Raw genomic sequence first — 144,179 nt, 5'->3', positions numbered from 1 at the left:
GTGTAGCAAGGTGTCATGGTGCCTGGAGCAAGGTATGTTTCGGCGCCCCCTCCCCTGTACTGAATTGGGGGCGTGGCCACCAGGGCCATTTCTAGACCTTGTGGCTTCCAGGGCGAAAGTTTCCTTTGGTGCCCCCCCCCACACACACACACACACACACACACACACACACCCACACAGGTTAAACATAGTGCGTGGTGAAGGCGCGCGGCAAAAAAGAACGGCTTGGCTTCATAGGGAAGGGGCGTGGCCACAGTTATGGACCCAGTAGTTATGGACCCAGTAGTTGTGCCCCCTGTAGATTTGCCCCCAGTAGTTGTGCCCCCTGTAGATGTGCCCTCTGTAGCTGTGCCCGGAGTAATTGTGCCCCCTGGTTTGTGCCCCCTGTAGCTGTGCCCCCTGGTAGCGCCGCAAACACAAAAGAAAAAAAAACAAACAATAAAAAAATACTCACCTGCCCCGCTCTTACTTCCCAACTGCTACTGCTCCGTCTCCGCAGTCCCTCTAAGTCTGGCCGCGTCTCCGCCCGTCTGACGTCATGATGTCAGACGGCCATGCGTGTGACGCGTGATGTCACACGCAAGTCACGGACCAGAGGGGAGGAGGGAGGGGAGGGAGATATTTGATGCAGCACGGGCTTCCAGCTGTCAGTGACTGACAGCTGCGGCTGTGAGCTGCTTGCGGCCAGGTGGAGGTTCCGGCGCAGTTGAGCTGCAGCGCTCTGTACTGTCTTGGGCGCCTGGAGCTCGAGCTCCACCGGAACCGCCCTCCCTACGCCCCTGGCAGTAGGCACAGTCCCCTCACCATATTATCCCCAGTATGCACAGCGTACCTCCCCCATATTACCCCCAGTACATGACACAGCATCTTCTTGCAAAACAGTACCTGTACCCAGTGGCGGATTTAGCACAAGGCATCCAAAGCAGACACCTAGGGCCTGGTGGGTCTCAAGGGCCCGCCGAAATGGCGTGGCTGGCTCACAGCATTTAAAAAAAATCTGTTTGCGCTCAGCGCTGGCCTGTTTTAATGGTCCCGGGGGGCTGTTAGTGTTTAGACAGCTGCCGGGTGCCTGACAGTGCTCTTCGAGCGCTCACCACCTTATTCCGAATCCGATCCCCAAATATGGTGGTTTGCGTATGACATCATGACGCACATGCGTTTCACGTCACACGCATTTAGAGAGGAGCCGGCCGAGGCGCAGTGTGACTTGCCACTGCTGGGAGCCAGGGACCATGATGTGTCTGTGTCCGGAAGCAGGCTGCCGCTGTAGCAGAATGATCGCTTTTGACAGAGAAGAGGTGCCACACTGTCCTGCTGCTCCGCACCGTCCTGGTTCAAGGTGAGAGGGAGGTGGAGAGACAACCTGGATATAGAACTGGATATAGATGGGCAGAGGGGGCATTTGTTGCATTGGAGGGGAGGAGGATACTAATGTGGCGGCAAGTGGGTACATGTGGCAGCGAGTGGGTACGTGTGACAGGGAGGGGAGAGTGGGAATGTGTGACAGGGAGGGGTGAGTGGGAATGTGTGACAGGGAGGAGTCACTGGAAATGTGTGAGGGGTGAGTGGGTATGTGTAACGGTGAGGGGGGGGGGGGATTTGTGAGTTTGATTGGGTACGTGACATGTGAGCAGTGAGTGGGTACGTGTGACCGTGAGGGATGAATGGGTATGTGTGATAGTGAGGGGTGAGTGGGAATGTGTTACAGTGAGGGGTGAGTGGGTATGTGTGTCAATGATTGGGAATGTGTTACAGTGAGGGGTGAGTGGGAATGTGTGACAGTGAGTGGGTAAGTGTGACGGAGGGGTGAGTGGGAATGTGTGACAGTGAGTGGTGAGTGGGAATGTGTTTCAGTGAGGGCTGAGTGGGTATGTGTGACAGTGAGGGGTGAGTGGGAACGTGTGACAGTGAGGGGTGAGTGGGAATGTGTGACAGTGAGTGGGTAAGTGTGACAGGGAGGGGTGAGTGGGAATGTGTGACAGTGAGTGGTGAGTGGGAATGTGTTTCAGTGAGGGGTGAGTGGGTATGTGTGACAGTGAGGGGTGAGTGGGAACGTGTGACAGTGAGGGGTGAGTGGGAATGTGTGACAGTGAGTGGGTAAGTGTGACAGGGAGGGGTGAGTGGGAATGTGTGACAGTGAGTGGTGAGTGGGAATGTGTTTCAGTGAGGGGTGAGTGGGAATGTGTGACAGTGAGTGGTGAGTGGGAATGTGTTTCAGTGAGGGGTGAGTGGGTATGTGTGACAGTGAGGGGTGAGTGGGTATGTGTGACGGTGAGGGGTGAATGGGAATGTATGAGGGTGAATGGGTATGTGTGACAGTGAGGGGTTAGTGGGTATGTGTGAAAGCGAGGGGTGAGTGGGAATGTATGACAGTGAGGGGTGAGTGGGAATGTGTTTCAGTGAGGGGTGAGTGGGTATGTGTTACAGTGAGGGGTGAGTGGGTATGTGTGTCAATAATTGGGAATGAGTTACAGTGAGGGTGAGTGGGAATGTGTGACAGTGAGTGGGTAAGTGTGACAGCGAGGGGTGAGTGGGTATGTGTGACAATGATTGGTAATGTGTTACAGTGAGGAGTGAGTGGGAATGTGTGACAGTGAGTGGGTAAGTGTGACAGGGAGGGGTGAGTGGGAATGTGTGACAGTGAGTGGTGAGTGGGAATGTGTTTCAGTGAGGGGTGAGTGGGTATGTGTGACAGTGACTGGGTAAGTGTGACAGGGAGGGGTGAGTGGGTATGTGTGACAATGATTGGTAATGTGTTACAGTGAGGAGTGAGTGGGAATGTGTGACAGTGAGTGGGTAAATGTGACAGGGAGGGGTGAGTGGGAATGTGTTTCAGTGAGGGGTGAGTGGGTATGTGTGACAGTGAGGGGTGAGTGGGAACGTGTGACAGTGAGGGGTGAGTGGGAATGTGTGACAGTGAGTGGGTAAGTGTGACAGGGAGGGGTGAGTGGGAATGTGTGACAGTGATTGGTGAGTGGGAATGTTTTTCAGTGAGGGGTGAGTGGGAATGTGTGACAGTGAGTGGTGAGTGGGAATGTGTTTCAGTGAGGGGTGAGTGGGTATGTGTGACAGTGAGGGGTGAGTGGGTATGTGTGACGGTGAGGGGTGAATGGGAATGTATTAGGGTGAATGGGTACGTGTGACAGTGAGGGGTGAGTGGGTATGTGTGACAGCGAGGGGTGAGTGGGTATGTGTGACATTGACGGGTGGGTAGTATGTGTGACAATGATTGGTAATGTGTTACAGTAAGGGGTGAGTGGGAATCTGTGACAGTGAGTGGGTAAGTGTGACAGGGAGTGGTGAGTGGGTATGTGTGTCGGTGAGGGGTGAATGGGAATGTGTGAGGGTGAAAGGGTATGTGTGACAGCGAGTGGTGAGTGGGTATGTGTGACCAGGGCTGCCAAGAGAAATTCTGGGCCCCGGTACAACAACTTCCTGGGCCTCCCTGCCCCCACTGAAGGGGGTGTGACCACAGATGCTGGGGGCATGGCAACTCCTCTTTGGGGGCATGTCTAGCACATCTGAAGCACCCACTTACAGGAGCATGGCATGCCTCCCAGCCAGGGTAGTAGCCTGGCTGGGCCCAGGTACTTTTCAGGGGGCATGACCTTATCAAAGAAGGCATGGACCTAGGCCCCTCTATCAGACCTGGACCCAGGTAAATTGTACCCTCTCGCCCCCTCTCTCGACACCACTGTGTGTGACAGCGAGGGGTGAGTGGGTATGTGTGACAATGAGGGGTGAGTGGGTATGTGTGACAGTGAGGGGTGAGTGTGTATGTGTGACAGTGAGGGGTGAGTGGGTATGTGTGACAGTGAGGGGTGAGTGGGTATGATTGACAGCGAGGGGTGAGTGGGTATGTGTGACAGTGAGGGGTGAGTGGGTATGATTGACAGCGAGGGGTGAGTGGGTATGATTGACAGCGAGGGGTGAGTGGGTATGTGTGACAGTGAGTGGGTAAGTGTGACAGGGAGGGGTGAGTGGGTGTGTGTGACAGTGAGGGGTGAATGGGTATGTGTGACAGTGAGGGGTGAATGGGTATGTGTGACAGCGAGGGGTGAGTGGGCAAGTGTGACAATGAGTGGGTAAGTGTGACAGGGAGGGGTGAGTGGAAATGTGTGACAGTGAGTGGTGAGTGGGAATGTGTTTCAGTGAGGGGTGAGCGGGTATGTGTTTCAGTGAGGGGTGAGTGGGTATGTGTGACAGTGAGGGGTGAGTGGGTATGTGTGACGGTGACGGGTGAATGGGAATGTGTGAGGGTAAATGGGTACGTGTGACAGCGAGGGGTAAGTGGGTATGTGTGACATTGACGGGTGGGTATGTGTGACAATGATTGGTAATGTGTTACAGTGAGGGGTGAGTGGGAATCTGTGACAGTGAGTGGGTAAGTGTGACAGGGAGGGGTGAGTGGGTATGTGTGTCGGTGAGGGATGAATGGGAATGTGTGAGGGTGAAAGGGTATGTGTGACAGTGAGGGGTGAATGGGTATGTGTGACAGCGAGGGGTGAGTGGGCATGTGTGACAATGAGTGGGTAAGTGTGACAGGGAGGGGTGAGTGGAAATGTGTGACAGTGAGTGGTGAGTGGGAATGTGTTTCAGTGAGGGGTGAGTGGGTATGTGTTTCAGTGAGGGGTGAGTGGGTATGTGTGACAGTGAGGGGTGAGTGGGTATGTGTGACAGTGAGGGGTGAGTGGGTATGTGTGACAGTGAGGGGTGAATGGGAATGTGTGAGGGTGAATGGGTACGTGTGACAGCGAGGGGTAAGTGGGTATGTGTGACATCGACGGGTGGGTATGTGTGACAATGATTGGTAATGTGTTACAGTGAGGGGCGAGTGGGAATCTGTGACAGTGAGTGGGTAAGTGTGACAGGGAGGGGTGAGTGGGTATGTGTGACGGTGAGGGGTGAGGGTGAATGGGTATGTGTGACAGTGAGGGGTGAATGGGTATGTGTGACAGTGAGGGGTGAATGGGTATGTGTGACAGTGAGGGGTGAATGGGTATGTGTGACAGTGAGGGGTGAGTGGGTATGTGTGACAGTGAGGGGCGAGTGGGTATGTGTGACAATGATTGGTAATGTGTTTCAGTGAGGGGTGAGTGGGAATGTGTGACAGTGAAGGGTGAGTGTGAGAATGTTTGACGGGGTAGGGCTACATACACTGACTGTCAGGGGGCTGCCTGCTACATTTTTTTTTGGGGTGGGGGGGGTGGTGGGGGGGGGGGGAGTAGAAGGCTACCGTCACTTTAAGAGTCAGCCAGGCTGCAAAGGGGTGACAGCAAGGGATAACTTCCCACTTTGCTGTCTTGTTTTAGCAGAGGGGCACATGCGTAACACAAAAAAAAGGTTAAAAAAAAATAAAAAAAATAGGCTAAATTAATTAAAAGATAATCAACTTCCGCATTAATTAAAAAAATAATAATTATAAAACATTTTGAAAATGTACCCTTCACCTGTTAGCAGGTCCCATTACTTATATAGAGCCAGCATATTCTATTATGCTTTACAACTGCACTATATTATTACATACAGTAGTAATAGTTGTAGAGATAGACACACCCACAGCTGACAAATAATGTGAGGGGCATAAATCAGAAACACAACTACAGATGGGTCCACCGTTATCTTGACTAGTTTTCTGTGTCTAGTCACAACATGATTTATTAGCATAAACCCTTCATCTATTGGCGGTCATTCCGAGTTGTTCGCTCGTTGCTGATTTTCGCTATGCTGCGATTTACCGCTAACTGCGCATGCGCATGGTACGCTGGGCGCATGCGCTTAGTTATTTTACTAAAAATTTAGTAGATTTACACAAGCTCTAACGAAGTTTTTTCAACGCTCGAGTGATCGTAGTGTGATTGACAGGAAGTGGGTGTTTCTGGGCGGCAACTCAGCGTTTTCGCGGCGTTTGCTAAAAAAACACAGGCGTGCCAGGGAAAAACGCGGGAGTGGCTGGAGAAACGGGGGAGTGGCTGGCCAAACGCAGTGCGTGTTTGTTACGTCAAACCAGGAACTAAACGGACCGAGGTGATCGCAATCTAGGAGTAGGTCTGGAGCTACTCAGAAACTGCAAGAAAATATTTAGTAGCAGTTCTGCTAACCTTTCGTTCGCAATTCTGCTAAGCTAAGATACACTCCCACAGGGCGGCGGCCTAGCGTGTGCACTGCTGCTAAAAGCAGCTAGCGAGCGAACAACTCGGAATGAGGACCATTGTTCTCAGCTGCAATACAATACAGAGAACAATACAGCAGGGGATTAAGTCTGACTGGCCAGTCTCAGTTAACCCTATTAAAGGTCAAGATGAATTTGGACCCATCTGTATAGTGCTATAGATTGTTTGATGAAGGGGGCCACAAACCAGTGTCTTGCTTAGGGCCCCCTGAGATTTTAGGGGGTAATTCAGACCTGATCGTAGCTGTGCTAAGTTTAGCACATCTACAATCACTTTCACAGACATGCGGGGGTGACGCCCAGCACAGGGCTAGTCCACCCGCATGTCTGGCTCTGCGCCCCCAAGCATCGCACGGAGGCAATGCTTTTGTACCTGAAGAGTAGCTCCCCACCAGGGCAGCTCCTGTGTGCTGGTAGGGAGCTACCCGTCGCTCTCCGTGTCGCAGCAGCTGCGTGTGACGTCACGCAGTCGCAGCGGCCCGCCCCCCGCATGGTCCGGGCACGCCTGCATTGCCAGGACCGTGCCCCCAAAATGGTGGCCCAACGCCGCCGGACCGCCCCCTCCCTCCCAGCGAACGCCTGTGCCTGTCAATCAGGCAGAGGCGATCGCTGGGCTGAGATGTCGATTGCATCTCTGGCATGCGCAGTTCAGACCTGATCGCCCGCTGTGCGAAAACGCACAGCAGTGACCAGGTCTGAATTAGCCCATAAATCCACCTCTGCCTGTACCTGGCTTTCTTGCTTCTCTATAGGACAGGCAGAACTGTTTGAGGTCAGGAGGGCTGTGCCTTTCAGCAGTGCTGATACAGCCTACTCTGAGTTCCGTGGAAGGATGGCTGCTCCCAAGGGAGGGGCCAGCCACTGTATGGCAGTGTGAGACTGCCAAAGTGTGTGCTGTGCAGCGAGAGGTGGGAGGGAGGTGCGGGTGTGAGGGGGTTGCCGGACATTAGGGGGTGCCTGTGCGCACCAGTCACCCCGTGCGCAGGCCTATGTATGTACACAGCAATCTAAGCAGGTGCCTAGGGCCTGAAATTCCTAGAAAAGTGCAGTGATAGGACAGGAAAACCAAGACCAGGGCCGTTTCTTGGGGCAGGCGAGCAGTGCAACCGCACTGGGCGCCCGCCGCGGCACTAACTGTGGCTCCCTGGTTCCCCCTCCTATTTCTCCCAGAGTAACCCGCTCGGGGGGCGGAGTTTCATGGAATGACGTGGATACGTCGTTACATCGCAACGCAACCCCATCACGACATGAAACCCCCCCCCCCCCCCCCCGAGCAGAGTACAGAGGGGGATCCAAGTTAGGAAGAGGGAAAGGCCGGCGCGAGGAGCGACTGGTGAGGCGGGCCGAAGAGCGGTAATCGCCTCTGTGAGTATTCTCTCTCTCTCTCAATGTGTAAAATGGGGACACCTGCCGTAATGTGTGAAATGGGGACTCTTGCCTGCCGTAGTGTGGGGATTTAATGTATCAAGGGCATTGCGGTGTGTGGTATAATATGGTGCAGGGGGCATTACTGTGTGGGGCTTAATATGGTAGAAATTTTTTTTCCTGTGGTGGTCGTGATCTGTTGGAGCAGGGTCAAAAACTGGAGTGTGAGGTAGTCTTTTCAGATGAGGCCACGCCCATTTAGATGAGGCCACGCCCCCTTGCCGGGTGCGCACACATTTTTTTTTTAATCTAGGTGTGTGTGTGTGTGTGTGGGGGGGGGGGGCACGTTTTTTTATGTCATGGGGGGCGCATCTTTAAATCTGGCACTGGGAGCCAAATTGGCTAGAAACAGCCCTGACCAAGACCTGCCTCAGAGATGAGTGACAGACGGCCAACTTCTTGTTATAATTAGACAAATGCGAGCTACAGTATAATGCACGGTCAAACGCAAGCACAGAACAAATTCATTAATATTCACACACACATTAAATTCAAGAAAGTGGAGGGGCGATATTTGTACACACCTAATCCTAAAGGCTTTAAATCTCTTTAAATATTCACTAAAATCAACATGAAGACAATTAAAAAATATAATTGTGTGCTATAGATAAAATAACTTCGATTTAATGAAATTGCCAGGGTGGACTAATCTATAGTTCAGATCAGTGTGTAAAGAAATCAATATTCAGCACGCTCAATGCTTTAAAGTGCACCATAAGTTAGGAGCGTGATTGTTGCACCATCACTGAAGCCATTCGGCAGCGACCGGTGGCCATTACCTGCCTGGGAAGGATAAATGGGTTATCCAGTCATGCAAGAGATAGGAACATCTGATGACACATGTTGGCGCCAGGTGCAGCGACAGCAAAGCTTTATCACTTGGCAATGAACAGATGAACAATGACAAACTTGATCAAGCACCGAGGACTAAGGAATTGTCAAAATTCTAAACTTCTCAATTGCTGTAAATAAACAGCGAGCCAAAGTCAATGGAACGTAAGGCAGCCTCGGGGCCGGAAAAGTGATCCGGGCTCCGAGAGATTCTTAGGTAGCAATTAAATAAAATCTACACAAAAGAGTAAAGGTAGAAAAGTAACTGTACACACCAGATGTGATGTCTTTCCTCTGCTCATTAACTCTGTGCATATAAGAACAACTTGAATTATAAGAATACATGTATGAGGCTTTATACAGTATATTTATTTGTAAAAAAAATAAAAATCATTTTTTATATTGGAAATACACGTGCATGAGAGAGGTGTTTTGATTTTTTTATTTTACATTTATTTACATTTATATTTAAGCATCTGATGGTTTGTGCGTAGCCATATTATATCTAAGTTTTTATTGAAATTCTTATATTTTGCATCTGTAGATTACATGATTGCTCAGAATTTCCTAGAATGCGCTGTAGAAGTAGTAGCTAGAATCTGATTGATTGTGGATGTCCAACACCTCCACTTGTCCCCATTTTTACAAGGTTTGTTAAAGCCCCCCATTTATTATGGGGTCCTCTGCTTTATAGCATTTTTAGCTTTCAAAAACAGCTACAGTATTATCTATGTTTTTTTGAGCCGGTGGAGATTGGGAGCGTTTCGTACCTTCCAGTTGTCCTTTTTCAGAAAACTACAATTCTAGGCAAACTTTGACCAATGTACTCATACTGTACAGTAATACAATCTAGGAAACAAACAAAAAGGACACATTAAAATAAGTATAATTCTAATGTTCCTCCTGTCTTATGAATAATTTAGGGCTTAAAGGAAACAATCAAAACAGCCTGTAAGGAGAAAATTGAAATATTGAGAATAGAGATGCGTGACCCAAATTTTGTTGATCCGGACGAAACCAAAACACGGGCCAGATCCCCCAAGGAGATTCAATCCGAACCAAGTTCCGGTTCAAATCTTTCCGTGGTTCAGAATTGTTTTTATTGAATTTTATCACTAATTATCAAATGTTATAAATCGAACAAAAATCCAAATCTGATTCCACTTGAGGGTGGATTTGCCAAAACTAAAGTCAAAATGCAATCAAAACCAAAGGGTCCATGCAGATCTCTAGTTAAAATGTACAAAGTGTGTGAACAAGCCCAACCAACCTTTACTTGCAGCCTTTACTTGCGTTCCTTCTTGAATTATATTCACAGTGATAAAGGGAACCAGAGTATGTAGGGTCACATCAGTCTGACCGCAGCTCCGCTCGCCCATGTTCCGTGCTTCACCAACCCAACCCGCTCTGCCCCGTCACCTCACCGATGTATACACTGACTAACCCTTCCTTGCACAGAGCTACAGTATGTCCCATTGTGCTGCAGTAGGAGCCGTTGGAGAGGCGGTACTATACTTGCCACTTTTCCCACTGTGTACATATGTTGGAGACCTGACGATCTTACCAGATTATTATTATTATATATATTGTTTTGCGATACATACTTTTAGTAGATTGTAAGGCTCATTTAAAATGCTGCTGATACTGTTTGTTATTGTAGGGGGTACAAACAGCTGACAATGCCGCCATCAGGAATCCTGGCGCAACAGGGCTATTTCAACTTGTGGGTGTCCACATCACCCACAGAGTCAGAATAGATCCTATGGCGCTGCCGGCATTCTGGCGGGTGGGATGCTGCTGTCGGGATATTGACAGCCGGCATCCCGTCCGCTTGTCACCCATACCGAACCCTGTTGTAGGCAGATGGCTGTTCATTGATGTACCTAAGTAACTTATTTTTGATAATGTGCCCTAAAAGTATATTTAACCTATCACTCTCTTAATGTATCAGTGGGTTGGAATTTTTACTCTATAAAATGAAAAGATTAGGTTTTAGAAGAATCTGAGAGTTGCACCTTAAAATGAGTTAGGTAAATAATTGGGTGTACAGTATTTGCACATATATTTCTGTCCAACATTTGGCAGTGCAACATGAGGGTTACTCAGGATTGAGAGTTACTCAGATTCTGCTAAAAAGCAGCATCTGCAATCCTTTCTTCCGCAAAGCTGCGGGCTGCACATCGCGGGGCAAGGCTGATCATCCTGCCCAGCGGCTGTGACCGCACTTTAATTGCGGTTGCAGCAACTGTGGACAACCAAGAAAATGCCATCAACCCGACCTTGTTTTCCCCGTGCCGCCCCCGCAATGGTCCGTCACCGCCCCCGTGCACCTCACGAACGCCTCTATCTGCCAATCAGGCAGAGGCGTTTGCAGTCAATGCTATACGATCGCATTGGCCGGGCCACACGGTATCCGGACTCCAGGTCAACACCTAACATAGTAACATAGTATCTGAGGTTGAAAAAAGACAATTGTCCATCGAGTTCAACCTATTTGTGGTCTCCTATGCATGATGATTTGACTAAAATTTCTGACTGATGCTGCTGTCAGCCATTACATTTTATCCCTATTTATAGTAACTGTAATGCATGACTATGCACCATACCCCTGGATATCCTTATCCATTAGGAATTTATCTAACCCATTCTTAAAGGTGTTGACAGATTCCGCCATTACAACTCCCTCGGGCAGGGAATTCCAAACACGTATTGTCCTTACCGTGAAAAAGCCTTTACGCCGTATTGTGCGGAATCTCATCTCCTCTAACCTGAGCGAGTGTCCACGAGTCCTCTGTGTTGATCTAACCAAAAACAGGTCCCGCGCAAGCTCTGTGTATTGTCCCCTTATATATTTGTAGATGTTGATCATATCCCCTCTTAGTCTCCGCTTTTCCAATGTAAACATGCCTAGTCTTTCAAGCCTTTCCTTGTATTCCATCGTCTCCATGCCCTTAATTAGTTTGGTCGCCCTCCTCTGTACCTTTTCAAGCTCCAGGATATCCTTTTTGTAGTACGGTGCCCAGAATTGTACACAGTATTCAAGTGTGGCTTCACTAGTGATTTATATAACGGGAGTATAATACTCTCGTCCCTAGCATCAATACCCTGTTTTATGCATGCTAATATCTTATTAGCCTTCTTTGCTGCAATCCTACTTTGGGTACTACTGCTTAGCTTGCTATCTATGAGGACACCTAAGTCCTTTTCCAGTACAGAATCCCCTAATTTTACCCCATTTAGTAGGTAGGTGTAATTTTATGTTCTTGTTACCACAGTGCATTACCTTACACTTGTCTGTGTTGAAGCGCATTCTCCATTTGGCTGCCCATGCTTCTAATTTAACACCTCTTAGGTCGACACACCTTAGGTCGACACCTGAAATAGTTCGACATGGACAATAGGTCAACATGAACATGGTCGACATGAAAAAAGGTTGACATGAGTTTTTTTTAAAAAGTTTTCATTTGTTTAACTTTTTCATACTTTACGATCCACATGGACTACAATTGGGAATGGTAACCTGTGCCGACCGCAGCACGAGGGGACACGGTGCACTAATTGGGGTTCCCGGTCACATTATGGAGAAAACGTCACCAAAAAAAACATAAAAAAACTCATGTCAACCTTTTTCATCTGTCGACCTAAGGTGTCTCAACCAAATAGTGTTGACCTAAGTGGTGTCCACCTAATTGGTGTCGACCCTGAGTCCCAGACCCAGGCTGCACATGCACAGAACGGGACCTGCGCATGCTCACTGGCGCCATCAACGGGGATATTGCTTTGTGATGCGACTTGAATAGCCCCCCATATACACTGACACTGAACACACTAGTATTTCTGTGAGCTATATTGGAAATTAATTCTTCTTCTGGTGTTTCTAAGGACCTTGAGTTGTTTGCCTGTTTAACAGTTTTTCCTCATCTGTCGCTATTCCGCCTTCATCCCTCATTATTCTACCATCTCCCATCCGTCAACCACAGCTTCGTCCATCATGATCCATTCTCTCAGGAATAAGCATATTGGCCAGATATGGTGTCTCTCAAAGCTTCTCCAGCCAGGTGCTTTTCTCTTCTTGGAGGTACCACCACTGTGACAATGATCCTTACTAATGCTCCTCTGCTCCACAGAAACTCCGGTATCACATGAGATGCAATTAGGTTTTCTTTTCCCTAAATAGAATCTAATAGCAGGATCTCCGGGGTAACAGGTCAGGAGAATTCCTTATCAGAGAAGAGACCGGAGGGAAGAAAGAGACCAGGTGAACGGAATCTATGCAGACAGTAAATTACCTGCAGTATGTGCAATGGGGGCTAATCAGAGATGGACGCAGCCACTACGTTCGCATGCAGTGGCCGCGTCCATCTGTCTGCGCATGGCAATAGTGCGCATGCGCGACCGTCACCATGCGATCACATCACGGAAGGGGTTGGGGTGACGCCACGCCATTTAATGGGCGCAGTCTGGACAACAAGGTGTGTTTTTGGGGTGGATGCATGACATCACACGTAGTCGCTCCGAGAAGAAAAATGGCACCGGACCACCTTCCAGCGCAGCCACTTCAAATCGATGCGTTTGCAATTAAATTGCGAATGCATCATGGTGCCCCCCCCCAGGATGTGAGATGGAAGCAAGATCTGCGCCCATCTCGGAATAACCCCCTCATTCTCTGTAATGCTGCATCTGAGGAAAGGCTTCATCCCGCAAAAGATTTGCCCAGAAATCATGAAATACTCTAATGTGTATTAGTAACAAAGCTAACATGGATGAGTTTTTGTAACCCAATTTCAGTAAAACTGTTACATAACGCAATGTGCGGACTCTGGAAGCCATGTTGGTTAAGGGCAGATTTATGGTTCTGTTGCAGAGAGACAGGAGAAGCATCGTACATCAATGATTTAAATCTAAATCCAGGTTTAGATTAGCGGCCTCAGTAGTTCTGTAAGAATTGGCTTCTTCGTCCTATAATGGGCGTATGTGAGACCTATTTGTAAGTGTGCTGTAATAACTGTGGTTCTTGCAAGTTATTTTCTGAAAGCAATGTATTTTACATCACTGGCAAAGTATGCATATGTAGCATAAATAATCTATGAATATATACCGATAACGGATTCTGGTGTCACATTGTACTATAACATCCTGTAAAACAGCTCAATCTAACTAACGCCACAATGAGCGTATACAATTACTCTCTTTGAGAATACACCTTCGCTCTATTTCTGTACTAATATAATATTTATTTTACTTTAGGCAGCTTTGTAGTGTGTAGACACTAATAGTTTATTAAATCAGTTCTACGTTCCAGTGGGAAGGGGCTGAGATGAGCCTGCGACACTTTCAGAGGGTACGCGATCTGCAGATGCCGCAGAGCATTTCTGCACGGTGGGATGAAGACACATTGCTTTATTCTGCTACATTACTAAAAGGTATATTACGAAAATGTAGCCTGGGCATTAAAGTTTTAGAATATTACAATATTGAGACTGCTGCGGAAATCTATCTAATTCCAATGTGCTTTTTACCTTTCAGTAATATAATTCTGCTTTCCCATACAGGTGAATTTAGTTTGTAAGATATTAAATTTTAATCGTGAATGACTTAGGAGACACAACGGCGCTGTGTCGAAGATTCCCAGATATTACATTTATGAAAAATATATAGCTGTAAGTAAAACGTAACTCTATCCAACATAGTGTGCCGATCGGATTACGCTTCAATTTTATTTAAGTGCTGGCTGCAATATCAATGTGAGGATTGAAACATGTACATGGGAAAGTAGCGGGAACTGCATAATATCAGCCTTACCACGTAACAAGGTTAGTACGTAGGGGGTCATTCCGAGTTGATCGTAGCTGTGCTAAATTTAGCACAGCTACAATCGTAAACTCAGACATGCGGGGGGACGCCCAGCACAGAGCTAGTCCGCCCCGCATGTCAGTGCCGCCCCCTCCGCACAAATACAAAAGCATCGCACAGCGCCGATGCTTTTGTATTTGCGTAGTAACTCCCGGCCAGCGCAGCTCCTGCAGCTGGCCGGGAGCTACTTGACGCTCCTATTGGCCGGACCACTCCCCCTTAACGCTGCTGTTCAGCCCCCTCCTGCCCAGCGACCGCCTCTGTCTCAGAGGCGATCGCTGGGCACCGATAACTGCCATGCGCCGGCACACTGCGGTGCATGCGCAGTTCTAACCCGATCGCTGCGCTGCAACAAACTGCAGCGAGCGATCGGGTCGGAATGACCCCCATAGCTCTGTCCCCGGAGTTACGCACTTCTCCTGGGCACTTATTGCAAAGTTCTCACACCTTCTGTATATGCACCGCAATGCACACTCGTGTCGGACAACAATAAAGGGCATCGCCGTTCAGCGACAGGATGGTCGAAAAATCTGTTTGCACAGGGGCGTTTCCAAGGTGATTGGCCGGCCGTTTGTGAGTGGTAACTGACCGTTTACTGGTAGTAGTGTCCGGAAAAACGCAGGCGTGCCCAAGCATTTTCAGGGAGGGTGTGTGACGTCAGCTCCAGCCCAGATCAGCCTGTTCTCATCGCACTGAAGGAGTAAGTCCTGGGCTGCGCACAGATTGCGCACAGTGGATTTTTGCAGCTCGGCGTACACATAGCATCGCACATATTGCCGATGTCAGACGTAGTGGAGCAATGTGTCCCAATTATGGGGGTAATTCCAAGTTGATTGCAGCAGGAATTTTGTTAGCAGTTGGGCAAAACCATGGTGGTCATTCCGAGTTGTTCGCTCGGTAAACTTCATCGCATCGCAGCGATTTTCCGCTTAGTGCGCATGCGCAATGTCCGCACTGCGCCAAGTAAATTTGCTAAGAAGTTAGGTATTTTACTCACGGCTTTTTCTTCGTTCAGGCGATCGTAGTGTGATTGACAGAAAGTGGGTGTTTCTGGGCGGAAACAGGCCGTTTTATGGGCGTGTGGGAAAAAACGCTACCGTTTCTGGGAAAAACGCGGGAGTGGCTGGAGAAACGGAGGAGTGTCTGGGCGAACGCTGGGTGTGTTTATGACGTCAAACCAGGAACGACAAGCACTGAACTGATCGCAGATGCCGAGTAAGTCTCGAGCTACTCAGAAACTGCACAGAGATGTCTTATCGCAATATTGCGAATCTTTCGTTCGCAATTTTAAGAAGCTAAGATTCACTCCCAGTAGGCGGCGGCTTAGCGTGTGCAATGCTGCTAAAATCGGCTCGCGAGCGAACAACTCGGAATGACCACCCATGTGCACTGCAGGGGAGGCAGATGTAACATGTGCAGAGAGAGAGAGAGATTTGGGTGTGGTGTGTTCAAACTGAAATCTAATTTGCAGTGTAAAAATAAAGCAGCCAATATTTACCCTACACAGAAACAAAATAACCCACCCAAATCTAACTCTCTCTGCACATGTTATATCTGCCCCCCCCCCTGCAGTGCCCCTGGTTTTGCCCAATTGCTAACAAACTTTCTGCTGCAATCAACTCACAATTACCCCCCATGTCCGAACAGAGTGGCAGTTGTAAATTCAGGTGCACGCAGTGATGGGAGTGTAGCGGGCATGTCCGGTAAAGTGGCTGTGTACACAGACACTCAACCGCTCACATAAGGAGGCCATACTCGGATGGAAAATCTACACCTGCCAACGGCTGCTGCAAGTTTCATTGGTACGAAGGTATCTCAATTATGCAAATGCCTCTGCCTAACTGACAGGCAGAGGCGTTCGTGGGGTTGGCGGGGGCGGCAAGGTGTTTTGTTTGCATCAAAGCGGGGTGGGCTGCGGAGTCAGCGTGAAATCACATGCAGACACTGCGACCCCAGAATATGGCGGCCCTGCGACTGCCTTCGCTTCTATGCAATAATAATAACAACAAGGAATGCCAGTGTAAAAGTGGGAAAACCTCGCAGGTTAAATAAAAGGGCGGGGGAGGGGCTGATGTGTTTATGCAGAATTACAGGTGTTTCTGTCACTTATCCCCCCTTACTGGAAAGAAGGGGTGGGGGAGGGAATAGATGATGTGTTAGTGGTCATGTCATATAGCGCGCAGATGCAGACCACCTCTCAGACCGGCACATGGAGTTTATGCGCCTGTCAGAACCTTTTAATCTTCAGATGGCTGAGGGCATACGGTAATAATTTTTTGTAAGTAAAGCAAACAAGCAAGCAACTGGGTGAAACCATGCTGCACTGCAGGTGGGGCAGATGTAACATGTGCAGAGAGAGTTAGATTTGGGTGGGGTGTGTTCAAACTGAAATCTAAACTGCAGTGTAAAATTAAAGCCATCTAACATCTGTGGGCTACATGCAAAAGCAGCCAGGATTTACCCTGCACTGAAACAATATAAATGTATTTGCTCCCCTTGCATGGCAACATGGTTTGTTTTAGATACAAAGTTGCTTGCTTTTTTGCTTTACTTACAACCATGTATCAGGCCTTTAGTGCTGGTATAAATATATGATGATGATGATGATGATGATGATGATGATGATGATGATGATGACGACGATGATGATGATGATGATGATGATGAAGATGAAGATATTCACCAGCACTAGTGAATTACATCTGATATGCTGGTAGTGAAATCACCAGTGACCCTGACAGCTGCTTTCTTATACTCAAACATATATAATGCTTTTTGTGCGCCAGTTTTAGCAATATTTAAGTACATGAGCCAAAGAGTTCACTTTTATTGAACCTAACTGCAAATGTGTATTTCACAAGCAAAACATATGGATAAAAAAATGGTGTGTAATTGTACAGTATGTGACGTGTATCTAGTGTAAAATGGAGCATCCGCCATTTTTACAAAACTTTGTCTCCAGATAAATATATGTCGTTGCATAAATATAAATATGTTGTTGGGTTCACAATTTAGATATTTTCCAAATAATCCTGTGACCAGGGCCGGAATTCCCACAAGGCAACCTAGACGTCCGCCTAGGGCCCGGCAGGTCTCAAGGGACCCGTGGTGATGCCCCTCAAAATCTGACTCCTTAGAGCTAAGAGAAAATTGGCTTAACCCGCCTCCCACCCCCAGCCCTCCCCAGCAAAGCAGAAGCTGCCACAGATGCACAGCACGCAGTAAGTGAGGCGCGGAGGCACCAGGACGGAGACTAGAGAGACTCAGAGTGCAGGTGAGGCACCAGTGCAGGTACTTTGTATCAGAGGCTGAGAGCTGTGCGTGTAAACCCTGTAGCTGCAGCAAGGCTATCCTGATGCCCTGCCCCTGCCTGAATGCACATGGCACCCCACCTACTACCAGCCCCACCAGCTAATAAAGCTCCTTCTTCATATCCACTGGCAGCAGAGGCCACCTCCTCCCCCACCCTTCCCCAGGTAAGTGCCTCTGATGGCCATGAGTACCTTCCCCTTAGTTTAACCATTCTGTTCATGATCGGGGTGATCAGGATACTGCTGCTGTCTCTGTCTGCTAAAGAGGTGCAGGAGCCACCAGGGTTTAAGGTGCGTCAGCAGCCCTGGGCTATTGCCCAGCAGGGAATGAGGCAGCAGGAGGCTCTCCACTGTATATAATATATTATTACAGCACATGTACATAACACACATTGCTGTACACCAGATTTAGGCCCAGATTTATCAAGCCTTGCAAAGTGACAAATTGCTCAGTGATAGAGTACCAGGCAACCAGCTCCTAACTGTCATGTTGCAGGCTGGGTTTGAAAAATGACCACTAGTAGCTGATTGTTTGGTATTTTATCATCGTGCAATTTATCACTCTCCAAGGCTTGATAAATCTGGCCCATAATGCTCTTCATGTGTATACATTGTACAGCCTCCTGTTCCAGCAGCTGGGGAACTGTACATTCCAGCAAGTCGCTCTAGGATGTGTCGTTTCACTGGATGCCTTGCAGGGAGTCACCTGCAGGGTTGGACTGGCCAACAGGGGTGCAGGGGAGACCCCCGGTGAACCCCCCCCCCCCTTCCCCTCCTCCAGGGAGGCCCACCCAGGTTCCAGACATATTTTACCTTAAACTGCACAGAACTGTGGTGTATTCTTTACAGTGCATTGCTGTTATTAATCTGGTACATTACCATGCATGCACTAGCAGTATTTACTTTATATATTTATCAAGAGGCGCAGACCATGCACTCTCTAATAACTAGGCAAACAAATGTGGCAGCTGGCCACACCCCCTTTGGAGACTGGCCACACCCCTAAACATGGGCCCCTACCCAGGGCCGGTTCAAGGGCGCAGAGCGCCCCGGGCAGGAAAGGGGCGTGGCCTAATACAGGGGGCGTGGTGAGTCACGCCCCCTGTACTTTGAAAGCGCCGCTTGAATGCTGAGCGGTGCGCGATGACGTCATCGCGCACCGCACAGCAAAAGGTCCTCTCCACGAAGAGAAACTAGACGCTATGCGTCTAGTTCCCTTCGTGGAGAGGACCTTTGCTGTGCGGTGCGCGATGACGTCATCGCGCACCGCTCAGCAGTTACTCTCCACGAAGGGAAACTAGACGCATAGCGTCTAGTTCCCTTCACAGGAGGCGCCGAGGACGGGGACGGCAGCGGGCAGCGGAGGCGGACGGGGGACACAGCGGGCAGCAGTGGCGGATCTTGCCACGGTGCGGCGCCCTCCGGATGGCACCAGCGCCCTCCGGAAGGCGGCGCCCCGGGCAAAAGTCCTGCTTGCCCGTGGCAAGAACCGCCACTGCCCCTACCACTGCACTACCCCGGTGGGCCCTTAATGGCCCATCCAACACTGGTCACCTGTGTGTACTTTTTTGTAGTTCCACAAGAGCCACTTATTAGGTATCTATGTGATGTACAGGCTGGGTGCAGCTGGTAAAAGATATAATGAATGGAGAGGCAGAACCCATCTAAGTATACTTTTTTAGGGGTCTATTCATGAAGCAGTGAAAATAGTGGAGATGTGAGCCTGTGGAGAAGTTGCCCATGGCAACCAATCAGCTGCTTCATACATTTGTATAGTATGCAAATGATAAATGTTATGTCAATGCTGATTGGTTACCATGGGCAACTTCTCCACTGGTTCACTTCTCCACTTTTATCACTGCTTAGTACATATCCCCCTTCTCTATTTACTTATCATTTACAAGCATGTTCTATAATACTAGTGCTGTGTAATAGTAAGGGTTTTCAGAAGTACCTATGGAACATCCTTTAGAGATACTGCTTTGTACACCATTGTTATTGCAGTTACTCCCAATGCCCGGAGTACCATTATTATCAGTGATATCCATTTTAGACCGCCTGAGGTGGGTCGAACCTGGGAGCCTGACACGGGGGCCTTCCCGTGTGCGACCCACCTCAGGCCCCTCGCCGCCGCTGTCTCCAACCAGGCATATTGGCGGGTTGGTGATGCCAGCTTTGACTCGGTGGGGGCTGCGCTTAAAGATCACATGATCTTCAAGCGCCGCCCGTCCACACAGAGTGAACAGGAAACGGGTCCCATCGACCCAGGCTTCCCGTTCACACAGAGCTGTGAGCACGCGTTCAATCTTGCTCGCTACCCAAGTTGGAATACCGCGTCGCTCAACTCGAATTATTCCAACTGGGCCCTTTCAGACCGCACAGCAACATGGGTTATGCGCATACTTGCCTACTCTCCCGGATTGGCCGGGTGGCTCCCTAAAATCGGGTGACCCTCCCGGCCCCCCAGAAGAGCAGGCAAGTCTCCCGATTTCAGGGGTCCCCCCTGCCCGGCCACCCACTTACCGAGTAAAGTGGGCGGTCTGGGCAGGCGATGACGCGATTCCTGTTTAATCGCGTCATCATAGCCACGCCGACTGCTGTATAATGACGGTAATAGCGGCATTACACAGCAGGGGGCGTGGCTTACATGACACAATCCATTAGCCACAACCCCTTTCAACCTCAACCAGAGAAAACAGCCATAAAGTCGGCAAGTATGTTTATGTGCACTCATGTGCAATAACCGTGTTAAAATTTGGCGGTCTAAAAGGGGTAGAAATGTATATTTGGATTACTCTATTGCCAGATTTTGCCTGTATACAATATGTAGTGCCAGCAATATAAGTAACGTCTTATATATTTGTCACTCAGTCACTTTAGTCATTAGTATAAGCTTGATGTTTGCTGTATGCAGATTTATAATACTATTACCCTTATTTATCAATGAGTGATACATTTCACTGTGAGTGATAAATTTCACCAGCCAACCAGCATATAACTGTCATTTTTCAAACACAGTCTGTGACATGACAGTTAGGAGCTGATTGGCTGGTGAAATTTATCACTCACAGTGAAATTTAGCACTCATTGATAAATAGGGGCATATATTTGGAGTATCCGGTTATGACAACAATACAAATAACATAATCAGCAGGACAACCCCATTGTTTGGAATATATCTCGTATACCCCTTGCAGACTGCCAGCGATTACCCAGGTTGCAGCGCAGTCTGAGAGGTGCCAGGTGAAATAATCCGGGTTGAGTGTCCCGTTAATTTCAACTCGGTTCTCAATCACATGTACAACCTGACTCACGGTGCAGTGTGAACGGGTAAGCGGGTTGATCATGTCATCTCCAACCGCTGCCTCTGCACGCGGTGATGTTGCCAACCCGGCAATAATTCAGGTTGGCCGCCTGTCTGAAAGGGGTCTCAGCTGTGTAGCACCAGGTACAACCTGGCTTTATTGGTCTGAAAGTGGTATTTACTAACTACATTTGAAGTTCCATCATTAGCTGGCAATCCCTGATAATGGGGGACGCACCATTGAAACTCATAGTTTCCAATGGGGGACACACCATTGAAACTCATAGTTTCCCATTAGCTGGCATTAGGAGTTCATCTCTTGGGAGGCATCTGTGATTAATATCATGTATTCCTCTATGGGGTGCCAAAATCTGTACCTGCATACCAAAAAATCAGGCTTGGATCATCACGTTGCAGGTACTGTACGTAAATACAGGCTTGTGTATCATACAACATGACGGTATGTTTCCTCACTGCAGCTAGTTCTGTGTGTAGCTAATTATTATACTTTTGAGATGTCTCTATGACCTTTGCTCTTTTGTGATAACCTCCCCTCTTGAATTATAGACTGATAATCCTGACAGTGCCCAGATGGCGCAGACGCACTTTTCCCATATCTCATAGTTCTGTGCTCCGAGTTTTCCCTCCTGAGAACTTCATACAGAAGATGTTTCTCATTTCTCGGTTTTCCTGAACTGTTGTGTGAGAGGTTCCCCTGCTTTAAAAGCAAAATCACTTCACATTTCAGTATAATTATGTTGCTAAAAGTTTTTATACAGTACAAGTAAATCTTTTGATGCAATCTTAAATCTGTGAATATTTATTTTAAGTGGACCTGTCTGGTTTTCCCCTTTATTGAAGCACCTCATACAGCTTGTATGTATGACGTAACGGGGGCAGGGCCCCCCGTCTTTATTATACTAAGAGGGATAAACTTAGGGTTAGTTTAGGGGTTTGGGTTAGGGGCATGAATCAGGAATGAAAATATAGTGCTATGGATTGTTGAGAGAGGGGGACCCCAAACCGATATCTTGCCGAGCTCCCCATGAGGTCTAAATCTGTCTCTGCCTGTGACTTTTATTATATGAATGGGGAAAAAAATAGATGGATTTTAAAATAGCTTTTTTAATTTGTAGCTAATGTTTTTATCTGTACAATTAGACAATCTGTACAGGCTGAGCTTTTTGCTTCGTCTCAGTAATTAGCGCGGCAGCACTTTCGTGGCTCCTGAAATGTGATACAAACAATTACTTTTATACTTTTATGCAGCATTTAGTAAAAATGTTTTTCTTTATCACCGAGCAAATGATCACTTTAGCCGCCCGAAAATCTAACACATATATTTGTTCCTTACTACCACTGAATATATATACACTGTATACAGAGCCTGGAAAGCAAAATGTGTGGTCTTCCAAAATGAACTAGTATTTTTCAATTACAGTGTCAGCTATTAATACGATCCGCACAATGCCAACTGCTTACATTCCAGTCAGTACTTAAAAAGAAAATTGATTACACTTCGTTCCTGGATCTCAATCCACGGAATGTGTAGGCTGTTTTTATGCCAAAAAGACCGACGTCTGTTTGCTGACTCAGGAGTATCCCTGTGAGTACAAGAATACAGTAATCCCTCAACTTCACTTTCTTCTATGGCTATTCATGAAGCCGAATAAAGCTAACACCGTATAGTTAGACCAAGAGAAATGAGAAATTCATTACCTAAAACATTTTTCCACAAGTTTTGGAAATCTACCCATGCAATAACTATCAACGTGCCGGAAGAGAGACGGTAGAGTCCAGAGCAGTGGTGGAAGTAGGAAGTATCGCCTACTAGGATAGCGGTTCTGCCACTGTCTGCACTAGGGATGACCATCGTCCATCGATATCCCCAAAAAAATCATAGATGTTGACTACTTTCACCATCAATGGAGGGAACCAGATTGTTTCCCGCCATTGATGGAACAGAACCACCTGATGGTTTTGGGGGTTTATTCGTACAAGGTACCAGAACACTGACCATAGCTTCGCCCCCTCATACCTGTAAAGCCACACCACCAGGCTCTGACTGGTCGCACCTCAGTTAGATAATAGAGCAGGGATGACCATCGGTGGGTGAATTCATCGATGGCTCCCTTGCAGATGGTTTTTATACCATCAAGGTTAGCAAACAATGTAAGACCTGCCCGGTCACCTTGACTATTGGTGGGCAGGCTCATAATATTGGTCAATTTTATACCAAGAACCTTGGATATGATGTATTGTTTATTATACTTCTAATGGTTGAATGGTGCACCTGCTCTCTTGTTTCAATGTAGCCATCATTGGTATCATCGTTGGTGCCAATTGATAGTTAACCCCTTAAAGGCCATCCCTAGTCTGCACCAGATTTTGCTGTAGTATTCCACCACTGTCTGAGGTAGTAAGTAGCATGACTTGATGACATTTAAACATAGACAAATTGAAACTACAGTATGTATTTATGATGATGGTGTTTATGCAATACTAGGTGATTCATCGCGCCCTAGGGGCGCTCTTCACACCATCGTAAGAGGCTACGCCCCTGTAGGCTGAGGGATGGTGGAGGGGGCAGGAGGTGTTGGGCTTGTTGGAGTTGTGGGTGTGTGGGGCAGGGGGATTGGGGAGGGTGTGTCCGAGGCTGCCATGGGAGGTGGAGTTCCACATGGGGTGTGTCGGTGGATGGTGAAGGGTATGGGGGGGCTTTGCAGTATTCATGGGAGGGGTGGGGAGTGGGGTAGGTTGATGGTTTTGTTGTGGTTTCGTGTGAACTATAGGGGTGGTGTATTTGAATAAGCTGTGTGTCAAGTATGGGGCTACAGTGCTTGGTGGATGTTATCGTGAGGTGTTGTGGGTGTTGGGCAGGTGTGTGTTGTGTGGATGTGGGGTAAAAGTGTACATGGTGTGTAGTTTGTATGTGAAAGGGGGTGGGTGTAGTGAGGTGGAGGTGTGTGTGTGTGTTGGCGTTGCCCTGTGATTGAGGTATTGACTGGTTGTGTGGAGGGTTGTTGTAGGTGGTGCGTGTGGTGGATGTTTGATTTTAAAATAGGCTTGTGGATGGGGATGTTGGTGCAGAGGTGGTGGTTTAAATGGGGTATGTGGATGTTGTGAGTGGTGGAGGGTTGGCAGTGGGGTGTGTGGAATTTTTCAAGGGGGAACGGATGTGCTGTGTGTGAGGGAGGAACGTGTTGTGTGTAGGTGGGTTGAGAGGGGGTGTTGCGTTTGCCAGGGTGTGCATAGGTGCTTTGGGGGTTTTGTGGGTGTGGTGGGGAGGTTAGGTGGGGTAGGGATTGAGGATGTATGTGTTAGGGAGTGTGGGGGTTGGATTGTTGATGGTGGTGAAGGTAATGTGTTTGGTGTGGTGTTGTGTGTGAGTGTTAGTAGGTTTGGCCTGTGGGCCTGTAAGATGCTGGGAATGGTGAATGACAATGTATGGGCTCAACCGTGGATGGTGGCCGGTGACTGTGTATACAGGGGGCAAGTGGTAAGGGATGGTGTAGGTGGTAGGAGGTGTAGTACTTGTTGGATTTGTGTCTGTGGGGTACACGGGGACAGGGGAGGGTATTGGAAGGTGGCACGGGTGGGGGAGTTGCACATGGGGAGTGTGGTGGGATGATGGAGGGTATTTGGGGTGGAGTGCTGTAAGTAAGGCAGGGGGGGTGGGGAGTGGGTTAGGGGGATGGCAAATGGGCTGTTCAGGTGTATGGGGTAATGGTTGGGTGGTGTATGTGTGGACGGTGGGTGTTAGGTATGGGGATAGCTTGTTTAGGGATGTGCTTGTGAGATGCAGCGGATTTGATGGAGGTGGGTGAGTTGGAGTTGCGGGTGGGGTTATGTTGAGGGGTAGGGGGTTGTTTGTGGTGGTAGTGTTTTATGATGTAGGTAGTGACAGCGTGGAGAGAGGGATGGTGTTGGGTGCGGTGCATGTGGAGGATGGTTTTATGTGAAAGGGTCGTGTGGATGGGGGTGATGTTTTAGAGTGGTGGATGGAAATGTGGTGTGTACATGATGTGAGTGGTGCAGGGTATGCTATGAGGGGATGGCAATCAGGGCGGGTGAAGGCAAAGTGTGTGTGCGGGAGGAAGGGTTGATGGACAGGTAGGTTGAGAGGGGGTGCAGGGTGTGGCAAAGGCATGTGTAAGGTGGTGTTGGTGGGGGTGGGGGAGTGGAGGGGGGTGTATGTGGGTAAAGGTTAGGGTGAAAGTTTGTATATGATGGTTTTGGGTGGCTTTGGCCTGCATTGTGGAGGGGGCTGAAGGGACTGTGGTTGGTGGAGTGATTTGTGTTAAGGGGTACATGGATTGGGTGGGCTGTTCTGAAGAAGCTGTGGTTGGTGGCTGAGCAGAGTAAGGCTGGATGGTGGATGTGGTCCGGTGACTGTATACTTTGGGCTAGGAGTGGGGGTTTGGTGAGGGGGCGTGAGATGTTGCACTTGGTGGAGTTGTAGGTGTGGGGATACGGTGGGCAAAGGTGCCATGGCTGAGGGATGTCTGCATAGGGCGATTTATGTAGGGTCGTGTGGTGTGTGCATGGGAGGGTAAGTGGTGAGTAGGTTAGGGGGATGTGGAAGGGTGTGTTAAGGTGCAGTGTTTTTTCTGAAAGGTGGGTGTTTGGTATTGTGCTTGCGTGGTAGATGGATGTGTTTGTGAGGCGTTGTGGTGTAATTGTAGTGGCGGGGTTTGTTGTGTGTTGTCGTTGTGAGCATGGAAGGGTTGTGTTCATAGCTGTGAGGGTTACTATTTGCAAAGTTGTTGTTGGTGGGTGGGGGTTTAGGGAGTATGCTGAACTGTTGGTGTGGGATCTGGGGTGTGTTTGGAGGGTGCGTCTATTGTGTTTTTGTGGGAACGGTGGGTGGATTTTTTGTGTGTGGCAAGGTGAAGTGGATGTGGTGTTAGGGTGTTTGTTGGGGGCAGAGGTGTGTTGTGTTAGCAGATGTTGGAGTTGGAGTATTAGTGGCTTTAGGATATGGGGGTAGTGTTGTGGGGTAGCTGGTGTTTTGATGGTTTGACCGAATTACTTGGGTGCAGAGGGAGGGAAGTGGGTGTGCAATAGGGTTAGGGTGGTGTGTGGAGGGTGTTGAAGGGAATGTGTGTGGTGGAGTGTTTTTTGTGAGGGGTACGTAGTTTGGCGTGTGGTTTTCTGAAAAGCTGTGGGTAATGATTTATGGTCCTTGGGCTAGTGCGTGGAGAGGGGTCACTGCCTGTATATGTTTTTGCTTAGGGGTGAGGGATGGGGGTGGTGGCAGGGGGATGGGGGAGGGTGTTTGAAGTTGGCATGGGTGGAGGAGGTCCACATAGGATGGGTGGGTGGATGGTGGAGGGTTTTGTGGGGTTTGTGGTGTGTGCATGGGAGGGGAGGGGGTGGCAGGATTAGTCAGATGGGTAAGGTTGTGGTGGTGTTGGATGGGTGTTGTATTTGTGATGGCTGGGTGAGTGGTATGGGGTCTGGGACTCAGGATCGACAGCAAAAAGGTCGACAAACATTAGGTCGACGCCAATTGGTCGGCACACCTTAGGTCGACATGGACAAAAGGTCGACAGGAACAAGGTCGACATGGAAAAAGGTCGACTTGAGGGTTTTTTTGTGTCGTTTTCTTCGTAGAGTGACCGGGAACCCCAATTAGTGCACCGCGTCCCCTCGCATGGCTCGCTTCGCTCGCCATGCTTCGGGCATGGTGCCTTCGCTCCGCTACCGCTTTGCTCGGCACAGATTACCGTTCCAATCGTAGTCCACGTGGATCGTTAAGTATGAAAAGGTTCCAAAAAAGAAAAAATCGTGAAAAACTCATGTCGACCTTTTTCCATGTCGACCTTGTTCCTGTCGACCTTTTGTCCATGTCGACCTAAGGTTTGTCGACCAATTGGCATCGACCTAAGGTTTGTCGACCTTTTTGCTGTCGATCTGGAGTCCGGATACCAGTGGTATGGGTGTATTCCGGTTGTGGGATGGGCTTACGGTGTGCGCGGTGGTGTTGGCCAGGTGGTTGCGTGGGTGTGGGTTTGTTTGTTAAATGAAGTGTTGTGTGTGTTAGGGTTGTTTCCCCTAGTGGTGTGAAGGCAAAGGGGGAAGGGGTGGTTGTTGTTGGGTGGTGGTGTAGCAAAGACGGGTAAGTTGTGTGTGTGTGTGTGTGTGTGTGTGTGTAGGGGGGGAGGAGGGAAGTGGAGGGTGCGTGCGTGTTGTTAGGAGTGTGGATGGTGAGTGTGTGTGTGTGGAGGGGGGGAGGGGGGGAGAGGGGGGGGAAGGAAGAGGGAGGGGAAAGGGCAGTGGAGGGTGCATGCGTGTTGTTAGGAGTGTGGATGGTGAGTGTGTGTGTGTGGAGGGGGGGAGGGGGGGAAGAGGGGGGGAAGGGGAAGGGAAGAGGGAGGGGAAAGGGCAGTTGAGGGTGCGTGCGTGTTGTTAGGAGTGTGGAGGGTGAGTGTGTGTGTAAGGTAGAAGTGGTTGCAGTGTGTGTGTGGTGATAGGTGATGGTATACTTGGGCCCAATGAGGCTGCTACTTGTTTCCCCCCTTGTAATGGACGGGGTGGGAGTGGGGATTACTGCACCTAGGGGGATGGGTGATATGGGGGGCAGGCAGTATGTGAGTGGTTGGGTGAGGGCGCTGTCTGCATTGTGGTATGTGTGCAACACGGAGTAACAGTAACACTGCCCATAGCTGTACGTGCGGCGCAGCATCACCCTGACAGCACGCCGCAACTGCCTTTGTACCAGCGTTCTCTCTCGCCGCAGCTGCTCCCGGACCCGACGACACGGCTGGATGTATATAAACAGACAGATTCATCGGGTGTGGGGGCAGCAGCGGCGAGAGAGATAACGCTGGTACAGAGTCAGGTGTGGCGTGCTGTCAGGGTGAGGCTGCGCCACATTTACAGCTATGGGCAGTGTTACTGTTACTCCGTGTTGTGGATGGCGGGTCCCGGGTAGCGTGTCGGTGGCTGGATGTGGGAGGAGGTGACGGAGTGGTGCGGAGGGAGGGGTGTGCGGGTGTCAGTGGGCTCCCGGGCAGTGTGTCCCGTCGGTGGCTGGATGTGGGAGCAGGTGACGGGGTGGTGCGGAGGGAGGGTTCCGAGGAGTGGGGTGTGGGTGTCATTGGGCTCCTGGGCAGTGTGTCCCGTCGGTGGCTGGATGTGGGTGCAGGGGTGTATGGCGTGGGGTGTTGGTGTATATTGTGTTACCGGGCACGGTGGGGCGTCCGTCCAGTGGTGTTTTCCCTGGTGATTGTGTCCGGATTCTGTGGCTACTGTTGCCGCTGTCCACTTCCCTACGTGTAGGTGGTGTTGTGCTGGCACAGGGCAGGAGAAGGTGACTCCGCCCAGCCCTGTGACTCCGCCCAGCCCTTTGACTCCGCCCAGCGTTACAGGCCAGGCACAGAGTCACACATCTGGCCTAATATATAGGAGATTATGATGCAATAGTGTACAGTAACTCATACCAGCCAATGAGGTAACAGCTTTTACCAGTCTAGTGTAATCAAACTAATGAAAGCTGATCTGATTGGTTGATTTTAGTTACATTACATGTTCTATAGTGAATATAATAATATCTAATAACAGATCACAGTGTGTCTAAATAAAAAGAAAACTAAACCAAAAATGTTTATATATTAAGAATAAAAAGGCAAACTCCACCTTCCGACTATATTGTCACTATGCATATAAATGTATGTTTCATTTTGTTTTGCTGAGATGCAGTTTGCTGTAGTAGTATCCAATGCACAGACATAAGCTTCTCATTTGCTGTCTCCAAAGGCACTGGGAAATAAAAATAAAGGATTAAGGATGACCTGTTACCTAGAGACACTGGGGGCAGCCATATTGCTTTCCTTCTATGCAAACTAATAATTTGTAAGGAGGCACCAAGACATATAATATTCTCTAGAGCTTTGGAAAGCTCATCCACAGATGCTGGCCTGCAGTGCAAATGATGTTTTGTGACAATATACTGTACTTTGTAAGTGTACGCAATTTAATGTGAAGTACACAGAATCGCAAACCAAGATGGCGGCATCTTCAACTGGGAGGAGCTCAGTAGGTGTTCGGTGCTTGAATGCGTCTAAACACAGTCACACCCACATGTAAAATCCAGACTTCAAGTCACTAGATAATATTCCAGGTTCATTTAGCATTTGGGGGCAGGAAGAGAGGGACGCCCAGACCCTGTGTACTGAGGCACAACTGATTGCTGGCATTTCATTAGCATGTAATATTAAGGGTTCATTTGCAGGCATCACACATAATTACTAGCAAAGCAAACAGAAGACAATGTCTCTATTATCAGGGACGGAAAACACATTTGGTACAATATAAGGCTACATTTTATTTAGAGGATTACATTGCAAAGGTTCTTCCAGAAAGATTTCTGCGCAGTTCAGCAGATTTGAATGTGACAGTATAATGATGGGGCCAAGTTAATGTGTAGAAAAGATCTATTTTGTACAGTGCTTCATAAAGTAGCTGAAATTAACCTTTGTAACTGCTGAACGTTGCTGTTTCCTGGGTGACTTTTACAGAATATTTGATATCATTGGTCAAATAAAATGAACCACAATATCTTAAATTCAATCATCTTTGTTGGAAGCAATTAAAACATATAGAAATGCAACCCAGCAAAACTTTGTTATTCACTATTCCATATAATAGAGTTTTTCATATTGTGATCATGTTTTTGTAATAATTGAATAGCTAGGAATATTCAGATGGATAATATATCAGAATTCTGTAATATAGACCATCCGGACGATGCTGCAGGATTTAACAATGCATACATTGAGGCACATGCAAGTAGTGATGACGCCAAGTGGTGCCGATAATCCGACCATTTCTCCATCACCTCGGAGACGCCAAAATCAAGTACAGTAAAATCTGCGATGTTATGTTACCACGATTAGTTCCTTTGTATCTGTGACCAACGCTCTACTTATATAGATATTACACGATTAGTGCCTAGGCACACAATTTGGGTACCACTGTCTTCGGGTATCCCAAAGTAGTGGGGTAGCTTCAATTAGGGGCAGATATGGGGGGTCATTCTGACCCGTTCACTCGCTGCTTTTACACGCAGCAGAGCGAACGGGTCCCTACTGCGCATGTGCCGGCGCCATAGTGCGCCGGCGCATGCTAGATGGCCGAAGGCCATAGCAGGGATGCAATCGCCTCTGCCTGATTGACAGGCAGAGGCGATCGCTGGGCGGGAGGGGTACGGAATGGCGGCGTTTGGCCGCCATTTCGTGGGTGCGGTCCGGCCAAAGCAGGTGTGGCCGGACCGAACGGGGGTGGGCCGCAGCGGCTGCGTGACACCACGTGCAGCCGCTGCGGGCTGGGGAGCGATGAGTAGCTCCCGGACAGCACGCTAAAGCTGCGCTGGCCGGGAGCTACTCTTGAAGTGCAAAGGTATCGCCGCTGTTCGATGCCTTTGCACTTCTGCGGGGGAGGGGGGGGGGGGCGGACTGACATGCGGGGCTGACTAGCCCTGTGCTGGGCGTCCCCCCGCATGTCAGGGGAGATGATCGTAGCTGTGCTAAATTTAGCACAGCTACGATCAACTCGGAATGACCCCCATAGTGCTTGATTGCATTTAACAAATAGTACTTGATTGCATTTAAAAATTACCCTTGAATAACCCCTCCCCTCACCAGTCCATGGATTATTATAATTTTTTTAAATTTTAGTTACCAGTGCTCTTTGAGATCACATACAGTAGGTGGAGTTTCTGGATAATCATACCATTCTAGATAATGAGTTAGTAGCATATGGGGCAGATGTCCTACACCTTGGAGAGAGATAAAGGGGAGAGAAATAAAGTCCAATCAGCTCCTAACAGTCATTTTTCAAACCCAGCCCGTAACATGGCAGTTAGGAGCTGATTGGCTGGTGCTTTGGAGTCTATTCATGGAGCAGTGGAAAGTATGGAACAATGAGCCAGCTGCTACATCAGAGATTCCCAAACGCGGTCCTCGAAGCACCCCAACTGTCCAGGTTTTAGGTATATCCCGGGCTCAGCACAGATGGTTACATCAAATAGACTTGGGTGCTAATTAAGTCACCTGTGGCCAAGAATGGATAAACCTAAAACCTGGACCATTGGGGTGCTTGAGGACCGCGTTTGGGAACCTTTGTGCTACATATAATTGGATAGAATGCATTTTATAAATGTTACCTTAACACTGATTGGTTGCCATGGGTAACTTCTCCACTGGCTCAATTCTCCACACTTTTCACTGCTTCATGAATAGACGCCCTTTATCACTCTCAACTTTATCTCTCTCCAAGCTCTGACGCCTCTCCCACTATAGCTGGGTACACACTATGCAATGTGTACCAAGAATACTCAAAAGGAGAAAGGGACAGGAAACAGCTCAAAATAGGTGCACTCTCCCCTAAAAAAAAATGATAAAATAACTTTTTATTAGATATACTTTAAAATTGTGTATCCACAACAGATCATTATTTACACATATTAGTTGTTGTATATATGATACTATAATTTCTTGCTATATATGTGCACCCAGTCGATACGTCAGTTAAATCTAACATGGTAAAACTTTTGTGAATCAGGTGGTAAATACTTTAAGTGTCTCTATTGGTGGTAAGCATCACATCTGTCAGTCGTGCCTCAGGCAGTGACTGTACCCTTCCTATACCTTTATATAAGTGGCCACAGACACTTATGTATCAGTTATTTGCTGTGTTTTCTTACTACATATATGAATTTCCCCTCATGCGCTGTGCAGCCTCCTGTGAATATTTGACTGTCCATAGATTGTATCTCAGTAGCAGGTTGGAGGAAGGTGAGCGCTCTGTAATTACTGCTCATTCACATATGTTGTGCCTGGAACCCTTGATATATCACTCTATGCGGAGCACCTACAGCATCGTATCTGTCACGCCAGTCATTTATGTTATTATTGAGTAGGTATTCCTGCTGATGAAATAGCGCTGCCCTAGAAGAAGCATATGCTCTGTTCTTGGTAAATGTTATTGAAGCTGAGAAACAAGCTATGAAATCAAAGCAATTTACGCGCAGCATCTTTAGAAAGTGTGTGGGTTTTACCTGTGTAGCGGAGCCCCAAACAGCTTTACCGATCAAAAGAAATCTACTGTATGTTACTTCTTGTGTTATGTCTTTACATAGATTCAAGAACATGCTTGTTGCTTTCTCTGTTTGCCAGTCCGTTGCTCCTGACTCAATTGTTTATCGTACCCGATCTCCCATCTATCGTGAAGGGAGATTGCGGGGGCGATATTCAATTGCGCACCTTTATTGCACTGATGGCACCCATAGAGGTCTGGTTCAGCTGCTTTATGGGGGCAATCACAAAAAGTGGCATTTGGGCGTATTTTAACTCACCCGGGGAATGCGAGCTGAAATGCAGACGCAGGCAGCCATTGCCGAGCAGAGGTGCATAATACACAAATTTTTTATGTGTTTAAACTTTTATTCATTTTTATACTCTTATATTCATGGTGTATTAATAAAACCTATTTTTACAGCTAAAGCAATCTGTCCATATATATATTTTTTAATACTGTACAGCGCTGCTAGATTGTGTTTGTATATGTTTACGTTCAAGGAGTGACTCTCCTTGTAGCAGCTGCTATTAGTGGATTACTAATTTCTAGCTCCCATCCCATTTGTTTCCTTTTTTGAGCACACGGCAGGCAGCCATTGCGCCTGAACGGGGCTACAATTGAACGGCTTCATTTGGGTGACATCTAATGGCTGCTGGCATGATAACATTTAATTTCCACCCTTTGAGTGTCTTGAACTAGAAGATTTCTGTACAATGTCTTCCTGGGTTACATTATGGAAAAAGCTGTGTTGGTGTTTCAATGTCTATAACTGATAGTAGCCCAGATCATAATACACTTACCTGTGTCTGCTGCTTACTTTAAATCTTATCACGTGCACATTTTACATCCACATTACATCACATCACATCACAACACAACGGATGCCACAAAACACAATTTTCAAAAAATTTCCCCGAATTTGCCATTAGCATGTAGGTGTAGAAAAACACAGGCAATGCACTGGAAGCATAATTGTAAAAACACTGAAATTGCACATTTTTCCATATCTGAAGAGGAGTGAGTGTTTCCCTGTTGTCAAGGAGCAATAACACATCTTTTTTCATTCACATTTCAAGAGAAGATTGGGAGTGAAACGCGTTAAAGTGTTATAAGCAAATCACATGTCAGTACTACTGAAAGTAAAAATGAAAGTCAGCAAACTGTCTCCCAGGAGAAGAGAAAATCTATTAACCATTCAGAATATCGATTTTGATTGGAATGTTGTGAATGATTAGGATGAGAAAAAACACCCAATTATCCAACATAAATGTATAATTTATTTATTTATTTATTTATTTAACAGTTTCTTATATAGCGCAGCATATTCCGTTGCACTTTAGAATTAAAACAACAGTGATAGAACAAAATTGGGCAAAAACAGACATACATAGAGGTAGGAGGGCCCTGCTCGCAAGCTTACAATCTATAAGGGAATAGGCATTGATAGACCAGGAGAGATGCTATCTATTGCATAATGGTCCGCCAGCTTACTGGGTTCTTAATGGGTTGTATGATACGATCACCCAGCAATGGCCCTCATTCCGAGTTGATTGCACCAAGCAACTTTTTGCTGCTGGTGCGATCAACTAATCTCCGCCTATGGGGGAGTGTATTTTAGCATAGCAGGGCTGCGATCGCTTGTGCAGCCCTGCTATGCTAAAAAAGTTTCACACAAAACAAGACCAGCCCTGGACATACTTACCCTGTGCGACGGGTCCAGCGATGATGGTCACGGCTTTGACGTCAGATATCCGCCCTCCGTTCACCTGGACACGCCTGCGTTTTTCTTATTACTCCTCGAAAATGGCTTCAAACGGTTAGTTGACACCCCGGAACGCCTTCCTGCTGTCAATCTTCTTGCGGTCGCTGCTGCGATCGCTTTCTTCGCTGTCAGTGTCGTTGCCCAGTGGCGGATGTCGCCAGGCAACGTCACGCATGCACAATGCGCACTCCAGACCCGATCGCACTGCTGCGAAGAAGTGTAGCGTGCGATCGGGTCGGAATGATGGCCCATGTTGGCCAAGGGTCAGGAGGGTGTGAGAGTAAAGAAAGACAAGATATGTGATGTTATGTATACTGTACAGAGAGGATGTGATTAGATAGGGAAGCACTGAAGGTTACGTGGATGGGCCTGGAATTTGATAGGCTTGTCTGAAGAGCTGAGTTTTCAGGGAACGTTTAAAGGTTTAGAAACTAGAGGTGAGTCTTATTGTGTGTGGGTGGCATTCCACAAAGTGGGTGAAGCCCGGATAAAGTCCTGTAATTTTGAGTGGGGACACGTAATATGCTGCAGTTATTACCAGTTTCTTATATAACGCAGCATATTCCGTTGCGCTTTATAATTAGAACAAAAGTAATAGAACAAAACTGGGCAAAAACAAACAGACAGACAGACGTAGTTACTCCGATGTCTGCTCAGCCTCAAGCGGAATACTAGCCTGATACTCAGACCTTCCACAGAGTCCATTTATTTATACCCAAGGGAGGTATATATCTCTTATATATTAGCCCAGATCTGTGACTCTGTGCCTTTGCTTATAACGCTGGGCGGAGTCACAGTGCTGGGCGGAGTCACAGTCACAGATCTGGGCAATTATATAGGAGATGGGTAAATGAACAACCAGCCCAGGATTCACTTTCTCTGGTGTCCCAGCATGGCTGCAAGCACGAGGGGCTAAGCCACAGTGCTCTCCCTGGTCAGCGGTCTGCCTGGGGCACAGCTCTCCAGGTGCAGCCCCTCTCTGTGCACCATGCGGCATGGGGGACTGCTCAGCTGCATGACCCGGGGATCAGCAACCAGCGCCAGACCGCTAACCCCGCCGCACACCTCACCCGCAGCAGCCGGCCACCGTACTCCACCCTGTGCGGGGATAGCATCACCATCATGTCTTCCGCTCCTCAGTCCTACCCCCTGAGCAGGTCTGGGGTGCAGCAGCTGAGGACATTTCATGGTTCAAGCCTTGGACAACTCCGCGCCCGCCCCTCCACCACCCGCATGCACCCTCGCAGCTGCCCCTCCCCCACCCCCAGGCACCCCCTCAACCACCCCTCTCCCACCCGTGGCATCCTCGTATCCACCTCTCCCCCACCCATAGCGCCACCGTACCCCATCCGCGGCACCCTCCTCCACCACCCCTACCCCACCCGCGGCACACCCGCACCCACCCCTCCACCACCTGCAGCACCTCCGGACCCCCGCCCCCATCCACAACACCAATGCACCTGGCCCTCCCCCACCCACGGCACCCCCTCTCCTTCCCACGTCACCTCCATTGCACCCCCGCAACCTTCCCCTTCCCAATCCGCAGCGCGTCCACTACTCCTCCCACATCTGCAACTGCCCCGCACCTGCCCCTCCCCCACCCACAGCACCCCCTCCACTACCCGCAGCGCCTCCGGACCCCCTCCCCTATCAGCGGCCCCCACTTCCCCGCCCCTCCCCCACTCCCCCGCAGCACCTTGCTTGCTTTTTTGGTTTGCTAAAAACTCTGAATAAGGCTCAATATTTGGAATTTGAGGCAGTAAAGTGGTTAAATTGCAACAATAATAATAATAATAATAATAATAAGTTGCATGTATATGGGTGTAAATGTTGCCATAGATTAATAAATCCTCAATTTTTCACATTGTATTTCCATTTACTGAGCAGCGAACTGCAATGTGTTGTTTTCACTTTTCACTTTTAGTTTCACTTATAGTTGTTTTCACTTTTACATAAATTTGAGAATGTCAGTAGTAGCACTTTTATCTTTTATATTCCTAATACTGGATGTACAATTGTTTGTATTTCCCAATATGTAACTTTGTTTACTGATATTTACTTTTATTCACCAAGGTCACATGACCTATACTTTTAGTTATTTACACCCAATATAGCGCAAAATACCTTAAATAAAACCCACACACAATAACTGGCGGCTACAGCAATTGTAACATCGACTCCGAAATTCATTGGCATTAATTCCCCCTACTTTCTTAAGTTTCTGACAGGTCTCCATTAATAATGAAATCTTAAGAGATAATTATTTCTCTTTCTTCCATGTGAATTATGAGAATTATTTATACCCTCAATCTTAATATCACAGCTTCAGTGCCTAATAGGAAGAATCCACAGGATATGAATCACTCTAAGAACTTATTAAAATCATCTCTATTTTAAATAAAATAAAAAAAAGATGAAAAGACTTTTAATGGCACAAAAAACCCACATTGCTTCGGGCCCTGCCTAGCAAATCACAGCTATTTTCTGTGGGGCTCAATGCTATTGCTTAACGCTTTGATCCTGGTACTATGTAATGTAATTCGCTGCTCTGCTGTCCGCATCGCTTATAGAATGAGAGGACAGGTAATGAGGCAGCGAGGTTCAAATAATTAATAACAGGTACACAAGGGATGGATTAGACGGCGCGGTTCTTTTGTTAGAGAAATAACAGTCGGCTTCAAACTTTGATGCATTTTAACACCTAGGTCATAGCCCCAGGTGGTAATGTAATAAAATCTGACATTACTGATGCACTCATTTTACGGTAGTATTGTGTAATGGGATAATAGGGTCACGGAAGCAGCGCATTACAAATTGCAGATATGCCTCGGAAATCATAAACATGACATTTATTGTACAGTAGCTCAAGGATGTGGATACTTATGAATATAAAAACCGATCCTGACGTTGAACGTCAATTCATAATTCATTCACTGTAATGTGTGTCATTGGATGTAACGCCTTATCTTGTATTGTATGGAGAATGGCGGAGGACAATAACTATTGAAGCGCAGCTGCCGCTGTGAATTCAATTTTATTCGCTTCAGTAGTATATAATAAGCTAACAATATATTATGCTTGGTATCAGTCGCAGAATTGCTTTTTGCAGACTTCTGTGTTTTTTTTTTATTGCATTTAAAATGTTATTAAAAAAGTTGCAGAATGTGTATCACAAATTCCCTCTCCAAAATGTTCTGAATATATTTTATGAGGAAAAAAAAAGTGTTGTAATTTTTTTTTGTAACATTTTAGGTTTTTCCTTGTAGTCTTTATAAAACAATAAAATGTATCAGTTTAAAGAAGATGTATAATTCAAATGTTTTTTTACATTTTGTCACTATCATTAATTTTGAGTGCAAATAATGTTTAATATTTATAATATTCATGTCTTTATTGCAGACTTTGGCAATTGCTGGATTTTAAAAAAACATCTGTCTGACATCTCTCAATTGTTATCTCTCCATATACTGTCATGGTAGTGGAATCTGTGACGCCTGTGACTGATTGTATATAATATTTCTCAACTTTTGTACACGCCCTTAACCAGTGATAGAAGTCTTTTTGAAATCAAACAAAATGAGTTGATCTATTTTTTGCTCATTTAATCATCTATATGTGTATGCCATTTACAGTAACATTAAATCTTGAGAATGAAACAAGGAGCTAGATACTATACATGTATAGATTCTATTTGACCAGGATAAAGGCATCTTATGAGTATAAAGGACTCATGGAGACTACAACTAATGTTCTTGGGTATTTCCACTATCCAGTGGCTTTTTATGCAAATGGGAGGCAGGGTCATATTCTTGTGCATATACTGTATGAGCTGTTGCTTAGCTCTTTGGATAGAGCTAAGAAGAAGCTAACTTTATCTTTCTCCACTTTATATCTTTTCAAGGCTTAGGGTATTATTATTACTGTTGTTATTATTATTATTACATTTTATTTATAAGGCACCACAAGTGTTTCGCAGCACAAAGGACAGAACAGGGAGACAAAACTTAGCATTACAGTAAATAAATAACAGAAATAGAGTACAGGTTACAGAGAGCACCACAATTCTCATACATAATACAGCTAAGATGTAAGTAGCGAGGGAGTAATCATCGTACTACTTGGGGCTGGCGGCCATAGATGGAGATGAGCCTTTACCAGCAGGAGAGAAAGCAGGTAAAGATGGTCGCTGAGTAGGGGAGAGCTGTGAGTGAAATGTGTTGAGAAGAGGGCTTAGATAACAAGAGGAAAGAAGGCCCTGCTCTGAAGAGCTAACAATCTAGTGGGAAGGAGCGACAGACAGATGACATGAGGTGCAAGCAGGCGGGAGGTAGCCTGATGGCGGGATGCAAGCAAAGCAGAGATGGTCATGGCATGAGGCAGGGGGATGGAAGAGAGGCCTCAGGACAGGGGGATGGAGAAGCGGCCTCAAGACAGGGGGATGGAGGAGCGGCCTCAGGACAGGGGGATGGAGGAGCGGCCTCAGGACAGGGGGATGGAGGAGCGGCCTCAGGACATGGGGATGGAGGAGTGGCCTCAGGACAGGGGGATGGAGGAGTGGCCTAAGGACAGGGGGATGGAAGAGAGGCCTCAGGACTAGGTTATGCATCAGAGGTTAGCTTTGATGAATAGGTGGGTTTTCAGTGCAAGGTCGGGGAGAGTCTAATGGAGCGGGGAGTGCGTTCCACTGAAGGGGCATAGCACGGGCAAAATCTTGAACTCGTGCATGGGAAGCAGTGAGCAGGGCAGAGGAGAGACGACGGTCAGTAAGTACGGTGAAGTGTTGTTGTAAGTGCAGGTGTCGGTGAACGTACCTGGATTCTTCACCCGGGATCACCTCTTGAACTAGATCTCGCTGTTGGTACCCTAGGCAGAGAGACGAGGAACCCCAACCCCAGAGGACCCAATTCAATAGTCACCACACATTAGGACGGTGACAAGGAATTTATTTTTCAAAAATATAGCTGGTTACCGCTGTGGGGTGTATTGATTAAGCAACAAAATACAACTCACAGTAGGCTAAATCAATACACACAATAGCATGTAATAATATATCAAATAACAGCTTGAAATTTCAGTACGCTAGCTCAGTAACTGAATATACAGTTCTCATTAACACTAGTGGGATAATCCCCTTAAAGTGACCTGGAATGTCCAACAGCTGACAGTTTTGGTTCTGTTTTACTAATAAAGTTTAGGGACGTCTCCCACAAATCTACAAGGGGTAGCGGAGGTTGTAGTAAACAGCCACTGTACCATCCCTTCCTTTACTAGATAGCTGTTTAAATCCGGGGTTACCGTAGCACCACAGTTTATTGGGTTCAATATTTATCCCTGAAGGTAAGTTTGTTGAACAAGGTAGGCAGAAATTATAGGTTAAGAACCCCTCAATAAGCGAACACAGTTCTGTGTAGGATATGTGAGCATGAAGTTAGCAAATGACAGTAAGGCAATGCAGTTCTTTGCTGAGAAGCAAGCATGCAGGAAAATTCATGGTTAGCGGAGATGGCCAAAAGCAATTCAGGCCACTACTGGGAAAAACTATAAGCTGTGCAGTAAAGTTCTCCCCTTTGAGGATAGCAAGCAAGTAACCCCTTGTCTCCTTAAACAGCCATGAGATAGTAAGCAGTTGTCACAGGCAGTCTTCAACAGAAAAGATACAGATCCCTAGTATTTATATGCAGAAGCAGTCCTCATTCATTGGAATGACAGCTGTTAAGAACCTCACTGTGGTGTGCAGGTGAGGCCAATACTTGCGCTGAGTGGGGGCTCCCCTGTGCTACAGGGCAGTAACAAACTCACAACAGTCCCTGCACTTTCCAATATCTCAGCTTCCTCACAGTCTCCCTTGTGGTTGGCTATGGCTGGTTAAGGATGTCTCTCTTGATCTATCCCACTCTCTCTCTCATGTAATGCTACTCCTTATAGGTGGGTATAGCGCTTCAGCAGTGGCGATGAGTTAAATTTAGAGTAAGCGTGTCAGTAGCGGGAACATTACAGACTATGGGGTCTATTTACTAAGCCTTGGATGGAGATAAAGTTGCTGGAGATAAAGTACCTGCCAACCAGCTCCTAACTGTCATTTTTCAAACACAGCCTGTGGCATGGCAGTTAGGAGCTGATTGGCTGGTACTTTATCTCCAGCAACTTTATCTCCATCAAAGGCTTAGTAAATAGACCCCTATGTCTACCTCTGGGGTGTAGTACTGGTGACCGGCGGTCTCCTGACCGCCGGTCACCTTTCCGACGCCGGGATCCCGGCAGCATACCGACGCCGGGATCCCGGCGGGGAGGGGCGAGTGCAGCAAGCCCCTTGCGGGCTCGGTGGTGACCTGCGGTCACCACGGGTTCTATTCCCACTCTATGGGTGTCGTGGACACCTACGAGTGGAAATAGTCCCTTTTGGTCGGCATGCCGACCATCGGGATAGTGAGCCGTCGGGCTCATGGAGGAGGTCATGTGACTGTCGGTCAGCTGACCGGCGGTCACATGAATATTACCCCTACCTCTGTTTGACTGGGGCCTTAAGGTGCTGCAAGAACTAACTGCCCTGAAATCTCTTTCGTAAAGTGGTGATAGGGTAGAAATGAGTCTCTTACCACTCCGGTATACTGCCTCACCGAGTCTCCTTCCTTTCAGCGCGGGCACACACATTTTCCCTCTTTGGGCGGTACACTTGCTCATTCAGCTTCCGCAGGCGTCCAGTCAGCGGCACGGCTTTCTCTCTCCTCACTGGCGCTCAAATTTACTTCTAAGCAATTACTCCATAACATGTTTACAGAGAACTCATGCATTGTGATTACTCACTGCTGAGCTGTAGGTTTCAATATGGCCGCCCTTACCCTACTCAGCATTTCATAACTCAATTTCCGCTAATACCTCATCATAGTCATCACTATTTTAATTTGTCTCCAGTGTGGTCTCCAGTATGGCCACTGCTAATTATTGAACATGTGCAAACTCATTTCAAGCCAGGTCTCCAACATGGCCGACGCTATGTAAATTGGTCTGCAGTATTGCCGATGATATAATACTGAGTCTACGCTATTTCAGTTTGTACCCCAAATTAACTTCACTACAGAAGCCCTGATAATCTCTGTTACTTCTCTCCTACTAACTCGCTCCCTTTATCCTGTGCCTGCTTCAGATCTGTCTGTAATAAACTTAACCTCGAAATGGAATTGTTTTTTTCCCTCTGAAGCAACTTATTGTTTGTCCCTTCTGATTCCTGTGAGCTAATATTAAAAATGTAAATTTTATAAATTCCTTTGGAAGGCTTTCCTATGTAATTAGAACTAGGCTGGGTTGATGGTCAAATTATTATCTTGCGCACGTTGCTATTACGGACCACTGATGGGTTCGGTAAGAAATACTGGTGGTCGGAATGTTGGCGGTCGCATGACCGTCCTCGTCATTCCAACACTGAAAATCCCGACATCGGAGGGGGTAAGTATTTTTAACCTCCCCTATCCTAACTCTAACCCTCGGGGGGGTGGAAAGGGCTTACCACCCCCTCTAGTGCCTACCCTAATCCCCACCCCCACCCCGGGGCCCTAAGCCTAACTCAAACCACAATATTTACCTTTGGGATGTCGGCTGTCGGTGTTCCGGAGCCAGTTTCCTGAGTGGTTTCAGCATTCCGGCATTGGTCGCATTCCCCCCAGAAATCGTAGAGGCATGGGGGATTTTGTGACAATATTAAGAGTTCAGCTGGAGATACTGCCTTGCCAGTGTATATAGAGAAATTGTATCGGTAATATTACAGGCTCGTAGTAAATTGATAGTCTACATTATAGTGAGTATTAAGTAAAAATATAATTTTGCTCCTTACTGACAACGACTATATCATTTTTCTGTTAAGTATCACAGTAGCGTTGAATGTTGTTGAATGCAGTTTTATTGGAGAATCAGTTTCATTTAGTTTATTGATTCTCAAAATATATGAATGTCCAACACGGACTGTAAATCATTGTATTCTATCCCAACAAGCAATCAATCAGCTATGACAGGTCAGTCTAGATTAATAGGTGTTGCTATTTTTAGTGCATTTTTAAAAAGAAAAAATTAAGCAAACATTTTTAACAATTTAATTTTCTAATTCTTATAGATCATGTTTTTTACTTTAAATTTGTTGTCTTTTTTTTCCCCCTTAGCCGCTCTCAGTCTTATTCATATTCTGCACACTTTAAGGTTGTCAAAATTACTATTCCCCACAAGAAGTCTCATGCGTATGAAGTAAATTCAGTTTAATATGGCTTTCAACAAAGCACTGACAAGGTAAATATAAGGGAATATGATATGTATTCAGAATTCAGATCGCGGACTTGGCCGCACGGAGGTTTGGTTTCACATCTGAAGCAATCACAGAATGTGCCAGACAGTGTGAGAACTCTGCAGAAAGTTATATATATATAATATATCACTCATTGTCTCGTCTCTAATCACAGAATGTTCAATCACGATCAAATTTGACTAAATAAACACAAAACCATACAGAAAATATTCCACGAAAAAGCACATTAAACTACTGGTAGATCCAGTTGTCTAATTAATCATTGATGTTAAATATAGGCAAATTGCACAATTGCACTATACTGTATTTTGTCCTGTAGTAATCAGATACTTGTTTTCATTAGTCAGACTTGCACTAGACTAGATTTTATAGTTTGGGGCTCATGCAGAGTTACACCTTTGATCCCCAAAATGCGTTGGGTATGAAATGTCGGATTGAGGATGCTGGTGATCAGAATACCAACTGTGGCATCTCAATGGTGGAAATTCTGACAAGTTAAAGGTAATTATATTTACCATTTCACAGCCTAAGCCTAACCCTAACTCTCCCTGGTGACACCTAAACCCCACCCTTCCCTTAGCCTAACCCTATCTCTCCCTGGTGGTGCCTAAACCCCACCCTTCCCTTAGCATAACCCTATCTCTCCCTGGTGGTGACTAAACCCCACCCTTCCCTTAGCCTAACCCTAACTCTCCCTGGTGGCGCCTAAACCCCACCCTTCCCTTAGCCTAACCCTATCTCTCCCTGGTGGTGCCTAAACCCCACCCTTCCCTTAGCCTAACCCTATCTCTCCCTGGTGGTGCCTAAACCCCACCCTTCCCTTAGCCTAACCCTAACTCTCCCTGGTGGCGCCTAAACCCCACCCTTCCCTTAGCCTAACCCTATCTCTCCCTGGTGGCGCCTAAACCCCATCCTTCCCTTAGCCTAACCCTAACTCTCCCTGGTGGCGCCTAAACCCCACCCTTCCCTTAGCCTAAGCCTATCTCTCCCTGGTGGTGCCTAAACCCCACCCTTCCCTTAGCCTAACCCTATCTCTCCCTGGTGGCGCCTAAACCCCACCCTTCCCTTAGCCTAACCCTAACTCTCCCTGGTGGCACCTAAACCCCATCCTTCCCTTAGCCTAACCCTAACTCTCCCTGGTGGCGCCTAAACCCCACCCTTCCCTTAGCCTAACCCTATCTCTCCCTGGTGGTGCCTAAACCCCACCCTTCCCTTAGCCTAACCCTATCTCCCTGGTGGTGCCTAAACCCCACCCTTCCCTTAGCCTAACAATAACTCTCCCTGGTGGTGCCCAAACCCCACCATTCCCTTAGCCTGACCCTAACTCTCCCTGGTGGTGCCTAAACCCCACCCTTCCCTTAGCCTAACCCTATCTCTCCCTGGTGGTGCCTAAACCCCACCCTTCCCTTAGCCTAACCCTAACTCTCCCTGGTGGCGCCTAAACCCCACCCTTCCCTTAGCCTAACCCTATCTCTCCCTGGTGGCGCCTAAACCCCATCCTTCCCTTAGCCTAACCCTAACTCTCCCTGGTGGCGCCTAAACCCCACCCTTCCCTTAGCCTAAGCCTATCTCTCCCTGGTGGTGCCTAAACCCCACCCTTCCCTTAGCCTAACCCTATCTCTCCCTGGTGGCGCCTAAACCCCACCCTTCCCTTAGCCTAACCCTAACTCTCCCTGGTGGAACCTAAACCCCATCCTTCCCTTAGCCTAACCCTAACTCTCCCTGGTGGCGCCTAAACCCCACCCTTCCCTTAGCCTAACCCTATCTCTCCCTGGTGGTGCCTAAACCCCACCCTTCCCTTAGCCTAACCCTATCTCCCTGGTGGTGCCTAAACCCCACCCTTCCCTTAGCCTAACAATAACTCTCCCTGGTGGTGCCCAAACCCCACCATTCCCTTAGCCTGACCCTAACTCTCCCTGGTGGTGCCTAAACCCCACCCTTCCCTTAGCCTAACCCTATCTCTCCCTGGTGGTGCCTAAACCCCACCCTTCCCTTAGCCTAACCCTAACTCTCCCTGGTGGCGCCTAAACCCCACCCTTCCCTTAGCCTAACCCTATCTCTCCCTTGTGGCGCCTAAACCCCATCCTTCCCTTAGCCTAACCCTAACTCTCCCTGGTGGCGCCTAAACCCCACCCTTCCCTTAGCCTAAGCCTATCTCTCCCTGGTGGTGCCTAAACCCCACCCTTCCCTTAGCCTAACTCTACCTCTCCCTGGTTGTGCCTAAACCCCACCCTTCCCTTAGCCTAACCCTAACTCTCCCTGCTGGCGCCTAAACCCCACCCTTCCCTTAGCATAACCCTATCTCTCCCTGGTGGTGACTAAACCCCACCCTTCCCTTAGCCTAACCCTAACTCTCCCTGGTGGCGCCTAAACCCCACCCTTCCCTTAGCCTAACCCTATCTCTCCCTGGTGGTGCCTAAACCCCACCCTTCCCTTAGCCTAACCCTATCTCCCTGGTGGTGCCTAAACCCCACCCTTCCCTTAGCCTAACCCTATCTCTCCCTGGTGGTGCCTAAACCCCACCCTTCCCTTAGCCTAACCCTAACTCTCCCTGGTGGCGACTAAACCCCACCCTTCCCTTAGCCTAACCCTATCTCTCCCTGGTGGCGCCTAAACCCCATCCTTCCCTTAGCCTAACCCTAACTCTCCCTGGTGGCGCCTAAACCCCACCCTTCCCTTAGCCTAAGCCTATCTCTCCCTGGTGGTGCCTAAACCCCACCCTTCCCTTAGCCTAACTCTACCTCTCCCTGGTTGTGCCTAAACCCCACCCTTCCCTTAGCCTAACCCTAACTCTCCCTGGTGGCGCCTAAACCCCACCCTTCCCTTAGCCTAACCCTATCTCTCCCTGGTGGCGCCTAAACCCCACCCTTCCCTTAGCCTAACCCTAACTCTCCCTGGTGGCACCTAAACCCCATCCTTCCCTTAGCCTAACCCTAACTCTCACTGGTGGCGCCTAAACCCCATAATTCCCTTAGCCTAACCCTAACTCTCCCTGGTGGTGCCTAAACCCCACCCTTCCCTTAGCCTAACCCTAACTCTCCCTGGTGGGGCCTAAACCCCACCCTTCCCTTAGCCTAACCCTAACTCTCCCTGGTGGCGCCTAAACCCCACCATTCCCTTAGCCTGACCCTAACTCTCCCTGGTGGTGCCTAAACCCCACCCTTCCCTTAGCCTAACCATAACTCTCCCTGCTGGCGCCTAAACCCCACCCTTCCATTAGCATAACCCTATCTCTCCCTGGTGGTGCCTAAACCCCACTTTTCCCTTAGCCTAACTCTATCTCTCCCTTGTGGTGCCTAAACCCCACCCTTCCCTTAGCCTAACCCTATCTCTCCCTGGTGGTGCCTAAACCCTACCATTCCCTTAGCCTAACCCTAACTCTCCCTGGTGGCGCCTAAACCCCACCCTTCACTTAGCCTAACCCTATCTCTCCCTGGTGGTGCCTAAACCCCACCCTTCCCTTAGCCTAACCCTAACTCTCCCTGGTGGCGCCTAAACCCCACCATTCCCTTAGCCTAACCCTAACTCTCCCTGGTGGCGCCTAAACCCCACCCTTCCCTTAGCGTAACCCTATCTCTCCCTGGTGACGCCTAAACCGCACCCTTCCCTTAGCTTAAACCTAACCCTTGCCGGGGGCACCTAACCCTGAACCCTTATTCCCACAGCCTAAACCTACCCCGAATCCCGCAGTCTAACCCTAACCCTTCCCCAACAACAGGTTGAACTCGATGGACATTTTGTATTTTTTGAACCTCATCAACTATAAAGCTATCAACTATGTAACTATGTAACCTAAACCTAAATTCTCCCCCCACCCTCCCTCCCGGCTTCCTCTCCGTCTGCCCGCCTTATGCTTGTTTGGGATTCCGGCTATCAGGATACTAGCAGTGGGATTGTGAACCTTGGTGGGATGGCAGCATTCCGAGCAGTGCTTGGATTCTGGCGTTAGCATTTTGACATCCTGGGATCCCGAATCGAAATAGCATTTTTTTTACATGTTTTTAATACAGTGTTTTTCACCAATGCATAGTAACTCGTGGCAAAACACATGTCACTCACTAAACAGCCCAACAAACTAGAACCACTGGCGACCTGACCTTCTCAAGAGCGCACCAGGTAGCCCAAGAAAATAGAAGAAAAGGGGCTGCAAAAAATAAAGGTGTCAAACAAAGCAGACTCCCCAGATAGATGCACTGATATGATAGTGAAAGTACCACTTGTATGTTCCACCTCTAGGGTTGTGAAACAAGCCAAAACCAGTCAGTACTCTGCAGCCACCTCCTGTCTCACATTTATCTGCTGATGTTGACACCTTGTAGGAACATACAAATGAACAATGGAAAACCACATATAACCACGCCTAAACACACGACCCTCAAACAAGAATTGACACCAGGAGAAAGAAAACATGAACTACTCTATTAACCTCTCTACAGACTCCACCTGAGTTCCCCTTACAACAAAATACTGTACTCCAAATGTATGCATGCGCCAATTTCTGATCAACCATGAACTATACCAGATCCACAGCCCAGTTCTCACTTCAACACCAATCAGTCCTGAAATCCAGCTAACCAGAGAGCCACAACACAAGGAACCACCCAACTGTGCTACCAGCCAATCCATACCACCTCTAGACCACAGAAACATCGCACAAGAAAGGAACGAGACTAACCGCACATGAGCCCATCCAAACAATATAGGCACAGTGTTCAGCTTACTCCGCATTGTACACAAGCAAAATCTATGGTCAAAAAAACACCAAACAACCAGCACCAGCAAACACATCCACATGCAACAAAACAACTACAGTAGCAGAAACACACAAGGTGGGGGAAAGGGGGGAAGTAAACTAGAAGTAAAATTAATGAAAAGCTCTTCAATCTCTCCACTTGGTGTGGCAAACAGTTTGTGCCTTATGTTTCTCACACACAAATAATGCTATCACTAAAGCAGTACAAACGGTAGCCAACCCAGAAAGGCAGCTACTGTAAAGGTGCTCCACCCAAGGTCCACCAAGCACCAGGAAACCCCCTATTGAAATTGCAAAATGTACACCAAAGACTACTAATAATAACAGACATAGATAAGCCAAGCAATATTACAATACTGCAAGTAATGCAAACATGGTAACCAGCCACAAGTACAAATGAAATGACCCCTTACAGCAGGATGCAACCTCAGGAATGGCCTTACTAGTAGAGATGTGCACTTGAAATTTTTCGGGTTTTGTGTTTTGGTTTTGGGTTCGGTTCCGCGGCCGTGTTTTGGGTTCGACCGCGTTTTGGCAAAACCTCACCGAATTTTTTTTGTCGGATTCGGGTGTGTTTTGGATTCGGGTGTTTTTATCAAAAAACACTAAAAAACAGCTTAAATCATAGAATTTGGGGGTCATTTTGATCCCAAAGTATTATTAACCTCAAAAACCATAATTTCCACTCATTTTCAGTCTATTCTGAATACCTCACACCTCACAATATTGGCCCTCATTCCGAGTCGTTCGCTCGTTCTTTTTTTTCGCATCGCAGTGAAAATCAGCTTAGAGCGCATGCGCAATGTTCGCACTGCGACTGCGCTAAGTAATTCTGCTATGAAGAAAGGATTTTTACTCACGGCTTTTTGTTCGCACCGGCGAACGTAGTGTGATTGACAGGAAATGGGTGTTACTGGGCGGAAACGCGGCGTTTTATGGGCGTGTGGCTGAAAACGCTACCGTTTCCGGAAAAAACGCAGGAGTGGCCGGAGAAACGGGGGAGTGTCTGGGCGAACGCTGGGAGTGTTTGTGACGTCAAACCAGGAACGACAAGCACTGAACTGATCGCACAGGCAGAGTAAGTCTGGAGCTACTCTAAAACTGCTAAGTTTTTTTTGTTCGCAATATTGCGTAAACTTCGTTCGCACTTTTAAGATGCTAAGATACACTCCCAGTAGGCGTAGACTAAGCGTGTGTAACTCTGCTAAATTCGCCTTGCGACCGATCAACTCGGAATGAGGGCCATTATTTTTAGTCCTAAAATTTGCACCGAGGTCGCTGGATGACTAAGCTAAGCGACCCTAGTGGCCGACACAAACACCGGGCCCATCTAGGAGTGGCACTGCAGTGTCACGCAGGATGGCCCTTCCAAAAAACACTCCCCAAACAGCACATGACGCAAAGAAAAAAAGAGGCGCAATGAGGTAGCTGTGTGAGTAAGATAAGCGACCCTAGTGGCCGACACAAAAACCGGGCCCATCTAGGAGTGGCACTGCAGTGTCACGCAGGATGGCCCTTCCAAAAAACACTCCCCAAACAGCACATGACGCAAAGAAAAAAAGAGGCGCAATGAGGTAGCTGTGTGAGTAAGATAAGCGACCCTAGTGGCCGACACAAACACCGGGCCCATCTAGGAGTGGCACTGCAGTGTCACGCAGGATGGCCCTTCCAAAAAACACTCCCCAAACAGCACATGACGCAAAGAAAAAAAGAGGAGCAATGAGGTAGCTGTGTGAGTAAGATAAGCGACCCTAGTGGCCGACACAAACACCGGGCCCATCTAGGAGTGGCACTGCAGTGTCACGCAGGATGGCCCTTCCAAAAAACACTCCCCAAACAGCACATGACGCAAAGAAAAAAAGAGGCGCAATGAGGTAGCTGTGTGAGTAAGATAAGCGACCCTAGTGGCCGACACAAACACCGGGCCCATCTAGGAGTGGCACTGCAGTGTCACGCAGGATGGCCCTTCCAAAAAACACTCCCCAAACAGCACATGACGCAAAGAAAAAAAGAGGCGCAATGAGGTAGCTGTGTGAGTAAGATAAGCGACCCTAGTGGGCGACACAAACACCGGGCCCATCTAGGAGTGGCACTGCAGTGTCACGCAGGATGGCCCTTCCAAAAAACACTCCCCAAACAGCACATGACGCAAAGAAAAAAAGAGGCGCAATGAGGTAGCTGTGTGAGTAAGATAAGCGACCCTAGTGGCCGACACAAACACCGGGCCCATCTAGGAGTGGCACTGCAGTGTCACGCAGGATGGCCCTTCCAAAAAACACTCCCCAAACAGCACATGACGCAAAGAAAAAAAGAGGCGCAATGAGGTAGCTGTGTGAGTAAGATAAGCGACCCTAGTGGCCGACACAAACACCGGGCCCATCTAGGAGTGGCACTGCAGTGTCACGCAGGATGGCCCTTCCAAAAAACACTCCCCAAACAGCACATGACGCAAAGAAAAAAAGAGGCGCAATGAGGTAGCTGTGTGAGTAAGATAAGCGACCCTAGTGGCCGACACAAACACCGGGCCCATCTAGGAGTGGCACTGCAGTGTCACGCAGGATGGCCCTTCCAAAAAACACTCCCCAAACAGCACATGACGCAAAGAAAAATTAAAGAAAAAAGAGGTGCAAGATGGAATTGTCCTTGGGCCCTCCCACCCACCCTTATGTTGTATAAACAGGACATGCACACTTCAACCAACCCATCATTTCAGTGACAGGGTCTGCCACACGACTGTGACTGAAATGACGGGTTGGTTTGGACCCCCACCAAAAAAGAAGCAATTAATCTCTCCTTGCACAAACTGGCTCTACAGAGGCAAGATGTCCACCTCATCATCATCCTCCGATATATCACCGTGTACATCCCGCTCCTCACAGATTATCAATTCGTCCCCACTGGAATCCACCATCTCAGCTCCCTGTGTACTTCGTGGAGGCAATTGCTGCTGGTCAATGTCTCCACGGAGGAATTGATTATAATTCATTTTAATGAACATCATCTTCTCCACATTTTCTGGAAGTAACCTCGTACGCCGATTGCTGACAAGGTGAGCGGCGGCACTAAACACTCTTTCGGAGTACACACTTGTGGGAGGGCAACTTAGGTAGAATAAAGCCAGTTTGTGCAAGGGCCTCCAAATTGCCTCTTTTTCCTGCCAGTATAAGTACGGACTGTGTGACGTGCCTACTTGGATGCGGTCACTCATATAATCCTCCACCATTCTTTCAATGGGGAGAGAATCATATGCAGTGACAGTAGACGGCATGTCCGTAATCGTTGACAGGTCCTTCAGTCCGGACCAGATGTCAGCATCAGCAGTCGCTCCAGACTGCCCTGCATCACCGCCAGCGGGTGGGCTCGGAATTCTGAGCCTTTTCCTCGCACCCCCAGTTGCGGGAGAATGTAAAGGAGGAGATGTTGACAGGTCGCGTTCCGCTTGACTTGACAATTTTCTCACCAGCAGGTCTTTGAACCCCAGCAGACTTGTGTCTGCCGGAAAGAGAGATCCAAGGTAGGTTTTAAATCTAGGATCGAGCACGGTGGCCAAAATGTAGTGCTCTGATTTCAACAGATTGACCACCCGTGAATCCTTGTTAAGCGAATTAAGGGCTCCATCCACAAGTCCCACATGCCTAGCGGAATCGCTCCGTGTTAGCTCCTCCTTCAATGTCTCCAGCTTCTTCTGCAAAAGCCTGATGAGGGGAATGACCTGACTCAGGCTGGCAGTGTCTGAACTGACTTCACGTGTGGCAAGTTCAAAGGGCAGCAGAACCTTGCACAACGTTGAAATCATTCTCCACTGCGCTTGAGACAGGTGCATTCCACCTCCTATATCGTGCTGAATTGTATAGGCTTGAATGGCCTTTTGCTGCTCCTCCAACCTCTGAAGCATATATAGGGTTGAATTCCACCTCGTTACCACTTCTTGCTTCAGATGATGGCAGGGCAGGTTCAGGCGTTTTTGGTGTTGCTCCAGTCTTCTGTACGTGGTGCCTGTACGCCGAAAGTGTCCCGCAATTCTTCTGGCCACCGACAGCATCTCTTGCACGCCCCTCTCGTTTTTTAAAAAATTCTGCACCACCAAATTCAAGGTATGTGCAAAACATGGGACGTGCTGGAATTTGCCCATATTTAATGCACACACAATATTGCTGGCGTTGTCCGATGCCACAAATCCACAGGAGAGTCCAATTGGGGTAAGCCATTCCGCGATGATCTTCCTCAGTTGCCGTAAGAGGTTTTCAGCTGTGTGCGTATTCTGGAAACCGGTGATACAAAGCGTAGCCTGCCTAGGAAAGAGTTGGTGTTTGCGAGATGCTGCTACTGGTGCCGCCGCTGCTGTTCTTGCGGCGGGAGTCCATACATCTACCCAGTGGGCTGTCACAGTCATATAGTCCTGACCCTGCCCTGCTCCACTTGTCCACATGTCCGTGGTTAAGTGGACATTGGGTACAGCTGCATTTTTTAGGACACTGGTGACTCTTTTTCTGAGGTCTGTGTACATTTTCGGTATCGCCTGCCTAGAGAAATGGAACCTAGATGGTATTTGGTACCGGGGACACAGTACCTCCAACAAGTCTCTAGTTGGCTCTGCAGTAATGATGGATACCGGAACCACGTTTCTCACCACCCAGGATGCCAAGGCCTCAGTTATCCGCTTTGCAGCAGGATGACTGCTGTGATATTTCATCTTCCTCGCAAAGGACTGTTGGACAGTCAATTGCTTGGTGGAAGTAGTAAAAGTGGTCTTACGATTTCCCCTCTGGGATGACCATCGACTCCCAGCAGCAACAACAGCAGCGCCAGCAGCAGTAGGCGTTACACGCAAGGATGCATCGGAGGAATCCCAGGCAGGAGAGGAATCGTCAGAATTGCCAGTGACATGGCCTGCAGGACTATTGGCATTCCTGGGGAAGGAGGAAATTGACACTGAGGGAGTTGGTGGGGTGGTTTGCGTGAGCTTGGTTACAAGAGGAAGGGATTTACTGGTCAGTGGACTGCTTCCGCTGTCGCCCAAAGTTTTTGAACTTGTCACTGACTTATTATGAATGCGCTGCAGGTGACGTATAAGGGAGGATGTTCCGAGGTGGTTAACGTCCTCACCCCTACTTATTACAGCTTGACAAAGGCAACACACGGCTTGACAAATGTTGTCCGCATTTCTGTTGAAATACTTCCACACCGAAGAGCTGATTTTTTTGGTATTTTCACCAGGCATGTCAACGGCCATATTCCTCCCACGGACAACAGGTGTGTCCCCGGGTGCCTGACTTAAACAAACCACCTCACCATCAGAATCCTCCTGGTCAATTTCCTCCCCAGCGCCAGCAACACCCATATCCTCCTCATCCTGGTGTACTTCAACACTGACATCTTCAATCTGACTATCAGGAACTGGACTGCGGGTGCTCCTTCCAGCACTTGCAGGGGGCGTGCAAATGGTGGAAGGCGCATGCTCTTCACGTCCAGTGTTGGGAAGGTCAGGCATCGCAACCGACACAATTGGACTCTCCTTGTGGATTTGGGATTTCGAAGAACGCACAGTTCTTTGCGGTGCTTTTGCCAGCTTGAGTCTTTTCATTTTTCTAGCGAGAGGCTGAGTGCTTCCATCCTCATGTGAAGCTGAACCACTAGCCATGAACATAGGCCAGGGCCTCAGCCGTTCCTTGCCACTTCGTGTGGTAAATGGCATATTGGCAAGTTTACGCTTCTCCTCCGACAATTTTATTTTAGATTTTGGAGTCCTTTTTTTACTGATATTTGGTGATTTGGATTTTACATGCTCTGTACTATGACATTGGGCATCGGCCTTGGCAGACGACGTTGCTGGCATTTCATCGTCTCGGCCATGACTAGTGGCAGCAGCTTCAGCACGAGGTGGAAGTGGATCTTGATCTTTCCCTAATTTTGGAACCTCAACATTTTTGTTCTCCATATTTTAATAGGCACAACTAAAAGGCACCTCAGGTAAACAATGGAGATGGATGGATACTAGTATACTTATGGATGGACGAGCGACTGCCGACATAGAGGTAGCTACAGCCGTGGACTACCGTACTGTGTCTGCTGCTAATATAGACTGGATGATAATGAGATGAAATCAATATATATATATATATAATATCACACTAGTACTGCAGCCGGACAGGTAGATATATTTATTATGTAATGACTGATGACGGACCTGCTGGACACTGTCAGCTCAGCAGCACCGCAGACTGCTACAGTACGCTACTATAGTAGTATGTATAAAGAAGAAAGAAAAAAAAAACACGGGTAGGTGGTATACAATTATGGATGGACGAGCGACTGCCGACACAGAGGTAGCTACAGCCGTGGACTACCGTACTGTGTCTGCTGCTAATATAGACTGGATGATAATGAGATGAAATCAATATATATATATATATAATATCACACTAGTACTGCAGCCGGACAGGTAGATATATTTATTATGTAATGACTGATGACGGACCTGCTGGACACTGTCAGCTCAGCAGCACCGCAGACTGCTACAGTACGCTACTATAGTAGTATGTATAAAGAAGAAAAAAAAAAACACGGGTAGGTGGTATACAATTATGGATGGACGAGCGACTGCCGACACAGAGGTAGCTACAGCCGTGGACTACCGTACTGTGTCTGCTGCTAATATAGACTGGATGATAATGAGATGAAATCAATATATATATATATAATATCACACTAGTACTGCAGCCGGACAGGTAGATATATTTATTATGTAATGACTGATGACGGACCTGCTGGACACTGTCAGCTCAGCAGCACCGCAGACTGCTACAGTACGCTACTATAGTAGTATGTATAAAGAAGAAAAAAAAAAAAACCACGGGTAGGTGGTATACAATTATGGATGGACGAGCGACTGCCGACACAGAGGTAGCTACAGCTGTGGACTACCGTACTGTGTCTGCTGCTAATATAGACTGGATGATAATGAGATGAAATCAATATATATATATATAATATCACACTAGTACTGCAGCCGGACAGGTAGATATATTTATTATGTAATGACTGATGACGGACCTGCTGGACACTGTCAGCTCAGCAGCACCGCAGACTGCTACAGTAAGCTACTATAGTAGTATGTATAAAGAAGAAAGAAAAAAAAAAATCCACGGGTAGGTGGTATACAATTATGGATGGACGAGCGACTGCCGACACAGAGGTAGCTACAGCCGTGGACTACCGTACTGTGTCTGCTGCTAATATAGACTGGATGATAATGAGATGAAATCAATATATATATATATATAATATCACACTAGTACTGCAGCCGGACAGGTAGATATATTTATTATGTAATGACTGATGACGGACCTGCTGGACACTGTCAGCTCAGCAGCACCGCAGACTGCTACAGTACGCTACTATAGTAGTATGTATAAAGAAGAAAGAAAAAAAAAAAAACACGGGTAGGTGGTATACAATTATGGATGGACGAGCGACTGCCGACACAGAGGTAGCTACAGCCGTGGACTACCGTACTGTGTCTGCTGCTAATATAGACTGGATGATAATGAGATGAAATCAATATATATATATATATAATATCACACTAGTACTGCAGCCGGACAGGTAGATATATTTATTATGTAATGACTGATGACGGACCTGCTGGACACTGTCAGCTCAGCAGCACCGCAGACTGCTACAGTACGCTACTATAGTAGTATGTATAAAGAAGAAAGAAAAAAAAAAAACCACGGGTAGGTGGTATACAATATTATATATATATTATATACAATTATATATATATACAGGTTGAGTATCCCTTATCCAAAATGCTTGGGACCAGAGGTATTTTGGATATGGGATTTTTCCGTATTTTGGAATAATTGCATACCATAATGAGATATCATGGTGATGGGACCTAAATCTAAGCACAGAATGCATTTATGTTACATATACACCTTATACACACAGCCTGAAGGTAAATTTAGCCAATATTTTTTATAACTTTGAGCATTAAACAAAGTGTGTCTACATTCACACAATTCATTTATGTTTCATATACACCTTAAACACACAGCCTAAAGGTCATTTAATACAATATTTTTAATAACTTTGTGTATTAAACAAAGGTTGTGTACATTGAGCCATCAAAAAACAAAGGTTTCACTATTTCACTCTCACTCAAAAAAGTCCGTATTTCGGAATATTCCGTATTTCGGAATATTTGGATATGGGATACTCAACCTGTATATATATTAAACTGGTGGTGATTATTAAACTGGTGGTCAGGTCACTGGTCACACTATCAGCAACTTGCAAGTAGTACTCCTAAGCAGACAATCACAATATATATTATACTGGTGGTCAGTGTGGTCACAATGGCAGTGTGGCACTCTGGCAGCAAAAGTGTGCACTGTACGTTATATGTACTCCTGAGTCCTGCTCTCAGACTCTAACTGCTCCCCACTGTCAGTGTCTCCCCCACAAGTCAGATATACATTATACAGTCACACTATCTATCTATCTATCTATCACTTCAGCAAGTAGTAGTACTCCTCCTAATGCTCCCCAAAATTACTACTGTGTCTCTCTCTACTCTAGTCTCACTCTCTTCTCTAGAACGGAGAGGACGCCAGCCACGTCCTCTCCCTATGAATCTCAATGCACGTGTGAAAATGGCGGCGACGCGCGGCTCCTTATATAGAATCCGAGTCTCGCGATAGAATCCGAGCCTCGCGAGAATCCGACAGCGGGATGATGACGTTTTGGCGCGCTCGGGTTAACCGAGCAAGGCGGGAAGATCCGAGTCGCTCGGCCCCGTGTAAAAAAAAATGAAGTTCGGGCGGGTTCGGATTTCGAGGAACCGAACCCGCTCATCTCTACTTACTAGTCAAAGAACCACAAGAAACGAGCCACCAACTCAACCCAAAGTCCTTATGTGGTCCCCAGTGGCAGTTTATGATCAGTACGGTACATAGCCCAACTTCCACTTAGCCATGGAATCTGAAAGGGGGAGTACCATTGGAAAAAGCAACAACTAAGCAACCATAACCTGAACCACACTCAAGAAAAGCAAGTAGTCACAGGAAGAACCAGATTGACACAGTCTCCATTGTACATATAAATGCATGAAAAAATTTAGTAAATCTCTAGAGATGTAAATTTGAGACATCTTAATGTAAGTAAATATTAATCCATGGCTCTTGGCATTACCCGAGGAGCACCTGTAGCAGACACGGAAAAAAGTGACAGGATCATTTTTGTAGTTAATGAAATTCTACACACTGGGGGTGCAATCCAAATTTTGATCCGATTGTCCGTTTGGGCGTTATCATTCCCGCAACGCAAGCCACGCATCGGTGATGACATCATTATGTCAACCCCCTTTTCATCCCCTTAGGGGAGGTTTATTAAAATTCTAATTACGTAGTTTTCCCACCTGCAGAATACCTATGTTACATTTCATCTTCCTAACATATCGGTAAGTGAGAGAATTAGTGATGAGTCAGTGAGTGAGTGAGAGAGTGTGTGTGTGAGTGAGTGAATGAGTCAGTGAGTCGGTGAGTGAGTGAGGGCTTTCACATTTTTAGATATAGATATGTTTAAGAATCAACACAATAATATTTGGAATACTTTAAAAAATATTCTTTGAAGCTTATCTGATGTCTTCGGCAATGTTGCTCCAAACCCACACACAGATGTACCCTCATACAACTATCCTTTTATACCATATGGCGCATGTGCTGTACACTTTTATCATCTGACTCCATGGACACTACATCCTACTGTAACTGATTCCAGTGTCTACAGGTAACAGGGCCACTTTAAATGTAGAATTATCTGAACATTTGTTCACTACAACAGATTCGGGCTGCCTTAACTGGGGAAGAAAATAGGAATTAACTAAACCCAATGTCAGCGCTCACTTTATGGAAACAGTTTGTAATAATTAGATTTAAGATATCAGAGATGTCAACTTTTAGGAGAGATGACACCTCACCATCCCTTCAGGCAGCCAGATAAAGAAGAAAGTTATTAAATTAAGCCGGCTCAGAATAATATTTCCTTGCTGGAGAATTAATGGGAGATGTAAGCTTTGATCTGCTGGAAGTATAGTTCTGTTAGATAAAGCTTTCAGTGACAGTGTCAGCAGGAAAGACAAAACCTCAGAAAATAAGAAGATAAACTTTAAAAAAAAAAGAGGTCATTTAAACACTGATTATATGATTATAATGACTTTAATCACAGTATTGGGAAGTAACGGTGTAGATGCATGAAACAATTCTCTATGTTGCCCCTCTCTGTCCTGATCACCTGGCATTGAATGGAATAGAAAACGCACCTCCTGCATCTTGGGTGGAGGCTGAAGCATGACTGTAAGTTATTATATGATGTACAGATGGTCGGGGGAACAGCAAGCATGGGTGGAACTACCATTGGTGCAGCAGGTGCATTGCACGGGGGCCCCTGAGGACTAAGGGGCCCACTGCGGCCCAGTCCAGCAATGAGTTATCCCCTGGCCACCCCGCAAACAATTTTGAGAAATGTCGGATGAATGGCTCAGTGAAGAGAGCAGGGTGGGCCCCACTGCCTGAGGGACTTGCCCTTTAACTTATGCAGACATGGCTGACCTTGTGTGTGCCGGACTGATAGAGGTGCCGTGCCGCCTACCAGCGCTGATGAACAGTCAGGAATGTGAGGAAAGCACAATGGGTGGGGGTCTCTGTCATACTCTGTGTTCCTGCCCCCACCAAGGTACATACCCCTGTTCTCTGCACCACACAGGACATTGTGCTTGTACCCTTGTCACCCACTGTCTATCCCTGTCACCCATTGCCTCCCCCTCTCACCCTCTTTCTCCACCTGCCTTCGCTGTCACCCACTGCCTCTCCTTGCCTTCCATTTTCACCCTCTGCCTCTCCCTGTTACCCACCGACATGTGGCATATTGTGACCTTGGGTTGGGGTGGAGGAAGAGGCCCAAATTATATTTTTGCACCTGGACCCAACACTCACAAGTTCCACCACCGATGCCTAGAGAGTGCTGGATGGAACTTTGATGCACTTTGTATTATTTTCTTCCAGCTAAATTTATTCCTGCATTTTCCCCTGATATCCACGATAATTCAGCAGTGATACTGCAACACCCGAAGTGCATTTCTCCTCTGTGGAATGCCCGCTTGAAGAAAAGAAGCACAGACAGAGGGGTAGAGATGTGCCCATGTGCTGGAACTGCATACCATTTACATCTCATCCTCCAATTCGGTGACATAGCTGTGTTTGCGCCCCTCCGTTGCTATGCTTACACATACATGTATAGATCTCTTGTTAGAGCACGTCCTTTGTGTTCCATGCTTGGAAAGAAGTGACAGGAAGCGGTGCACTTTCAGCTGACATATCAAACAGTATGTACAACATCAGAGAGAGCGATTTCATTACATGAGGTCACACATTGTTTTCTTAGAAATGTCACCAGTCTACCAGCTATTATTATAATTACATTTAACGTGTTTCATTAGAAGCCAGCCTTTCATTTATAATCATGAGACTCCGCTCAAGCCATCTGCAAGTCCCATTAGGATCATAAAAGTGGTTCTGCAGCCACAAGCCTACTTGTACGGAACTGTAAGGAAATGTGCGCTGTGAATTTCCACCCAAGTGTGTTCTCCAGTGAGTGGGTTTAATGGGGAGTCTACACTACAGAAGAATGCTTTCAATCTATGACGGAATCGGGCCAAACACCAAAGTACAGTGTGCTTGCTGGTGACCTCCAAGCTGCAATCATTGCACACATCCGATAGACTGTGTGCACAATGGGGGTCATTCCGAGTTGTTCGCTTGATAGCTACTTTTAGCAGCCATGCAAATGCATTGTCGCTGCCCACCGGGGAATGTATTTTCGCTTTGCAGAAGTGCGAACGCCTGTGCAGCAGAGCGCCTGCAAAATGATTTTGTGCAAAACAAGACCAGCCCTGTAGTTACTCTCCGTGTGCATTGATTCTAACGACGGAGGGATGGCATTTGACGTCACACAACAGCCCTGCGAAAGCCCAGCCACTCCTGTGTTTTTTCTGCCACGCCTGCGTTTTTCTAAGCACTCCCTGAAAACGGTCAGCTGACACCCAGAAACGCCCACTTCATGTCAATCTTCCTGCGTTCGGCCATGCGACTGGAATGTTCATTACACGCTGTGCAAACCCAAAATGCTCATTGTACCCGTACGGCGCGCCTGTGCATTGCGGTGCATACGCATGCTCAGAAATGCTGATTTTTAGTTCTGATCGCTGCGCTGCGAAATGGCCCCCAATAGAGGATCATTTTGTGAACAGAAGACCATAAGCTCCTATAGCTAATGACATTCCGGAGCTAGATGCTTGCATGAATTGGGACCACAGCAGATAAATATTGGCATTCACATGTGATGGAGTAATCCTATCAAAATGTTTTCAGAGAATTTACCATATTTTTCCTCTTTATACCCCCCTATGCCAGAGAGCGTTGTCACTGCCCATGACATCATACTATATAAAACAAATCTCTTGTATAAACACTTGCAAACATATTTTTGGCTTCTGAATAATAGACTGCACTGTACTAGAAATTAAGAAGAAGAGAACGGTAAGATTGTGGCAAAATTACACAAATTTGCAAAACAAATACAGAAGAGGTGCATGGTTTCGGGATATAAACTGTATTTCTTTGATGATGCATCACCATTTTGAAAATGCCATTATGAATACAGGTAAATCACTCGCCAGGGGACATGGTTGGGGTAAAACTGTCAACATGGCCGGATTAAGCTCTTTTTTTTTGGTGGGTTGGTGGGGGTGGCTCTTAAAACAGGGAGCCCGGGGGAAGGGAGGGTGTATATTGGAATGTGCATGCCTCCCAACATGTCCCATTCTAGGGGGGTCAAAATGGTCTCTGCCTGCCTCCTAATATTTAATTGTCATCACCTGTAATTGATAAGAAAGTATTTCAACACAGGTGATTGCAGTCATAAATTAGGTCCAGGTAGAGAGCATTTTGTCTCTCCTGAAATGTGTCATGTTGGGAGGTATGGATTGCGCATATTAAATATAAATCAATGGTGTATATTAGATTTAACTAATTGTTTAATAATGCCTGGATACTGTTTATAGTTTTGCCTAATTGAGAGACAACTATTTTATAATGTATTCCTGTAGTGGAACAAAGACAACTTAACCTTAAAATTAGAGATGAGAGGGTTCGGTTCTCTGAGAACCAACCCCCCCTCCCGAACTTCACGTCCCGAGCCCGGATCCGAGTCCTGCTTGGGACTTCCCGCCAGACTCGGAAACTATATCGAGGCAAAACATCATCTTCCCGCTGTCGGATTCTCGTGGGTTTTGGATTCCATATAAGGAGTCGCGCATCGCCGCCATTTTCACTCCATTCCTGGAGAGTGTAGCGAGAGGACGTGTCTCTGTCCGCAGTGTCTGTGTGGGCGGGAAAGTGGTGTGGCGACCTGCTCTTCTTAAGTGTGCCATTCCAGATCTGTCTTGTGCTGCATCAGTCCAGTCACAGTGGTGGTGTCCTCTGCTGCCATATGTCCAGTGTGCTGTATAAGTCCAGTCAGTGGTGCTGTGTTGTGCTGCATCAGTCCAGTGGTGGTGTCTTGTGCTGCATCAGTCCAGTCACAGTGGTGGTGTCCTCTGCTGTCATATGTCCAGTGCTGCTTTATATGTCCAGTCCATTGCAGTGGTGCTGTGTTGTCCTGCATCAGTCCGGTGGTGGTGTCCCTGTGCTGCTGTATAAGTCCAGTGGTACTGCCATATAAGTCCAGTGATACTGCCGTATATGTCCAGTGGTACTGCCGTATATATGTCCAGTGATACTGCCATATAAGTCCAGTGATACCGCCATATAAGTCCAGTGATACTGCTCTATAAGTCCAGTGGTACCGCCAAATAAGTCCAATGATATGGCCGTATATGTCCAGTGGTACTGCCGTATAAATCCAGTGGTACTACCGTATAAATCCAGTCCAGTGGTACTGCTATATAAGTCTAGTGGTACTGACATATAAGTCCAGTGGTACTGCCATATACATCCAGTGGTAGTGCCGTATAAGTCCAGTGGTAGTGCTGTATAAGTCCAGTATTACTGCTGTATATGTCCAGTAGTACTGCCGTATAAGTCCAGTGATGCTGCCATATAAATCCAGTGATAGTGCTGTATAAGTCCAGTGATACTGCCGTATACATCCAGTGGTATTGCTGCATAAGTCCAGTGATACTGCCGTAAAAGTCCATTGATACTGTCATATATGTCCAGTGATACTGCCATATAAGTCCTGTCCAGTGATATTGCCGTATATGTCCAGTGGTACTGCTGTATAAGTCCAGTGATACTACCGTATAAATCCAGTCCAGTGTTAGTGCCGTATAAGTGCACTGATACTGCTGTATAAGACCAGTGATACTGCCGTATTAGTCCAGTGATACTGCCGTATAAGTCCAGTGATACTGCAATATAAATCCAGGGGTACTGCCATAAAAGTCCAGTGATACTACCGTATAAGTCCAGTTATACTGCCATATATGTCCAGTGGTACTGCCATAAAAGTCCAGTGATACTGCCGTATAAATCCAGTGATACTGCAGTATATATCCAGTGGAACTACGGTATAAGTCCAGTGGTACTGCCGTATATGTAAAGTGGTACTGCTGTATAAGTCCAGTCCAGTGATACTGCCGTATATATGTCCAGTGGTACAGCCGTATAAATCCAGTGATACTGAAGTTTAAATCCAGTCCAGTGATACTGCCGTATAAGTCCAGTGTTACTGCCAAATATGTCCAGTGTTACTGCCGTATAAGATAAAATAGGGAAAGATCAAGAAGAACCACTTCCTCATAGTGCTGAAACTGCTGCCACTAGCCATGACATACAGTAGACGATGAAATGCCATCAACATCGTCTGCCAAGGCCGATGCCCAATGTGATAGTAGAGGGCATGTAAAATCCAAAAAGCCAAAGTTCAGTAAAAAGAACCAAAAAAGAAATTTAAATCGTCTGAGGAGAAACGTAAACTTGCCAATATGCCCGTTACGACATGGAGTGGCAAGGAACGGGTGAGGCCTTGGCCTATGTTCATGGCTAGTGGTTCAGCTTCACATGACGATGGAAGTCTTCATCCTCCCACTAGAAAAATTAAAAGAGTTAAGCTGCAAAGAGCACAGAAAAGTACTGTGCGCTCTGAGATGGTATCACAAATCCCCAAGGAGAGTCCAAGTGTGTCGGCAGTTGCGATGCCTGACCTTCCCAACACTGGATGGGAAAAGAAAAGTCTAGTCTCACTTTCTGCCCTCCAAATGTCCCCTCGTTTGGACGATCCTCACAACGGTAGTAATATTACATGAAACAGAAAAAACATGAAACAAAAAATATTGTAATCCTGTATGTACAATAAAAGTTCTTTCCACTGTGTAAAGGAAAAGCTAAGTGATGGAAAATTGTCCCAAGAGAGATCCGACGTCCACCTTCTTATGGGGTCACCCAAAGTGATGTCGTGAAGACATGACAATAAATCCTTACATGTATGTTTACTTGTATGTATAGGGTAGAAAGCACATACAGGTTTCTTTTCTGTAGAGGTTTCTCTGTAGCCCGTGTAGTGAGGATGAATATCAATCATATGGTGAGTATAAAATGAAAAAAGGAGAAGCCAATTAGGGCAAAGCAAACCCTTTTTATTGAAATTAAAACACAAATAGTCAGCTGACCACACATGAGAGGCTGCACATCGGTGCTACATACACTGTTAAATCTTGTGGATAGAGCCTTTCATTCACTTTGCCAGGATTCAAGGGTGGTCAATCTGTTGAAATCAGAGCACTACATTTTGGCCACAGTGCTCGATCCTAGGTTTAAAGCCTACGTTGTATCTCTCTTTCCAGCAGACACAAGTGTGCAGAGGTGCAAAGACATGCTGGTTAGTAAATTGTCAACTCAAGCAGAACGTGACCCTCAACAGCTCCTCCATCAATTTCTCCCGCCACTGGAACTGCAAGAAAAAGGATAACATATCCTAGCCCACCCGCTGGCGGTGATGCAGGTCAGTCAGGAGCGAAAGCTGACATCTGGTCTGGACTGAAGGACCTCCCAACGATTACTGACATGTCTACTATCACTGCATATGATTCTGTTACCATTGAAAGTATGGTGGAGGATTATATGAGTGACAGCATCCAAGTAGGCACGTCAGACAGTCCGTATGTATACTGGCAGGAAAAAGAAGCAATTTGAAGGCCCTTGCACAAACTGGCTTTATATTTTACCTAAGTTGCCCCCTCCAGTGTGTACTTCGAAAGAGTGTTTAGTGCAGCCGGTCACTTTGTCAGCGATCGGCATAGGAGATTACTTCCAGAAAATGCGGAGAAGATGATGTTCATCAAAATGAATTATAAATTCCTCCGTGGAGACATTTACCTGCAATTGCCTCCAGAAAGTACACAGGGACTTATGATGGTGGATTCCAGTGGGAACAAATTAATACTCAGTGAAGATGATGTACACAGTGAAAGGGGTGAAGAATCGAAGGATGATGATGAGGTCGACATCTTGCCTCTGTAGAGCCAGTTTGTGCAAGAAGAGATTGGTTTTTGGTGGGGGTCCAAACAAACCAGTCATTTCAGTCACACTCATGTGGCAGACCCTGTCGCTGAAATGATTGGTTTGTTAAAGTGTGCATGTCCTGTTTATACAACATAAGGGTGGGTGGTAGGGCCCAAGGACAATTCCATCTTGCACCTCTTTTTCTTCTTAGCATCATGTGCTGTTTGGGGACTAGTTTTTTTTAACTGCCATCCTGTCTGACACTGCAGTGCCATTCCTAGATGGGCCAGGTGTTTGTGCCGCACACTTGTGTCGCTTAGCTTAGTCATACAGCTACCTCATTGTGCCTCTTTTTCTTCTTTGCATCATGTGCTGTTTGGGGACTAGTTTTTGAATAGTGCCATCCTGTCTGTAACTGCAGTGCCACTCCTAGATGGGCCAGGTGTTTGTGCTGCACACTTGTGTCGCTTAGCTTAGTCATACAGCCACCTCGGTGCAACTTTTAGGCCTAAAAACAATATTGTGAGGTGTGAGGTGTTCAGAATGGACTGGAAATGAGTGGAAATGAATGTTATTGAGGTTAATAATACCATAGGAGTAAAATTACCCCCAAATTCTGTGATTTTAGATGTTATGTTTTGTGAGGATACCGGGTTCCAAATCACTCAGCCATGATGGTAGATGAAAAAAAAAACAGTGGTTTATTGAACAGAATGGGTTATAAACAGCTCAGCACACTTCTGTGATCCAATTCTGCATGACAATCCCTCCTGGAACTCCTGACAGAACATTACTTCTTAGCCAGTCTCCTGCCACTCGCTGACCTTCTCTGTCAGATCTCTCTCCCTCCAGCAGAGCTCACTCCTCTTGTTATACCCTCCCCTGTCTATTCATCACACAAGCTGGTCAGTCAGGAGTGGAGATGAGCTGTCTGGACTCTTGTACACAATGGAGTGCACAGGATCAGATTACCTGCATCTCCATACAGAACCTGTTTACTACATAACCTACTCATCCTAATCACATCTGAGTGTACAGCTAGGGGACTTACATTACAATGAACTGATTTAACTATGTTACTAACACTCTGGCCTAGACTCATTCAGGTAACAATTACATTGAATATATAATAACCAAATAAACTACATATACCAAATATAACAGATAAAATATAACTGTACAATATAATAACCACACAATACAATACAATATTGCCTAACATATAACTAATAACATATTTGCAATTGGTGAAGTCCATGTGTAGGACCAGGGCTAGGAAAGTAACCACGTGTATTTTACCACTCTGCGACACGACGCGCCGGCTGTGTCATCACGTGTCGTAACATTACCTCCCTTTACTTTCTAGGCCTGTGTCCTAAGTAGCTGAAGCTTGCTGAGCGCAGTGATGCTCTCCTACAACAGACAGTCTGTGCCCCGTCATAACAATGACTGGCTGGTTTCTCTAGTGGGTCTGGTGGTTTAATGAATAGCATTGTACAGCTTGTAGGGAGCCCACCAGCGTCCCATGTCCAAAGTCTGTGGTAATTGTCATGAGGCTTGTGTGGGAATTTCTTTCCCCGGTCTGGTGGGTGTGTGGCCCACAGTACATAAATCAATACAGTCTTACCAGGGTCCGGTGGAAACGTGATCAGCAGCCCATAGTTCTTGTATTTCCCCCCGGTGACCCATCCAAATACATTAATCAAAGTTCCCTTTGTAGACAGCCGCTGGGTTGGGGTAACAGCATGTGCAACAGTGTAATTCAGTAAGTCCAATAACTGCACCTGGGGACTTAATAATTCCCCTACACCCAACTGGGTAACCTCAAATTTCACATAGTCACAGTTTTCCTCCATAAACAAAATTTGATCTCTGGTGCCCTCACTCTCCCTCCCCAACAATGTATTCCCTGGGAACCCCACTTCCATCACCTCTGGTGCATCAGGACAGTGGCTTGCCTCCCCCAAACAAGAACCACGGGTATGGTAATTGTCAGGGCACAATGGGGATTCCTTCATGCCAGAAGTTTCTTCTGTGCTATCCTGGCTAAATGCTTCCTCCAGCCTGGCTGGCTGGGTAACTTGTGGGATCATACTCTGAGTCTTGTATGCTTTGGCCTGGAGTACAATCTGCTCAGCTTCCTTGTGTGTACCCACCAACTTGACCATGGTTGTACTGGAACATGGATGTAGGTTCACAGGGACAGTGGCATTACCTTCTCCATTCACTGCTACATGTCCTGGCTGAACACCATTGTCCTGGTTAGAGTCAGTCATTTCACCTTGCACACAATGCCAGTCCAAAACACATTCAGGTGCCCTAGGGTAGAGCAACATGTTCCCTTCCAGTTCCTGAGCTGATGCTATTTTCACCATGTCTGATACCTGGATTTTCTCTGAGTCACAGGAAAGATTCTGGCATTCAGACTGCAGCTCCTTACCATCAAGTTCACTGAATGGGAACAGACCTCCAGAATCTTCTAGGAGAGATACAATAGCTGGGGATACACTGGGCCCTTCCTGAACATCCTTTTCTGATAAAATAACTGGGGCAGCCATGAACATAGCTTCACAATAGGCCTCCCTCAGCCGAATATGCTGATCAGCCTGAAGTGAGACACTGTCTGCAGTAGCCATGCTTATAGTTGGGACATTACCACCTACTGCTGCCCTCGCAGAGATCTCCTCTTCCACCTCTGCAAATGGGAAGGCATAGTGCATCTTCTCCTGGGGTGTTTGAATGACAGACCCCACTTCCTTCTCATTTTCAGTAGCCTCCCCCAAACACAACACCGTAAATGGCTCAGTAGCCAGGACTGGTTGGTGCTCTCTTGAAGGATTCCCTTGGAGGCTCTGTTGCTCGAGTGGTGGTCGGGTGATAGTAGCGACTTCTTCCTCCATGTCTCGCCATGCTGGGGTATCTAGGGGCCCCTGATCCAATGCCACTTCCTCTGGCTCTGTCCAGGAAGAGAATTTACTCTGCAAATGCCCTTCCGTCTCTGTATATTGTATCCTTTGTGTCATTTGGGCCACTGTTTCGATCACTTCCTCCATGAATTCCTCAAACTCTGGCTCCCCTAGCAGATTCCATGTGGCTGCTTCACTTCTGCAGTGCATGAACGCATTCCCCAGATGACACAACTTATCCTGTATGCTGGATACTCTCCACCTGCTGATTTCCCACTGAGCTTCATTCCAGTACTCCCAAATGTACTGCATTTTGGTAACTATAAATAACAGATCCGGCTTCCCAGCCTGCCGATATGCTGACAAACTTCCAACCACAAGCTCCACTGCCCTGGTTCCATTACTGGTCTCCTCCGCTGAGGCCTGGACCATATCCTCTTCTTCCTCCTTATCACAAGGGTGCTCAAAGTCCCATTGAGCCAGTTTTCCAATTAGGGATTCCTTGGTATCCACTGTATTGATTAAAATTTTGTTTCCATGACACAGTCCTTGCAGGACTCCCTTCTTGATGTCTTTGTAATATTGTGCTGCTGCCTCCAATCTGCTGTAATATCTTGCTTCTGTGCTTGTAACCTGAGTGATCCCTCTGCTTGCCACCAAATGTGAGGATACCGGGTTCCAAATCACTCAGTCATGGTGGTAGATGAAAAACCAACAGTGGTTTATTGAACAGAATGGGTTATAAACAGCTCAGCACACTTCTGTGATCCAATTATGCACGACAATCCCTCCTGGAACTCCTGACAGAACAAAACTGCTTAGCCAGTCTCCTGCCACTCTCTGACCTTCTCTGTCAGATCCCTCTCCCTCCAGCAGAGCTCACTCCTCTTGTTATACCCTCCCCTGTCTATTCATCACACAAGCTGGTCAGTCAGGAGTGGAGACGAGGTGTCTGGACTCTTGTACACAATGGAGTGCACAGGATCAGATTACCTGCATCTCCATACATGTTATGCACACCAGTGCCTGCAGGAATGTACTGGTGTCTGAACAGAGAGGGATGCAAAACAAATGAACTAACAGACAGACTGGGAAATATGACATCACGTACACAGAAAGTGATAGGGTAACAAAACCAACACAAAGTGAACAGAGAAGCCCAGAGGCTAAGAAACTGGGTGTCTCCCTAGTATTACAAATGCTAAGATGGAAAAAGCAAGATGTTGTGTTTTAATACGTAGAGAACCCGAAATGCTGTTGCTAAGGGCAACAGCAAAACCCTAAAGGGTTACCAACGGGTGTGGCAGCAAACTCCTTGGTCAGAGATGGAATAGTAGGCACAAGGAGAGTCTCCACAATCCTAATTCTCACTTGCAGGGCCCAGGTTCAGATTACTGCCACTAAACTGACACATGGACGCCCTGCACAGTGAGAGAGGATTAAGCATGCAGGTCTGAAAGTACAGCCACAAACCTGCTGGGTTCACAGAATAGCAAAAGAACCTCAGCAGGCTAAACGACTGACTCCAGTCTTACTGCTAGGTCTGGATTGGCAGAGTGTAGTACCAAATCCCCAGGCCTATTTGCAGTAAGCAATAACAAATACAAAGCTACACAGTACTGGCTAATTTTCAGGAACTGACTAACCAACAAAGATTCAGCAGCATCTGCTTAATCTGAGAAGAGGCCTTATAAAGCAGGTGCTGTCCACGCCCCACTCAGACCTCACAGACTGTGAGCACAAAAACCAGCACCGGATCCCCTGCCTGTAACCACTGCACAGCAAAAGACCCGAACTGGAGTATCAGCTGCGCTCAGGTTACTCCGCTAGCACTTGTCTCCCGGTTGCCATGACGACGTGGCAGCACAGGGCAGGAGACCCTAACAGTACCCCCCCTCTGACGAGGGGTCAAAGAACCCCTACCACCGGGTTTATCGGGGAACTGCGAGAAGAAAGAGCGTATCAGTCTGGGGGCATGAAGATCACAACTGCGCACCCACGACCGCTCCTCCGGGCCATACCCCTTCCAGTGCACCAAAAATGACAGCCGACCCCGAACCATCTTGGAGTCAAGAATCCTTTCAACAACAAACTCCCTCTGGCCACGTATCAGAAGAGGGGAAGGTCTTCCTCTGGAAGAAGGATTACTAATCGCCCGTTTTAAAAGGGAACAATGAAATGTTTTATTGATACCCAAAGAACGGGGCAGATCTAACTGAAATGCCACTGGATTGATAACCCTGGTGATCTTATAAGGGCCGATGAACCGGGGGCCTAACTTATGAGATGGCTGTCTCAACTTCAAATTCTTGGTAGACAACCAGACGAAGTCTCCTAATTTGAAGCTGCAGGGTCTTTTCCGCTTATCAAAAACCCTTTTGGTCACTAATGACACAGACACAAGGGCTTTCTTCACTTTCCTCCAAATTCCTCTAAGGACCGAAACGACAGAGGAACCACCAGGCGTGGAGTCCAGGGGGTCAAAAGAATTGGCCTTAGGATGATGCCCATACACACAAAGGAAGGGAGATATCCCTGTAGCAGAGTGAGCCGCGTTGTTATAGGCAAACTCCGCCATGGACAGATGAGCAACCCAGTCAGTCTGACACTTGGAGACATAACACCTGAGGAACTGCTCCAAGGACTGGTTCACCCTTTCAGTCTGCCCATTAGACTGCGGATGGTAGCCTGACGACAAGCTGACAGAAATCTGGAGATCGGAACAAAATGCCCTCCAGAATTTGGCCACAAACTGGGATCCGCGGTCAGAGACCACATCAAGTGGCAACCCGTGGAGACGCACAACATGCAGCATAAATAATTCAGACAGGCGTCTGGCCGATGGCAGCCCAACCAGTGGAACGAAGTGCGCCATCTTCGAAAACCTGTCAACGACAACCCAGATGGCTGTCATCCCCGAGGATTTGGGCAAGTCCACCACAAAATCCATTGAAATGTGAGTCCATGGCTTAGATGGAATAGAGAGTGGATGTAATGGGCCAACAGGAACCCCTCTAGGAGTCTTATTTCGGGCACAGATGTCACATGCCCGAACCCACTGATCCACATCCTTAGCCACCGAGGGCCACCACACCGCCCTAGATAGCAACTCCCGAGTTCTGGCAATACCCGGGTGACCTGCCGACTTCTTGGCATGGAATTCCAGGAACACTCGCTGTCTTAACCTAGGAGGCACAAACAAAAGACCTACCGGAAGGTCTGGAGGAGCCTGCTCCTGTGCTCTAAGGACTAATGACAAGAGGTCCTGGGTAATGCCCACTTTAATACATGATGGGGACACAATGGGCAACGGCTCCTCGGTGGTCTCTTGGATTGGAGCAAAACTCCGCGAGAGCGCATCAGCCTTGATGTTTTTTGACCCAGGGCGATATGTTATCAAAAAATTAAAGCGAGCAAAAAACAAAGCTCATCGTGCCTGCCTGGCATTGAGACGCTTCGCTGACTCTAAATATGCCAAATTCTTATGGTCGGTGAGAATTGAGACCACAAACTTAGCCCCCTCAAGCCAGTGTCTCCACTCCTCGAGTGCATCCTTAATAGCCAACAATTCCCGGTTACCCACATCATAATTCATCTCGGCAGGCGAAAATTTACGGGAAAAGTAAGCACAGGGATGAAGGCGATTATCAGACACTCCCATCTGAGAAAGCACTGCCCCAATACCCATCTCAGAGGCATCCACCTCCACCACAAAAGGACGCTCTGGATCTGGGTGTCGCAGCACCTTGGCCGAAACAAATGCCCTTTTGAGACGGGCAAAAGCCGCTTTAGCCTCACAAGACCAGTGAGCAACATCCGCCCCTTTCTTAGTGAGTGCCACCAAGGGCGCCACTATAGACGAAAATCCAGCGATAAATCGTCTATAAAAATTAGCAAAGCCCAGGAAACGCTGAAGCGCCTTCAAACTAGTGGGCTGCACCCAATCCAGGACTGCCTGTACCTTGGAACCCTCCATTTGGAAACCTTCTGGGGAGATAATATATCCTAGAAATGCGATTTGCTGAACTTCAAATTCGCACTTCTCCAGCTTCGCCCCAAGCTGGTGGTCTCTGAGTTTCTGGAGGACTAAGCGTACATGCTTCCGATGTTCCTCCAGGGAATGGGAGAAGATTAGGATGTCATCTAAGTATACGACTAAGAATCTATCCAAATATTCCCTGAGCACATCGTTCATGAAATCCTGGAAGACTGCCGGGGCATTACAGAGCCCAAAAGGCATCACCAAATATTCATAATGCCCTGAGTGGGTATTAAAGGCAGTCTTCCATTCATCCCCCTCTCTTATTCGGATTAGATTGTACGCACCGCGTAGGTCAATCTTAGAAAAAATGGTGGCAGTACGAAGCTGGTCAAACAAGACCGAAATGAGAGGCAGTGGGTATGAGTTTTTAATCGTGATACGGTTCAATTCCCTGAAGTCGATGCAGGGTCGCAATGAACCGTCCTTTTTACCCACGAAGAAGAACCCCGACCCAACTGGAGACTGTGAAGGTCTGATAAATCCCTTAGCCAAGTTCTCCTGAATGTACTCTGCCATAGCCTGAGTCTCAGGACGTGACAGGGAGTACAACCTGCTCTTGGGAAGCTTAGCATTCGGCAACAAATTAATGGCACAGTCATAGGGGCGATGGGGAGGTAGTACCTCTGCAACTTTTTTGGAGAACACGTCCGCAAAATCTGCATAACACCCTGGCAATCCTGGCAAACTTAGCTGCGAGAGCCTGACTGGAAGGCTCAAGCAACTCCTGAAACAATCAGTACCCCAACTAAGAATCTCCCCAGAGACCCAGTCAAATTGAGGATTGTGGGCCCTTAACCAGGGTAACCCCAACACCAATGGGGCAAAAGTACAGACAGTCACATAAAAGGACAATTTTTCAGAGTGTGTGGCTCCAATAAACAAAGAAATCTGGCTAGTGCAAGAGGTAATTTTACCCTGGGATAATGGTTCCCCGTTTAACCCACAAATTTCAATTTCCGACGCCAAGGGTACTAAGGAAACAGAGTGTTTCAGGGCGAATTGGCGGTCCATAAAAACCCCGTCGGCCCCACTGTCCACAAAGGCCTCAGTCTTGACAGTTTGACCGAGGATCTTCAAGGTCACCGGAATGATAAAAGTCTTCTTGGGAAATTCTGACTTCTGGCCTGACAGGATATTTCCCATCACCCTCAGGCCCTGAAGTTTTCCGGCTTTTCTGGGCATGATACTACCACATGACCCTTATTCCCACAGTACAAACACAACCCCTGCTGTCTCCTACGCATCTTCTCACGCGAGGAGAGGCGGGTAGCCCCAATCTGCATAGGCTCCTCGGAAAATTCCTCAGAGTCTGAGGTTCCCTTGGGAAAGAAGGAAACCTCGGTCTCCCTTTCAAGCCTACGCTCTCTCAGCCGTCTATCCACCCGGATGGATAACTGCATGAGCTGATCCAAGCTATCAGGCAAGGGATATTGTACCAGTTGGTCTTTTATCTGGTTAGAAAGACCTCTTCGGTACTGGGTCATTCCACTGGGTATCATGGGCCAACCTCCGAAACTCCGTACAGTAAACCTCAACTGGCCTTCGCCCTTGCTTAAGGATCGAAATCTGAGCCTCGGCTGAGGCCGTCTTGTCAGGGTCATCATACAACATGCCCAGTGCCGTAAAAAAAGCATCAACACTTTTAAGCGACGGACAGTCAGGCTGCAACCCATATGCCCAGACCTGTGGGGCTCCTTGTAGCAAGGAAATCACTATGCCCACCCACTGAATCTCTGACCCAGAAGACTGAGGCCTAAGCTGGAAATATAGCTTGCAGCTCTCCTTGAAACAAAAGAACTGCGATCGATCTCCAGAAAAACGATCCGGAAGATTTACTTTCGGCTCCTTAACCCCTGAAGGTGCTGCTGCTGCGGGAGCTCCGCCAGCGGCCTGGGAGGTGTGCATTTTAATGGACAAATCACTAAATTGACGAGTCAGGACCTGCACCTGATCGACCACCTGTTGCAACGTATTTTGAGGGGTATGCTCCATATTCCCACAAAATTTCAACAGGAGTATTGGGCTGCTGAATATGTTATGCACACCAGTGCCTGCAGGAATGTACTGGTGTCTGAACAGAGAGGGATGCAAAACAAATGAACTAACAGACAGACTGGGAAATATGACATCACGTACACAGAAAGTGATAGGGTAACAAAACCAACACAAATTGAACAGAGAAGCCCAGAGGCTAAGAAACTGGGTGTCTCCCTAGTATTACAAATGCTAAGATGGAAAAAGCAAGATGTTGTGTTTTAATACGTAGAGAACCCGAAATGCTGTTGCTGAGGGCAACAGCAAAACCCTAAAGGGTTACCAACGGGTGTGGCAGCAAACTCCTTGGTCAGAGATGGAATAGTAGGCACAAGGAGAGTCTCCACAATCCTAATTCTCACTTGCAGGGCCCAGGTTCAGATTACTGCCACTAAACTGACACATGGACGCCCTGCACAGTGAGAGAGGATTAAGCATGCAGGTCTGAAAGTACAGCCACAAACCTGCTGGGTTCACAGAATAGCAAAAGAACCTCAGCAGGCTAAACGACTGACTCCAGTCTTACTGCTAGGTCTGGATTGGCAGAGTGTAGTACCAAATCCCCAGGCCTATTTGCAGTAAGCAATAACAAATACAAAGCTACACAGTACTGGCTAATTTTCAGGAACTGACTAACCAACAAAGATTCAGCAGCATCTGCTTAATCTGAGAAGAGGCCTTATAAAGCAGGTGCTGTCCACGCCCCACTCAGACCTCACAGACTGTGAGCACAAAAACCAGCACCGGATCCCCTGCCTGTAACCACTGCACAGCAAAAGACCCGAACCGGAGTATCAGCTGCGCTCAGGTTACTCCGCTAGCACTTGTCTCCCGGTTGCCATGACGACGTGGCAGCACAGGGCAGGAGACCCTAACAATACAGAACCTGTTTACTACATAACCTACTCATCCTAATCACATCTGAGTGTACAGCTAGGGGACTTACATTACAATGAACTGATTTAACTATGTTACTAACACTCTGGCCTAGACTTATTCAGTTAACAATTACATTTAATATATAATAACCAAATAAACTACATATACCAAATATAACAGATAAAATATAACTGTACAATATAATAACCACACAATACAATACAATATTGCCTAACATATAACTAATAACATATTGGCAATTGGTGAAGTCCATGTGTAGGACCAGGGCTAGGAAAGTAACCACGTGTATTTTACCACTGTGCGACACAACGCGCCGGCTGTGTCATCACATGTCGTCACATGTTTTTTTCCAAAAATCATCCAGATCCAAAACCAAAACACAAAAGGGTGGTTTTAGCAAAACCAAGCCAAAACCAAAACACGAAAGTGGAATTAGAAACCAAAACACAAAACACAAAAAGTGCCAGCCGCACATCTCTAATTACGATGCAATGCGTGGTCTCTTGGGTCAAATGTTGCATCCTCTGATCATACAGTATGTGCGGCCAATTTTATCCGTCATAATCATTTGCAGATTGCACCGTATTTTATGCACATACGATGCATCTTACGATTTTGAGTATTTGAGCGGCATTTCCCTGGATTTTGAATTTTTTGTGAGGCACACAATGGATTGTCATTAGCACAATGGACAGGTCATTAGCACATTGTGTGTCACTCGTGAGGTCGGGACTGCCAGGGAGCTTCCAGAGGAGTTCAAGGGAAATCCTATCGATAAATAGAATCAGAATCTATCTATCTGTCTGTCTCATCTCATATCTATCTATCTGTCTGTCTGTCTGTCTGTCTGTCTGTCTGTCTCATCTCATATCTATCTATCTGTATGTCTCATCTCATATCTATCTATCTATCTATCTATCTATCTATCTATCTATCTATCTATCTATCTGTCTGTCTGTCTGTCTGTCTGTCTGTCTGTCTGTCTGTCTCATCTCATATCTATCTACTGTATCTGTCTGTGTGTCTGTCTATCTATCTATCTATCTATCTATCTATCTATCTATCTATCTATCTATCTATCTACCTATTTATCTATCTATCTATCTACCTCATAGGCATGAGATTAGATAGACAGACAGACAGACAGACAGACAGACAGACAGACAGATAGATAGATAGATAGATAGATAGATAGATAGATAGATAGATAGATAGATAGATAGATATGAGATAAGATAGATAGATAGATAGATAGATCGATAGATAGATAGATATGAGATAAGACAGATAGATAGATAGATAGATAGATAGATAGATAGATAGATAGATAGATAGATATGAGATAAGAGAGATAGATATGAGATAAGAGAGATAGATAGATAGATAGATAGATAGATAGATAGATAGATAGATAGATATGAGATAAGAGAGATAGATAGATAGATAGATAGATAGATAGATAGATAGATAGATAGATAGATAGATAGATAGATAGATAGATAGATATGACATAGGATAGATAGATTAGATAAACAGACAGACAGACAGACAGACAGACAGACAGACAGACAGACAGACAGACAGACAGACAGACAGATAGATAGATAGATAGATAGATAGATAGATAGATATGAGATAAGAGAGATAGATATGAGATAAGAGAGATAGATAGATAGATAGATAGATAGATAGATAGATAGATAGATAGATAGATAGATAGATAGATAGATAGATAGATAGATAGATATGAGATAAGATAGATAGATAGATAGATAGATAGATAGATAGATAGATAGATAGATAGATAGATAGATATGACATAGGATAGATAGATTAGATAAACAGACAGACAGACAGACAGACAGACAGACAGACAGACAGACAGATAGATAGATAGATAGATAGATAGATATGAGATAAGAGAGAGATATATAGATATGAGATAAGAGAGATAGATAGATAGATAGATAGATAGATAGATATGACATAGGATAGATAGATTAGATAAACAGACAGACAGACAGACAGACAGACAGACAGACAGACAGACAGACAGACAGACAGACAGACAGACAGATAGATAGATAGATAGATAGATAGATAGATAGATAGATAGATAGATGAGCCAGTGTGTATGACGTTTAGCATACTGAGTGGTTTTTAGACAAACTCTGGAAGAAGAATGAAAAAATAACAATAAAGATGCTTTTTTCTTCTCTTTATGTTGGCTAGTCCTCAGCCGGAGTAATGAATTGTGTGTGACAGTTTGTGTGTAGCACCTACCCGTCAGGGATTTGGAGAACTCCTCCACGTTTCAAGCAGCGAGAGCTGCCTGAGGGGATTTGTTTAAAATTGTGCTACTGCCTGAAAGAGCAGCCAAACAGCACAACAAGACATCATAATACGCACTTCAAAGGGAAAACTAAATAAAGGTAAAAGAGGATACACACAAGCCGTACTGCTTACTGCCTCTGCTCCACTTTATGCTAACTTATTACAGATGTATTTCTTAGAGACGCTGTCACAGTTTTTGCCACTGGAAAAACATTTTTTTAATGTTTTATTTTATTACAATTCAAAAATAGCGCTAAGAAATTCCCATAGCCTTCAGTGTATTAAGAACAAAGACGCCAGGGATCCTTCAGCGATACAGTATCTACTAATAATAATGACTACCAGACATTCTGCTTTATTATAATTTTATAAAATTGTAATTATCATTACATATAACTGCATAACACAGCAATATATAACGGAGTACCGCCAGTACTGTATTTACTAGTGATGTGCACCGGAAATTTTTCGGGTTTTGTGTTTTGGTTTTGGATTCGGTTCCGCGGTCGTGTTTTGGATTCGGACGCGTTTTGGCAAAACCTCACAGAAATTTTTTTGTCGGATTCGGGTGTGTTTTGGATTCGGGTGTTTTTTTACAAAAAACCCTCAAAAACAGCTTAAATCATAGAATTTGGGGGTAATTTTGATCCTATAGTATTATTAAACTCAATAACCATAATTTCCACTCATTTCCAGTCTATTCTGAACACCTCACACCTCACAATATTATTTTTAGTCCTAAAATTTGCACCGAGGTCGCTGGATGACTAAGCTAAGCGACCCAAGTGGCCGACACAAACACCTGGCCCATCTAGGAGTGGCACTGCAGTGTCAGACAGGATGGCACTTCCAAAAAATAGTCCCCAAACAGCACATGATGCAAAGAAAAAAAGAGGCACAATGAGGTAGCTGTGTGACTAAGCTAAGTGAACCAAGTGGCGTGAAACAAAGACCTGGCCCATCTAGGAGTGGCACTGCAGTGTCAGACAGGATGGCACTTCCAAAAAATAGTCCCCAAACAGCACATGATGCAAAGAAAAAAAGAGGCGAAATGAGGTAGCTGTGTGACTAAGCTAAGCGACACAAGTGGCCGACACAAAGACCTGGCCCATCTAGCAGTGGCACTGCAGTGTCAGACAGGATGGCACTTCCAAAAAATAGTCCCCAAACAGCACATGATGCAAAGAAAAAAGAGGCGCAATGAGGTCGCTGGATGACTAAGCTAAGCGACCTAAGTGGCCGACACAAACACCTGGCCCATCTAGGAGTGGCACTGCAGTGTCAGGCAGGATGGCACTTCAAAAAAATAGTCCCCAAACAGCACATGATGCAAAGAAAAAAAGAGGTGCACCAAGGTCGCTGGATGGCTAAGCTAAGCGACACAAGTGGCCGACACAAACACCTGGCCCATCTAGGAGTGGCACTGCAGTGTCAGGCAGGATGGCACTTCAAAAAAATAGTCCCCAAACAGCACATGATGCAAAGAAAAATGAAAGAAAAAAGAGGTGCAAGATGGAATTGTCCTTGGGCCCTCCCACCCACCCTTATGTTGTATAAACAGGACAAGCACACTTTAACGAACCCATCATTTCAGCGACAGGGTCTGCCACACGACTGTGACTGAAATGACTGGTTGGTTTGGGCCCCCACCAAAAAAGAAGCAATCAATCTCTCCTTGCACAAACTGGCTCTACAGAGGCAAGATGTCCACCTCATCATCATCCTCCGATTCCTCACCCCTTTCACTGTGTACATCCCCCTCCTCACAGATTATTAATTCGTCCCCACTGGAATCCACCATCTCAGATTCCTGTGTACTTTCTGGAGGCAATTGCTGGTGAATGTCTCCACAGAGGAATTGATTATAATTCATTTTGATGAACATCATCTTCTCCACATTTTCTGGAAGTAACCTCGTACGCCGATTGCTGACAAGGTGAGCAGCTGCACTAAACACTCTTTCGGAGTACACACTGGAGGGAGGGCAACTTAGGTAGAATAAAGACAGTTTGTGCAAGGGCCTCCAAATTGCCTCTTTTCCTGCCAGTATACGTACGGACTGTCTGACGTGCCTACTTGGATGCGGTCACTCATATAATCCTCCACCATTCTTTCAATGGTGAGAGAATCATATGCAGTGACAGTAGACGACATGTCAGTAATCGTTGGCAGGTCCTTCAGTCCGGACCAGATGTCAGCACTCGCTCCAGACTGCCCTGCATCACCGCCAGCGGGTGGGCTCGGAATTCTTAGCCTTTTCCTCGCAGCCCCAGTTGCGGGAGAATGTGAAGGAGGAGCTGTTGACGGGTCACGTTCCACTTGACTTGACCATTTTCTCACCAGCAGGTCTTTGAATCTCTGCAGGCTTGTGTCTGCCGGAAAGAGAGATACAACGTAGGTTTTAAATCTAGGATCGAGCAAGGTGGCCAAAATGTAGTGCTCTGATTTCAACAGATTGACCACCCGTGAATACCGGTTAAGCAAATTAAGGGCTCCATCCACAAGTCCCACATGCCTAGCGGAAACGCTCTGTTTTAGCTCCTCCTTCCATGTCTCCAGCTTCTTCTGCAAAAGCCTGATGAGGGGAATGACCTGACTCAGGCTGGCAGTGTCTGAACTGACTTCACGTGTGGCAAGTTCAAAGGGTTGCAGAACTTTGCACAACATTGAAATCATTCTCCACTGCACTTGAGTCAGGTGCATTCCCCCTCCTTTGCCTATATCGTAGGCAGATGTATAGGCTCGAATGGCCTTTTACTGCTCCTCCATCCTATGAAGCATATAGAGGGTTGAATTCCACCTCGTTACCACCTCTTGCTTCAGATGATGGTAGGGCAGGTTCAGGACTGTTTGCTGGTGCTCCAGTCTTTGGCACGCAGTGGCTGAATGCCGAAAGTGGGCCGCAATTCTTCGGGCCACCGACAGCATCTCTTGCATGCCCCTGTCGTTTTTTAAATAATTCTGCACCACCAAATTCAATGTATGTGCAAAACATGGGACGTGCTGGAATTTGCCCAGATGTAATGCACGCACAATATTGGTGGCGTTGTCCGATGTCACAAATCCCCAGGAGAGTCCAATTGGGGTAAGCCATTCTGCGATGATGTTCCTCAGTTTCCGTAAAAGGTTGTCAGCTGTGTGCCTCTTATGGAAAGCGGTGATACAAAGCGTAGCCTGCCTAGGAACGAGTTGGCGTTTGCGAGAGGCTGATACTGGTGCCGCCGCTGCTGTTCTTGCTGCGGGAGGCAATACATCTACCCAGTGGGCTGTCACAGTCATATAGTCCTGAATCTGCCCTGCTCCACTTGTCCACATGTCCGTGGTTAAGTGGACATTGGGTACAACTGCATTTTTTAGGACACTGGTGACTCTTTCTGACGTCTGTTTACATTTTCGGTATCGCCTGCCTAGAGAAATGGAACCTAGATGGTATTTGGTACCGGGGACACAGAACCTCAATCAAGTCTCTAGTTGCCTGTGAATTAACGGTGGATACCGGAAACACGCTTCTCACCACCCAGGCTGCCAAGGCCTGAGTTATCCGCTTTGCAGCAGGATGACTGCTGTGATATTTCATCTTCCTCGCAAAGGACTGTTGGACAGTCAATCGCTTACTGGAAGTAGTACAAGTGGTCTTCCGACTTCCCCTCTGGGATGACGATCGACTACCAGCAGCAACAACAGCAGCGCCAGCAGCAGTAGGCGTTACACTCAAGGATGCATCGGAAGAATCCCAGGCAGGAGAGGACTCGTGAGACATGACAGTGACATGGCCTGCAGGACTATTGGCTTTCCTGTCTAAGGAGGAAATTGACACTTGGTGGTGTGGTTTGCAGGAGCTTGGTTACAAGAGGAAGGGATTTAGTGGTCAGTGGACTGCTTCCGCTGTCATCCAAAGTTTTTGAACTTGTCACTGACTTCTGATGAATGCGGTCCAGGTGACGTATAAGGGAGGATGTTCCTAGGTGGTTAACGTCCTTACCCCTACTTATTACAGCTTGACAAAGGCAACACACGGCTTGACACCAGTTGTCCGCATTTCTGTTGAAATAATTCCACACCGAAGAGGTGATTTTCTTTTGTATTTTGACCAGGCATGTCAATGGCCATATTCGTCCCACGGACAACAGGTGTCTCCCCGGGTGCCTGACTTAAACAAACCACCTCACCATCAGAATCCTCCTTGTCAATTTCCTCCCCAGCGCCAGCAACACCCATATCCTCATCCTGGTGTACTTCAACAGTGACATCTTCAATTTGACTATCAGGAACTGGACTGCGGGTGCTCCTTCCAGCACTTGCAGGGGGCGTGCAAATGGTGGAAGGCGCAACCTCTTCCCGTCCAGTGTTGGGAAGGTCAGGCATCGCAACTGACACAATTGGACTCTCCTTGGGGATTTGTGATTTAGAAGAACGTACAGTTCTTTGCTGTGCTTTTGCCATCTTAACCCTTTTAAATTTTCTAGCAGGAGGATGAGTGCTTCCATCCTCATGTGAATCTGAACCACTAGCCTTGAACATAGGCCAGGGCCTCAGCCATTCCTTGCCACTCCGTGTCATAAAAAGCACATTGGCAAGTTTACGCTTCTCCTCAGACGATTTTGATTTAGATTTTTGGGTCATTTTACTGAGCTTTATTTTTTTAGGATTTTACATGCTCTCTACTATGACATTGGGCATCGGCCTTGGCAGACGACGTTGATGGCATTTCATCGTCTTGGGAATGACTAGTGGCAGCAGCTTCAGCACGAGGTGGAAGTGGATCTTGATCTTTCCCTATTTTGCCCGCCACATTTTTGTTCTCCATTTTTTAATGTGTGGAATTATATGCCAGTAATATATCAATAGCAATGGCCTACTACTATATATACTGCGCACAACTGAAATGCACCACAGGTATGGATGGATAGTATACTTGACGACACAGAGGTAGGTAGAGCAGTGGCCTACTGTACCGTACTGCTATATAGTATATACTGGTGGTCAGCAAACTGTGCAAAACTGAAATGCACCACAGGTATGGATGGATAGTGTACTTGACGACACAGAGGTAGGTAGAGCAGTGGCCTACTGTACCGTACTGCTATATATTATATACTGGTGGACAGCAAACTGTGCAAAACTGAAATGCACCACAGGTATGGATGGATACTAGTATACTTGACGACAGAGAGGTAGGTAGAGCAGTGGCCTACTGTACCGTACTGCTATATAGTATATACTGGTGGTCAACAAACTGTGCAAATGTTAAATGCACCGCAGGTATGGATGGATAGTATACTTGACGACACAGAGGTAGGTAGAGCAGTGGCCTTCTGTACCATACTGCTATATAGTATATACTGGTGGTCAGCAAACTGTGCAAAACTGAAATGCACCACAGGTATGGATGGATAGTATACTTGACGACACAGAGGTAGGTAGAGCAGTGGACTACTGTACCGTACTGCTATACATATAGTTATACTGGTGGTCAGCAAAATTCTGCACCGTCCTCCTACTATATACTACAATGCAGCACAGATATGGAGCGTTTTTCAGGCAGAGAACGTATAATACTGGTGGTCACTGGTCAGCAAAACTCTGCACTGTCCTCCTACTATATAATACTGCTGGTCCCCAGTCCCCACAATAAAGCAATTAGCACACTGAGCACAGATATTTGCAGCACACTGAGCACAGATATTTGCAGCACACTGAGCACAGATATTTGCAGCACACTGAGCACAGATATTTGCAGCACAATTTGCAGCCCACTGAACATAGAAACTGAGAGGACGCCAGTCACGTCCTCTTACGATCATCTCCAATGCACGAGTGAAAAATGGCGGCGACGCGCGGCTCCTTATATAGAATACGAATCTCGCGAGAATCCGACCGCGGGATGATGACGTTCGGGCGCGCTCGGGTTAACCGAGCAAGGCGGGAGGATCCGATTCTGCCTCGGCCCCGTTTAAAATAGGTGAAGTTCGGGGGGGTTCGGATCCCGAGGATCCGAACCCGCTCATCACTAGTAATTACCATACTCAACGAGCCCCATCATTTGCGCTAATCAGTGCTTTACAATATGTGATTATTTACTTTTTTGTTTACACTGGGCCTAATACAGGTTGGATCACTATTGTGGATCCCTGCGCAGTTTCCCGATAGTCCAGAAGCTGCGCAGGCATATGTGCAGAACGGGTCCTTGCAAACACCTCTGCCTGATTGAAAGGCAGAGGCGTTCCTGGGGAGGGGCTGTTGCCGGAAACATGGGGACGTGCTGCCCCATTTTCACCATAATATGCCTCAGTACCTGCTCTCAAGGATTCTGCTCATTGTCAAGGGAACCCGCCAAGCCACCGCCACAGCTCTGCCTGCCCCTTCCAACCTTTTTTAAAAAAGGCCCTCCCAAAATGGCCGCCTCCTCTAGAATTTAAAAAAAATGTCTCCACTGAGGCGATAGGCATTTTTGGAGGGACATTTTCAATACTTTGAGCAGGGGCCCTCTCAGGAGCAGGTGGAGGGTGGCGGCGGGCAGCATCGGCTGGCTGGTGGCATGTGGCCCGGGCCCTCTTCTCTCTCAGAGCCCGGGACAGTTGTGCCCCCAGCACCCCCCTGGTGGCGGCCCTGACGATAAGCCTGCATAAGCTCAAGCTTACTCAACCTGCCGTTGCATATGAACATCGCAACCGATGGTCACGATGTTCAGCCTTGACTGTGATTGCATTGCTACAGTATGGCTTGCATTTGCAGAGGTGCTGTAAGCAGCTTTGCAATTGCAATCCATGTGGAATATAGCCCACTATGCATATTTGTGGCTAAAGTCATTTATGGATACTGGAAAGAGATCTAGCAAAGTCTCTCCAGCTGTGCTAGCGTGATGATTTGACTAATTTCACCAATCCCATAGAGAGTAAACAGTTTTTCTCCAGAATCCTTTCATAAATTGCTGCATTTTCTCCAGCGTTTTGGCTGATCGTAATTTCTGAATGAATGAAAAATTCTGGAATAGAGGTATTTAAGTAGTAAAAAAACAAATCCAGCCAGAGTAAGTAAAACTGTAATATATACTAATATGTACTATGGGCCTTATTCAGATTGGATCGCAATACACGATCCAACCGCAAAAACTGCTTAGAGGATGTGGACGCATGCGGAGGGGGGACAACGCTTCATTTCCAAGCATTGCAGGGGCGTCGATGGAAAAAACGCTGGGCATGGTGTGGGTGTGATCGGGGCGGCTGCGTGACATCACACGCAGCCGATGCAATCATAAAAATGGCAGCGGACCTCCAACGGGCGCAGCCAAGCTGCACTGGCAGGAGGCTACCTCATTTTGAGGTTGCACTACAATTTCAGCGTGGTCAAGGGGGAGCCTTCTGATAGCATGCTGGGTGGCCTTGCCCTGCAATGGGCGGGCCCCAGCATGTGATTCAAAGGACTGCAAATTCGGCTACTCACCAACAGTCTTGGTTTGGGCTGTAGAGTGGAACTGGGAGTAAATGAGTTGCTTGGATGATACCAGCTGCCCATGGTGCATAGTGTCCATGTGTTCTGCTTGTTTTGGAGGCACCAACATGGCTGGTCCTTGGGCACCCTCTCACCATGTGGCCGGGGACTGCAGTATCGAAGAAGCTCCACCCGCTGCTTCACAAGCTTCCATCTCCTAAGGACTAGCTCAGGCCCTGGTTTACAGACTACCCCCTTTCCTTTACGGCCTTTGCTAATAGACAACTACAGCACATCCTGGCCCCAACACCTTCTTGACCCCAGCACCATCCAGAGTCTCCTACCTCAGGTCCCATGCTTGTCCACCCATCCCCTGTCCCCGTCATGCCTTATGCTGATTTGGTGACACTGCACACTTCAATCTCTTTCTGCAGAATGTTCTGTTCACGTCTGCAATCCCTGCCTTGCATGGGTTATACTGAATTAAGTGACAGCTTATAAATAAAAGATGATGATAACAATTTGACATAGTATAAGAAAGATTTGCAATACTCTATGATTATACACATTCTGTACCTGCAACAATGACATTGTGTCTGTAGCTAATTTGGTGTCACGTCTACCCAGTGCACCACTATGTTTAACAGGCTTATTGGAATATTCACACTACCTACATCAAAAAGAGGGAACATTGCTATTATTTAAATGCTATTGGGAATAACAGTTTTTAATGTAATTCACTTTATATCAGGACTCATTATCCAAAGTGTGTTATCCTTGACATTTGCCATCAGAAAATACTTGGCAGGAGTTGGATGAAATGTTAGCTGTAATGACTGTATGACTATAGTATAATAGCATCCGTCAGTGAGTAATCCGGTGCATACTGTACATCACATAATAGTTTATTTTCCAGAAATGCACTAACAGGTATGATTACTAAAGGTCGGTTTTAGACAGATTGCAAATCCTGGGGCTATTCCGAGCATCGCTGGTGGCAGAGAATGCAGGGTTCTAATGGGAAAAACCATGTGCTGTGCAGGTGGGGCAGATGTAACATGTGCAGAGAGAGTTAGATTTCGGCGGGTTATATTGTTTCTGTGCAGGGTAAATACTGGCTGCTGTATTTTTACACTGCAATTTAGATTTCAGTTTGAACACACCCCACCCAAATCTAACTCTCTCTGCACATGTTACATCTGCCCCACCTGCATTGCACATGGGGCCTAATTCAGACCTGATCCCTGCTGTGCGTTTTCGGTGCATGTCAGAGAGCCGATGGCCATCTCAGGCCTGCGATCACCCCTGCCTGATTGACAGTCGTTTGGCCGTCATTTTGGGGGCGAAGCCCAGGCAACGCAGACGTGCTCGGATCGTGCGGGGGGCGGGCCGCGGTGGCTGTGTGATGTCACACGCAGCTGCTGTGACCCAGGAAGCGACGAGTAGCTCCCTGCCAGCGCACAGGAGCTGCGCTGGTAGGGAGCTACTCTTCAAATACAAAAGCATCGCCGCTGTGTGATGCTTTTTTACCTGTGTGGCGGGGATCAGAGCCAGACATGCGGAGCTGACTACCCTGTACTGGACGTCCTCCTGCATGTCTGAAACTGATCGTAGATGTGCTAAATTTATCACATCTATGATTAGGGCTGAATTACTCCCATGGTTTTGCCCATTAGAGTTGCTGCAGCGATCAGATCTGAATTAGGCACATTGGCGGTCATTCCGAGTTGATTGTTCTCTAGCTGCATTCGTTCGCTGTGCAGCGATGAGGCAAAAACCAGCAGTTCTGTGCATGCGCACGCGCGACGTACTATTACAACGAACAATGTAGTTTCACACAAGGTCTAGCGAAGCTTTCCAGTCGCACTGGCTGCTGCAGAGTGATTGGCAGGAAGAGGGCGTTTCTGAGTGTCAACTGACCGTTTTCAGGGAGTGTTCGGAAAAATGTAGGCGTGCCAGGAAAAACGCAGGCGTGGCTGGGCGAACGCAGGGCGTGTTTGTGACGTCAAATGCATTGTTTTGTTTTAACAAGGTCCCCAGACTTCTACATGGACAGGGGGACCAATCCCGTCCCAGGCGTAGATAAGTATGAAGTGTGTCAGTGTGAGTGTGAGTGTGACTGTGTGTAATACAGGGTGTGCAAGTACTGTCTCTCTTAATATTTTCTTTACAGCGGAGGGCTACAGGTGTCAGCGGGCCCAAACTGTCTGGGCATGCTAGCACATGTGGTTCCCCACGTGCCGTCATTAATTACATTTGTTTGTACATATATCATTTGCATAGACTGTTGATATGCAATTATTGCATATCTAGGGGTATATTTACTAAGCTCCCGATTTTGACCGAGATGCCGTTTTTTCTTCAAAGTGTCATGTCGGGAATTTACTAAGCAAAAATCTCGGCAGTGATGAGGGCATTCGTAATATTTTGGAAGTCCTAGGAAAAAATCACGAATCAATACACCATCGGTCAAATACGCCTGCAATTTGGTAGAAATCGGTAATTTACTAAAAAGTGCAAATCACAAACACTGCCGACAATAGCCAAACACTGCCGTGCTGAAATACAATTCGTGAAAAAGTGCTAAAAAAAAACAGACCCTCTTTTTTATCCCGTGTTTGGAATTGGATAGGCATACACGGATCCAGGAGATCCGTGCATGTTTATCAGTGGGAAGGGGATGGGAAAGTGTTACTTTTTGGAAAAAAAAATGCGTGGGGTCCCCCCTCCTAAGCAAAACCAGCCTCGGGCTCTTTGAGCCGGTCCTGGTTGCAAAAATATGGGGAAAAAAATGATAGAGGTTCCCCCATATTTAAACAACCAGCACCAGGCTCTGCGCCTGGTCCTGGTTCCAAAAATACGGGGGACAAAAAGCGTAGGGGTCCCCCGTATTTCTGAAACCAGCACCGTGCTCCACTAGCCAGATACATAATGCCACAGCCGGTGGACACTTTTATATAGGTCCCGGCGGCCCTGGCATTACATAACCAACTAGACACCCCTGGCCGGGGTACCCTGGAGGAGTGGGGACCCCTTCAATCAAGGGGTCCCCCCCCCTCCAGCCACCCAAGGACCAGGGGTGCAGCCCAAGGCTGTCCCACCCATCCAAAGGCTGCGGATGGGAGGCTGATAGCCGTTGTGTAAAAAAATGAATATTGTTTTTAGTATCAGTACTACAAGTCCAAGCAAGCCTCCCCGCAAGCTGGTACTTGGAGAACCACAAGTACCAGCATGCGGAGGAAAACCGGGCCCGCTGGTACCTGTAGTACTACTGCTAAAAAAATACCCCAATAAAAACATAAGACACACACCTTGAAAGTATAACTTTAATACATACATCCACACCTCAATATACACATACTTACCTTATGTTCACACGAGGGTCGGTCCTCTTCTCCATGTAGAATCCATGGTGTACCTGTGGAAAAAATTATACTCACAAAATCCAGGGTAGAAGGCTCTTCTTGTAATCCATTTGTAATCCAGGTACTTGTCAAAATAAAAAAAACGGACACCCGACCTCGCACTGAAAGGGGCCCCATGTTTTCACATGGGACCCCTTTCCCCGAATGCCAGAAACCCCCTCTGACTTATGTCTAAGAGGGTTCCATCAGCCAATCAGGGAGCGCCACGTTGTGGCACCCTCCTGATTGGCTGTGTGCTCCTGTACTGTATGACAGGCGGCACACGGCAGTGTTACAATGTAGCGCCTATGCGCTCCATTGTAACCAATGGTGGGAACTTTGTGGTCAGCGGTTGACCGAAAGTAACCTCACCGCTGAGCAGAAAGTTCCCACCATTGGTTACAATGGAGCGCATAGGCGCTACATTGTAACACTGCCGTGTGCCGCCTGTCAGACAGTACAGGAGCACACAGCCGATCAGGAGGGTGCCACAACGTGGCGCTCCCTGATTGGCTGATGGAACCCTCTTAGACATAAGTCAGAGGGGGTTTCTGGCATTCGGGGAAAGGGGTCCCATGTGAAAACATGGGGCCCCTTTCAGTGCGAGGTCGGGTGTCCGTTTTTTTATTTTGACAAGTACCTGGATTACAAATGGATTACAAGAAGAGCCTTCTACCCTGGATTTTGTGAGTATAATTTTTTCCACAGGTACACCATGGATTCTACATGGAGAAGAGGACCGACCCTCGTGTGAACATAGGTAAGTATGTGTATATGGAGGTGTGGATGTATGTATTAAAGTTATACTTTCAAGGTGTGTGTCTTATGTTTTTATTGGGGTATTTTTTTAGTAGTAGTACTACAGGTACCAGCGGGCCCGGTTTTTCTACGCATGCTGGTACTTGTGGTTCTCCAAGTACCAGCTTGCGGGGGAGGCTTGCTGGGACTTGTAGTACTGCTACTAAAAACAATATTCATTTTTTTACACAACGGCTATCAGCCTCCCATCCGCAGCCTTTGGATGGGGGGGACAGCCTCGGGCTTCACCCCTGGTCCTTGGGTGGCTGGAGGGGGGGGACCCCTTGATTGAAGGGGTCCCCACTCCTCCAGGGTACCCCGGCCAGGGGTGACTAGTTGGTTATGTAATGCCAGGGCCGCCGGGACCTATATAAAAGTGTCCCCCGGCTGTGGCATTATGTATCTGGCTAGTGGAGCCCGGTGCTGGTTTCAGAAATACGGGGGACCCCTACGCTTTTTGTCCCCCGTATTTTTGGAACCAGGACCAGGCGCAGAGCCCGGTGCTGGTTGTTTAAATATGGGGGAACCTCTATAATTTTTCCCCCCATATTTTTGCAACCAGGATCGGCTCAAAGAGCCCGAGGCTGGATTGGCTTATGAGGGGGGACCCCACGCAATTTTTTTTTTTATTTTAACACTGTTTTTTTTTTTAACAAGGTGCACAATGAAGCCCAGCACGGATCTCACAGATCCTGCCGAGATTCATTGTATTAAAGTCGGCAGTGTTTTACAAGTCACTCACGTAAAACACTGCCTAAAAAAACGAATGACATCGACATCGGTAAAACCGAAAATGCAGAATACGGCAGCTTAGTAAATTAGTCGTACTAAATTCAAAAAGTTGCATATTTACACTTTCGATGTCATTCGTGATTGAACTTTGACCTCAAACGGGAAAATGCGATTTTTTGTAAATATACCCCCTAGTGTGCTGTTTCTGTAGTTTTTGCAGTTCATCTCGCACGTGTCTGTGATGACCTGACTGCAGCGGTGGCACATCCATCACATCTACAGTAACGGAGCACACAGTGTAAGCTGTGCACATTAGGGGCGGGATTCAATTATTTTCACCCGTTTCCACACTCGTTCTGTTTCTGCCCTCAGGGACGTTGTATCATTATTTCAGCTCGCTACCCCCGGTGTAGCGAGGCACCCAACCCTTTACACAGTAAACCTGATTACTATGGGCGCAATATGCACGATAACGGAGATCATTTTAGAAAGGAAATTGGGCGTGATATGTCATTTGAATCTCACCCTAGGTGTGACATGCAGCTACGGGAAACGGACTGGGATTAAGGGAGGTAAGTATAACAGGAGGGGCAGGAACAGGAGGGGGCAGGTACTAGAAGTTCTGTTCGGCCCAAGGAGCGGAGTGGCTGAGGCGACCCGGCAGATGTCGAGACTATTTATTTACTAGTATTACTTTGTATTCTTCCTCAACATACCAGAAAGCTTCAGAAATAATTTCCCTTCTGCACAACACTAGCCTGAGGATTACTCTCCATTGTAAATGAATCTAAAGCTCTAATTCTTTTATTAAATCCGCTCCTAAAAAGTTTTCAAACGATCCATGCAGAACTAATGAAGTAGCCCTGATAGGCGATGTATGTGCGGGAATAAGCAAACAAGACGTGAGATCAGCGCTTTATTCATACAATATGATTATAATAGTAATACAAACTGTAGTAATAATAACAATTATTGTCATAACAATGAGGAGAAGAAGAAGACGAGTTCCACTTTGTCTTTTCTTTTCCTTCTCAAACTCTCCTTGTTACATAGGTATTCTCATATTGTACCTATTGCAGCTCTGCTCAAAGGACAACATAGAAATGAAAAAAACATGCAAAAAATATACAGTAAGTAGAGATGTGCACCGGACATTTTTCGGGTCTTGCGTTTTGGCTTTGGGTTCGGTTCCGCGGCCGTGTTTAGGATTCAGACGCGTTTTGGCAAAACCTCCCTGAAAATTTTTTGTCGGATTCGGGTGTTTTTTTCCAAAAAACCCTCAAAAACAGCTTAAATCATAGAATTTGGGGGTCATTTTGATCCTATAGTATTATTAACCTCAATAACCACAATTTCCACTCATTTCCAGTCTATTCTGAACACCTCACACCTCACAATACTATTTTTAGTCCTAAAATTTGCACCGAGGTCGCTGGATGACTAAGCAAAGCGACCCAAGAGGGCGGCACAAACACCTGGCCCATCTAGGAGTGGCACTGCAGTGTCAGACAGGATGGCAGATTTAAAAAATAGTCCCCAAACAGCACATGATGCAAAGAAAAAAAGAGGTGCAATGAGGTAGCTGTGTGACTAAGCAAAGCGACCCAAGAGGGCGGCACAAACACCTGGCCCATCTAGGAGTGGCACTGCAGTGTCAGACAGGATGGCACTTAAAAAAATTGGCCCCAAACAGCACATGATGCAAAGAAAAGAGAAAAAGAGGTGCACTGTGGTCGCTGGATGGCTAAGCAAAGCGACACAAACACCTCAATATCACTGGAATTATTCGTTCTAATCAATGGTATTATTGGTCCAAATCACTGGAAGAAAATGACAAAATCACTGGAATTATTCGTTCTAATCAATGGTATTATTGGTCCAAATCACTGGAAGAAAATGACAAAATCACTGGAATTATTTGTTCTAATCAGTGGTATTATTTGTCCAAATCACTGGAAGAAAATGACAAAATCACTGGAATTATTCGTTCTAATCAATGGTATTATTGGTCCAAATCACTGGAAGAAAATGACAAAATCCCTGGAATTATTCGTTCTAATCAATGGTATTATTGGTCCAAATCACTGGAAGAAAATGACAAAATCACTGGAATTATTCGTTCTAATCAATGGTATTATTGGTCCAAATCACTGGAAGAAAATGACAAAATCACTGGAATTATTCGTTCTAATCAATGGTATTATTGATCCAAATCACTGGAAGGAAATGGAATGGATACTTGCAGTGACACAGAGCTGCAAGATATAGCAATGGCCTACTGTACACAACTATATACTGTTGGGTCACCAAAATGCTGCACTGTAATACTATATATACTGCTCACAAAAATGCAGCACAGATATGGAATGGATACTTGCAGTGACACAGAGCTGCAAGATACAGCAATGGCCTACTGTACTGTACTACTATAATTATGATATAGATGACAGATATAAGGTTGCATTGTGGGGGAATCCAGTATACGTTCTGTCACCAGGTACCAGTGAATGGCCACATCATGTATATAGGTGACAGATATAACGTTACATTGTGGGGGAATCCAGTATACGTTCTGTCACCAGGTACCAGTGAATGACCACATCATGTATATAGGTGACAGATATAAAGTTACATTGTGGGGGAATCCAGTATACGTTCTGTCACCAGGTACCAGTGAATGACCACATCATGTATATAGGTGACAGATATAAAGTTACATTGTGGGGGAATCCAGTATACGTTCTGTCACCAGGTACTAGTGAATGACCACATCATGTATATACTTATACTGGTGGTCCCATGTCCCCTTAATGCAGCACACTGATCAGATATTTTCAGCACAATGAGCACAGATATTTGCAGCACACTGAGCACAGATTACAGAGCTTTTCAGGGAGAGAACGCAGCCACGTCCTCTCCGTTCAATCTCCAATGCACGAGTGAAAATGACGGCGACGTGCGGCTCCTCATATAGAATCGCGAGAATCCGACAGCGGGATGATGACTTTCGGGCGCGTTCTGGTTAACCGAGCAAGGCGGGAAGATCCAAGGCTGCCTCGGAACCGTGTAAAATGGGTGGAGTTCGGGGGGGTTCGGATCCCGAGAAACCGAACCCGCTCATCTCTAACAGTAAGTGAAATATATTATGTTTAATGCAGCTTAAATGTTTACGTTTTTTTTAATAATATTGTTTTTTCTCATTAATGAAACTCATAGATCACTGACAATATGGTTCATATATGTACAAGATGGGAGGATTGGGTGAAGGGGGGGTGGGGCATGCTCCAGGCACCGGATTTGACGGGGTAGCGAGTAGGAGGGATGTACAGTACATGTACCTTATGTGACATGAAATGGGTGCGTGATATGTGATAACAACCCATTTTCATGTATGTGCCGAAGGCGTGCAGCAAATGACCCCATCTCACATTTCCAGATATTACTCTTTAGGGCCTCCCCCAGTCTTAAGTGCACAAGGCACCCAAAGCCTTAATACAGCTCTGCTGGGTGCTGCTGGGGTGTTGGTAGTGAAGGCGGGGCAAGGAGGAGATGTATGTCTGGGTGCTGCAGGGTGCTAGTAGTGTATGAGGGTATGGTTGTGTCTGGGTGCTGCTGGGTGCTAGTAGTGTATGTGGGTATGGTTATGTCTGGGTGTTGCTGGGTGCTAGTAGTGAATGTGGGTATGGTTCTGTCTGGGTGCTGCTGGGGTGCTAGTAGTGTATGTGGGTATGGTTATGTCTGGGTGCTGCTGGGTGCTAGTAGTGAATGTGGGTATGTTTGTGTCTGGGTGCTGCTGGGGTGCTAGTAGTGTATGTGGGTATGGTTGTGTCTGGTTGCTGCTGGGTGCTAATAGTGTATGTGGGTATGGTTGTGTCTGGGTGCTGCTGGGTGCTAGTAGTGTATGTGGGTATGGTTGTGTCTGGGTGCTGCTGGGTGCTAGTAGTGTATGTGGGTATGGTTATGTCTGGCTGCTGCTGTGGTGCTAGTAGTGTATGTGGGTATTGTTGTGTCTGGGTGCTGCTGGGGTGCTAGTAGTGTATGTGGGTATGGTTGTGTCTGGTTGCTGCTGGGTGCTAGTAGTGTATGTGGGTATGGTTGTGTCTGGGTGCTGCTGGGGTGCTAGTAGTGTATGTGGGTATGGTTGTGTCTGGGTGCTGCTGTGGTGCTAGTAGTGTATGTGGGTATGGTTGTGTCTGGTTGCTGCTGGGGTGATAGTAGTGTATGTGGGTATGGTTGTGTCTGGGTGCTGCTGGGTTGCTAGTAGTGTATGTGGGTATGGTTGTGCCTGGGTGCTGCTGGGGTTCTAGTAGTGTATGTGGGTATGGTTGTGTCTGGGTGCTGCTGGGGTGCTAGTAGTGTATGTGGGTATGGTTGTGTCTGGGTGCTGCTGTGGTGCTAGTAGTGTATGTGGGTATGGTTGTGTCTGGTTGCTGCTGGGGTGATAGTAGTGTATGTAGGTATGGTTGTGTCTGGGTGCTGCTGGGTTGCTAGTAGTGTATGTGGGTACGGTTGTGTCTGGGTGCTGCTGGGGTTCTAGTAGTGTATGTAGGTATGGTTATGTCTGGTTGCTGCTGGGGTGCTAGTAGTGTATGTGGGTATGGTTGTGTCTGGTTGCAGCTGGGGTGATAGTTGTCTATGTGGGTATGGTTGTGTCTGGGTGCTGCTGGGTTGCTAGTAGTGTATGTGGGTATGGTTGTGCCTTGGTGCTGCTGGGGTTCTAGTAGTGTATGTGGGTATGGTTGTGTCTGGGTGTTTATGGGGTGCTAGTAGTGTATGTGGGTATGGTTGTGTCTGGGTGCTGCTGTGGTGCTAGTAGTGTATGTGGGTATGGTTGTGTCTGGTTGCTGCTGGGCTGCTAGTAGTGTATGTGGGTATGGTTGTGTCTGGGTGCTGCTGTGGTGCTAGTAGTGTATGTGGGTATGGTTGTGTCTGGGTGCTGCTGGGGTGCTAGTAGTGTATGTGGGTATGGTTATGTCTGGGTGATAGCAGTGTATGTGGGTATGGTTGTTTCTGGGTGCTGCTGGGGTGCTAGTAGTGTATGTGGGTATGGTTGTGTCTGGGTGCTGCTTTGGTGCTAGTAGTGTATGTGGGTATGGTTGTGTCTGGTTGCTGCTGATGTGCTAGTAGTGTATGTAGGTATGGTTATGTCTGGGTGCTGCTGGGTTGCTAGTAGTGTATGTAGGTATGGTTGTGTCTGGGTGCTACTGGAGTGCTAGTAGTGTATGTGGGTATGGTTGTGTCTGGGTGCTGCTGGGGTGCTAGTAGTGTATGTGGGTATTGTTGTGTCTGTGTGCTGCTGGGGTGCTAGTAGTGTATGTGGGTATGGTTGTGTCTGGGTGCTGCTGGGTGCTAGTAGTGTATGTGGGTATGGTTATGTCTGGGTGCTAGTAGTGTATGTGGGTATGGTTATGTCTGGGTGCTAGTAGTGTATGTGGGTATGGTTGTGTCTGGGTGCTGCTGGGGTGCTAGTAGTGTATGTGGGTATTGTTGTGTCTGTGTGCTGCTGGGGTGCTAGTAGTGTATGTGGGTATGGTTGTGTCTGGGTGCTGCTGGGGTGCTAGTAGTGTATGTGGGTATTGTTGTGTCTGTGTGCTGCTGGGGTGCTAGTAGTGTATGTGGGTATGGTTGTGTCTGGGTGCTGCTGGGGTGCTAGTAGTGTATGTGGGTATGGTTATGTCTGGGTGCTAGTAGTGTATGTGGGTATGGTTATGTCTGGGTGCTAGTAGTGTATGTGGGTATGGTTGTGTCTGGGTGCTGCTGGGGTGCTAGTAGTGTATGTGGGTATTGTTGTGTCTGTGTGCTGCTGGGGTGCTAGTAGTGTATGTGGGTATGGGTGTGTCTGGGTGCTGCTGGGGTGCTAGTAGTGTATGTGGGTATGATTGTGTCTGGGTGCTGCTGGGTTGCTAGTAGTGTATGTAGTATGTTTGTGTCTGGGTGCTGCTGGGGTGCTAGTAGTATATGTTGGTATGGTTGTGTCTGGGTGCTGCTGTGGTGCTAGTAGTGTATGTTCGTATGGTTGTGTCTGGTTGCTGCTGGGGTAATAGTAGTGTATGTGGGTATGGTTGTGTCTGGGTGCTGCTGGGGTGCTAGTAGTGTATGTGGGTATGGTTGTATCTGGGTGCTGCTGGGGTGCTAGTAGTGTATGTGGGTATGGTTGTGTCTGGGTGCTGCTGTGGTGCTAGTAGTGAATGTGGATATGGTTGTGTCTGGGTACTGCTGTGGTGCTAGTAGTGTATGTCGGTATGGTTGTGTCTGGGTGCAGCTGTGGTGCTAGTAGTGTATGTGGGTATGGTTGTGTCTGGGTGCTGCTGGGTTGCTAGTAGTGTATGAGGGTATGATTGTGTCTGGGTGCTGCTGGGATGTTGCTAGTGAATGTGGGTATGGTTGTGTCTGGGTGCTGCTGTGGTGCTAGTAGTGTATGTGGGTATGGTTGTGTCTGGGTGCTGCTGGGGTGCTAGTAGTGTATGTGGGTATGGTTGTGTCTGGGTGCTGCTGGGGTGCTAGTAGTGTATGTGGGTATGGTTGTGTCTGGGTGCTGCTGGGGTGCTAGTAGTGTATGTGGGTATGGTTGTGCCTGGGTGCTGCTTGGTTGCTAGTAGTGTATGAGGGTATGATTGTGTCTGGGTGCTGCTGGGATGTTGCTAGTGAATGTGGGTTAGGGGGAGTGTGTGCCGAGTGCTGCTGGGATTTGGGTGTTGGTAGAGAATATGAGCAGGGAAGGGGGAGGCACCAAGAACTATTGTGCCTCTGGTCTCCTGGTATGAATTTACGCTGCTGACCAGAAGGTTCTGGTTGGACTGGACCAGTAAGTGGCACATGGGTAGAAAGTGAGAATACAGTGTGTGGCACTGAGTGATATAGAGGAGCCGCAGCTGCAGAAGGAGAAGCAGCCACAGCACTGAGGGCAGAGATTGCAGTGCAGGGAGGCAGTCACCCTGATGTGAAGGTGGAGAGACTGTAATGAGTAGCTGGCAGCTTCTTAGGGGGGAGGGCAGGACTGAAGGGAAGAAGGCTGGAGCTGTCCAAATGACAAGGTGCTGAAAAAGACAGAACTGGAGAGGTCTGTAACTACATAGGGGGTAATTCAGACCTGATCGCTCGCTAGCATTTTTTGCAGTGCTGCGATCAGGTCAGAACCGCACATGCATATGCACTGCAGTGCGCAGGCACGTCATACGGGTAAAAAGCGGATTATTGCTGAGCAATCAGTTTAAAGAAGAATCCATTCGCACAGCCGATCGCAAGGCTATTGACAGGAAGAAGGCGTTTGTGGGTGGCAACTGACCGTTTTCTGGGAGTGTTTGGAAAAACACAGGCGTGTCCAAGCGTTTGCAGGGCGGGTGTCTGATGTCAATTCCGGCCCCGGACAGGCTGAAGTGATCGCAGCGGCTGAGTACGTTCTAGTCAACTCAGAAACTGCACAAAGTTTTTTTAGACCGCTCGGCTGCACATTCGATCGCACACTTGCACAGCTAATATACACTCCCCGGTATGCGGCGACTATGCAAACGCAGGACTGCAAAAAACAGCTAGCGAGTGATCAGGTCTGAATCAGCTCCATTATACAGACTGCAGTCAGGAAATCACTGTACCAAGAGCAGTGCTGCAAGTGTGGTGGAACATGGTGGTACGGCATACTTTTAAGAAATAGGTTGCTGGTACCCCGTACCACTGAATAATCTCTCCATCTACATTTTCTGTGCATGCGCCACCAAGCAAGTTACTGGCTCAGCAGTGTGACACCTCCCAGCTCCTCTTATTTTTTCCAAGCCTGGGTCGCGGGAGCGCGGCGCTGATGTCATGACGGTGCATCATACTCCTAGTGTTGGGGAAACTCAAAAGCGGCCAAAAGGGACCTGCTGTGTTGTGCTTGGTGCCACAACCTACAGTACTGTGGTGCTTTGCAGACAGTGTGACTGTAGAACTGGACAGAGTCTCAGTCAGAGTCCTTCGATCGTCACAAGGTTACTAAAGGTTATGATTTGTGACATGGATAGTCAAGGATTGACCAAGTTGAAAAACACACGAAAAACAAAAAATATGTGTTGGTCATATGTGTGTCGACAATTGTCACGTCGGCCACATAAACATGTTGACCTTCTCTAGAGTTGACCGTTCATATGTTGACCTTTTGTCCATGATAACGTTTTGCCCATGTCGACTTTGTGCCCCTCGACCATTTAAGCTCAACCTTATATGACTGTCGACCTAATGTGTGTTGACCAACAGTCCGGATAGCCTAGTAAAAGACTAAGTTGCTCTCTGAATCTGACCTATTCTATTATATATAAATTTGTGATAATTATTATTTATTATCATGAATCTGATGAGACAAAATGTTGTAACTCAGAAGCCTCAAATAAGATAAATTCAGCTGTGTCGTGTGGACATGCTCCCTAGACCCCTAGACTAATTCTCTCATGGTTTGTGTCTTACCTCTGCCATCACTCCTGCAACTTAGCACACAAGCCGCAGTCTGTGTTACTCACTGCTGAAAGTCACCTGTGAGAGAATTCCTCTGTGAGAGTAATCTATAAGATACAGTGATCAGCAGCTGTTCTCTCCTGGCTCACTGTGCAATTTGTCAGTGAAGTCTGTTCATGATGTCTTTGTACAGCACTCTCATTATTCTGTGTGTTATCCTCAGACTGAGTCCCCATAATGCGCTGCTTCCTGGTGTTTAGGCCTAAACCATGTTCCCTCCAAAACCAGTCATGGATGTCGCCATCTTGTCTCTGGTCAGGTCACAGCATTCAGTCCAATCCTGGCAAAGCTCAGTCTCAGCTGACTCCTCCAGCCAATCCACTGACAGTCCAGCGTATAAAGGAGGTGAGTTGAGGTCTCTCCAGCATCAGTGCCTTGTTGTCTGTAGCTCGCTCCCTCAGAGGGTACTCAGCTATCCAGCTACCCTGCTTGCTGTGCACCAGTGTTCAAGCATCAAGCCGTGTCCCAGCAATCCAGTTCTGCTGTGCACCTGTGGTCAAGCATCTGTGTCCCAGATGTCTCAGCTATCCAGCTGTTCTGCTCTGTAGTGCACCTGTGGTCAAGCATCTAGCTGTGTCCTGGCTATCTCAGCTATCCTTATCTGCCATGCACCTGTGGTTAAGCATCAAACCATGTCTCGGCTATCTCAGCTGTACAACTATCCTGCTCTGTGGTGCACCTGTGGTCAAGCATCAAGCTGTGTCCCGGCAATCTTAGCTATTCAGATATCCTGCTCTGCCATGTACCTCTGGTTAAGCATCAAGCCATTTCCCGGCTATCTCAGCTATTCAGCTACCCAGCTACACTGTGCATCTGTGTTCAAGCATTATGCAGTGTTCTGGCTATATAGATCTCCAGCCACATACCTGTGGTTAAGAACTCTGTATAAGACTATTGTTTGTGGTTCTATTCTATCATATCCTGTATGCAGAGAAGTTACAGTAATCCTCCTTGTTTGCTCCAAGGCTTCAGGGTCCATTTCCTGGTACAAACCCTAGTTTGGGTCCAAGAGATTCTAAAAATCTGACAGGAGGGGGTTGTGTAATGATGTAAAGGTTGGGACATCCTGTCGGGATGTGGTCAGTTTACCTACAATCAAAATCCTGACAAGGTCAAAATCCCGGCATGGTCAAAATACCGACATTTAAAATACCGACATGGTCAAAATATCAGCATTAAAAATGTCAACAGATCAAAAACTCGACATGAGTTTTTCATGATTTTTTTTATTGACACCTACTTGTTCATACTTGGAGGGGAATATAATAGTGTGCAGAGTGCAGCGATGCATCATGCCGAATAATGGCGAGCGCAGCGGTATATTTATACGGTGTCCATGTCAACCTATGCTGACATACACAGCAAAAAACATTTAAAAACTTGTGACAACTTTTTGACCTGTCGACAATTTAAATGTCTGTGTTTTAACTAGAGATGAGCGGGTTCGGTTCGTCGAGATCCGACCGCCCCCCCCCAACTTCACGTATTTTACACGGGTCCAAGGCAGCCTCAGATCTTCCCGCCTTGCTCGGTTAACCCGAACGAGGCCGAACATCATCATCCCGCTGTTGGATTCTCGCGAGATTCGTATTCCATATAAAGAGCCGCGCGTCGCCGCCATTTTCACTCGTGCATTGGAGATTGAACGGAGAGGACGTGGGTACGTTCTCTCCCTGAAAAGTTCCATATCTGTGCTCAGTATGCAGCAAATATCTGTGCTCAGTGTGCTGCATTGTGGTGACCACCAGTATATTATATTAGTACAGTACAGTAGGCCATTGCTGTATCTTGCAGCTCCGTGTCAGACTCAGTTCTAGACAGTATCCTGATCAGTGCTCAATATCTGCTGCATTGTTGTGTGACCAGTATATACTATATATATATATATATATATATATAGTAGTACAGTGCAGCATTTTGGTGACCAACAGTATATAGTTGTACAGTACAGTAGGCCATTGCTGTATCTTGCAGCTCCGCGGTGTCACTTCAAGTATCCATATCTGTGCTGCATTGTTGTGAGCAGTATATATATATAGTAGTACAGTGCAGCATTTTGGTGACCACCAGTATATAGCTGTACAGTACAGTAGGCCATTGCTGTATCTTGCAGCTCTGTGTCACTTCAAGTATCCATATCTGTGCTGCATTTTTGTGAGCAGTATATATATATATATATATATATAGTAGTACAGTGCAGCATTTTGGTGACCACCAGTATATAGTTGTAGAGTGCAGTAAGCCATTGCTGTATCTTGCAGCTCCGTGTCACTTCAAGTATCCATATCTGTGCTGCATTGTTGTGAGCAGTATATATATATATATATATATGTATATATATATATATATATATGTATATATATATATAGTAATACAGTGCAGCATATTGGTGACCAACAGTATATAGTTGTACAGTACAGTAGGCCATTGCTGTATCTTGCAGCTCCGTGTCACTTCAAGTGTCCATATCTGTGCTGCATTGTTGTGAGCAGTATATAGTAGTACAGTGCAGCATTGTGGTGACCAGTATACTACAGTACAATAGTCCAGTGCTGTTCTCACTGCTCAGTGTCAGTTCTCCGTAGTATCATCAGTGCTCAGTAAAATCAGTGCTCAGTATAATCAGTGATTGAACAGTATAATCAGTTCTCAGTATAATCAGTGCGCTGTTAGACGTGCGCCCGTTTTCCGCCATTAGTGCATTGGGATTTAGACAATTGATGAAGTTATTGTCTCCCCGGTACAAAATCCCATCTAGATTCCACTTCACTAGGCAGGCGATAGCGAGATTTTACCAATTAATATCAGTGATTTATAATTAATTATTAATTACAGTGATCTTGCCATATGATTCGAGTGATTTTGTCATTTTCTTCCAGCGATTTGGACCAATAATACCATTGATTAGAACGAATAATTCCTGTGATTTTGTTATTTTCTTCCAGTGATTTGGACCAATAATACCATTGATTAGAACGAATAATTCCTGTGATATTGAGGTGGTTGTGTCGCTTAGCTTAGCCGTCCAGCGACCACAGTGCACCTCTTTTTCTCTTTTCTTTGCATCATGTGCTGTTTGGGGCCAATTTTTTGAAGTGCCATCCTGTCTGACACTGCAGTGCCACTCCTAGATGGGCCAGGTGTTTGTGCCGCCCTCTTGGGTCGCTTAGCTTAGTCATCCAGCGACCTCGGTGCAAATTTTAGGACTAAAAATAGTATTGTGAGCTGTTCAGAATAGACTGGAAATGAGTGGAAATTATGGTTATTGAGGTTAATAATACTATGGGATCAAAATGACCCCCAAATTCTATGATTAAAGCTGTTTTTGAGGGGGTTTTGAAAAAAAACACCTGAATCCAAAACACACCCGAATCCGACAAAAATTTTTAAGGGAGGTTTTGCCAAAACGCGTCCGAATCCAAAACACGCCCGCGGAACCGAATCCAAAACCAAAACACAAAACCCGAAAAATTTCCGGTGCACATCTCTAGTTTTGACCTTGTCTGTATTTGAAATGTCAATATTTTGACTTTGTCGGGATTTTTATCATTGGCATTTTGATTGTAGGTATTTCATACTGATCCCATCCTGTCATTCATCGCACACACACACACACACACACACACACACACACACACACACACACACACACACACACACACACACACACACACAGACACACACACACACACACACACACACACACACACAGAGACAGAGACACACACACACACACAAACACTTTGCCCACTCCTTAGTAGCATACCTAAATGCACATATTTACAAGTAATTACATGTCATACCCTAAAATGTATTAAATGTTTATGGTATCAATGTTTATTCCTGTGGATAAACTCTGAGATGCGTATTCACACTTTACCATCCCCTAACCACTGAAGAAGTGTAATGAAGGTTTAGGCAGGTCACCTATATCCTATATGAGGCTACCACCTGGCTACATCTATGAATCAAAAAGTAGAACTTGCTCTTACATTCTACTGTCGCAGGCTTAGGATTCTTGCTTTGTGATGTAACCTCATGTGAAATATACTGTACTTGTCCTGCTGTACTGTTAGAAGCAGCAAATGTGTTGGAACCTGTGATGGGAAAACATGCATGGTATATAGTAGTGTGAAAACCTGGAATGTATAATAGGACACCAGGTTGTGTATTGTAGTCCATTAAAATTAAGTCTGTTAAGATATAGTGGAAAAAAACTGAGAGAAATAAAAGATAAAGGTTGGTAAATCACAAGCCTCCCCCGCCACTACCCCCACCACAACTATGTCCCTCATTCCTTCCTGTCCTTTCACTCATCCCTCCCACCACCAGAAATAAAGTATGCATCCTTCATTACTCTTATTTCCCCTTCGCCTGCCCACTTAACCGTTTATCTGCCCACCTTCTTTGCTCTTTCTCCCCTGATGCTTGAACTTACCTCCCACGTTGAATCTGTCCCCAGTTCCATCCAACACATCAACTGTGGCCTGTCCTTAGCTAAAGACAAGATACAGTGATATTTCTATCACCTTATCTCTTTCCTCCTTTATGCCTCCAAGCTCCTTTAGAAGATGTTCTTTCCCAATCTCACTTTGATCCTTTTCATCTACTCACTTCTTGACCCTCTTTAATCTAGCTTCCATTCCCTCCACTGAAACTGCCCTCACCATAGGCATTTATCTCCCCATCCTCCTCAATCTATTGGCCAATCTATTGGCCACCTCCAGTACCATCGACTACCATCTCCTCAACACTCTTCACACTTTCAGACTTTGCAACTCTGTCCTTCAGCTCGTATCTCACCAATCACTATTTTTTGTGTCTTCCTCTGCCTCCATCTCTCCCTTTCTTCCTCTATCTGTTATTGTTTACAAAGAGTCTATCTTCTCTTCTCCATCTATACTTCCATCAATGGTAACCTTATCAATTCTTTCAGTCTTTAATACCATCTACAGTATATGTTGATAACCCTCAAATCTACCTCTCCTCTTGATCTCTCTCCATCCTTTCATACATCTTCAACAGCCTGATTTGAATCTCTTCCTGGATTTCCAAGTGCTTCCTAAAGATTAACATAACCAAGACTAAACTTACTGTTTTCTCCCACTTCCGGGATCCATTCATCTCTACCATCCTACCTTTTAATATTCCCTTCTCTTCTGTAACCTAAGTCCAATGCTTCTGTGTCATCCTCGACTCTGCTCTCTGCTGTCATACCACAACATTCAAGCTATTTTATAAACTTTCTGCTTTCAGCTCCAGGACTTGTCCAGAATCTTGTCCTTTCTTACTCATTATGCCAACACAACTTTCATACTGTACATGCTCTCATAATTTCCCTCTTAGACTACTGTAACCGCCTTCTGCCCACTTCAATTTATTCTTAAGGCTGCTGCTCATTTTATTTCCCTCTCCCTGTGTATGGTGTCTGCACCCTTCCACTTCAATATGCTTCAAGGACTCCAAGTCCCTCTCAAAATCCAGTTCAAACTATGTATCCTCATGTACAAAGCTTTAAACCACTCCTCCCCTCCCTACATCTCTAACCTCATATCAGTCCACACACCCTCTCACCCCACCTCTGCTCCTCCTCTGACCAATGCCTCTCCTCCACCCTGGTCACTTCCTCTCACTATCACCGCCAAGATTTAACTTGAGTTTCCCCGGTCTTCTGGAACTCACTCCCTCGCCCAATCAGACTCTCTACCAGTCTCCCCAGCTTTACATGAGTACTTAAAATGTACCTTTTTTATAAAAATGTGCCAGCCCTCCTGATGACTAGTCACTATCCTCTACGCCATATTTTATTCCCAGTTCAGCATCCAATTACAGTATTTACCCCTTCCCCTTAGTATGTAACCTCTTACAGGCACCCACTTGGGTTTCCCTAGGACCATCCATATCATTACTGCTCCAGCCCCTTGTCTCAATCTCTCTTTCAGTGTCTCTGACTCTGTTTGCTCACTCATACATTGGTTACAAGATCACAGAATGATTCCCACTGGTAACTGACCACTGCTAGCTTCAGCCTTACCTAAGGTAGTATTAATATTAATAGTAATAATAATAATAATAATAATAATAAAAGATGTTCCCAACACGTGAGTCATTTCTTTGTTATGCGCAGCACTTAAATGCGTATTTTTACGTAAAACACAGACGCATGTGTCAAACTCAACATGAGCCTCTTGATTTATAAACAGTTAAATCGGTGGAACTTAAAACTTAATGTGCACATTTCCCTATTGCAAATTCCTGTTTGCGATACATTTTTCTCGCTGCCTTGGCTGAGAACAAGCAACGCGCACGGCTCCCAGCCAATTCCCTGCATGTTATTGTACAGACGGCTCCCCATTGCTACCCATATTATGTTTTCTAATACATCTATTTAGATGCAGATGACCCAAGACTGTAAAAATATCATAGTCTGGAATGGGTCATATAAATGATAATAATGTAGTGATTAAGTTGTTGTAACATGTGCCTTATTGGGTAAGTGTGCAGATTGCTGCTTCTCCTGGCATCTCATTACCATAATAATTAGGGGTAAGACAACGATTTCATTGCCAATTAGTGCCTGAATAGTGTCATTTGTTAGTCTGTGGAAGCTGTTGTTGGAATATGCTTTATTACAATACGAAAGTGTAATCCGCTCCCGACGCTACTTACAGCTATGGTGAATGTTAGATTTAACCTACCACCTGTATATACACCTGTGGCTCAATATTTCCAAACAGCTTTATCGGATTTGTAACAGTTCCCCCCATAAACCATAATCTTAGTGTTGCTATGTATTATACTGTATGAGATAACCTAGCTGAAAAGTTTGTTTACTGCAACTTTGGAAATAAGACTTTTTCCTGCACTTCAGATTTTGCAACAGAGACATTCAGAAAAGTGCAATTAATTTTTAATGAACATTGTCTATTCAGTGGCTGCTATATTAAGGTATTTTATTTTGAAAATTATGCAGAAATAATGCAAGCGATATCTCCAGCATTCAGTCTGAAACTGCTCGCAACAGCTGCTCCAATAGTTCTTAGGTAGGCAAAGCTAGATTTCTTTGTAGAGGTCTTCACAGCAAGCTAATGCCATCTTCTGATGACAATCCATCTATAGCAGAAGACTTGGCTACTCTCTAGTTAGCCCAACCCCCTTTGTGCATGCATTGTCATATTGCCGCACATAGTGGCATTTAATGGGTAAAGCTGGTTGAGCTTTGGTTGATGGTGGGGACAGGGGGTGACACCAAGGGCGGACTGCCCTTGATTTTATTTTTCAAATGTAGTAGTTGTCCCACCTGATTCTTGATGGCTGAACAGTGCTGAGATGATGGGTGCACCAGTTGTAGCACCCTACTCTTACTAAGCTTTATTCTGCTCAGTGCCAGAGGTATAGTAATATATACCACTGTATTTGCATAATGGGATTTGTACAGTGTACTCACTGCAGAAACGGGATGGAGGATCTGGATCCAGCGGCCCGTGAGCAATGTACACCCTGCACCCATTATAAATATGTCACTTCCTCTCACCTATCCCCCACGTAGTTCCTCCATTTGCCCGCACCACCCTCTTTTCCTCTGTACCCCTCTTCCAGCCATGTTCTGCATTCCGTGTATCCCAATTTACCCCTCTCTTCTTTCACTTCTCCCCTCTTTACAACTCATCTCCATCCCCCTCTTCTACTAAAGTCGCCGGAGCTCTGCTGGCAGCTGATCAGACGTTGTGGAACATGAGGATGGCAGATAAGGGCAATCCTTTTTGAAAATCATTTTTGACGCAAATTCCTGACAGCATTAAAAAGTCACCATCTTTCATCAGTTTGGTCTCCTTCTCTGTGTGGCTCTACAGCACTTGCCCCTCTAAAAAACATCCAAAATCATCTGGCATCCTGCACCTCCGTTGATCTTGGACTTCATTACATTCTGCCACAAATGAAGTCAATGGTGGAACATCTGTCAGTGAGTTTAGACGGCCTCTGCGATCTTTACACTTTAAGCATCACAACGTGTTAAATTTACAATGAATAAATTTCAACCATAATTTTTCTGATGAGTTCACAAATTCTGTAGTGATGATTAGGACAACTACCCATTTACACTTTAAATTAAAATGTGTTTAAGGATATCTCTGAGAGGCCTGTGCATTTAGCCTCCAACTGCGGTAAATCCTCAGGAAATACAGTAGGTGTTTTTTCAGGCTTGCAACATTTACAGGCATCCGGGTATTTACGAAAGGTCTTTCTGATTGCAAAGCATTCCCCGTAGTTTTCTGTATGGACAGCATAGATACGCTCATCCGAACCTGGAAGTAAAATGATCGCGTAAATACTAGAGATGAGCGCCTGAAATTTTTCGGGTTTTGTGTTTTGGTTTTGGGTTCGGTTCCGCGGCCGTGTTTTGGGTTCGAACGCGTTTTGGCAAAACCTCACCGAATTTTTTTTGTCGGATTCGGGTGTGTTTTGGATTCGGGTGTTTTTTTCAAAAAACACTAAAAAACAGCTTAAATCATAGAATTTGGGGGTCATTTTGATCCCAAAGTATTATTAACCTCAAAAACCATAATTTACACTCATTTTCAGTCTATTCTGAATACCTCACACCTCACAATATTATTTTTAGTCCTAAAATTTGCACCGAGGTCGCTGTGTGAGTAAGATAAGCGACCCTAGTGGCCGACACAAACACCGGGCCCATCTAGGAGTGGCACTGCAGTGTCACGCAGGATGTCCCTTCCAAAAAACCCTCCCCAAACAGCACATGACGCAAAGAAAAAAAGAGGCGCAATGAGGTAGCTGTGTGAGTAAGATTAGCGACCCTAGTGGCCGACACAAACACCGGGCCCATCTAGGAGTGGCACTGCAGTGTCACGCAGGATGGCCCTTCCAAAAAACCCTCCCCAAACAGCACATGACGCAAAGAAAAAAAGAGGCGCAATGAGGTAGCTGTGTGAGTAAGATTAGCGACCCTAGTGGCCGACACAAACACCGGGCCCATCTAGGAGTGGCACTGCAGTGTCACGCAGGATGTCCCTTCCAAAAAACCCTCCCCAAACAGCACATGACGCAAAGAAAAAAAGAGGCGCAATGAGGTAGCTGTGTGAGTAAGATTAGCGACCCTAGTGGCCGACACAAACACCGGGCCCATCTAGGAGTGGCACTGCAGTGTCACGCAGGATGTCCCTTCCAAAAAACCCTCCCCAAACAGCACATGACGCAAAGAAAAAAAGAGGCGCAATGAGGTAGCTGACTGTGTGAGTAAGATTAGCGACCCTAGTGGCCGACACAAACACCGGGCCCATCTAGGAGTGTCACTGCAGTGTCACGCAGGATGTCCCTTCCAAAAAACCCTCCCCAATCAGCACATGATGCAAAGAAAAAGAAAAGAAAAAAGAGGTGCAAGATGGAATTGTCCTTGGGCCCTCCCACCCACCCTTATGTTGTATAAACAAAACAGGACATGCACACTTTAACCAACCCATCATTTCAGTGACAGGGTCTGCCACACGACTGTGACTGATATGACGGGTTGGTTTGGACCCCCCCCAAAAAAGAAGCAATTAATCTCTCCTTGCACAAACTGGCTCTACAGAGGCAAGATGTCCACCTCATCTTCACCCTCCGATATATCACCGTGTACATCCCCCTCCTCACAGATTATCAATTCGTCCCCACTGGAATCCACCATCTCAGCTCCCTGTGTACTTTGTGGAGGCAATTGCTGCTGGTCAATGTCTCCGCGGAGGAATTGATTATAATTCATTTTAATGAACATCATCTTCTCCACATTTTCTGGATGTAACCTTGTACGCCGATTGCTGACAAGGTGAGCGGCGGCACTAAACACTCTTTCGGAGTACACACTTGTGGGAGGGCAACTTAGGTAGAATAAAGCCAGTTTGTGCAAGGGCCTCCAAATTGCCTCTTTTTCCTGCCAGTATAAGTACGGACTGTGTGACGTGCCTACTTGGATGCGGTCACTCATATAATCCTCCACCATTCTATCAATGTTGAGAGAATCATATGCAGTGACAGTAGACGACATGTCCGTAATCGTTGTCAGGTCCTTCAGTCCGGACCAGATGTCAGCATCAGCAGTCGCTCCAGACTGCCCTGCATCACCGCCAGCGGGTGGGCTCGGAATTCTGAGCCTTTTCCTCGCACCCCCAGTTGCGGGAGAATGTGAAGGAGGAGATGTTGACAGGTCGCGTTCCGCTTGACTTGACAATTTTGTCACCAGCAGGTCTTTCAACCCCAGCAGACTTGTGTCTGCCGGAAAGAGAGATCCAAGGTAGGCTTTAAATCTAGGATCGAGCACGGTGGCCAAAATGTAGTGCTCTGATTTCAACAGATTGACCACCCGTGAATCCTTGTTAAGCGAATTAAGGGCTGCATCCACAAGTCCCACATGCCTAGCGGAATCGCTCCCTTTTAGCTCCTTCTTCAATGCCTCCAGCTTCTTCTGCAAAAGCCTGATGAGGGGAATGACCTGACTCAGGCTGGCAGTGTCTGAACTGACTTCACGTGTGGCAAGTTCAAAGGGCATCAGAACCTTGCACAACGTTGAAATCATTCTCCACTGCACTTGAGACAGGTGCATTCCACCTCCTATATCGTGCTCAATTGTATAGGCTTGAATGGCCTTTTGCTGCTCCTCCAACCTCTGAAGCATATAGAGGGTTGAATTCCACCTCGTTACCACTTCTTGCTTCAGATGATGGCAGGGCAGGTTCAGTAGTTTTTGGTGGTGCTCCAGTCTTCTGTACGTGGTGCCTGTACGCCGAAAGTGTCCCGCAATTCTTCTGGCCACCGACAGCATCTCTTGCACGCCCCTGTCGTTTTTTAAAAAATTCTGCACCACCAAATTCAAGGTATGTGCAAAACATGGGACGTGCTGGAATTTGCCCATATTTAATGCACACACAATATTGCTGGCGTTGTCCGATGCCACAAATCCGCAGGAGAGTCCAATTGGGGTAAGCCATTCCGCGATGATCTTCCTCAGTTGCCGTAAGAGGTTTTCAGCTGTGTGCGTATTCTGGAAAGCGGTGATACAAAGCGTAGCCTGCCTAGGAAAGAGTTGGCGTTTGCGAGATGCTGCTACTGGTGCCGCCGCTGCTGTTCTTGCGGCGGGAGTCCATACATCTACCCAGTGGGCTGTCACAGTCATATAGTCCTGACCCTGCCCTGCTCCACTTGTCCACATGTCCATGGTTAAATGGACATTGGGTACAACTGCATTTTTTAGGACACTGGTGAGTCTTTTTCTGACGTCCGTGTACATTCTCGGTATCGCCTGCCTAGAGAAGTGGAACCTAGATGGTATTTGGTAACGGGGGCACACTGCCTCAATAAATTGTCTAGTTCCCTGTGAACTAACGGCGGATACCGGACGCACGTCTAACACCAACATAGTTGTCAAGGCCTCAGTTATCCGCTTTGCAGTAGGATGACTGCTGTGATATTTCATCTTCCTCGCAAAGGACTGTTGAACAGTCAATTGCTTACTGGAAGTAGTACAAGTGGGCTTACGACTTCCCCTCTGGGATGACCATCGACTCCCAGCGGCAACAACAGCAGCGCCAGCAGCAGTAGGCGTTACACGCAAGGATGCATCGGAGGAATCCCAGGCAGGAGAGGACTCGTCAGAATTGCCAGTGACATGGCCTGCAGGACTATTGGCATTCCTGGGGAAGGAGGAAATTGACACTGAGGGAGTTGGTGGGGTGGTTTGCGTGAGCTTGGTTACAAGAGGAAGGGATTTACTGGTCAGTGGACTGCTTCCGCTGTCACCCAAAGTTTTTGAACTTGTCACTGACTTATTATGAATGCGCTGCAGGTGACGTATAAGGGAGGATGTTCCGAGGTGGTTAACGTCCTTACCCCTACTTATTACAGCTTGACAAAGGGAACACACGGCTTGACACCTGTTGTCCGCATTTCTGGTGAAATACCTCCACACCGAAGAGCTGATTTTTTTGGTATTTTCACCTGGCATGTCAACGGCCATATTCCTCCCACGGACAACAGGTGTCTCCCCGGGTGCCTGACTTAAACAAACCACCTCACCATCAGAATCCTCCTGGTCAATTTCCTCCCCAGCGCCAGCAACACCCATATCCTCCTCATCCTGGTGTACTTCAACACTGACATCTTCAATCTGACTATCAGGAACTGGACTGCGGGTGCTCCTTCCAGCACTTGCAGGGGGCGTGCAAATGGTGGAAGGCGCATGCTCTTCACGTCCAGTGTTGGGAAGGTCAGGCATCGCAACCGACACAATTGGACTCTCCTTGTGGATTTGGGATTTCGAAGAATGCACAGTTCTTTGCTGTGCTGCTTTTGCCAGCTTGAGTCTTTTCATTTTTCTAGCGAGAGGCTGAGTGCTTCCATCCTCATGTGAAGCTGAACCACTAGCCATGAACATAGGCCAGGGCCTCAGCCGTTCCTTGCCACTCCGTGTGGTAAATGGCATATTGGCAAGTTTACGCTTCTCCTCCGACAATTTTATTTTAGGTTTTGGAGTCCTTTTTTTTCTGATATTTGGTGTTTTGGATTTGACATGCTCTGTACTATGACATTGGGCATCGGCCTTGGCAGACGACGTTGCTGGCATTTCATCGTCTCGGCCATGACTAGTGGCAGCAGCTTCAGCACGAGGTGGAAGTATTTTAATAGGCACAACTAAAAGGCACCTCAGGTAAACAATGGAGATGGATACTAGTATACAATTATGGACTACCTGCCGACTGCAGACACAGAGGTAGCCACAGCCGTGAACTACCGTACTGTACTGTGTCTGCAGCTAATATAGACTGGTTGATAAAGAGAAGATGTCTATGTAACTATGTATGTATAAAGAAGACTGAAAAAAATCCACGGTTAGGTGGTATACAATTATGGACGGACTGCCTGCCGAGTGCAGACACAGAGGTAGCCACAGCCGTGAACTACCGTACTGTACTGTGTCTGCAGCTAATATAGACTGGTTGATAAAGAGAAGATGTCTATGTAACTATGTATGTATAAAGAAGAATGAAAAAAAACCACGGTTAGGTGGTATACAATTATGGACGGACTGCCTGCCGAGTGCAGACACAGAGGTAGCCACAGCCGTGAACTACCGTACTGTACTGTGTCTGCAGCTAATATAGACTGGTTGATAAAGAGAAGATGTCTATGTAACTATGTATGTATAAAGAAGAATGAAAAAAATCCACGGTTAGGTGGTATTACAATTATGGACGGACTGCCTGCCGAGTGCAGAGACACAGAGGTAGCCACAGCCGTGAACTACCGTACTGTGTCTGCTGCGACTGGATGATAAATGATATAAAAAATATATATATATCACTACTGCAGCCGGACAGGTATATATTATATATTATATAATGACGGACCTGCTGGACACTGTCTGTCAGCAGAATGAGTTTTATTTTTATAGAATAAAAAAAAAAAAAAAACACACAAGTGAAGTCACACGACGAGTGTTTAACTTTTTCAGGCAATCACAATATAAGTATACTACTAACTATACTGGTGGTCAGTGTGGTCAGGTCACTGGTCAGTCACACTGGCAGTGGCACTCCTGCAGCAAAAGTGTGCACTGTTTAATTTTAATATAATATGTACTCCTGGCTCCTGCTATAACCTATAACTGGCACTGCAGTAGTGCTCCCCAGTCTCCCCCACAATTATAAGCTGTGTGAGCTGAGCAGTCAGACAGATATATAATATATATAGATGATGCAGCACACTGGCCTGAGCCTGAGCAGTGCACACAGATATGGTATGTGACTGACTGAGTCACTGTGTGCATCGCTTTTTTCAGGCAGAGAACGGATATATTAAATAAACTGCACTGTGTGTCTGGTGGTCACTCACTATATAATATATTATGTACTCTTGGCTCCTGCTATAACCTATAACTGGCACTGCAGTAGTGCTCCCCAGTCTCCCCCACAATTATAAGCTGTGTGAGCTGAGCAGTCAGACAGATATATATAATATTATATATAGATAATAGATGATGCAGCACACTGGCCTGAGCCTGAGCAGTGCACACAGATATGGTATGTGACTGAGTCACTGTGTGCTGTGTATCGCTTTTTTCAGGCAGAGAACGGATTAAGTAAACTGCACTGTCCTCACTAGTAAACTCTCTCCACTCAGTCTCTACACTTCTACAGTAACAGTACTCCTCCTAGTCAGCTCCAGTAAATCTCTCTCAGTCTCTTATAATCTAAATGGAGAGGACGCCAGCCACGTCCTCTCCCTATCAATCTCAATGCACGTGTGAAAATGGCGGCGACGCGCGGCTCCTTATATAGAATCCGAGTCTCGCGATAGAATCCGAGCCTCGCGAGAATCCGACAGCGTCATGATGACGTTCGGGCGCGCTCGGGTTAACCGAGCAAGGCGGGAAGATCCGAGTCGCTCGGACCCGTGAAAAAAAACATGAAGTTCTGGCGGGTTCGGATTCAGAGAAACCGAACCCGCTCATCTCTAGTAAATACATGCTCTTTTAACGTCAATGCTGATCGGTTGCCATGGGCAACTTCTCCACTGGCTCACTTCTCCACTTTTATCACTGATTAGTACATCTCCGCTTCAGTATATTTACCTAGGGCCTCATTCTGAGTTGATCGTTTGCTAGCAACTTTTTGCAGCGCTGCAATCAGGTTGAAAGTTGGCAAAACTGCGCATAAGCATGCACCGCAATGCACAGGTGCGCCGTACGGGGACAAAGGGGATCGGTGCAGGGCGATGGATTTAATGAAGAATCCATATGCACAGCCGATCGCAAGGCGATTGACAGAAAGAGGGCGTTTATGGGTGTCAACTGACCGTTTTCTGGGAGTGTTTGGGAAAACGCAGGCGTGTCCAAGCGTTTGCAGGGTGGGTGTCTTACGTCAATTCCGGGACCAAAAAGACTGAAGTGATCGCAGCGGCTGAGTAAGTCCAGAGCTACTCAGAAACTGCAAAAAACTTTTTCGTTCTGCTCGGCTGCAAAAGCGTTCGCACACTTGCAAAGAGAAAAACCACTCCCCCATAGGCGGCGACTATCTGATCGCAGCGCTGCAAAAAGTTGCTAGCAAGCGATCAACTCGGAATGAGGCACCTAGTTTCTCCTCACACATCAAAAACTAATTGTATTACTTCAGCAGTGGGTCCTTTAAACACGCAACTTTTACTGTTTATTTATAGGTTTGCTTTTCCGGTTCTTTATCAAGCTGATTATAAGTATGTCACATAGTTAAGAAGATTGAAAGCTTCTATAATCACACATCCTGGCAATCTACATAGAAGTGTGGTGTTTGTGTTCCTACCTGCTTCTCCGACAGAATTTCAAAGACAATTCGTTAAGGTAAAATAAGACATTGATTTTACTTGTCAACTAAACTCTTAGATCTGAGGGAAGGCAGACATCAAAGAAAACATCTCTCCGACACATACCGTACGTCTGGCATCAATGCCAGCTTATCGTATCAAAAATATCAATCCGGTACCTGATGTTATCATGTTGTGGGATCAGGGATAGATAGAGCAGTATATGGGATTCTGTAAAGTACAGGCAGTTATGGCGTGGCGAGGTTATGAAAAGGTTACTCTGTGTACGTCTCTTAATTGACTAGTTCTGGATATGCTCCCTCAAGGGTTAATCAACTAAATTACTGTTACAAAATGTTTCACATCAATCTGGCAATTAGAGATTCTACTCTATGGGGGTAATTCCAAGTTGATCGCAGCAGGATTTTTGATAGCAATTGGGAAAAACCATGTGCACTGCAGGGGAGGCAGATATAACATGTGCAGAGAGAGTTAGATTTGGGTGGGGTGTGTTCAATCTGCAATCTAATTTGCAGTGTAAAAATAAAGCAGCCAGTATTTAACCTGCACAGAAACAAAATAACCCACCCAAATCTAACTCTCTCTGCAAATGTTACATCTGCCTCCCCCTGCAGTGCACATGGTTTTGCCCAATTGCTAAAAAAAAATCCTGCTGCGGTCAACTTGGAATTACCCCCTATATACAGTAGATGTGTTAATACAAAGTGTAACAGCAAAACCAAAGTGGAACTAGAAGTTTGTATAGCAGGAACTTTGCACCTTTGTAAATCTCCCAGTTCCATGGCGAAACGCGAGGGGTTGTATTTCTCTGTCACAGTGATCTTCAAGCAGAAGCTGGGTTCAATATTTTTGGCTATCCATCTTGTCTCTTTTATTTCATATCATGGTTTATGCATCTTCTGGTACCTGAATGGATACAGATAACATCCATAACATTTCATACTCCTAAAAGGATAACCATGAATAATTAACGCATTTTATTGCTTGCTCAGCCTTAACTGTTCTCAAATTATTATGTAGAATGGATTCATAGCATGTAATGTGAGCGTTTTATCTGCCTGACAAAAGGGTAACAGGTTTTATTATTGGCAATATGTAAGCAAATATTTCTGGGCATTAAAATGTATCATGGAGATCTATTCCCACTAATTAAATGCTTGATTTTGCTGGTTCCTATTGTCCTCTACACATGGCCTGTATGTAATGGATGATATTAAGTTAGAATCAATACTCATGTAAGATTTACTATCCCATTTAAAGCAGACAGCTACCATGCCATAAGATTAATAATATATGAAGGAGACTCCTCTGTTTAGTGCTGGTAATTCCTACATGCAGAATAACCCGGCTATTATCATCCATACAGTATATGCAGTATATTACTATGTGCAAAGAATACTTCTATAAGTCGTGTGCATATTCAGTGTGTATATATATATATATATATATTAGTGATGTGCACTGGAAATTTTTCGGGTTTTGGTTTTGGATTCGGTTCCACGGCCGTGTTTTGGATTCGGACGCGTTTTGACAAAACCTCCCTGAAAAGTTTTTGTCGGATTCGGGTGTGTTTTGGATTCGGGTGTTTTTTTACAAAAACCCCTCAAAAACAGCTTAAATCATAGAATTTGGGGGTCATTTTGATCCCATCGTATTATTAACCTCAATAACCATAATTTCCACTCATTTCCAGTCTATTCTGAACACCTCACATATCACAATATTATTTTTAGTCCTAAAATTTGCACCGAGGTCGCTAGATGGCTAAGCTAAGTGACCCAAGTGGCCGACACAAACACCTGGCTCATCTAGGAGTGGCACTGCAGTGTCAGACAGGATGGCAGATTTAAAAAATAGTCCCCAAACAGCACATGATGCAAAGAAAAAAAGAGATGCAATGAGGTAGCTGTGTGACTAAGCTAAGCGACCCAAGTGGCCGACACAAACACCTGGCCCATCTAGGAGTGGCACTGCAGTGTCAGATAGGATGGCAGATTTAAAAAATAGTCCCCAAACAGCACATGATGCAAAGAAAAAAAGAGGTGCAATGAGGTAGCTGTGTGACTAAGCTAAGCGACCCAAGTGGCCGACACAAACACCTGGCCCATCTAGGAGTGGCACTGCAGTTTTCTAGCTAGAGGATGAGTGCTTCCATCCTCATGTGAATCTGAACCACTAGCCATGAACATAGGCCAGGGCCTCAGCCGCTCCTTGCTACTCCGTGTCGTAAATGGCATATTGGCAAGTTTACGCTTCTCATCAGACGCTTTTAATTTAGATTTTTGAGAATTTAACTGAACTTTTGTAGTATACTTGACGACACAGAGGTAGAGCAATGGACTACTGTACTGTACTGCTATATATATACTGGTGGTCAGCAAAATTCTGCACTGTCCTCCTACTATATATACTAAAATGCAGCACAGGTATGGATGCATAGTATACTTGACGACACAGAGGTAGAGCAGTGGACTACTGTACCGTACTGTTATATATATACTGGTGGTCACAGCAACATTCTGCATCTGCACTGTCCACCTACTATATATACTACAATACAGCACAGATATGGAGCGTTTTTCAGGCAGAGAACGTAGATATTTGCAGCACACTGACAGTAGCGGATCTTGCCACGGGCAAGCAGGACTTTTGCCCGGGGCGCCGCCTTCCGGAGGGCGCTGGCGCCATCCGGAGGGCGCCGCACCGTGGCAAGATCCGCCACTGCTGCCCGCTGTGTCCCCCGTCCACCTCCGCTGCCCGCTGCCCGCTGCCGTCCCCCGTCCGCCTCCTGTGAAGGGAACTAGACGATACGCGTCTAGTTTTCCTTCGTGGAGAGTAACTTTGCTGAGCGGTGCGCGATGACGTCATCGCGCACCGCACAGCAAAGGTCCTCTCCACGAAGGGAACTAGACGCTACGCGTCTAGTTTCCCTTCGTGGAGAGGACCTTTTACTGTGCGGTGCGCGATGACGTCATCGCGCACCGCTCAGCATTCAAGCGGCGCTAGCAATGTACAGGGGGCGTAACTGACCACGCCCCCTGTATTAGGCCACGCCCCGTTTCCTGCCCGGGGCGCAGAGCGGCCTTGAACCGGCCCTGCACACTGAGCACAGATATTTGCAGCACACTGAGCACAGATATTTGCAGTACACTGAGCACAGATATTTGCAGCACACTGAACACAGAAACAGAGAACACTGCCACATCCTCTCGCTATCATCTCCAATGCACGAGTGAAAATGGCGGCGACGCGCGGCTCCTTATAAAGAATACGAATCTCGCGAGAATTCGACAGCGGGATGATGATGTTCGGGCGTGCTCGGGTTAACCGAGCAAGGCGGGAAGATCAGAGTCTGCCTCGGAACCGTGTAAAATGGGTGAAGTTCGGGGTGGTTCGGATCCCGAGGAACCGAACCCGCTCATCACTGATAGATATATATATATATATATAAACAGCGGGTGGTGCGGCACTCCAAGCGGCTAAAACAAACTGGCAGTCAAGTCCTAAGTGCAGACAATGTTTCAATGCGGTTTATTGCATTTTCATCAGGTCAAATGTGAAACAATAAGTGAACTCACCTAAATATCCAGAGTGTACAGCGTCCTCCCTCGCACGTCCGGAACTCAGGCACCCGCCAGGTCCGTCGGCGCTAGCTAATGACGCAATCAACCGGTGTCTATCACCATGGAGACGTGATACACACCAGCGCACTGCACATACCGCGCCCCACACATGCATAACTAACAAGGCATCAGCATGGCATACATAGACATACCAGAGATTACATACTGGGATATAACATCAGCTCCTACTTAATAAAGCTAGTATTCACAATACACAAGAACATATGTGCAGGATAGCTATAAATCCAGGACATATTATCAACACATCTATATACATTATACAGAGTACAGAGTTGCAAGCCAAATAGATGTATCTATCCAATAGAGATGCATATGTACTATACAGGGAAAAATTAAACAAAGATAAACCATAAATAGCAGGGCTGACAAACAAAACTGTTCACATAGGCCTACAGCGCTATATATGTATCATATCAAGGCACTCAAACCTAGTTGCTCATTAAGGCCCCTCGGCTGCAGGGTGCCCAAACGGTGGATCCATCTTACCTCGAGCTGTAACAATTTATGCCCCCTGTCCCCACCACGTTCCAAGGGCGGGACATGGTCTATCATACGATAGAGCAGAGCAGCAAGTGAGTGTCGGGCTAGCATGAAATTACGTGCGACCGGCTGGTCACTAAAGCCTTTGCAAATTGCTGCTTTAATAGCCGACCTGTGGGCTGCCATACGCTCCTTAAACATACGCTCTGTCTTGCCAACGTATGACAGCCCACAGGGGCACAGCAGCTGGTACAGGTTGAGTATCCCTTATCCAAAATGCTTGGGACCAGAGGTATTTTGGATATCGGATTTTTCCGTATTTTGGAATAATTGCATACCATAATGAGATATCATGGCAATGGGACCTAAATTTCAGCACAGAATGCATTTATGTTTTATATGCACCTTATACACACAGCCTGAAGGTCATTTTAGCCAATATTTTTTATAACTTTGTGCATTAAACAAAGTGTGTCGACATTCACACAATTCATTTATGTTTCATATACACCTTATATACACAGTCTGAAGGTCATTTAATACAATATTTTTAATAACTGTGTGTATTAAACAAAGTTTGTGTACATTGAGCCATCAGAAAACAAAAGTTTCACTATCTCACTCTCGCTCAAAAAAGTCCGTATTTCGGAATATTCCGTATTTCGGATATTTGGATATGGGATACTCAACCTGTATACAACAAATTTGGACGAACAGGTTAATGTAATATGAATGGTCATAGACCGTCCCGTAAGGGGATGCTGAAAAATCCTACCACTAATCATGAACTGACAGGTGGTGCAGGTACATCTAAGGCAGCCGCGTGGATTAGAATGTAACACAAGGTGTGGATTGGGAGAAATGTCAGCTTTGATAAGCCTGTCTCTAATATTGCGCCGCCTAGTATAACATGACATGAGGCGGGTCCGTTGAAGATCTAGATCCTGATCTGATTGCACTATATTCCAAAGTTTTTTGGATGTGTGATTTATCACACTACTGGCAGGACTAAACTGACCTACCCAGGGGATCATATCACTACCGCCATTAGCTGGGGTGGCCTGATGTAGGATCTGTGCACGATCCAATGCCAGTACTTTGGCCCTTGGCTTGTGCAAGTAATTGCTCAGGGTAACCTCTGAGTATGAACTTTCTAATCATGGCCTCCATTTGCAACTCTGCCACTTCTGGATCTGATGTAATACGACGTATTCTTAATAGTTGAGAATATGGCAGGCCTTGTTTTAGTGAATGCGGATGAAAACTAGAAAAATGAAGGATGTTATTCCTATCGGTAGGTTTACTAAACAAAGATGTATGTATACGTCCATCACGGATGGATATATTAACATCTAAGTAATTCACAGACTCATTACTCATAGAGTATGTTAATTTCACAGGGTGATTCTGACTGTTGTGTGTGTCAATGATTTGTTTGAGTCGTTCCTGACTACCCTTCCATACAACAAGGAGATCATCTATATAGCGATAATAGGTGATGATATCAGCAGCTATCGAAGGGTCATCAAAGAACACCTCTTGTTCAACTTTGAACATGAAGATGTTCGAGTACGATGGGGCCACCGGGGACCCCATCGCACAACCAGTTTGCTGGAGATACATTTTGCCATCAAAAGAAAAAAAATTTTTTGTTAAGGTCATATATAGTAGATCTAAACAGAATTGCAAATCTGGGCCCTTAAAATTAGGATGGCCGTTCAAAAAGCTGTGCACCGCCTCCATACCATAGGCATGGGGGATAACAGTGTACAAACTCTGTACATCAATGCTACACAGAGTGATTTCAGCATCAAATCTGTCTAACCTTTCTAATTTGCGCAAAAGAGTGTTAGTATCGAGCAAAAACCTAGGGTGAGATTGAATGCATGGCTGAAAAATGGAATCAAGGAACAATGCAGACGGTTGGAACAGGGATTTTTGAGCAGAAATGATAGGCCTGCCCGGTGGTTTGGACAGACACTTATGTATTTTTGGAGTGGTGTAGAGTAGTGGAATAACTGGGAATTTAGGTACTAGGGCACTCTGTGGAAATAATCCCTGCTGCAACCGCCACATCCAATCTATCACACAATTCTTTTTTAAATAGTAAGGTGGGTCAGACTGTAGTAGACTGTATGTGGACAAATCTGCAAGTTGGCTATCAATTTCTGCCCGATAGTCAGCCAGATCCTGTAATACAAGGGCACCCCCCTTGTCGGCAGGTCTAAAAATGATGTCAGAACATGCTGACAACCGATCCAAGGCAAGTCTCTCTACTTTTGTAAGATTATTTCTAATCTGCGGCAGTGTAGCGATCTGTTGATCTGTCTCAGATTCCAATAGTCGCATAAATGTCCGGATAGACGCATGCGTCTGAGGTTCAAACGTGGATTTAGGTAGGATCTTCTTTAAGTTAGGTGGAATATCAGAAGCTCCAGCAGGCGGGGTAGGATTCTTGCAGAAGTGCTCACGAAGTTTAAGTTGACGATGTAACCGGTATTTGTCGGCCTTCCATTGTCGCTGATCTTGTGGACAGGAGGGTATAAAGGACAACCCTTTAGAGATGACAGAAAGTTCTGTGTCACTAAGCTTATAGCTAGATAAATTAATGACTAGATTTTCTGTGTCCTTGCATTCTTGGGGGGTCGGCCTACTCTGCCCCTTCCTCTGCCATTGATGCCCACGTCTGGTATAGCGGCATTGTCTCTTACACCAGGGAGCTTGTCCCTGGTGGCCACTGCTAAAGGGCGATTCTGGCGGGTTGTGGAAGCCGTGGAGTCTGAATCACTGGTTGTAGATGTATGTTCATGAGATGACTCCAAGTCTCGTGTTCTATGCATCCTGCGCCGGAAGGATGGTTTCCTGAAGTCACGCTTATCAGGCCCTTCCACCCATCTATAAACATTATGTTGTTCATAATCAACATCGACTTTCTGCCGTTTGAATGCTTTAAATTTGATGAGCTCACGTTTGTGCAACTGTAATTGATTGTTAAGTTTAGTAGACCAGTCCACTATCGTGTCAGTCCACATGTTACATCTGCCCCACCTGCAGTGCAACATGGTTTTGCCTAATTGCTAACTTTTTTGGTTTGCTAATAAACCTGAATAATACCCTAATACTGTATGTCCCATGATTTATTAATGGCGAGAACAGCTGTATACTGTAACACCAAGAGATGTGTCCGCACATTGTTAGTTGGAAATGCTAAATTTATAGTGCACAATTCATCAACAGTATGGCCGGATATTATTTGTTACTATTAACTAACAGATTGTCTTGTAAAATAAAATTAGAATACAATAGAAAAGACATATGCACGCGGTTGGTTTTACCCAGTGGCGTAACTAGAAATTTTTCTCCCCCAAGCCAAAAAATCCTTTGGCGCCCCCCCCCCCCCCCCTCCCCCATAATTGGCACTAGTAAAGGGACAAACATGCGTGCGCCGAAGGCGCGCGCCGCCGAAAAGGGGCGTAGCTTTGTTTAAATGGGCATGGCTTCGCATAAAGGGGCGTGGCATTGCAGGAAAAGACTACCTTATACCCCAGTTTTTCAACCTGCACGCCCAGACGTTGGCCACCACAGGAAAGAAAAATAATCCTGATTCATGCCCCTTACATTATTTGTCATTTTTCCTCCTTATAGTAATGCCCAGTATACATTATGCCACATACTGCAAAGGCCCTCAGACATTATGCCACACACAATAATGCACATGACACAATATGCACACACTGTAATGCCCCCGACACATTATGCCACACACCGTAATGCATGTGACACATTATGACAGGAATCGCAATGCCCGTTATCAGTGCTTAAAGTGGTCCTGGAGAGGTGGTGGAACTCACCCATCATCGCCAGCTTACACTAGAGATGAGCGGGTTCGGTTTCTCTGAATCCGAACCCGCCAAAACTTCATGTTTTTTTTCACGAGTCCGAGCGACTCGGATCTTCCCGCCTTGCTCGGTTAACCCGAGCGCGCCCGAACGTCATCATGACGCTGTCGGATTCTCGCGAGGCTCGGATTCTATCGCGAGACTCGGATTCTATATAAGGAGCCGCGCGTCGCCGCCATTTTCACACGTGCATTGAGATTGATAGGGAGAGGACGTGGCTGGCGTCCTCTCCGTTTAGACACTTGATTTACTAATTTTGGGGAGCATTAGGAGTACTCAGTAGTGTACAGTGCAGAGTTTTGCTGATAGTGACCAGTGACCACCACTTTTATTTATAATCCGTTCTCTGCCTGAAAAAAGCGATACACAGCACACAGTGACTCAGTCACATACATACCATATCTGTGTGCACTGCTCAGGCTCAGGCCAGTGTGCTGCATCATCTATATATATTATATATCTGTCTGACTGCTCAGCTCACACAGCTTATAATTGTGGGGGAGACTGGGGAGCACTACTGCAGTGCCAGTTATAGGTTATAGCAGGAGCCAGGAGTACATAATATTATATTAAAATTAAACAGTGCACACTTTTGCTGCAGGAGTGCCACTGCCAGTGTGACTAGTGACCAGTGACCTGACCACCAGTATATAATATTAGTAGTATACTATCTCTTTATCAACCAGTCTATATTAGCAGCAGACACAGTACAGTGCGGTAGTTCACGGCTGTGGCTACCTCTGTGTCGGCACTCGGCAGCCCGTCCATAATTGTATATACCAGTGACCTAACCGTGGTTTTTTTTTCTTTCTTTATACATACATACTAGTTACGAGTATACTATCTCTTTATCAACCAGTCTATATATTAGCAGCAGACACAGTACAGTGCGGTAGTTCACGGCTGTGGCTACCTCTGTGTCGGCACTCGGCAGCCCGTCCATAATTGTATATACCAGTGACCTAACCGTGTTTTTTTTTTCTTTCTTTATACATACATACTAGTTACGAGTATACTATCTCTTTATCAACCAGTCTATATATTAGCAGCAGACACAGTACAGTGCGGTAGTTCACGGCTGTGGCTACCTCTGTGTCGGCACTCGGCAGCCCGTCCATAATTGTATATACCAGTGACCTAACCGTGTTTTTTTTTTCTTTCTTTATACATACATACTAGTTACGAGTATACTATCTCTTTATCAACCAGTCTATATATTAGCAGCAGACACAGTACAGTGCGGTAGTTCACGGCTGTGGCTACCTCTGTGTCGGCACTCGGCAGCCCGTCCATAATTGTATATACCAGTGACCTAACCGTGGTTTTTTTTTCTTTCTTTATACATACATACTAGTTACGAGTATACTATCTCTTTATCAACCAGTCTATATATTAGCAGCAGACACAGTACAGTGCGGTAGTTCACGGCTGTGGCTACCTCTGTGTCGGCACTCGGCAGCCCGTCCATAATTGTATATACCAGTGACCTAACCGTGGTTTTTTTTTCTTTCTTTATACATACATACTAGTTACGAGTATACTATCTCTTTATCAACCAGTCTATATATTAGCAGCAGACACAGTACAGTGCGGTAGTTCACGGCTGTGGCTACCTCTGTGTCGGCACTCGGCAGCCCGTCCATAATTGTATATACCAGTGACCTAACCGTGGTTTTTTTTTCTTTCTTTATACATACATACTAGTTACGAGTATACTATCTCTTTATCAACCAGTCTATATATTAGCAGCAGACACAGTACAGTGCGGTAGTTCACGGCTGTGGCTACCTCTGTGTCGGCACTCGGCAGCCCGTCCATAATTGTATATACCAGTGACCTAACCGTGGTTTTTTTTTCTTTCTTTATACATACATACTAGTTACGAGTATACTATCTCTTTATCAACCAGTCTATATATTAGCAGCAGACACAGTACAGTGCGGTAGTTCACGGCTGTGGCTACCTCTGTGTCGGCACTCGGCAGCCCGTCCATAATTGTATATACCAGTGACCTAACCATGGTTTTTTTTTCTTTCTTTATACATACATACTAGTTACGAGTATACTATCTCTTTATCAACCAGTCTATATATTAGCAGCAGACACAGTACAGTGCGGTAGTTCACGGCTGTGGCTACCTCTGTGTCGGCACTCGGCAGCCCGTCCATAATTGTATATACCAGTGACCTAACCGTGGGTTTTTTTTCTTTCTTTATACATACATACTAGTTACGAGTATACTATCTCTTTATCAACCAGTCTATATATTAGCAGCAGACACAGTACAGTGCGGTAGTTCACGGCTGTGGCTACCTCTGTGTCGGCACTCGGCAGCCCGTCCATAATTGTATACTAGTATCCAATCCATCCATCTCCATTGTTTACCTGAGGTGCCTTTTAGTTGTGCCTATTAAAATATGGAGAACAAAAATGTTGAGGTTCCAAAATTAGGGAAAGATCAAGATCCACTTCCACCTCGTGCTGAAGCTGCTGCCACTAGTCATGGCCGAGACGATGAAATGCCAGCAACGTCGTCTGCCAAGGCCGATGCCCAATGGCATAGTACAGAGCATGTCAAAACCAAAACACCAAATATCAGTAAAAAAAGGACTCCAAAACCTAAAATAAAATTGTCGGAGGAGAAGCGTAAACTTGCCAATATGCCATTTACCACACGGAGTGGCAAGGAACGGCTGAGGCCCTGGCCTATGTTCATGGCTAGTGGTTCAGCTTCACATGAGGATGGAAGCACTCAGCCTCTCGCTAGAAAACTGAAAAGACTCAAGCTGGCAAAAGCACCGCAAAGAACTGTGCGTTCTTTGAAATCCCAAATCCACAAGGAGAGTCCAATTGTGTCGGTTGCGATGCCTGACCTTCCCAACACTGGACGTGAAGAGCATGCGCCTTCCACCATTTGCACGCCCCCTGCAAGTGCTGGAAGGAGCACCCGCAGTCCAGTTCCTGATAGTCAGATTGAAGATGTCAGTGTTGAAGTACACCAGGATGAGGAGGATATGGGTGTTGCTGGCGCTGGGGAGGAAATTGACCAGGAGGATTCTGATGGTGAGGTGGTTTGTTTAAGTCAGGCACCCGAGGAGACACCTGTTGTCCGTGGGAGGAATATGGCCGTTGACATGCCAGGTGAAAATACCAAAAAAATCAGCTCTTCGGTGTGGAGGTATTTCACCAGAAATGCGGACAACAGGTGTCAAGCCGTGTGTTCCCTTTGTCAAGCTGTAATAAGTAGGGGTAAGGACGTTAACCACCTCGGAACATCCTCCCTTATACGTCACCTGCAGCGCATTCATAATAAGTCAGTGACAAGTTCAAAAACTTTGGGTGACAGCGGAAGCAGTCCACTGACCAGTAAATCCCTTCCTCTTGTAACCAAGCTCACGCAAACCACCCCACCAACTCCCTCAGTGTCAATTTCCTCCTTCCCCAGGAATGCCAATAGTCCTGCAGGCCATGTCACTGGCAAGTCTGACGAGTCCTCTCCTGCCTGGGATTCCTCCGATGCATCCTTGCGTGTAACGCCTACTACTGCTGGCGCTGCTGTTGTTGCCGCTGGGAGTCGATGGTCATCCCAGAGGGGAAGTCGTAAGCCCACTTGTACTACTTCCAGTAAGCAATTGACTGTTCAACAGTCCTTTGCGAGGAAGATGAAATATCACAGCAGTCATCCTACTGCAAAGCGGATAACTGAGTCCTTGACAACTATGTTGGTGTTAGACGTGCGTCCGGTATCCGCCGTTAGTTCACAGGGAACTAGACAATTTATTGAGGCAGTGTGCCCCCGTTACCAAATACCATCTAGGTTCCACTTCTCTAGGCAGGCGATACCGAGAATGTACACGGACGTCAGAAAAAGACTCACCAGTGTCCTAAAAAATGCAGTTGTACCCAATGTCCACTTAACCACGGACATGTGGACAAGTGGAGCAGGGCAGGGTCAGGACTATATGACTGTGACAGCCCACTGGGTAGATGTATGGACTCCCGCCGCAAGAACAGCAGCGGCGGCACCAGTAGCAGCATCTCGCAAACGCCAACTCTTTCCTAGGCAGGCTACGCTTTGTATCACCGCTTTCCAGAATACGCACACAGCTGAAAACCTCTTACGGCAACTGAGGAAGATCATCGCGGAATGGCTTACCCCAATTGGACTCTCCTGTGGATTTGTGGCATCGGACAACGCCAGCAATATTGTGTGTGCATTAAATATGGGCAAATTCCAGCACGTCCCATGTTTTGCACATACCTTGAATTTGGTGGTGCAGAATTTTTTAAAAAACGACAGGGGCGTGCAAGAGATGCTGTCGGTGGCCAGAAGAATTGCGGGACACTTTCGGCGTACAGGCACCACGTACAGAAGACTGGAGCACCACCAAAAACTACTGAACCTGCCCTGCCATCATCTGAAGCAAGAAGTGGTAACGAGGTGGAATTCAACCCTCTATATGCTTCAGAGGTTGGAGGAGCAGCAAAAGGCCATTCAAGCCTATACAATTGAGCACGATATAGGAGATGGAATGCACCTGTCTCAAGTGCAGTGGAGAATGATTTCAACGTTGTGCAAGGTTCTGATGCCCTTTGAACTTGCCACACGTGAAGTCAGTTCAGACACTGCCAGCCTGAGTCAGGTCATTCCCCTCATCAGGCTTTTGCAGAAGAAGCTGGAGGCATTGAAGAAGGAGCTAAAAGGGAGCGATTCCGCTAGGCATGTGGGACTTGTGGATGCAGCCCTTAATTCGCTTAACAAGGATTCACGGGTGGTCAATCTGTTGAAATCAGAGCACTACATTTTGGCCACCGTGCTCGATCCTAGATTTAAAGCCTACCTTGGATCTCTCTTTCCGGCAGACACAGGTCTGCTGGGTTTGAAAGACCTGCTGGTGACAAAATTGTCAAGTCAAGCGGAACGCGACCTGTCAACATCTCCTCCTTCACATTCTCCCGCAACTGGGGGTGCGAGGAAAAGGCTCAGAATTCCGAGCCCACCCGCTGGCGGTGATGCAGGGCAGTCTGGAGCGACTGCTGATGCTGACATCTGGTCCGGACTGAAGGACCTGACAACGATTACGGACATGTCGTCTACTGTCACTGCATATGATTCTCTCAACATTGATAGAATGGTGGAGGATTATATGAGTGACCGCATCCAAGTAGGCACGTCACACAGTCCGTACTTATACTGGCAGGAAAAAGAGGCAATTTGGAGGCCCTTGCACAAACTGGCTTTATTCTACCTAAGTTGCCCTCCCACAAGTGTGTACTCCGAAAGAGTGTTTAGTGCCGCCGCTCACCTTGTCAGCAATCGGCGTACGAGGTTACATCCAGAAAATGTGGAGAAGATGATGTTCATTAAAATGAATTATAATCAATTCCTCCGCGGAGACATTGACCAGCAGCAATTGCCTCCACAAAGTACACAGGGAGCTGAGATGGTGGATTCCAGTGGGGACGAATTGATAATCTGTGAGGAGGGGGATGTACACGGTGATATATCGGAGGGTGAAGATGAGGTGGACATCTTGCCTCTGTAGAGCCAGTTTGTGCAAGGAGAGATTAATTGCTTCTTTTTTGGGGGGGGTCCAAACCAACCCGTCATATCAGTCACAGTCGTGTGGCAGACCCTGTCACTGAAATGATGGGTTGGTTAAAGTGTGCATGTCCTGTTTTGTTTATACAACATAAGGGTGGGTGGGAGGGCCCAAGGATAATTCCATCTTGCACCTCTTTTTTCTTTTCTTTTTCTTTGCATCATGTGCTGATTGGGGAGGGTTTTTTGGAAGGGACATCCTGCGTGACACTGCAGTGCCACTCCTAGATGGGCCCGGTGTTTGTGTCGGCCACTAGGGTCGCTAATCTTACTCACACAGCTACCTCATTGCGCCTCTTTTTTTCTTTGCGTCATGTGCTGTTTGGGGAGGGTTTTTTGGAAGGGAAATCCTGCGTGACACTGCAGTGCCACTCCTAGATGTGCCCGGTGTTTGTGTCGGCCACTAGGGTCGCTAATCTTACTCACACAGTCAGCTACCTCATTGCGCCTCTTTTTTTCTTTGCGTCATGTGCTGTTTGGGGAGGGTTTTTTGGAAGAGCCATCCTGCGTGACACTGCAGTGCCACTCCTAGATGGGCCCGGTGTTTGTGTCGGCCACTAGGGTCGCTAATCTTACTCACACAGCTACCTCATTGCGCCTCTTTTTTTCTTTGCGTCATGTGCTGTTTGGGGAGGGTTTTTTGGAAGGGCCATCCTGCGTGACACTGCAGTGCCACTCCTAGATGGGCCCGGTGTTTGTGTCGGCCACTAGGGTCGCTAATCTTACTCACACAGCTACCTCATTGCGCCTCTTTTTTTCTTTGCGTCATGTGCTGTTTGGGGAGGGTTTTTTGGAAGGGACATCCTGCGTGACACTGCAGTGCCACTCCTAGATGGGCCCGGTGTTTGTGTCGGCCACTAGGGTCGCTTATCTTACTCACACAGCGACCTCGGTGCAAATTTTAGGACTAAAAATAATATTGTGAGGTGTGAGGTATTCAGAATAGACTGAAAATGAGTGTAAATTATGGTTTTTGAGGTTAATAATACTTTGGGATCAAAATGACCCCCAAATTCTATGATTTAAGCTGTTTTTTAGTGTTTTTTGAAAAAAACACCCGAATCCAAAACACACCCGAATCCGACAAAAATAATTCGGTGAGGTTTTGCCAAAACGCGTTCGAACCCAAAACACGGCCGCGGAACCGAACCCAAAACCAAAACACAAAACCCGAAAAATTTCAGGCGCTCATCTCTAGCTTACACCCCCCCCCCCCATGTCCTCCAAACCCCCTTCCCCATGTGCTAGGTGGGGAGCTACCCTGAAATGGTGTCTTGCCCAGGGCCGGCTCCAGGCCTACTAGCACCCTGTGCGAGAAAATGTAAAAGCGCCCCCTAACCCCTATGCGCGCGCCGAAGGCGCGCGCGCTTCGTGAAAAGTGGGCGTGGCCTCCTGGGAAAGTGGGTGTGGCCTCGTAACTTCATATTATTAAACTATAAATAAATATATTTTTTCACACCCCCTCTATGCACACAATTAGCAGCCTTATGCAGAACAGCCACAGTAGTGTTCCTTACACACAATGTCTCCAGTGTAGTGCCAGCTACACATGACATGCCCCGCAGCAGTGCCAGCTACACATGACATGCCCCTCAACAGTGCCAGCTACACACAATAGACCCCCAGCAGTGCCAGCTACACATGATAGTGTTCACGTTTTAGGGCAGGGTGCTGATCACAAGGAGGGCACATTTTTAAGTAAGGAGGGCAAAATGATGTACATACTGTAATACTTGGTGCTCCTCCACCCACATGCTGAAGCAGGGACAGTGCGCGCCGAAGGCGCGCAGCAAAAATTTAGGGCCGTTGCTTCGTGGGGAAGGTGCATGACCACAGAGTAGTGGCAATTCGCATTACACCACATAGTAGTGCAGCTAATACACATTGCACCAGGTAGAACCTCCTACACACTTTGCGCCAGGCAGAGCACGTTAGACACTTTGCGCCAGGCAGAGCACGATAGACACTTTGCGCCAGGCAGAGCACGATAGACACTTTGCGCCAGGCAGCGCACGATAGACACTTTGCGCCAGGCAGCGCACGATAGACACATTGCCTAGCCACAGATGCCTAGTAGATACACTACATGATATGCCCCCCAGCAGTGCCAGCTACACGTGACATGCCCCCCAGCAATGCCAGCTACACGTGACATACCCCCCAGCAGTGCCAGCTACACGTGACATGCCCCCCAGCAGTGCCAGATACATAAATGGCCACACAGTGCAGATATGCCCCCAGTGCCAGATACATAAATGCCCCCACAATGCCAGATACATAAATGACCACACAATGCCAGATACATAAGTGCCCCCACAGTGCCAGATGCATCAATGACCCCACAGTGCCAGATACATAACTGCCAGATACATAAATGCCCCCAGTGCCACAAAACATAAATGCCCCCACAGTGCCAGATAAATAAATGCCCGCCGTGCCACAAAACATAAAAGCCCCCACAGTGCAGATATGCCCCCACAGTGCCAGATACATAAATGCCCCCAGTGCCAGAAACATAAATGCCCCCACAGTGCAGATATGCCCCCACAGTGCCAGAAAATTAATGCCCCCACAGTGCAGATATGCCCCCACAGTGCCAGAAAAATAATGCCCCCACAGTGCAGATATGCCCCCACAGTGCCAGAAAAATAATGCCCCCACAGTGCAGATATGCCCCCACAGTGCCAGAAAAATAATGCCCCCACAGTGCAGATATGCCCCCACAGTGCCAGAAAAATAATGCCCACAGTGCAGATATGCCCCCACAGTGCCAGAAAAATAATGCCCCCACAGTGCCAGAAAAATAATGCCCCCACAGTGCAGATATGCCCCCACAGTGCCAGAAAAATAATGCCCCCACAGTGCCAGAAACATAATGCCCCCACAGTGCAGATATGCCCCCACAGTGCCAGAAAAATAATGCCCCCACAGTGCAGATATGCCCCCGTGCCAGAAAAATAATGCCCCCACAGTGCAGATATGCCCCCACAGTGCCAGAAAAACAATGCCCCCACAGTGCCAGAAAAATAATGCCCCCACAGTGCAGATATGCCCCCACAGTGCCAGAAAAACAATGCCCCCACAGTGCCAGAAAAATAATGCCCCCACAGTGCAGATATGCCCCCACAGTGCCAGAAAAATAATGCCCCCACAGTGCCAGAAAAATAAACGGCCCCACACAGTGCCAGACAGATTTTAACTTACCTGTCTGTCACTGACACTGCGGTGCTGCTGGGAGCCGGGAATACTGCTGTGGGCGGGCCGCGGACGGAGGAACAAAACTGTGTGCGCGCTATGCACGCTGCGCGGCGCCGGCGTCCAACGTCAGACGCCGGCGCCGCACAGCGCGCTGCATAGCGCGCACACAAGCGGCCGGGAGTCGGAGTCGGACACACAGAGGCTGGCTCCAGGCAGGAAAATGGCGGCCGCAGCGTGCGGCGCCCTGTAAGAGTGGCGCCCCGCGCGGCCGCTCTAGTCGAACATGCCTGGAGCCGGCCCTGGTCTTGCCACTGCCGGATTTGCAACCAACTAGGGTTGGTGTGTAGAACACATATAAGAAATGTTGCACTTAATATCTTGAAAAAAATGTAGTTATATAGGTACTAAAATACACACTAGCAACACAAATAATTTCAGCATAAGAACATGGGGGGTAATTCCAAGTTGATCGCAGCAGGAAATTTTTTAGCAGTTGGGCAAAACCATGTGCACTGCAGGGGGGAGCAGATATAACATTTGCAGAGAGTTAGATTTGGGTGGGTTATTTTGTTTCTGTGCAGGGTAAATACTGGCTGCTTTATTTTCACACTGCAATTTAGATTTCAGTTTGAACACACCACACCCAAATCTATCTCTCTCTGCACATGTTATATCTGCCTCCCCTGCAGTGCACATGGTTTTGCCCAATTGCTATCAAAAATCCTGCTGCGATCAACTTGGAATTACCCCCATGGTGTTAAACATCAATACACATGGAATGAATACCATGTGCACATGTAAACACACTGTTGTGTATAGGAAATTGAAAGTGAATAGCCGGGGGCCTGGGGGCCGCTTAGGCCCCAAGAAGCTGTAGGGGCTATGATAGTGTGTTATACATTCTAGATGCTTTTTAACACCCCTTTCACCAGCTGCGATTACAATATTAGGTCTCTTAAAAAGAAAAAGAAAAATTCTATGCCACGCAATTATTTTTCTGCCACCCGTTTCTGTTTTTTTAATTGGGTATCCAAGTCTTCGTCACTTAATGTTTTTTTTTTTTTGGCAACCCCTACTGTATGTATACCCTGTGTTTGGGTCTTTTCTTACCTGTTTGGTGGTTTCTTTGCATCGGGGGAGTCTCCCTGTGCAGACAATGTCTTGAGATGGTATTCAGTAAAGTATACATATAGGAGATGTGTCCCGGAAGCCACCTGTTTGCATAGGAATAGTATTGTCATCTTAATACAGGTTGAGTCTCCCTTATCCAAAATGCTTGGGACGAGAGGTATTTTGGATATGGGATTTTTCCGTATTTCGGAATAATTGCATACCATAATGAGATATCATGGTGATGGAACCTAAATCTAAGCACAGAATGCATTTATGTTTCATATACACCTTATACACACCGCCTGAAGGTAATTTTAGCCAATATTTTTTTATAACTTTGTGCATTAAACAAAGTGTGTGTACGTTTACACAATTCATTTATGTTTCATATACACCTTATACACACAGCCTGAAGGTCATTTAATACAATATTTTTAATAACTTTGTGTATTAAACAAAGTTTGTGTACATTGAGCCATCAGAAAACAAAGGTTTCACTATCTCACTCTCACTCAAAAAAGTCCGTATTTCGGAATATTCCGTATTTTGGAATATTTGGATATGGGATACTCAACCTGTATAATAAAGGTTTAACTAAATATTGTTTGGGGCAGGGTAAAGGTGAACTTCCCTGAACAAACATGCTGGAGACACCATCCTCCTACAGCTTTCCCCTGCGTTTCCCCAGAGCCATCCCTGCGTCTCTCCAGCACTATCCCTCCGTGTATCTACCCCAGCGCCATCCCTGGCTCCCTGCGTTTCTCCAGCACTATCCCTCCCTGTATCTACCCCAGCGCCATCCCTGCGTCTCTCCAGCACCATCCCTCCCTACCCCAGAGCCATCCCTGCCTCCCTGCGTTTCTCCAGCACTATCCCTCCCTGTATCTACCCCAGCACCATCCCTGCCTCCCTGTGTCTCTCCAGCACCATCTCTCCCTGTATCTACCCAGCGCCATCCCTGCCTCCCTGCGTCTCTCCAGCACCATCCCTCCCTGTATCTACCCAGCACCATCCCTGCCTCCCTGCGTCTCTCCAGCACCATCTCTCCCTGTATCTACCCAGCACCATCCCTGCCTCCCTGCGTCTCTCCAGCACCATCTCTCCCTGTATCTACCCAGCGCCATGCCTGCCTCCCTGCGTCTCTCCAGCACCATCTCTCCCTGTATCCAGCCAGCACCATCCCTGCCTCCCTGTGTCTCTCCAGCACCATCTCTCCCTGTATCTACCCAGCGCCATCCCTGCCTCCCTGCCTCTCTCCAGCACCATCCCTCCCTGTATCTACCCAGCGCCATGCCTGCCTCCCTGCGTCTCTCCAGCACCATCTCTCCCTGTATCTACCCAGCGCCATGCCTGCCTCCCTGCCTCTCTCCAGCACCATCCCTCCCTGTATCTACCCAGCACCATCCCTGCCTCCCTGCGTCTCTCCAGCACCATCTCTCCCTGTATCTACCCAGCGCCATGCCTGCCTCCCTGCCTCTCTCCAGCACCATCTCTCCCTGTATCTACCCAGCGCCATCCCTGCCTCCCTGCGTCTCTCCAGCACCATCTCTCCCTGTATCTACCCAGCACCATCCCTGCCTCCCTGCGTCTCTCCAGCACCATCTCTCCCTGTATCTACCCAGCGCCATCCCTGCCTCCCTGCGTCTCTCCAGCACCATCCGCCATCCCTGCCTCCCTGCGTCTCTCCAGCACCATCCCTCCCTGTATCTACCCAGCGCCATCCCTGCCTCCCTGCGTCTCTCCAGCACCATCTCTCCCTGTATCTACCCAGCGCCATCCCTGCCTCCCTGCGTCTCTCCAGCACCATCTCTCCCTGTATCTACCCAGCGCCATCCCTGCCTCCCTGCGTCTCTCCAGCACCATCTCTCCCTGTATCTACCCAGCACCATCCCAGCCTCCCTGCCTCTCTCCAGCACCATCCCTCCCTGTATCTACCCAGCGCCATCCCTGCCTCCCTGCGTCTCTCCAGCACCATCTCTCCCTGTATCTACCCAGCACCATGCCTGCCTCCCTGCGTCTCTCCAGCACCATCTCTCCCTGTATCTACCCAGCACCATCCCTGCCTCCCTGCGTCTCTCCAGCACCATCTCTCCCTGTATCTACCCAGCACCATCCCTGCCTCCCTGCCTCTCTCCAGCACCATCCCTCCCTGTATCTACCCAGCACCATCCCTGCCTCCCTGCCTCTCTCCAGCACCATCCCTCCCTGTATCTACCCAGCACCATCCCTGCCTCCCTGCCTCTCTCCAGCACCATCCCTCCCTGTATCTACCCAGCGCCATCCCTGCCTCCCTGCCTCTCTCCAGCACCATCTCTCCCTGTATCTACCCAGCGCCATCCCTGCCTCCCTGCCTCTCTCCAGCACCATCTCTCCCTGTATCTACCCAGCGCCATGCCTGCCTCCCTGCTTCTCTCCAGCACCATCCCTCCCTGTATCTACCCAGCGCCATCCCTGCCTCCCTATGTCTCTCCAGCACCATCCCTCCCTGTATCTACCCAGCACCATCCCTGCCTCCCTGCGTCTCTCCAGCACCATCCCTCCCTGTATCTACCCAGCGCCATCCCTGCCTCCCTGTGTCTCTCCAGCACCATCCCTCCCTGTATCTACCCAGCACCATCCCTGCCTCCCTGCGTCTCTCCAGCACCATCTCTCCCTGTATCTACTAGAGATGAGCGCCTGAAATTTTTCGGGTTTTGTGTTTTGGTTTTGGGTTCGGTTCCGCGGCCGTGTTTTGGGTTCGAACGCGTTTTGGCAAAACCTCACCGAATTATTTTTGTCGGATTCGGGTGTGTTTTGGATTCGGGTGTTTTTTTCCAAAAACACTAAAAAACAGCTTAAATCATAGAATTTGGGGGTCATTTTGATCCCAAAGTATTATTGACCTCAAAAACCATAATTTACACTCATTTTCAGTCTATTCTGAATACCTCACACCTCACAATATTATTTTTAGTCCTAAAATTTGCACCGAGGTCGCTGTGTGAGTAAGATAAGCGACCCTAGTGGCCGACACAAACACCGGGCCCATCTAGGAGTGGCACTGCAGTGTCACGCAGGATGTCCCTTCCAAAAAACCCTCCCCAAACAGCACATGACGCAAAGAAAAAAAGAGGCGCAATGAGGTAGCTGTGTGAGTAAGATTAGCGACCCTAGTGGCCGACACAAACACCGGGCCCATCTAGGAGTGGCACTGCAGTGTCACGCAGGATGGCCCTTCCAAAAAACCCTCCCCAAACAGCACATGACGCAAAGAAAAAAAGAGGCGCAATGAGGTAGCTGACTGTGTGAGTAAGATTAGCGACCCTAGTGGCCGACACAAACACCGGGCCCATCTAGGAGTGGCACTGCAGTATGTATGTATAAAGAAAGAAAAAAAAACCACGGTTAGGTGGTATATACAATTATGGACGGGCTGCCGAGTGCCGACACAGAGGTAGCCACAGCCGTGAACTACCGCACTGTACTGTGTCTGCTGCTAATATATAGACTGGTTGATAAAGAGATAGTATACTCGTAACTAGTATGTATGTATAAAGAAAGAAAAAAAAACCACGGTTAGGTCACTGGTATATACAATTATGGACGGGCTGCCGAGTGCCGACACAGAGGTAGCCACAGCCGTGAACTACCGCACTGTACACTGGTTGATAAAGAGATAGTAGTATACTCGTAACAACTAGTATGACGACGGTATAAAGAATGAAAAAAAAACCACGGTTAGGTGGTATATAATACAATTATGGTTGGACGGACTGCCTGCCGAGTGCCGACACAGAGGTAGCCACAGCCGTGAACTACCGCACTGTACACTGGTTGATAAAGAGATAGTAGTATACTCGTAACAACTAGTATGACGACGGTATAAAGAATGAAAAAAAAACCACGGTTAGGTGGTATATAATACAATTATGGTTGGACGGACTGCCTGCCGAGTGCCGACACAGAGGTAGCCACAGCCGTGAACTACCGCACTGTACACTGGTTGATAAAGAGATAGTAGTATACTCGTAACAACTAGTATGACGACGGTATAAAGAACGAAAAAAAAACCACGGTTAGGTGGTATATATTATAATACAATTATGGATGGACGGACTGCCTGCCGAGTTCCGACACAGAGGTAGCCACAGCCGTGAACTACCGCACTGTACACTGGTTGATAAAGAGATAGTAGTATACTCGTAACAACTAGTATGACGATGGTATAAAGAACGAAAAAAAAACCACGGTTAGGTGGTATATATTATAATACAATTATGGATGGACGGACTGCCTGCCGAGTTCCGACACAGAGGTAGCCACAGCCGTGAACTACCGCACTGTACACTGGTTGATAAAGAGATAGTAGTATACTCGTAACAACTAGTATGACTGACTATGACGGTATAAAGAATGAAAAAAAAACCACGGTTAGGTGGTATATATTATAATAATACAATTATGGATGGACGGACTGCCTGCCGAGTTCCGACACAGAGGTAGCCACAGCCGTGAACTACCGCACTGTACACTGGTTGATAAAGAGATAGTAGTATACTCGTAACAACTAGTATGACTGACTATGACGGTATAAAGAATGAAAAAAAAACCACGGTTAGGTGGTATATATTATAATACAATTATGGATGGACGGACTGCCTGCCGACTGCCGACACAGAGGTAGCCACAGCCGTGAACTACCGCACTGTACACTGGTTGATAAAGAGATAGTAGTATACTCGTAACAACTAGTATGACACTATGACGGTATAAAGAATGAAAAAAAAACCACGGTTAGGTGGTATATATTATAATACAATTATGGATGGACGGACTGCCTGCCGACTGCCGACACAGAGGTAGCCACAGCCGTGAACTACCGCACTGTACACTGGTTGATAAAGAGATAGTAGTATACTCGTAACAACTAGTATGACTGACTATGACGGTATAAAGAATGAAAAAAAAACCACGGTTAGGTGGTATATATTATAATAATACAATTATGGATGGACGGACTGCCTGCCGAGTTCCGACACAGAGGTAGCCACAGCCGTGAACTACCGCACTGTACACTGGTTGATAAAGAGATAGTAGTATACTCGTAACAACTAGTATGACTATGACGACGGTATAAAGAAAGAAAAAAAAATACCACGGTTAGGTGGTATATAATTATACAATTATGGATGGACGGACTGCCTGCCGAGTGCCGACTGCCGACACAGAGGTAGCCACAGCCGTGAACTACCGCACTGTACTGTGTCTGCTGCTAATATAGACTGGTTGATAAAGAGATAGTATACAACAATATACTACTATACTGGTGGTCAGGCACTGGTCACCACTAGTCACACTGGCAGTGGCACTCCTGCAGCAAAAGTGTGCACTGTTTAATTTTAAATTAATATAATATTATGTACTCCTGGCTCCTGCTATAACAACCTGCAGTGCTCCCCAGTCTCCCCCACAATTATTATAAGCTTTTATACATTGATGTGCAGCACACTGGGCTGAGCTGAGTGCACACAGACTGAGTCACACTGTGTGACTGCTGTGTATCGTTTTTTTCAGGCAGAGAACGGATATAGCAGAGAACGAATATATTAAATAAAAGTTAACTTAACAACAACTGCACTGGTCACTGTGGTAAACTCTGTCTGCACAATCTCTCTCTCTCTCTCTCTCTTCTAATCTATTCTAATGGAGAGGACGCCAGCCACGTCCTCTCCCTATCAATCTCAATGCACGTGTGAAAATGGCGGCGACGCGTGGCTCCTTATATAGAATCCGAGTCTCGCGAGAATCCGACAGCGTCATGATGACATTCGGGCGCGCTCGGGTTAACCGAGCAAGGCGGGAAGATCCGAGTCGCTCGGACCCGTGAAAAAAAAAGTGAAGTTCGTGCGGGTTCGGATTCAAAGAAACCGAACCCGCTCATCTCTAGTATCTACCCAGCGCCATCCCTGCCTCCCTGCCTCTCTCCAGCACCATCTCTCCCTGTATCTACCCAGCGCCATGCCTGCCTCCCTGCGTCTCTCCAGCACCATCTCTCCCTGTATCTACCCAGCGCCATCCCTGCCTCCCTGCGTCTCTCCAGCACCATCTCTCCCTGTATCTACCCAGCGCCATGCCTGCCTCCCTGCGTCTCTCCAGCACCATCTCTCCCTGTATCTACCCAGCGCCATGCCTGCCTCCCTGCGTCTCTCCAGCACCATCTCTCCCTGTATCTACCCAGCACCATCCCTGCCTCCCTGCGTCTCTCCAGCACCATCTCTCCCTGTATCTACCCAGCACCATGCCTGCCTCCCTGCGTCTCTCCAGCACCATCTCTCCCTGTATCTACCCAGCACCATCCCTGCCTCCCTGCGTCTCTCCAGCACCATCCCTCCCTGTATCTACCCAGCACCATCCCTGCCTCCCTGCCTCTCTCCAGCACCATCTCTCCCTGTATCTACCCAGCGCCATCCCTGCCTCCCTGCGTCTCTCCAGCACCATCTCTCCCTGTATCTACCCAGCACCATCCCTGCCTCCCTGCGTCTCTCCAGCACCATCTCTCCCTGTATCTACCCAGCACCATCCCTGCCTCCCTGCGTCTCTCCAGCACCATCTCTCCCTGTATCTACCCAGCGCCATCCATGCCTCCCTGCCTCTCTCCAGCACCATCTCTCCCTGTATCTACCCAGCGCCATCCCTGCCTCCCTGCGTCTCTCCAGCACCATCTCTCCCTGTATCTACCCAGCACCATCCCTGCCTCCCTGCTTCTCTCCAGCACCATCCCTCCCTGTATCTACCCAGCGCCATCCCTGCCTCCCTGTGTCTCTCCAGCACCATCCCTCCCTGTATCTACCCAGCGCCATCCCTGCCTCCCTGCCTCTCTCCAGCACCATCCCTCCCTGTATCTACCCAGCACCATCCCTGCCTCCCTGCCTCTCTCCAGCACCATCTCTCCCTATATCTACCCAGCGCCATGCCTGCCTCCCTGCTTCTCTCCAGCACCATCCCTCCCTGTATCTACCCAGCGCCATCCCTGCCTCCCTGCCTCTCTCCAGCACCATCCCTCCCTGTATCTACCCAGCGCCATCCCTGCCTCCCTGCCTCTCTCCAGCACCATCTCTCCCTGTATCTACCCAGCGCCATCCCTGCCTCCCTGCGTCTCTCCAGCACCATCTCTCCCTGTATCTACCCAGCGCCATCCCTGCCTCCCTGCGTCTCTCCAGCACCATCTCTCCTGTATCTACCCAGCGCCATGCCTGCCTCCCTGCGTCTCTCCAGCACCATCTCTCCCTGTATCTACCCAGCGCCATCCCTGCCTCCCTGCGTCTCTCCAGCACCATCTCTCCCTGTATCTACCCAGCACCATCCCTGCCTCCCTGCGTCTCTCCAGCACCATCTCTCCCTATATCTACCTAGCACCATCCCTGCCTCCATGTGTCTCTCCAGCACCATCTCTCCCTTTATCTACCCAGCGCCATGCCTGCCTCCCTGCGTCTCTCCAGCACCATCCCTCCCTGTATCTACCCAGCACCATGCCTGCCTCCCTGTGTCTCTCCAGCACCATCTCTCCCTGTATCTACCCAGCACCATCCCTGCCTCCCTGCGTCTCTCCAGCACCATCTCTCCCTGTATCTACCCAGCGCCATCCCCGCCTCACTGCGTCTCTCCAGCACCATCTCTCCCTGTATCTACCCAGCACCATCTCTGCCTCCCTGCCTCTCTCCAGCACCATCTCTCCCTGTATCTACCCAGCACCATCCCTGCCTCCCTGCGTCTCTCCAGCACCATCTCTCCCTGTATCTACCCAGCGCCATCCCTGCCTCCCTGCGTCTCTCCAGCACCATCCCTCCCTGTATCTACCCAGCGCCATCCCCGCCTCACTGCGTCTCTCCAGCACCATCTCTCCCTGTATCTACCCAGCGCCATCCCTGCCTCCCTGCGTCTCTCCAGCACCATCTCTCCCTGTATCTACCCAGCACCATCCCTGCCTCCCTGCGTCTCTCCAGCACCATCTCTCCCTTTATCTACCCAGCGCCATCCCTGCCTCCCTGTGTCTCTCCAGCACCATCTCTCCCTGTATCTACCCAGCGCCATCCCTGCCTCCCTGCGTCTCTCCAGCACCATCCCTCCCTGTATCTACCCAGCGCCATCCCCGCCTCACTGCGTCTCTCCAGCACCATCTCTCCCTGTATCTACCCAGCGCCATCCCTGCCTCCCTGCGTCTCTCCAGCACCATCTCTCCCTGTATCTACCCAGCACCATCCCTGCCTCCCTGCGTCTCTCCAGCACCATCCCTCCCTTTATCTACCCAGCGCCATCCCCGCCTCACTGCGTCTCTCCAGAACCATCTCTCCCTGTATCTACCCAGCGCCATCCCTGCCTCCCTGCGTCTCTCCAGCACCATCTCTCCCTGTATCTACCCAGCACCATCCCTGCCTCCCTGCGTCTCTCCAGCACCATCCCTCCCTGTATCTACCCAGCGCCATCCCCGCCTCACTGCGTCTCTCCAGCACCATCTCTCCCTGTATCTACCCAGCGCCATCCCTGCCTCCCTGCGTCTCTCCAGCACCATCTCTCCCTGTATCTACCCAGCGCCATCCCTGCCTCCCTGTGTCTCTCCAGCACCATCTCTCCCTGTATCTACCCAGCGCCATGCCTGCCTCCCTGCCTCTCTCCAGCACCATCTCTCCCTGTATCTACCCAGCACCATCCCTGCCTCCCTGCGTCTCTCCAGCACCATCCCTCCCTGTATCTACCCAGCACCATCCCTGCCTCCCTGCCTCTCTCCAGCACCATCTCTCCCTGTATCTACCCAGCACCATCCCTGCCTCCCTGCGTCTCTCCAGCACCATCTCTACCTGTATCTACCCAGCACCATCCCTGCCTCCCTGTGTCTCTCCAGCACCATCCCTCCCTGTATCTACCCAGCACCATCCCTGCCTCCCTGCGTCTCTCCAGCACCATCTCTCCCTGTATCTACCCAGCGCCATCCCTGCCTTTCTGCCTCTCTCCAGCACCATCTCTCCCTGTATCTACCCAGCACCATCCCTGCCTCCCTGAGTCTCTCCAGCACCATCCCTCCCTGTATCTACCCAGCGCCATCCCTGCCTCCCTGCGTCTCTCCAGCACCATCTCTCCCTTTATCTACCCAGCGCCATCCCCGCCTCACTGCGTCTCTCCAGCATCTTCCCTCCCTCTGTCTCTTCACCGCCATCCCTCCCTGTATCTACCCAGCGCCATCCCCGCGTCCCTGCGTCTCTCCAGCACCTTCCCTCCCCCTGTCTCATTAATGCCATCCATTCCTGTATCTACCCAGCGCCATCCCTGCCTTCATCTCTCCAGCGCCATCCCATTAATTACACCCCAAAGCACCCACATTCCACATTCATTAATAACACCCCAGGGCACCCACACCCACATTCACTAATTACACCCCTAGCAATTCTCAATGACTAGTAACAACACCCCCCCCCCAAAAAAAAAAAAAACAACAACCCAAACCTCAATACTTTTTAGACATATGTGATATAAATAGCCCCCCTTCCCCCCTCCACACACACACACCTCCTCCAGCATTCACCCACTGTTGCTAACCTGTGGGCTGCTGTGTGCACCTCCCACAGCCAACAACAGAGTGGGCTCAGCTGCATGTAAGGTAGGGCTGGCCGAGTACTCCTATCTGTGTGCCCGCTCCTAATCTGTGCAGCGACGGCATGCTTACCGCCTTGTAAATCCAGCAGCATGGATCCAGCTTCGACCCCAGCAGCAGCTCCTCTGCTGCTCTCTGTGCGGCGTGTGTGGCGCAGCGCAGGGAACGAGGCAGACGTCCCTCCATGATGTCACCGCGTCTCATTCCCAGCCTGCCATCGGATGGGGGAGGCGGGCCATGTCACTGTAGTGCCGCCCGCCTCCCTCGTCTATTTAAATATGCAGCGCGGCGCATCACCAGCAGTAGCTGTTCGGGTATAAGCAGGGGAAGGTGGGCTGGCGGAGGCGGAACGGTTCCGCCTCCAGAAGGAGGTGACGGAACGCAGTTCCGCCCCGTTCCGGCCCACTTTAACCCCTGCCCGTTATACATTATGCTACACACTGCAATGCCCCTGATACATTATAGCACATACAATGTCTGTGACACAGTATGACACACACCGCAATGATCCTGAGACATTATACCACATACCACAATGCCCGTGATATAGTATACAACACACCGTAATGCCTGACACATTATGACACACACCGCAATGTCCGTGATACATTATGCCACACACTGCAATGACCCTGAGACATTATACCACATATCACAATGCCCGTGATATTTATACCATACACCGTAATGCCTATGACACATACTGCAATGCCCGTTATACATTATGCCACACTGCAACGCCCCTGTGACATTATACCACATACCACAATGCCCGTGATATAGTATACAACACACCGTAATGCCTGACACATTATGACACACACCGTAATGCCCGTTACACATTAAGTTCTACAGTAAGTCTTCTAATTACTTTTAAATTACCTGCTCATTGCCAGGGGTTTCATGCTCTTGGTTCCATGCACGGTGCCAGGGATTTTCATGCTCAGGGTGTCATGCTCGTTGCCAGTGGTTTCATGCACTGGGTGTCATGCTCATTGCTAGGGGGTAGTGCTTGTTGCTAGGGCCGTGCACCCAGTGCCACATATGCCCCCAGTGCCAGATATTCCCCCACAGTGCCAGGTATATGCCCCCAGTGCCAAATATACCCCCCCAGTGCCACATATGCCCCCAGTGCCAGATATTCCCCCACAGTGCCAGGTATATGCCCCCAGTCCCAGATATTCCCCCACAGTGCCAGGTACATGCCCCCAGTGCCAAATATACTCCCCCAGTGCCACATATGCCCCCAGTGCCACATATGCCCCCTCAGTGCCAGATATTCCCCCACAGTGCCAGGTATATGCCCCCAGTGCCAGATATTCCCCCACAGTGCCACATATGCCCCCTCAGTGCCTGCTCCCCCCAGTGCCAGATATTCCCCCAGAGTGCCAGGTATATGCCCCAGTGCCAGATATTCCCCCACAGTGCCACATATGCCCCCTCAGTGCCTGCTCCCCCCAGTGCCAGATATTCCCCCACAGTGCCAGGTATATGCCCCCAGTGCCAGATATTCCCCCACAATGCCAGGTATATGCCCCAGTGCCAGATATTCCCCCACAGTGCCACATATGCCCCCTCAGTGCCTGCTCCCCCCAGTGCCAGATATTCCCCCACAGTGCCAGGTATATCCCTCCAGTGCCAGATAGTCCCCCACAGTGCCACATATGCCCTCCTCAGTGCCTGCTTTCCCCCCCCTCCCCTCCTCCTTTGTGTTGGAGGGACACGGAGGGCACAGTGCGCGCCTCTCCCGTGTCCCTCCTGGCTCTCTGGCCGGTCTAATAAAGGAAGTGCCGGTTCGTGAGCCAATCAGAGCTCACGAACGGCACTTCCTTTATTAGACCGGCCGGAGAGCCAGGAGGGACACAGGAGAGGCGCGCGCTGTGCCCTCCGTGTCCCTCCAACACAGCAGCGGAGGAAAAGAGACCGCAGATTGACGAGCGGACCCTGTCAATCTGTGCTAAGTCAGTGGCGCCCCCGCAGCCCCTCGCCCCCAAGCCACCGCGAGGACTGCGGGGGCAGTAGCTACGCCACTGGTTTTACCCTTATTTTACATGGTTCCAGCTGCGTGGCAGTGTTAATGCTATATATATATATATATATATATATATATATACACACAGTGGGGCAAAAAAGTATTTGGATAGCCACCGACTGTGCAAGTTGACCCACTTAAAAAGATGAGAGAGGTCTGTAATTTCCATCATAGGTACACTTCAACTGTGAGAGACAGAATCTGAAGAAAAAGAAAAAAAACAGGAAATCACATTGTACGATTTTTAAACAATTTACTTATTCTTGTGAAAAATAAATATTTGAACACCTACCAAGCAGCAAGATTTCTGGCTCTCACAGACCTGTTACTTCTTCTTTAAGAAGCTCTTCTATCCTCCACTCGTTACCTGTATTAATGGCACCTGTTTGAACTGGTTATCTGTATAAAAGACACCTGTCCACACCCTCAAACAGTCAGACTGCTACCTCTCCACCATGGCCAAGACCAGAGAGCTGTCTAAGGACACCAGGGACAAAATTGTAGAGCTGCACAAGGCTAGGATGAGCTCCTCGACAATAGGCAAGCAGCTTGGTGAGAAGAGATCAACTGTTGGCGTAATTATAAAAAAATTGAAGAAATACAAGATCACTGACAATCTCCCTCGACCTGGGGCTCCATGCAAGATCTCACCTCGTGGGGTATCAATGATCTTGAGAACAGTGAGGAATCAGCCTAGAACTACACAGGGGGACCTGGTCAATGACCTCAAGAGAGCTGGGGCCACAGTCACAAAGGTTATCATTAGTAACACACTACGTCGTCATGGATTGAAATCCTGCAGCGCCCGAAAGGTTCCCCTGCTTAAGCCAGCACATGTCCAGGCCCATCTAAAGTTTGCCAGTGACCATCTGGATGATCCAGAGGAGGATTGGGAGAATGTAATGTGGTCAGATGTGAGCAAAATCGAACATTTTGGTATAAACTCCACTCGCCGTGTTTGGAGGGAGAAGAATGATGAATGGCATCCCAAGAACACCATACCCACTGTGAAGCATGGGGGTGGAAACATCATGCTTTGGGGCTGCTTTTCTGCAAAGAGGACCGGACGACTGATCCGTATTAAGGAGAGGATGAATGGGGCCATGTATCGTGAGATTTGGGGCAAAAACCACCTTCCCTCAGTAAGAGCATTGAAGATGAAACGTGGCTGGGTCTTCCAGCATGACAATGACCCCAAACACACCACCTGGGCAACTAAGGAGTGGCTCCATAAGAAACATTTCAAGGTCCTGGAATGGCCTAGCCAGTCTCCAGACCTCAAACCAATAGAAAATCTGTGGAGGGAGTTGAAAGTCCGTGTTACCCGGCGACAGCCCCAAAACATGACAGATCTAGAGAAGATCTGCATGGAAGAGTGGGCCAAAATACCTGCTACAGTGTGTGCAAACCTGGTCAAGAACTACAGGAAACGTTTGACCTCTGTAATTGCCAACCGAGGTTATATTATAAAGTATTGAGTTCAACTGTTTGATTGTCCAAATATTATTTTTCCACAAGAATAAACAAATACATTGTTCAAAAATCATACAATGTGATTTCCAGATTCTGTCTCTCACAGTTGAAGTCTATGATGGAAATTACAGATCTCTCTCATCTTTTTAAGTGGGTCAACTTGCATAATCGGTGGCTGTCCAAATACTTTTTTGCCCCACTGTATATATATATATATATATATATATATATATATATATAGTCATGTACAGGCTGGCACTCTCTCCAAACAGCAATATGATACCTCGGTGCCTCCAGAGTAGGTCTTGCGACCGAATATACTAAGGCAAAGCAGTGGCACTCGCAGGTTTTGTAAAGAAATCAAATACAGGACACGGCGGTCTCTGCTTTAAAGTTCAATGTTTCGATAATTTAATATCGTCATCAGGATAACAAATACAGATACAATAAACACAATATATGCTCACTCACCCACCACGTGCAAACCCTCACCGCGAGCGCCGGGTCCTCTGACGACACCCCCCTGCGTCGCGCACTTCCTGTGCGCCCGGCGGCTCACGCGGTAACCTAGCAACCAAAAAAAAACACATCGTGATTAACTGGACAAAGGAAACAAACACAATCTCCCGCAGGGAGATATACTGAGAGACACTGTAGTTGGACACAGTAAAGAGGCATAACGAGATTTAAGATCATAAGATAGTAAGATACATGGTCATTACAGTTCAGACCCTGGTGATCATACAGATATCCTGTTGTAACATTATGCCTGCAAGAAGAAAATAAAGGAGAAAAACTAACAATATGGCTATACATATCCATGCATGTGGGTAAAATGAATAGTATGCTAAATACCCTTTACTGATGTACGGCATCATGACCCTGTCGTGTACCTCCTTCTGGTGAAAAATCACCCAGAATGGTGTACGCGTTTTTGGGTCATGAGTGTGGACCAAATCATGACATTTACAGAAAGCAATTCAGAGGAAGGTATTCATTGAGTCCTTTGGATGCGATCGTGTTCAGGCGGTGTATCCAGCGTGTTTCTCTCTGAAGGAGGGCTTTCCCTCTGTCACCCCCTCTGAGTCGTTTAGGCTCAGAGTCAATAATTTTATACCTGAGTGTCGCAAGGCCATGGTTAAGGAGTTTAAAATGTCTGGCAACTGGTTGATTAAGGCCACCTTTCCCGCCCTCTAAAGCACTGCGTATAGCCGACCTGTGTAGTGCCATGCGCTCTTTAAACTGCCTAGTGGTCTTCCCAACATAAAGAAGACCACACGGGCAGCGAATGATGTATATCACGTGTGTGCTGCTGCACGTTAACACCTGTCTGATGGCAATACGTTCCCCCG

This window comes from Pseudophryne corroboree, chromosome 8 (assembly GCF_028390025.1).
Source record: "Pseudophryne corroboree isolate aPseCor3 chromosome 8, aPseCor3.hap2, whole genome shotgun sequence".
Taxonomy (NCBI): Eukaryota; Metazoa; Chordata; class Amphibia; order Anura; family Myobatrachidae; genus Pseudophryne; species Pseudophryne corroboree.
Note: the sequence above shows the minus strand (reverse complement) of the source record.